The 144,179-nt window shown below is 39.6% G+C and overlaps 2 protein-coding genes and 1 pseudogene across 2 annotated transcripts; all 3 read left to right on the forward strand.

Annotated features, from left to right (window-relative positions):
• The first annotated feature begins 10,059 nt into the window (after positions 1-10,059).
• On the forward strand, positions 10,060-10,655 carry LOC101617572 (annotated as a pseudogene).
• A 27,414-nt stretch (positions 10,656-38,069) lies between these two features.
• A2m (alpha-2-macroglobulin) lies at positions 38,070-96,001 on the forward strand. Its single transcript, XM_045137441.1, has 36 exons — positions 38,070-38,159; positions 40,436-40,619; positions 43,670-43,826; positions 43,982-44,034; positions 47,273-47,293; positions 47,560-47,728; positions 48,173-48,257; positions 49,829-49,949; positions 50,852-50,966; positions 51,090-51,199; positions 54,818-54,979; positions 57,498-57,725; positions 57,958-58,021; positions 59,336-59,478; positions 60,044-60,193; positions 63,348-63,515; positions 63,974-64,070; positions 65,382-65,505; positions 70,894-71,122; positions 72,681-72,807; positions 73,140-73,261; positions 75,273-75,324; positions 82,819-82,902; positions 83,902-84,078; positions 84,376-84,463; positions 85,238-85,394; positions 85,641-85,715; positions 86,108-86,288; positions 88,018-88,241; positions 90,654-90,872; positions 91,033-91,160; positions 92,071-92,161; positions 93,243-93,311; positions 94,831-94,933; positions 95,368-95,409; positions 95,876-96,001. Exons 1-36 carry the CDS (start codon positions 38,080-38,082, stop codon positions 95,890-95,892), a joined length of 4,416 nt encoding a protein of 1,471 aa, XP_044993376.1. The 5' UTR covers positions 38,070-38,079; the 3' UTR covers positions 95,893-96,001.
• Positions 96,002-113,353: 17,352 nt separating this feature from the next.
• On the forward strand, positions 113,354-114,215 carry LOC101616978 (ATP-dependent DNA helicase Q5-like). The gene is made up of 2 exons (XM_045137271.1): positions 113,354-113,368; positions 113,565-114,215. Exons 1-2 carry the CDS (start codon positions 113,354-113,356, stop codon positions 114,213-114,215), a joined length of 666 nt encoding a protein of 221 aa, XP_044993206.1.
• Positions 114,216-144,179: the final 29,964 nt, after the last annotated feature.

The following is a 144,179-nucleotide window of genomic DNA, read 5'->3' on the forward strand; positions in this document are numbered from 1 at the left end:
CTGTTTTCCACAATGGCTGGACCAGATTGCATTCCCACCAGCAGTGCAGAAGGGTTCCTTTTTTCCACATCCCCGCCAACATTTATGATCATTTGTTTTCATGATGGTGGCCAATCTGACAGGAGTGAGATGGAATCTCAATGTAGTTTTAATCTGCATTTCCCTGATGACTAGTGACGTAGAACATTTTTTTAGATGCTTATATGCCATTCGTATTTCTTCCTTTGAGAACTCTCTATTTAGCTCCATAGCCCATTTTTTGATTGGCTTGTTTGATTCCTTATTATTTAACTTTTTGAGTTCTTTGTATATCCTAGATATTAATCCTCTATCAGATATATAGCTGGCGAAGATTTTTTCCCATTCTTTAGGTGGCCTCTTTGCTTTTTTTCACTATGTCCTTTGCAGTGCAAAATCTTTGTAATTTCATGAGGTCCCAGTGATTAATCTGTGGTTTTATTGCCTGAGCAATTGGGGTTGTATTCAGAAAGTCTTTGCCAAGACCAATATGTTGGAGGGTTTCGCCTACTTTTTCCTCTAGCAGTTTCAGAGTTTCAGGTCTGATGTTAAGGTCTTTAATCCATTTGGACTTAATTCTTGTGCATGGCGAGAGAGAAGAATCTATTTTCATCCTTCTGCAGATATATATCCAGTTTTCCCAACACCATTTGCTGAAGAGGCTGTCTCTTCTCCAATGAGTATTTTTGGCATTTTTATCAAATATCAGGTGGCTATAGCTACTTGGGCTTACATCTGGGTCCTCTATTCTGTTCCACTAATCTACATGTCTGTTTGTGTGCCAGTACCATGCTGTTTTTGTTACTATGGCTCTGTAGTATAGGTTAAAATCAGGTATGGTGATACCACCAGCCTCATTTTTGTTGCTCAGTATTATTTTAGATATTCGAGGTTTTTTGTGATTCCAAATGAATTTTTGGATTGTTTTTTCTATTTCCATGAAGAAAGCCTTTGGAATTTTGATAGGGATTGCATTAAATGTGTAGATTGCTTTTGGTAAGATTGCCATTTTCACAATATTGATTCTTCCAATCCAGGAACAAGGGATGTTTCTCCACTTTCTAGTGTCTTCTGCAATTTCTCGCTTGAGTGTTTTAAAATTCTCATTGTAGAGATTCTTTACTTCCTTGGTTAAGTTTATTCCAAGGTACTTTATTTATTTATTTATTTTTTGATACAATTGTGAACGGGAGTGATTCTCTGATTTCATCCTCTGTGTTTTTGTTGTTAGCATATATGAAGGCTACTGATTTTTGTGTATTTATTTTGTATCCTGCTACATTGCTGTAGGTTTTGATCAGCTCTAACAGTTTGCTAGTAGAGTCTTTAGGGTCCTTTATGTATAGAATCATGTCATCTGCAAATAATGATAACTTGATCTCTTCCATTCCAATTTGTATCACTTTTATGTGTGTCTCTTGCCTTATTGCTATGGCTAAGACTTCCAAAACTATATTAAATAAAAGTGGGGACAGTGGACACCCTTGTCTTGTTCCTGATTTTAGTGGAAAAGCTTCCAGTTTTCCCCATTTAGTAATATGTTGGCTGTAGGCTTGTCATAAATAGCCTTTATTATATTGAGATATGTTCCTTCTATTCCCAGTCTCTGTAGGACTTTTATCATGAAGGGATGTTGGATTTTGTCAAATGCTTTCTCTGCATCTAATGAGATGATCATGTGATTTTTGTCCTTCAACCCATTTATATAATGTATTACATTTATAGATTTGCGTATATTGAACCATCCCTGCATCTCTGGGATAAAGCCTACTTGGTCAGGGTGAATGATCTTTTTGATATACTCTTGTATTCTATTTGCCAATATTTTGTTGAGAATTTTTGCATCTATGTTCATGAGGGAGATTGGTCTGTAATTTTCTTTTTTTGTTCTATCTTTGCCTGGTTTTGGTATCAGGGTGATACTAGCCTCATAGAAGGAGTTTGGTAGAATTTCTTCTTTTTCTATTTCCTGGAAAAGCTTAAGAAGGAATGGTTTTAGCTCTTCCTTAAAGATCTGGTAAAATTCAGCAGTGAATACGTCCGGGCCTGGGCTTTTTTTAGTTGGGAGATTACTGATAACTGTTCGGATATCCATGTTTGTTATAGGTCTATTTAAGTGATTAATCTCATTTTGATTTAATTTAGGTAGGTCATATAGATCAAGGAAATTATCCATTTCTTTCAGATTTTCATACTTTGTGGAGTATATGCCTTTATAGTATGTCCCTATGAATTTTTGAATTTCTCTGGAATCTGTTGTGATGTTACCTTTTTCATCTCTGATTTTATTAATTTGTGTCTCTTCCCTCTTTCTTTTGGTCAGATTTGCTAAGGGTTTATCAATCTTGTTTATCCTTTCAAAGAACCAACTCTTTGTTTCATTAATTCTTTGGATTGTTCTTTTTGTTTCTATTTCATTAATTTCTGCCCTAATCTTTATTATTTCTTCCCACCTACTGATTTTTGGTTTGCCTTGTTCTTCTTTTTCCAAGGCTTTAAGGTGAAGCATTAGGTCGTTTACTTGCGACCTTTCTAATTTCTTAATATAGGCACTTAAGGCTATAAATTTACATCTTAGAACTGCCTTCATTGTGTCCCAGAGATTTTGATATGTTGTGTTCTCATTATCGTTTGGCTCTATAAATTTTTTGATTTCCTTCTTGATTTCTTCATTGACCCATTCTTCATTTAGTAGTGTATTGTTTAGTTTCCATCTTTTTGTGTATGCTCTATAGCCTTTCTTGCTACTGATTCGTAGTTTAATTCCACTGTGGTCAGATAGAATGCAAGGAATTATTTCAGTTTTCCTGAATTTGTTAAGATTTGCTTTGTGTCCTAATATATGGTCTATTTTAGAGAATGATCCATGTGCTGCTGAAAAGAATGTATATTCTGCAGCCTTTGGATGAAATGTCCTGTATTTATCTGTTAGGTTCATTCCTTCTATGACCTCATTTAGTCCAGATGCCTCTCTGCTTATTTTTTCCTGGGATGACCTGTCAATTGATGAGAGTGGGGTGTTAAAGTCACCCACCACCACTGTGTTTGGTGTTATCTGTGACCTTAGTTCTAATAGTGTTTGTTTGACAAATTTGGGAGCCCCCATGTTAGGTGCATATTTGTTTAGGATTGTAATGTCCTCCTGGTGGAGTGTGCCCTTAATCAGTATAAAGTGATCTTCTTTATCTTTCTTGACTAACGTTGGACTAAAGTCTACCTTGTCAGATATTAGGATAGCAAACCCTGCTTGTTTTCTAGGCCCATTTGCTTGAAACACTGTCTTCCAACCTTTCACCCTAAGATAATGTCTATCCTTTGTAGAAAGGTGTGTTTCTTGGAGACAACAAATTGTAGGATCCTGCTTTTTATCACAGTCTGCAAACCTATGTCTTTTCGTTGGGGCATTAAGGCTGTTGATATTAAGAGATATTATTGAAAGGTGTGTATTTATGTTTGCCATTTTTTGTGTGTGTGTGGTATTGGTTCTACCTGTGCTCTCTTGTGTTAACTAGTATTTGAGTATTGCTTGTTTTTGCTAGGTTCCTTATATGTGTGCTTTTCCTTTTCTTCAGCATGGAGGATTCTATCAAGTATTTTCTGTAGAGCTAGTTTTGTCTTCAAATACTCCTTTAACCTGCTTTTGTCATGGAATGTCCTTATTTCTCCATCTATTTGAATGGATAACTTTGCAGGATAAAGTAACCTTGGTTGACAGTTGTTATCTTTCAGAACTTGGAATATATCACTCCAAGCCCTTCTGGCTTTAAAAGGTTGTGTTGAATAATCTGTTGTAATCCTGATGGGCTTGCTTTTGTAGGTAACTTGATTTTTCTCTCTAACTGCTTTCAGTAGTTTTTCCTTGGTTTGTGTGTTTGGTAGTTTGATTATAATATGACGAGGAGAGGTCCTTTCCAGGTTTTGTCTGGCTGGGGTTCTAAAGGCTTCCTGTATCTGCATTGGCACCTCTTTCCCAATTTGGGGGAAATTTTCTTCTATGATTTGTTGAAGACACCTACTATCCTTTTGGAGTGGAATTCTTCTCCTTCTACTATGCCCTGAATTCTTATATTGGATCTTTTCATAGTGTCCCGAATATTTTGAAATTCCCACTCATACTTTTCTATAAGTTTGTCTTTCTCATTGTTGGACTGTATTAGATCTGCCACCTGGTCTTCTAGCTTAGTATTCTGTCCTCTCCTTCATCCATTCTACTGGTGAGGTTTTCTACAGAGTTTTTTAATTCATTAACTGTGTTCTTCATTGCTAGTAATTCTTACTGGTTTTTCTTTATTATTTCTATTTCCTTATTTATGTCTTGTATTGCCTTCTTTATTTCTTGAAATTGGTGTCCTGCATCTTCTTTGATTCCTTTGATTTCCTCTTTAAGTTCCTCTTTGCCTCGTTTGATTTGTTCTCTGACTTCTTTGAACATATTTACAATCATTCTTTTGAAATCTTTCTCAGGCATTTCCTCTAACGCATTCTCACTGGAGGTCATTTCTGATGCATTAATACTTTTAGGTGGATTTATATCGTCTTGCTTTTTATTGTTTCTGGTGTTATAATGTATATATTTTTGCATCTTGGATTAAGTTAATGCTTGGATTTTCTAGGTAGCTGCGTATTCTTAGCTGTATCAATTGATTTGATGTTATATATTTTCAGGGTAGGAGCTTAAGGTGTTAGGTGTGGCTCTTAAGACTCTCAGAGTATCTACAAAGGTGCTCCTAGGGGTTGAGTTTCCTTGCTATGGGAGTATTCAAGTAGGCTGAGTGGAATAAAATACAGGTAGATTCTAAAAGTTAACTAAACACTGTACACATTCAATCAAAAACAGCTCCAATTATGTATGCCAGAGTAGTTATTAAAGCAACCAGATCCTCTATCAACAAAGAGGTTAAGATTTCTGGTCTGTTGAGGGATTCAAGTCAGCTTGTGACCAAGTGAGACCCTTCCCTGGTGCAATCCCAGTTACCTTGGATGATTTTGGTCTCAGTCAAGTTGCTGCCTGGTCCTCGGGCTGCTCTTCTGATTTCTGGAGCTGGGCACTGGCTTTTACTGTGGAGCAAGCCAAGCCTGGCAACTGTGGCCCTGCAGATCAGCACCCCCGTTGCTGGAACTGCTGCTGCTAAAGCTGCCTCTGCTGGGTCTGTCAGCTGGTGAAGCTGCTGCTACTGGGCCCACCACTGCTGCTGCCTCTGTTTCTGCTGCTGCTGTAGCTGCCACTGCTGGAGCCACTGCTCCTGCTGAAGCTGCTGCTGCTGGGTCTGCCGCTGCTGCCATTCCTGGGTCTGCTGCTGTTGGGGCCTCTGTTACTGGTGCAGGAGCTGCTGGGTCCCGCTGTTGCCCCAAGTTGCCGTGGCCGGTCCTGGACTGCTGCTCTGTTTGCCGGAGCTGGGCTCAGGCGGTGGGGGAGGGGAGGGAGCCGCAGCTGCTCTGGTTCTCTCGCTGTTCCACGTGTTCTTCTACCTCACGGTCTGCTTTTCCGTTGCTCCCTGCTGCTCTCCCTTCACGTTTCCCGAGTTGCGGAGAGCGCGGTGTGAGGGGAAGCTCCCGCACCTGGCTTTTCCTGCAGCTGGATCTGAGTCTGGCCGCTTTCTGGTGCGCCATAGCCTCTGCTGCGGTTGCCAGAGCTGCCGGGGCCGCTTTTGCCGGTCTGTGCGGGCTCTGGATGCTCTGGATCTCTTCTACTTCTCTGCTGCTGCTTCAATTTCCTATGCACCTCATTTTTTAGTAAAAGTGTGTATTTTGCTGGGTTTTTTTGGTCTTTTTTCCCCCCAGGCTGCTTTGGTGTGGTACCTACACTGCCATCTTAACCAGAAGTCTCCCAATGATATGTTCTTGATAAGTATTGTAGACTTTCAGTAGATGGTACATGTAATTATACATTTACATTTATAATACTACATAAAGTCATATATGTAACTATTTATTAATTGTTCTTTCCTTAGTACTTAATTTTTCAAATGCTTTTATTATTGGTGGCCTAAAGCCAACTTAGTCCTGTAAAATCATTAATTCTTTAATGTTCTAATGGATTATATTTGCTTTTCATTTAAGAAATTTATCAACATTTATGTATATATGATTATTCTCATTAGAGTTATCTTTGCCAAGTTTTGAGATCAATATTATACTTACTTCATAAAAATATTGTTGAGTTCCTTTCTCAGTGTTGTGAAAAAAGTCACTATTACTGGAACTATCAGTGTTTAGTTTGTTGTAAAATAATTGCTCCATCAGTTGCCACCCATCATGTTTGCTCAAGTAGAGTCCAGGCCACAATCATCAGTGCTTTGTGTGTGCCAATATTTTACCCCACATAGTTCACAAAGAAAGAAACTTTCTTCTTGTGGGAAGAGTTATTTGCCTTAAATTCAGTGTGCATTCAACAAATGCTATAGAGACATAGATGGAAGAAAAAGAAAGAAAATTGTACTTGGAATCACAGGGTGGAGATGCAGCAAGGCTCTAATACAATATTGACGAAGAATCATATAAAATCATTGTATCTTTATACAAACCTTAATTAAATGTGAATTACGTATTTATTAACAAAGTTATACACACTATTATGCAATAGTATTACTATAACTAGAACACACACTAGTATATAAGATTTAAACTACAAAATCTTCTCTTGTTTGTTTGCTTTTGTTTTTTGGAGGTCAGGTCTCCACTCTAGCTCAGGCTGACGTGGATTTCACTATATAGTCTCAGGGTGGCCTTGAACTCACAGCGATCCTCCTACCTCTGCCTTCCGAGTGCTGGGATTAAAGGCGTGCACCACCACACCTGGCTAGAAAATATTCTTTAGTAGATAAGGTCAGCTCCTTAATATTCAGCTTTGTGAGCTCCCCACATTTGGTTATTAACTCAACATACAAAACAAATGCTTGTCAGCTTTTTAAAACAGCACCATGGTGGTAAAGACAACAACTCTGTGGACATTGGAACAACATTTGAAAACATGAAGGTGAAGACCAACAATGGACAACTCACAGTTGTCCTCTGTAGACTGTTTGGATTTTAATTGTTCTTTTAATAATTGTTTATTAATCACCTAGTAAAAACAACCTTGTCTAGGCACGAATAGACACATGTGCTATATATACTGTGTGTACATGTCAACAGAAATTTATACGTAGCATCCTTCTGCATCTGTGAGTCACATGCCAGGCTAGGTCTGAACATCACAGAGAGAATGCTGCACTTCCGGCCGCTGCCTGTGCGCCTCACAGTGTCAGGTTAAAGACCACAGGCCTCTTGCCCTCTCTTGCACCACTGTTGGAGCTGCCAATGCCAGAGGCCGTTGCCAATTCCAAAGCTAGTATCAACAGCACCTAAAAACTTCTATCATTCAACTGTGGCTGCCACACCCACAGTAGAAGTTGGCGTACAGCAAGTATTGCACATCCCTGCCTGAGCTGTTGACGTGCAGACAAAATGGGTATCTAAAATGCCAGCATGGTTTACAGTGTCTGAAGTCATTAGTTATAGCCAAAAAAGCTATGGAAAGACTACATTGTACACCTAGAACCAAAGGCAACACTGAATAAGAAACTGACACATCTTCAGGAGGATGAAACTTTCTAAAATTACTCCATAAAAACTATATAGAACACTGAGCTAACAGACGTTCAAATGTCAAAGAAGGAATATAGAAATATGAAAAATCAATATGACATTATGTTCACAAAAGAACTTAACAACATTTTAGTAACAGATTCCAAAGAAGTCACTATGGGTAAAGTGTCTGATAAAGACTTTAGAACAATGATTATTTTAAAAGCTTAGTAAGCTATAAGTGCATACAAATAGATAAATCACATTAGAAATATAGAATATGAGTTGCAAAGTCAGCAAATGAGAGATGTGAAATGGACCAAGTTGAAATTCTAGACATAAAACACTAAAGAACCAGGGCTGGAGAGATGGCTTAGCAGTTAAGCGCTTGCCTGTGAAGCCTAAGGACCCCGGTTCAAGGCTCGATTCCCCAGGACCCACGTTAGCCAGATGCACAAGGGGGTGCACGCATCTGGAGTTCATTTGCAGCAGCTGGAGGCCCTGGCGACCCCATTCTCTCTCTCTCTTTCTCTCTCTCTCTCTCTCTCTCTCTCTCTCCCTCTTTCTCTCTCTGTCTGTCACTCTCAAATAAATAAAAATGAATTTAAAAAAAATAAAGAACCATCTATCTCATCAATTGACAAGATTAGGTGGAAGAAAAATATCTAAATTTGACACACGTGTTCTGAAACAGATGAATGAATGAATAAGAAATAAGAGAATGAAGAGACAATTTAATACCTTTGGAACAATATTAAAAGACAAATATTTATAAGGTGGAGTGTCGGAAGATAAACAAAAAAGGGCTTAAAAAAATCTACTCAATAAAATGACAGTGAAAGCATACCTCAACTTCAGGAAATATGTGGATATCTGTGTATAGGATACCTACAGGACTCCAAATGGAGTTTTAAAAGTCTTAAAATATTATTGAGAATTTAAAATATTTTATTTTAAAATATTTCATATATTATTTATTTATTTAAGAGAGAGAAGCAGATAGAGAGAATGGGCATACCGGGGGCTTCCAGACATTGCAAACAAGTTCCAGATGCATGGTCCACCTTGGGCATGTGGCTTATGTGAGTACTGGGGAATTGAACCTGGGTTTTTAGGCCTTGCAGGCAAGTGCCCTAACCAATAAGCCATCTCTCTAGCCCTAGTAAAATATTTTTTTTATTTACTTGTAAGCAGAGACAGAGAGGATGCATATGGGTGTGGCAGGGCCTCCAGCCACTGCAAATGAACTCCAGATGCACACACCACTTTGTGCATCTGGCTTTACATAGGTATTGGTGAATCGAACTCAGGACCTTAAGCTTTTCAGGCAAGTACCTTAATTACTGAGCCATCTCTCCAGCCCTGAGAATTTTAATATATGAACATATCACAAATTGGTCGTATCCCATTGAGTTATGTTCTTTTGTCCTCTCTCCCCTGTGCCATCTCCACTGAGGATCCTCCTCAGTGTGTATATCCGCGATCACTGTAGGGTCTTGAATAAGCCAGTGGGTTCCTTTTGGAAGGGCAGTACATCACATTATGCCTTTCTACCGTGTGGCTCCTATATGCTTTCTACCCACTTTTCTTCAATAGTCCTTGAGCCTTGAAGGATATATTATAAGTATCTGTTAGTGTTGAATTCTCCGTAGCTTATTTTTTACTTGGATCAAGTTTAGGGTTTCCCTTGTGTCTAGAGCCACCTCTTGAGATGGCTCTCTGGCTAGGAGTGAAAGCAGCACTCGTATTTAGTCTGCCACTTCCCTCTTGATGTTTCCTAGGCCCTGGTGGGTATGATAGAGATGACCTGTCTCATGCTAGTCACTTGGCTTTCTCTTCCTTTTATTTTGATGGGTCTCCCCTAAATTCATTACCATCTGTAAAAAGCAAGTTCTCTAACCAAAACTGAGAGCAGCATTGATCAAACAGGATAAAATATTTACTTACCAAAATCTTTGGGACACAATGAAGGCAGTTCTAAGAGGGAAATTTATACCTTTAGGTGCCTATATTAAGAAATTACACCTGGGTGTGGTTGAATATGCCTTAATCCCAGCATTTAGGAGGCAGAGGTAGGAGAATCGCCTTGAGTTCAAGGCCAACCTGAGACCACATAGTGTATATCAGGTCAGCCTGAGCTAGAGTGAGACCCTACCTCGAAAAACCAAGCCCTTCCCCCCGCCAAAAAAAAAAAGAAATTAGAAAGGTCACAAGTAAACAACTGAATGCTCCACCTTAAGGCCTTGGAAAAAGAAGAACAAAGCAAATAAAAAATCAGTAGATGGGAGCTGGAGAGATGGCTTAGTTGTTAAGTGCGTGCCTATGAAGCCTAAGGACCCCGGTTCGAGGCTTGGTTCTCCAGGACCTACGTTAGCCAGATACACAAGGGGACACATGCATCTAGAGTGCGTTTGCAGTGCCTGGAGGACCTGGCGCTCGCTCTCTCTCTCTCTCTCTCTCTCTCTCTCTCTCTCTCTGAATGCAATTTTCCCAAATGGAGCAGCATATCGTGTGGGACTATGAATTCTGACTGTTGGTACTTGTGTACTTTGAATTTCCCAGAGAGTCGGGTAATCAGTCAGCCAGATCAAACCCTGGAAATTCTGATGAGTGAGCTTGACCCAGCAGTTATGGACCAGTTCTACATGAAAGACGGTGTTACTGCAAAGGATGTCACTCATGAGAGTGGAATTCGTGACCTGATACCAGGTTCTGTCATTGATGCCACACTGTTCAATCCTTGTGGGTATTCAGTGAATGGAATGAAATCCGATGGAACTTATTGGACAATTCACATCACTCCAGAACCAGAATTTTCTTATGTCAGCTTTGAAACAAACTTAAGTCAGACCTCTTATGATGACCTGATCAGGAAAGTTGTGGACATCTTCAAGCCAGGAAAGTTTGTGGCCACCTTGTTTGTTAATCAGAGTTCTAAATGTTGCACAGTTCTTTCTTCACCCCAAAAGTTTGAAGGTTTTAAACGTCTTGATTGCCAGAGTGCCATGTTCAATGATTACAATTTTGTTTTTACCAGTTTTGCTAAGAAGCAGCAACAGCAGGGTTGATTAAGAAAGGTGAAGAAAAAGTGCAAAAAGAGAAGACACTTAGAAGGTGGTGGCTGCTTCCAAGACGTTGATACTGGGGGCCATGCTGTCCATGACCACCACCTTGTAGTTGCAGAAAGCCCTAGGTGTGATGATAGTGTAATCATTCTGAAGTGTATGCATTATTGTATCAAGGAGTTAGATATCTTGCATGAATGCTGTCTTCTGTGTTTAGGTATTCTATGCCACTCTTGCTGTGAAATTGAAGTGCATGTAGAAGAAAACTTTTACTATATGAAACTTTACAACTCATGTGGAAACAATTCAATTTAGTTTATGCACAGTATAATATTTCTGCAAGTATTGTCCAAAATTCCCCACAGGCAAGGCTTTCGTCCTCATTAGATGTTGGCCTCAGCTGACCATCTGGGACTGCTCTGTTAAATTGCTGCCAGAATTTTACATCTAGTTACCTCCACTTTGTAGAATATATTCTCTACTAATGTTACTTTCAATTTTTAAAATACATTTAAAAGATATTTTTCTTGCTGCTCACATGTACACAGAGAGGCCTGGCTGGGACTGGAAGAGAGCCAGTCCCCAGATGTTAGCCTGCCTAGTGCTGGAAGCCCTACTTGAGCTACTGGGGCAAAGTCACCAGCAACAGTATGAGCAAGCAGGACTCGCAGCTGCTCAGAAGCAACCAGCCTGACAAGAAGTACACACAAGCGCAGTGGTGGCCCACAGCCTTGCTGGGTAATCAGTGGCTTTCTGATTGGCTAAGAGATTTTGCTCAGTGGAAAGGATCCCATGTCTGGAACTGGCAACCAGATCTGAATCCTATACAGACAAAGATTATGCTCTTCAATGTGAAGCTCCCACTACTCTTTGGCTGAAAAAGGGGCTACATCCATCAAACACTCCCTAAATTAATAACACTTATCCGATTTAACCTATGCTGACTTCACTCTCTATTGGAGAATCTGTTTTTCTTTTTCAAAAGGTAGCGAGACCCAAGGAGATAAACCACCCCTCATACCTCATTCAAGGCCCAGGTGAAAACACAGAGGAACTGAGGAGATGAGCAAAAATGTTGCTTCCATGGTAAGCCTGACAATCAGTTCTGGGGTGAAGGAGACAGTCACCGAGGCTACTCAACACAGAGATCCAGAGGCTCCTAAAACTCATCACAGAAGTAAACTTAAACACACCCACAAAGGCTCAGAAAATTTTGCAGAAGAGGAGTGGAAAGATTGTACGAGCCATGGGTGGGGATGTCATGCCCAGAAGCATTGCCTACCCCCATAACTGCCTGTTGCTCCCACAACGCATAAACCAGAACTCCATAGGGAAGCTAGCAACCCCACTGAGGAGGGCCCCCTGCTGAATGGGGGAAAGAAAGACAGAAAAGATGGTACCAACACATGATGTATCTGTACAAGTATGTTCGTAATAATAAAAAAAAAGATGTTGTGGTTTCTGTCTTTCAATCTATTTATATGATGTATTATGTTTATTGATTTCTGTCCCTGTCATGAAATATGCTTTACATAGGTATATGATATTTTTGACTAGTTCTTGGATCCAATCTGCAAGATTTTTATTGTGAATTTTTGCATCTAAATTCATTAAGGTTATTTGTCTATTTTTTGTCTCTGGTTTTGGAATTAGTGTAATGCTGGCTTCATAAAAGGAATTAAGGAATATTCACTTCTTTTCAATGTTTTTGAATAACTTGAGAAGAAGTGGTTTTAGATATCCTATGCAGGTTTGGTAGAATTCAGCAGTTAATCTATCTGGGCCTGGAATTATTTTGTTTGGGAAGCTATTAGTTTATTGCTTCAATATCATTAGATGTTATAGCTAGATTCATATCATTTATCTTTTCTGGGATAAACTTTGGTAGATCATATGAGTTATGAAATTCAATCATTTTTCCAGATTTTCCAATATGGTCAAATTCCAAATTTGACATATTTTTCTGAACTATATCCTAATGACTCTCCTGATTTCATTGGTATTTGTTATAATATCTCCTGTTTAGTTTCTTACCTTGTTGGTTATGATCCTCATCCTCTTTTCTGGTTAATTTGGCTATGTGTTTGTCAACTATATCTGCAAAGAGCCAATTATTTGTTTCATCAAAATTTTTTAAATTATTTATTTATTTGAGAGAATGAGAGAGAAAGAGGCAAACAGAGAGAGAGAAAGGGGGAGAGAGAGAGAGACAATGGGCACGCCAGGGCCTCTAGCCACTGCTAACCAACTCCAGATGCATGACCCACTTTGTGCATCCAGCTTATATGGGTCCTGGGGAATTGAATCAAGGTCCTTTGGCTTTGCAGGCAAACGCTTTAACCACTAAGCCATCTCTTCAGCCCCCTTCATCAATTTTTTAAACAAAACAGATTTAAATTTTTAATCATTAATTTTAGCCCTGATCTTGATTACTTCTTTGCATTTGGAACATTTGGGTTTGTGTTGTTTTTGTTTTTCCAAGTCATTCATTCAAATGGATTGTTAAGTTGTTTATTTGAGATCTCTCTATTTTGTAGCATAGGCATTTAGAGCTATAAACTTCCTTCTTAGGATAGCCTTCAGTATGTCCCACGGCTTTTGGAATGCTGTTTTCATTTTCATTCAGCTCTATGGGTTTTTAAAGATTTTTCCTTCTTGGTTTCTTTAATGACCCATTCATTGTTCAATAGTGCATCATTCAATCTCCAGGAGTTTGTCTATTATTTATTGTTTCTTTTGTTGATTATTTCTAACTTTATTAAACTGTGGTCAGATATAATACAAGAAGTTATTTTTCTAAATTTGTGAAGGCACATGTGCCTCTTTGTGTCCAGCTTCATGTGAGTACTAGGGAATTCAACCCAGGCCTTCTGGCTTTGCACATAAGAATCTTAACTGCTGAGCCATCTCTCCAGCCCCATATAGCCCATTTTATTATGGATTTTCTTCCTCCTTGTATTATGAAGTATAATTATTTTGGATATAGTAGTTTGCATAGGCAGCTGTGGTCCTTCAATATTTGAAATACTCACTTCCAAACCCTCTTGGCTCTTAGAGTTTCCATTAAAACTCATATGTTATTGTGATGGACCTACTTTTTTAAGTCATGAGCTATTTCTCTCTTGCAGCTTTTAGTTCTCTTTCTTTTTTCCCCTGGATTTACTGTTTTAACTATAATGTGACATGGGGAGTTTCTTCTCTGTTCCTGTCTATATTGTGTTCTGTATGACCCTTGTACCTGGATGGTCCTCTCTTTTGTAAGATTTGGAATATTTTCTTCTATAATTTTATTGAAGATATTCTCTATGCCCTTGGATTATAGGTTTTCCCCTTCTTTTATGCCTATAATTCAAATGTTTGGTTTTTTAAAGTGCCCCACATTTCTTTCATGTCATGTCTGTATGTTTGTTTGTTTGTTTGCTTGTTTAATTGTCATTGATTTTGGCCTCCCCATCTATGTCCTCTGTGTTTTCTTCAAGTCCTGATATTTTGTCCTTCACATATTTTGTCTTTCTGTTGATAGGACTTTCTTGGGAGCTTTTTAATTCAGTTATTTCATTTTTTATTTCCATTAGAATTTTCTTCAGCATCTTGCTCTTTTTATTTTTTTTTCCTTTTTTCTTTCTTGGCTTAACTTTCTCATATCATTTAGTTGATTATATATGCTCTCTTGGAGTTCAGTCAGGTGTTTGTTTATGTCCACTTCAAATTTATTCAGCTGACTGTAGAGTTATTTTTGTTTTGATTTTCTTTTATTTCATTCAGCTGTTTCTTCATGTCCTCTTTAAGTTTGTTGTATACTCTTATCATAATTGCACTGTGATATTCTTGGTCTGGAATTTCCTCTAAGTAGCTTATATCAGAGGCCTCAACTATGGGTCCACATGGCCACAGCCCCAAGGCTCGGCATGAACTACAGGAAGAGCCAGGTGAGGGGATTCTCTACTCACAATGACCTCCTCACAAAATCAAGAAACATGACGGGAGTATGGCGGGGACCAACAGAGAAACTCAAGAGGAAGGGGATTACAAGGACCAGTGGGAGAAGTTCAGCCACCATCCACAACCTCCTCCCCCTCACCCAGTGCAAGCACCAGAAAGCACAAGAGACCTTGGGAAGGGAGCTCACCTACACAGCACCCAGCACAGGCAATCAGAGCAGTGACCCACTGACCCGGCCAGCCTACCTGGGCCCACAGCACAGCAAAGAGGGATCCATGCAGGTGCACAGCATAATTGAGATCAAAGCCATCCCAAAAGGTAACTGGGATTACACCTGGTCAATACCTGCCAAATAAGCCTGGTATATAAGCTTGAGTTGAATATGCTGATTGTACCTTCCATGCCATGGTAAAGTATATGTCACATCTGATGGATTGGCAATTCTTAAATAAGTTATATTTTGGGCTTGTCATTTGTTGCTTTCTGATTTATAGTGCCTTTGTTTCATCTTCTGTCATTCATTGGGGAAAGGTCTCACTTGGTCACACCCTCTACAGACCAGAAATCTTAGTCTCCTAGTTGACAGGATTAAGGGTGTGGGGCACCACACACCCTAAGGGACAGTGACTTTGTTAGAGGATCTGGTTGTCATAATACCTACTCTTGCATAAATACTCTGTGTTGTTTTGCATTGAATGTGTATACTGTTTAGTTAAATTTTAGAATATGCCTGTATTTTGTTCTACTCAGCCTACTAGAATACTCTCATAGCAAACCCAACACTAGGGACGCTTTTGTGGGTACTCTAGCACCTTAAGCTCCCGCCCTGAAGATATATAACATCAGATTAACTGATACTTCTAATAATATTGCAGATAATTAGAAACTCCAAGTGATAAATTAATCCAAGCTGCAAAAATATCTACATTATAATACAGGAAACACAAAAAATCAAGACAATATAAATCCACCAAAAAGTGTTAATGCATCAGAAATTACCTCCAATGAGACGGATTTAGAGGAAATGCCTGAGAAATATTTCAAAAGAATGATTATAAATATGTTCAAAGAAATCAAAAAGGAAATCAAAGGAATCAAAGAAGACACAGGAAACCAATTTAATGAAATAAGAAGGTCAATAGAAGATATACATAAAGAAATAGAAATAATAAAGGAAAACCAGTTAGAAATACTAGCAACGAAGAATACAGTCAGTAACATAAAAAATCTGTAGAAACTCTCACCAGTAGAATGGATGAAGGAGAGGACAAAATACCTAAAGTAGAAGACCAGGTGGTAGATTTAATACAGTCCAACAAAGAGAGAGACAAACTCATAGGAATGTATGTATTGGAATTTCAAGATATTCAGGACACTATGAAAAGATAAATAAACCATATATTAGGACACAAAGAAAATCTTAACAAATATAGGAAAATTGAAATAAATCCTTGAACTCTATCTGATCACAGTGGGATCAAACTACAAATCATATAGCAAGAAAAGCCATAGAGCATACACAAAATCAGGGAAACTAAACAATGCACTACTAAATGATGAAGGGGTCAATGAAGAAATCAAGAAAGAAAAAAAAAATTCATAGAATCAAATGATAATGAAAACACAGCATACCAAAACCTATGGGACACAATGAAGGCAGTCCTAAGAGGGAAAGTTATAGCTTTAAGTGCCTACATTAAAAAACTAGATGGCTTGCAAGTAAACAACTTAATGCCACACCTTAAGGCCTTGGAAAAAGAAGAACAAGACAAGCCAAAAATCAGTAGACAGGAAGAAATCATAAAAATTAGGGCAGAAACTAATGAAATAGAAACCAAAAAAAAAAAAAAAAAAAAAAAATCCAAAGAATCAATGAAACAAAGAGTTGGTTCTTTGAAAGGAAAAATAAGGTTAATAAACCTTTAGCAAATCTGACCAAAAGAGAGAATAGACACAAGTTATTAAAATTGAGATTAAAATGCCCCATCACAACAGATACCGAGAAATTCAAAAAATCATAGGGACATACTATAAGAACACATAATCCACTAAGTTTGAAAATCTGAAAGAACTGAGTGATTTCCTTGATTTATATGACATACCCAAATTAAATCAAGATGACATTAACCACTTAAGAAGACCTATATCAAGTATGGCGATCCAAGCAGTTGTTAAAAAAAAAAAAGAAAAAAGAAAAGAAGCTCCCAACTAAAAACAGTCCCAGACCAGCTGGATTCACTGGTGAATTTTCCCAAACATTCATAGGAGAACTAACACCAATGCTTTTTAAACTTTTCCATAAAATAGAAAAGGAAGGAATCCTACCAAACTCCTTCTACAAAGCCAGCATCACCCTGATACCAAAAACAGAGAAAGATAGAACAAAAAAAAAAAAAATTAAAGACAAATCTCCCTCATGAACAATAGATGCAAAAATTCTCAACAAAATATTGGCAAACAGAATACAAGAATATATCAGAAAGATCATTCACCCTGACCAAGTAGTTTTTATCCCATAGATGCAGGGATGGTTCAACATACACAAATCATACATATAACACATTATGTAAACTGACTGAAGGATAAAAATCACAGATTCTAGAAAAATTGGAAACTTTGTTCCTTCTCTTCTACAATGCTCCTTAAGCCTTGAGGGGGTGATGTACATGTCTCATTTATGTCTGAGCCCTCGGCAGTTACTCACTCTTAGAGCAGTTGTGAGTCTCTGGGATAGCCACTACCCACAGCAAAAGAAGCTTCTCTGACCAATGCTGAGAGCAGCACTGAGATGGATATCAACACAAACATCTAGAAGGTAGTCTGACAGCATGCTCATTTAGTAAAACAACTGTAGGCGACTTCTCCCATTCCCAAGGCCTCTGACATCCAGATATTTTGCCAATGTATATGAAAGCATGAGAGACACATGAGTCTGCTGTATTCCCACTAATTGTATCTGTGATTCTGAGAATATATGAAACTGTTAGACCAAAGCAATATGCACTGGTAGGGGCCACAGCAAGGTGCTGAGTGATTCTACATATGCAGGCAGGCTCGTCTCTGCCATTGTACGCTCTGACTCATTGCCACGCGTAGCTGGTCTCTTTTCTCTTCCAACATACTGGGCTGGAGTTCCCAAATTTAATTATCCCATTGTTGCAGTCACCTTGATGTTGCTGGCAGAAAGCACCCAACCAAAAGCAGCTCGTGGGGGGAAAGGGCTTATTTTGGCTCATAGGCTTGAGGGGAAACCCCATGACGGCAGGGGAAAATGTACTGTGAGCAGACGGTGGACATCACCTGATGGACAACAATAGCAGGAGGGTGCGCAAACACTGGCAAGGGGGAGCTGGCTATGGCACCTAAACCCACCCCAACAGAACACCTCCTTCCACAAGGCTCTGCTTCCAAAATGCCCACCAACTGCAGAGCAAGCATTCAAAGTGAGTTTATGAGGGACTCCTAATTCAAACCACCACTCTCAATGTCCTTTTGCAATATGCCCTGCATTTCCTACAAAGCAGTACTGTATTTGTGAGTCTTTACCTAGTTCACAACCAGTTTTCTTGGGGTCATCACTCAGCAGGTGGAGGGGGGAGGCTTTGAGGCTGGGTAATATAAAAATGAAAATACCTCTGCCCCCCCCCATCTAAATGGTTTGAATGTAAGACCTCCTTTCAGCTGGGTTTTCCCTGTATACCTGTAAGCAAAAAAGGACATACAGAGGGACCCTGGGCAGCACCCGCTTGGTGTACTCATTGTGCAGCCCCATCATCAGCTATATTTCAGCCAACTGCCACGCTGTGCTGGTGGAGTTCACTGAGGTTTCCTTGTGTCTTTTACTCAAATCCCCACCATAGGGGACCTCTTCCCCTTGTGTACCATTTTTCCTAGTTCTTATATTAGGATCCGCTGTTTCTTTTACAAATCTAAAGTTTACTATTTCTGGATCTCACCCAGTTTCTGGTAGCGGTTCACTATTATCATCTTGTGCCTTTCCACACTACCCCCTCTCTCTGCAGCCATGCACTTGACTCAGGCAGATGCAGGAACGCACTGGGTGTCTTCAGTCCACCATCTTCCCTGCTCCACCTCTGTTAATTTCAACATAATTTGTGTTTTTCACCCTATTCTCTTGTGTTATGCTATTTCTTTGCGATGATGTGACATCACATCGGTATCCTCTTGATTCTTGATGACTTTATTTCTGAGGACAGTAGTACATATACTTCTTTGTACTTGTGGTGCTTTATAATTTGCTTTTCTTTCCTTTGCACAGGATGTAAAGCCAAACTATAAGAGGTCTTCTCTGAATTCAGAGTCTTGATTGAAACTCCTTTCACCCTTTGAGAATAAGATCTAATATGCTTAAGGGAAATAAGAAATATCTTTTCAGTCATAGAATTTATTATCTTATGAAATTACTTGATTATTTATTAGTTCATGGACTTGGGCCTACATTTGTCCACAGTGGTGTAAGTAAGCTCCCCAATGCCAGACCATGACATGGGTTTTGTGAAGCACAGAAGAGTGCTAGGTACAAAGTATATATTAAAATGTGTGTGGATGAATGGGAAGATGGCTCAGTGGGTGGTAACAGCTTGCCACTTAAGCATGAGGGCATCTTTGGCCAGAGACTTCCAAGTTTGACTTGCCAAAACCCATGTGAAAAGCTGAATGTTACCATGCACACCTGTAGCCTCAATCTTTGTGTGGGTGAGAATCAGGGTTGGAGACCAGTGAATCACTGGAACTTGCTTATAGATAACAGCTCTATGTTGAGGGAGAGACCTGTGTCCCAAGGATAAATGGGTGTAAGATGTTTTCCTCTGGCCTATACATGTTACATACATATCTACACATTCATATACTGCACATCATGCATAATACATCATGTACACACTACACACACACACACAACAACAACAACAAAAATGTGGGGTGAAATAACCATATCCAGTGCTTTCATTTGACTGTTTTGGAAAGGAGAATTCCAGAGACCTAACATTTACTAATTGAATGAATGATTTCATTAATCAACTTGGTTTTTTCTTATTGAATTTTAAACTCAATTCCTTCAGAATATGTTCAATGGACATCTCAAGAGGCTCAATTTCAGTACATTTAAGAGTCTTTCTCAGTATGGGATCCTACTGGCTTGAGGCATGAGTAGACCTGGTTTCCTAACTCCTGGTTCCCCAATATTTAGAACCCTGCATTTGCAATGTGAGTAGGCCTTGGATTTATGTTCTCTAGTGGGGTGGTAGAGAATCACTATATTCCCTCATAATCTGTGCTTTGGCAGGCTTAAAAGCAGGGATATACCAGCAATCATCTCAACCCCAAACTCATGACCCAGGCAAGCCCCATAACCATGGTGATTGAGATTCAAGCCCCCAAGTGGTATCTCTGCTACCCCTCACCCTGCCTTCCACGAGTTGCCACAGCCAAGCCCACCAACACCAACTAGGAAGCAAGTACCAGAAAGACAACAGGACCCTTACCAGTTATTGAGTTGGCCATGCACTCCAGGGCCACAACAAAAAACAGCTCAGGCTCAAGAGCATCCAAGGATGAACCCAAAGAATAGCTGAAGGAACTGGAAACAAATCAGCCAAAAGAACCCAAAACATATCTCAAATAAATTGAAGACAATCAAAAGGAGCTTAATAGAAGGACAAAGAAAATGGAGGAGAAACAAGCAAATGATCTCAATGGTGGGATAGACTCAGTTAAGATACAATCAAACTCAGGAATGAGCTACAACAAACAACTAGAAAGTCTAATCTAGAAATGAAATTGGAATTCCACAAAAAGATGGAGATGCTGAAAAAAATGCAATAGACAACAACAATTAAATAAATTTTTAAGGGCTGGAGGGATGGCTTAGCAGTTAAGGCATTTGCCTGCAAAGCCTAAGGACCCAGGTTCGATTCCCCAGGACCCATGTTAGTCAGATGTGCAAGGGGGCACACATCTGGACTTCGTTTTCAGTGGCTGGAGGCCCTGGTGCGCCTATTCTCCCTCTTTCTCTGTCAAATAAATAAGTAAAAATAAAATATTAAAAAATAAAAATAAAATCTTTAAAAGGCTCCCAAGAAAACTTCAATGACAGAGTAGACCATATGGAGGACTCTCAAAACTTGAGGATAAGGCAGAGGAAATAGTCTAGCAGTCCAAAAACAATGAGAAAATCCTAAAAACATGTACATAGAATATGAGAGAAACGAACACCTTAAAGAGACCAAATATTCATTTCATGGGCATATAAGAAGAGAAAGAAATACAGAACAAAGACATGGCAAACATATTCAACAAAATTATTGAAGAAAATTTCCCTAACCTCAACAAAAAGAGCCCCATCAAATTACAAGAGTCTCTTTGAATACCAAATAGGCAGGACCATGTTATTGTTAAAACTCTCAACACTGAAAACAAAGGGAGAGTTCTAAAAGCTTCAAGAGAAAAACAGCTTGCAACATACAAGCTAAATCCATCAGAATTTCCTATGATATTTCAATGGAAACTCTAAAAGCCAGAAAGGAATGGAATGGAGCATTTCAAATCTTAAAAGAACATGGCTACCAACTCTAAATACCATACCCAGCAAAATTACCCTTCATAATTGAAGCTGAAAGAAAAACTTTCCATGATAAAAGCCAGCTATATGATTATGTGAGCATTAAGCCAATCCTACAGAGAATATTACATAGAATAACCCAATTTAAAGAGATGAACAATCACACCCAAGAGTCTACAAGAAAGGAAAATAAGAACCATAAGTAGAACAGACCTGAAAACTTAAAAGGTCCAAAAGAAAAAAATCACCAAACTCCACAAAGCCTTCAATTTGACAGGGATTAACTCACACCTGACAGTTATAACTCTAAACATCAGCAGTCTCAATACCTCAGTTAAAAGACAGAGGTTTAAAAGCTGGATCATAAAAATGGACCCATCCATTTGCTATCTATATTAAACCTACCATATGAATGAAGATGGACACCACCCCAGGGTGAAGGGATGGAAAGCAATATTTCAAGATAATGAAAATAAGAAACAAGCAGGGGTGGGTATACTGATATTAGACAAAATGTACTTCAAACCAAAAGTAACCAAGAAAGACAAAGAAGGCTGCTTCATTGCTGTCAAAGGAACAATACAAGAAGATATTACAATCATTTCTCTCTGTATCTGCCCCTCTCTCAAATAAATAAATAAAAATATTTTTTTAAAATTCAAATGACAGCCCATGCTGGCAGGAGTAGGGGGAAAGAGGACCCTCACCTTCTGCTGGTGGGTGTGCACATTGTACAGCCACCATGGAAATCAGTTTGGGGACTCCTCAAAAAACTGAAGATAGAACTACCATTAGATACAGGTCTTTTGGAAATACACCCTAAAGACTCTACCATATACCACAGAGACACTTGCTCAACCATTTTTATAGCTGCTCTATTAACAATAGCCAGGAACTGGAAGCAGCCCAGATGCCCATCATCAAATGATGGTTAATGAAGATGTGGTTCATATACACAATGGGATTCTACTCAGCAGTAAGGAAAAATTAAACAATCAAATTTGCAGGAAAATGGAAGGACTTGGAAAAAGTCATGCTGAGTGAGATCATACAGGCTCAGAAAGACAAAGACTACATGGCTTCTCTCATATGCAGTTCCTAACTTTGTCCAGTGTCAGTTAATTACAAGCCATAATGAAGATAGGAAAAAGAAGAAATAGTGAGGGAATGAAGGAAGGGCTACTGGACAACAAGTCAATGATCAGCAAGAAGAAAGAAAGACCTATGGAGTAGAGGAAGATGAGATGTGGGGGATGCACAAAAGTAATGCATGAATCAATCCCATAGAAACCTTCTTCCTGGATACCATTCTACAAGTTATTACTCTCAATAATGAGGAGGGACCTGAATAGAAGAGCATACCCTAAGGTCATGGGTGCTGGCTGGTAATTCCCAGGGCCAGAATTGGGAGACATGAGGCCCACAGAAAATACAAGCTATTGTAAAAATACCTGGTCACCTGCAAGAGCTAAAAGGTAAGTCCCATTTGCTGAAGACATAACAGCCTGCAACCGTAGGACATCAGGTAATCATGCTAGAAATGAGAGGGAATCCAGTTCTCTCCTGGCTAGCTCTCATAGTGCTGGAAAGTACTCTGAGAGTGGCTGGAGCAGAACACTTGCCCACAGATTGATTAAGCAGTTACAAAATCAATCAGCTTAGCAAGAAGTATAAACTTGTGTAATAGTGGCACACAGCCGATGTAGGTAACCAACTGTTCATCAATTGGACATGAGACAAGCTCAGTGGGGGTGAACTCATATCTGAACAGGAAACCAATAGACTACAGAGAACACCTCCACTGCTCTGTAAAAAAAGTGTGGACATTCACATTAATACATCTTTCTAATGAGTAGGCTTATCCCTCTTTATTCAACCTGTTCTCACATTTGGTTGGAGAATCTGTTCTATTTTCAGATGGAAAAGGATATGGTGGAGAACAAGAATACATCAATACAGGGACTGGAGAGATTGCTTAGTGGTTAAGGCACTTGCCTGCAAAGCCGAAGGACCCAAGTTTGATTCCCCAAATACCCATGTAAAGGCAGATGCACAAGGTGACTCATGCATCTGGAATTTGTTTGCAGTAGCTAGGTGCCCTGGTACACCCAATCAATTTCCCTCTCTCTTTCTCTCTCTCTCAAAATAAATAAATAAAATTGGGCTGGAGATATGGCTTAGGAGTTAAGGCACTTGCCTACAAAGCCAAAGGACCTTGGTTTCATTCCCTAGGACACACATAATCCAAATGCACAAGGTGGCACATGTGTCTGGAGTTCGTTTGCAGTGGCTGGAGGCCATGGCATTCTCTCTCTCTCCCTCCCTCTCTCTCTCTCTCTCTCTCTCCCTCTCTCCCCCTCTTTCTCTTTCTCAAATAAGTAAATAAAATAAAAATACTTTAAAAAATACATCAAGAAGAGAAAGCTGGGCATGGGGGCTCATGTCTTTAATCCCAGCGCTTGGGAGCCGAGGTAGGAGAATTGCCATGAGTTCAGACTACATAGTGAATTCCAGGGCAGCCTGGGCTAGAGTGAGACCCAATCTTGCAAAAAGAAGGAGGAGGAGGGAGAGAGAGCCAACTATCTACCAGGAGCTGGGTCCCCTCTGCCTCATCTGCCGGGGCCCAGAAGTCATTCCAGAGGAAGCAGAAACACAAATGCTGCTCCCACAGCTAGCCTGAAAACCACTTCCAGGGAAATGGAGACAGACCTCATGAAAACAGAGATCCAGAGTGTACAGAGAAAGCAACACTAAATCAGGTCTCTGTCTTGCCCACCAAAGCACAAGGAGCATCATGGAAGAGGGGCGGAAAGACTGTAAGATCCTCCCAGGTGGGAATAGCCTGAGGCAGTAAGTTTCCCCCATCCATGTAGAGACTGGCTGGGACCTATTGGCCCCCACAATGACTACCAATAACCCCACCAAAGACCCTCAGCAGGATTTGAGCGGAGGGGAGGGGGTCAATGTGTGCATCTTTTTTCTAAAAAAAAAAAAAAAAGGAAAAAAGTCTCCTACTTCTAAAGTTTGTCCTTAGCAAGGCCATGTATTTGTCCTACTATGAACCTAGAGCCATCCTATGATTATCTCTAAATGGTAAAGAAAAGCCCATACCTACGACATAAAAATCTTAGTACATTAACTGAAAAATAAACCTAGGCAAATTGTGAACCACAGTTTTTGGCAAATAATATCCATAATGTTTACTATGCCAATATTCACTGATTCTAAGATACACGTCTTTTTAAATCTCTATAAAGTCAAGGTGTGTTTTATAATCAATGTGCCATAATTTATTTAGATAAGATTTTTCTTCTTTAAATATTATATTCAAGGGCTGGAGAGATGGCTTAGTGGTTAAGCACTTGCCTATGAAGCCTAAGGACCCTGGTTCAAGGCTCGATTCCCCAGGACCCACATTAGCCAGATGCACAAGGGGGCGCACGCATCTGGAGTTCATTTGCAGTGGCTGGAAGCCCTGGTGCGCCCATTCTCTCTCTCACTCTATCTGCCTCTTTCTCTCCCTCTCTGTCACTCTCAAATAAACAAAAATGAACAAAAAACATTTAAAATAAATAAATAAATGTTATATTCAATAATGGTGTCCTTAACTCCATGGTGAATACCAGTGATCCCACTAAAGGAGGACTCTCAGTGGAATAGGGGCAGGGAGAGGAAAACGATGGTATTGACACATGATGTGTACATACAAAGTTTTAATAATAATTTAAAAATTGTGTTCTTTGTTGATGTTGCTTCAGATGCTATAAAGTTCATAAATGTAGTTTATGTCTTCAATATGCCATTAATATTGAAATGTCAATTAACTCATGTCAAATGTACTTAAAAAGCCCATAGTTTTCTCCCTCACCCTACTGTTGCAATTGAAGCTTTGGATCATCACTTGAACATTGTAAAAGCTCCTGAATTGTCACCCTGCCTCCTATGCTGCCCTCTCCAATATATATGCCACATTCTTGCCAGAACGATCATGTTTCTCCAGGCCCAAGTCACTACATTGTCAGCAAAGTAGCCCATATAACTAAATATTTTTCTTATATAACCCAAGCATCTGTCTTGTTAGTTTTATCCCTATGTCTAGCCAAGCTGAACTTTCTTACTCACAGTTTACCTAACACTCCATGCTCTTTCACAATCCCGTGTCTCTGGTCATGTTGATATATTTCGCATCTGTCTGTCAGTCAACTAGAAATTTTCTGGCAATAAATAACAGAAAAACAACTAACAGTGCTTAAACAAACAGAAAAGTACATAGGTTGATATTTCAAGGTTGCTGGGCTGAAGCAATTGCCCAATGCTGCCTTCCTATCTTCTGCACTTGCTTAACACACAGACCTCCTCATGCTGCTGCTTTGCCTTTTCAAGACAGTGGTTGAAATACTTAGCAGCACATCTGCTTTCCATGCAGGAAAAACAAGGAAAGACAGTATGTCACCAAAACTATTTCTTTGTATTTAGAAAGTTTGAAGTCTCTTTCAGTAAGCCCCACCTAGGAGTTTTCCACTTGCAACAAAGTGGCCATTCAATATCAGATAATAACAACTACTTTAAAGATGGCCAGACAGAATGGTGCTCAGGGAGAAACACCAACCATAGCCTGTTGGGCAAATGTCTTTTCACTTTCTTGAGATTCACATCAAAAATGATATCTCGGAGTTGGTCGTGGTGGTTCATGCCTATAATCCCAGCACTCAGGAGGCAGAGGTAGGAGAATTGCCTTGAGTTTGAGGCCACCCTGAGACTACAAAGTGAATTCCAGGTCAGCCTGGGCTACAGTGAAACACTACCTTGAAAAACAAACAAATAAAAAATATATCTTGGAAATTTATATATACATGTATTTACATACATTACAGACATTTCCCTAATCATCACTAGATTATTTGTAATGCTTAATGCAGTATAAATGTTATGCAAATAGATGTTTCACTCTATTGTTAATAGAAATATTTACATTCATCAGAGGACTAACTCTATACTGTACAAATAGAGATTTGTACTTTTTGTATTTTTATATCCTATACAAGTAATACTGAAGATGACTATTGTTCAAACAGTGAGTGCTTAAGGAAACCAAGACTATGAGATATCAGGAATCTGCAGCAGAGTGTCCCACCACATCACATAAATTGATTCACATGCATTTAGGACAGACATCAAATTCAAATCTTGCTCTTTGGAACTTCCTATAATGTTTTCAAAATATTTTTCATGCACAAATTGCTGGATCCATGCATAGCCCACGAATATAGAAGTCTAACGTATTCCAGAAGAATGAAAGTAACATCTGGAAGAGGTATTGACACAGATGTATTAACATCACTATTCACAATGGCCAAGAGGCGGAAACCCTATGATGCCCATTAATGGGTGTTCGGATATGGAAAATATGTGATACTTACACAATAGAATACTATCTATCCTTCTAAAACAAATGAATTTCTGATACTTGCTGCAACACAAAAGAACACTGAAAACATTTTTCTAAGTCAAATATGCTAGGTACATAAATTTACTAAATGATCTCACTTATATGAGAGAGGTGCAATAATTAAAAGTTATAGAGGGGGACTTCTGGTTAAGATGGCGGCGTAGGTACCACGCCAAAGCAGCCTGGGGGTAAAAAACACCAAAAAACCTCAGCAAAATACACACTTTTACTAAAAAGTGAGGTGCATAGGAAACTGAAGCAGCAGCGGAGAAGTAGGAGAGATCCAGAGCATCCAGAGCCTGCACAGGCCGGCAAAAACGGCTGCGGCAGCTCCGCCAACCGCGGCAGCGGCGGGGCGCACCAGAAAGCCGCCGGGCTCGGCTCCAGCTGCAGGAAAAGCCAGGTGCAGGAGCTTTCCCTCACACCGAGCTCTCCGCAACTCAGGAAACGTGAAGGGAGAGCAGCTGTGAGCAGCGGAGGAGCAGACCGCGAGGTAGAAGAACACGTGGAGCAGCGAGAGAACCGGAGCAGCTGCGGCTCCCTCCTCTCCCTCACCGCCTGAGCCCAGCTCCGGTGAACAGAGCAGCTTCCCAGGACCCAGCCACACCAACTTGGGCCGACAGCGGGACCCAAGCAGGAGCAGAGTTCGGCAGCAACATTGGCAGCTCCGTAACCGGTACCAGCGGCCCCAGCAGGAGCAGACCCAGGAGCATCAGCAGCGGCAGATCCAGGAGCGGCAACAACAGCAGACCCAGAAGCAGCAGCAGTTCCAGCAGCGGGGGTGCTGACCTGCAGGGCCACAGTTGCCAGGCTTGGTTTGCCCCACAGGAAAAGCCAGTGCCCAGCTACAGAAATCAGAACAGCAGCCCGACGACCTAGGCAGCAACTTGACTGAGACCAAAATCATCCAAGGTAACTGGGTTTGCAACAGGGAAGGGTCTCACTTGGTCACAAGCTGACTGGGATCCCTCAACAAACCAGAAATCTTAACCTCTATGTTAATAGAGGATCTGGTTGCTTTAATACTCTGGCATACATACTTGCTGTTTTTGACTGAATGGGTAAAGTTTTTTAGTTAACTTTTAGAATCTACCTGTATTTTATTCCACTCAGCCTACTTGAATACTCCCATAGCAGGGAAACTCAACACCTAGGAGCACCTTTGTAGATACTCTCAGAGTCTTAAGAGCCACACCTAACACCTTAAGCTCCTACCCTGAAAATATATAACATCAAATCAATTGATACAGCTAAGAATACCCAGCTAGCTAGAAAATCCAAGCATTAACTTAATCCAAGATGCAAAAATATATACATTATAACACCAGAAACACTAAAAAGCAAGACGATATAAATCCACCTAAAAGTATTAATGCATCAGAAATGACCTCCAGTGAGAATGAGTTAGAGGAAATGCCTGAAAAAGATTTCAAAAGAATGATTGTAAATATGTTCAAAGAAGTCAGAGAACAAATCAAAGGAGGCAAAGAGGAACTTAAAGAGGAAATCAAAGGAATCAAAGAAGATGCAGGATACCAATTTCATGAAATAAAGAAGACAATACAAGACATAAATAAGGAACTAGAAATAATAAAGAAAAACCAGTCAGAATTACTAACAATGAAGAACACAGTTAATGAAATAAAAAACTCTGTAGAAAACCTCACCAGTAGAATGGATGAGGGAGAGGACAGAATATCTAAGCTAGAAGACCAGGTGGCAGATCTAATACAGGCCAACAAAGAGAAAGACAAACTTATAGAAAAGTATTAGTGGGAATTTCAAGATATTCGGGACACTATGAAAAGATCAAATATTAGAATTCAGGGCATACTAGAAGGAGAAGAATTTCACTCAAAAGGAATAATAGAAGTCTTCAACAAAATCATAGAAGAAAATTTCCCCCAAATTGGGAAAGAGGTGCCAATACAGATACAGGAAGCCTTTAGAACCCCAGCCAGACAAAACTTGGAAAGAACCTCTCCTCGCCATATTATAACCAAACTTCCAAACACACACACCAAAGAAAAAATATTGAAAGCAGTTAGAGAGAAAAATCAAGTTACCTACAAAAGCAAGCCCATCAGGATTACAACAGATTATTCAACACAACCTTTTAAAGCCAGAAGGGCTTGGAGTGATATATTCCAAGTTCTGAAAGATAACAACTGTCAACCAAGGTTACTTTATCCTGCAAAGTTATCCATTCAAATAGACGGAGAAATAAGGATATTCCATGACAAAAGCAGGTTAAAGGAGTATTTGAAGACAAAACCAGATCTACAGAAAATACTTGATAGAATCCTCCATGCTGAAGAAAAGGAAAAGCACTCATATAAGGAACCTAGAAAAAACAAGCAATACTCAAATACTAGTTAACAGAAGAGAGCACAGGTAGAACCAGAACCACACACACACAAAAAAAAATGGCAAACATAAATACACACCTTTCAATAATATCTCTTAATATCAACGGCATCAATGCCCCAACGAAAAGACATAGATTCGCAGACTGGTTTAAAAAGCAGGATCCTACAATTTGTTGTCTCCAAGAAACTCACCTTTCTACAAAGTATAGACATTACCTTAGGGTGAAAGTTTGGAAGATGGTGTTTCAAGCAAATGGGCCTAGAAAACAAGCAGGGGTTGCTATCCTAATATCGGACAGGGTAGAATTTACTCCGACGTTAGTCAAGAAAGATAAGGAAGGTCACTTTATATTGATTAAGGGCACACTCCAACAGGAGGACATTACAATCCTAAACATATATGCACCTTACATGGGGGCTCCCAAATTTGTCAAACAAACACTATTAGAAGTAAGGTCACAGATAACACCAAACACAGTGGTGGTGGGTGACTTTAACACCCCACTCTCATCAATTGACAGATCATCCCGGGAAAAAATAAACAGAGAAGCAACTTGACTAAATGAGGTCATAGAAAGAATGGACTTAACAGATATATACAGGACATTTCATCCAAAGGCTGCAGAATATACATTCTTTTCAGCAGCACATGGAACATTCTCTAAAATAGACCATATATTAGGACATAAAGCAAATCTTAACAAATTCAGGAAAACTGAAATAATTCCTTGCATTCTATCTGACCACAATGGAATTAAACTACAAATCAGTAGCAAGAAAGGCTACAGAACATACACAAAATCATGGAAACTAAACAATACACTACTAAATGATGAATGAGTCAATGAAGAAATCAAAAAGGAAATCAAAAACTTTATAGAGTCAAATGATAATGAGAACACAACATACAAAAATCTCTGGGACATAATGAAGGCTGTTCTAAGAGGTAAATTTATAGCCTTAAGTGCCTATATTAAGAAATTAGAAAGGTCGCAAGTAAACGACCTAATGCTTCGCCTTAAAGCCTTGGAAAAAGAAGAACAAGGCAAACCAAAAATCAGTAGACGGGAAGAAATAGTAAAGATTAGGGCAGAAATTAATGAAATAGAAACAAAAAGAATAATCCAAAGAATTAATGAAACAAAGAGTTGGTTCTTTGAAAGGATAAACAAGATTGATAAACCCTTAGCAAATCTGACCAAAAGAAAGAGAGAAGAGACACAAATTAATAAAATCAGAGATGAACAAGGTAACATCAGAACAGATTCCAGAGAAATTCAAAAAATCATTGGGACATACTATAAAGGCATATACTCCACAAAGTATGAAAATCTGAAAAAAATGATTTCCTTGATCTATATGACCTAACTAAATTAAATCAAAATGAGATTAATCACTTAAATAGACCTATAACAACCTTGGAGATTCGGACAGTTATCAATAATCTCCCAACTAAAAAAAGCCCAGGCCCAGATGGATTCACTGCTGAATTTTACCAGACTTTTAAGGAAGAGCTAACACCATTGCTTCTTAAGCTTTTCCAGGAAATAGAAAAATAAGAAATTCTACCAAACTCCTTCTATGAGGCTAGCATCACCCTGATAGCAAAACCAGGCAATGATAGAACAAAAAAAGATTATTACAGACCAATCTCCCTCATGAACATAGATGCAAAAATTCTCAACAAAATATTGGCAAACAGAATACAAGAATATATCAAAAAGATCATTCACCCTGACCAAGTAGGCTTTATCCCAGAGATGCAGTGATGGTTCAACATACGCAAATATATAAATTTACATTACATAAACGGGTTGAAGGAGAAAAATATCATGATCATCTCATTAGACACAGAGAAAGCATTTGACAAAATCCAACATCCCTTCATGATAAAAGTCCTACAGAGACTGGGAATAGAAGGAACATATCTCAATATAATAAAGGCTATTTATGACAAGCCTACAGCCAACATATTACTAAATGGGGAAAAACTGGAAGCTTTTCCACTAAAATCAGGAACAAGACAAGGGTGTCCACTGTCCCCACTTTTATTTAATATAGTTTTGGAAGTCTTAGCCATAGCAATAAGGCAAGAGACACACATAAAAGGGATACAAATTGGAAAGGAAGAAATCAAGTTATCATTATTTGCAGATGACATGATTCTACACATAAAGGACCCTAAAGACTCTACTAGCAAACTGTTAGAGCTGATCAAAACCTACAGCAATGCAGCAGGATACAAAATAAATACACAGAAATCAGTAGCCTTCATATATGCTAACAACAAAAACACAGAGGATGAAATCAGAGAATCACTCCCGTTCACAATTGCATCAAAAAAAAAAAAAAAAAAAAAGGACCTTGGAATAAACCTAACCAAGGAAGTAAAGAATCTCTACAATGAGAACTTTAAAACACTCAAGCGAGAAATTGCAGAATACACTAGAAAGTGGAGAAACATCCCTTGTTCCTGGATTGGAAGAATCAATATTGTGAAAATGGCAATCTTACCAAAAGCAATCTACACATTTAATGCAATCCCTATCAAAATTCCAAAGGCTTTCTTCATGGAAATAGAAAAAACAATCCAAAAATTCATTTGGAATCACAAAAACCTCGAATATCTAAAATAATACTGAGCAACAAAAATGAGGCTGGTGGTATCACCATACCTGATTTTAACCTATACTACAGAGCCATAGTAACAAAAACAGCATGGTACTGGCACAAAAACAGACATGTAGATCAGTGGAACAGAATAGAGGACCCAGATGTAAGCCCAAGTAGCTATAGCCACCTGATATTTGATAAAAATGCCAAAAATACTCATTGGAGAAGAGACAGCCTCTTCAGCAAATGGTGTTGGGAAAACTGGATATATATCTGCAGAAGGATGAAAATAGATTCTTCTCTCTCGCCATGCACAAGAATTAAGTCCAAATGGATTAAAGACCTTAACATCAGACCTGAAACTCTGAAACTGCTAGAGGAAAAAGTAGGGGAAACCCCCCAACATATTGGTCTTGGCAAAGACTTTCTGAATACAACCCCAATTGCTCAGGCAATAAAACCACAGATTAATCACTGGGACCTCATGAAATTACAAAGATTTTGCACTGCAAAGGACACAGTGAAAAAAAGCAAAGAGGCCACCTACAGAATGGGAAAAAATCTTAGCCAGCTATATATCTGATAGAGGATTAATATCTAGGATATACAAAGAACTCAAAAAGTTAAATAATAAGGAATCAAACAAGCCAATCAAAAAATGGGCTATGGAACTAAATAGAGAGTTCTCAAAGGAAGAAATACGAATGGCATATAAGCATCTAAAAAAATGTTCTACATCACTAGTCATCAGGGAAATGCAGATTAAAACTACATTGAGATTCCATCTCACTCCTGTCAGATTGGCCACCATCATGAAAACAAATGATCATAAATGTTGGGGAGATGTGGAAAAAAAGGAACCCTTCTACACTGCTGGTGGGAATGCAATCTGGTCCAGCCATTGTGGAAAACAGTGTGGAGGTTCCTAAAACAGCTAAAGATTGATCTACCATATGACCCAGCTATAGCACTCCTAGGCATATATCCAAAGGACTCATCTCATTTCCTTAGAAGTACATGCTCAACCATGTTTATTGCTGCTCAATTTATAATAGCTGGGAAATGGAACCAGCCTAGATGTCCCTCAACAGATGAGTGGATAATGAAGATGTGGCACATTTATACTATGGAGTTCTACTCAGCGGTAAAGAAAAATGAAGTTATGAAATTTGCAGAAAAATGGATGGACCTGGAAAGTATTATACTAAGTCAGGTAACCCAGGCCCAGAAAGCCAAGCGCCACATGTTCTCTCTCATATGTGGATCCTAGCTACAGATGATTGGGCTTCCGCGTGAGAATGAAAATACTTAGTAGCAGAGGCCAGTAAGGTAAAAAGGAGACATAAAGGGTAGAGAAAGGAAGGGAGGAGTATACTTAATAGGTTGATATTGTATATATGTAATTACAATGATTGTAATGGGGAGGTAATATGATGGAGAATGGAATTTCAAATGGGAAAGTGTGGAGGTGGGGAGGGAGGGAATTACTATGGGATATATTTTATAATCATGGATAATGTTAATAAAAATTTTAAAAAAATAAAAAATAAAATAAATAAAAAACAAAAAATTTATAGAAACAGAAGGTATAATGGTACCTACTAGCAGTTTTGTGTAGGAGAATTAAACGTTGTTTAATGAGTACAAAGTTTCAGAGTTGCACGATAAACATTTCTGGAAGTCCATATCACAGCAATGTAAATATACTTAACACCATTGAACTGTACACTTAAAATCATTAAGACCACTTTAAAAAAGAAAAAGCCATATCTCCAGCTTGCACATAACATTTATGGACAGGAAACTCCTGGGGCAGCTCATATATTATGTTCAGTTACCTTCCTACGTGTCTGTTCTAGGTACGCGTGCATGCTAAGGACTCACACTCCAGTACCGGGATAGTTGCTCAGTCATGTTTTTTGCTGTCTATTCACAATAGCTATGAAATGGAATCAACCCAGATGCCCATCAACAGATGAATGGATAATGAAATTGTGGTACATATATACAATGGAATTTTACTCAGCAGTAATGAAAAATGAAATTATGAAGTTTCAGTAAAAATGAATGGATATGGAAAGAATTTTATTAAGCAAGATAACCCAAACTCAGAAACCCAGAACTGCACGTTCTTTCTCATATGCAGATCCTATCTTATAATATTTCTATTTATGTATATAATGGGGGCAAATACAGGTAAAACCTAAAAAGCTAGAAAAGTGACCAATAACAGCTAATAAAAGATGGTGCGGGCTGTGCGCCCGGGAAGCCCCGTGTCTCTCTTTCCCCACCTCAAACACCGCAAACCAGAGGAGTGCCTCGGAGCTCTGGCAGCCTTCCCCCAAGAGGTCCGGGGAGCTGAAAGCTCCGGAGTGGGCGGACACAGCCAAGCTGGCCGAACAGCAGCTCGCTGCCTGCGGTGAGGATTGGTGGTACCTGAGCACCGTGCTGGGAGGGCTCCAGGCCAAGACCTCCGAGGCCCGCAGACAGGCGCCAAGGGCGTGGCCCCCGGGCCTGGAAGGGCTGAAAATGGGCGGAAAGACCAAGAGGCGGGTCACAAGCTGACTCCCCAGGGATAGAGAGACCTGGACAGAATTCCCAGACAGGTGGCAGCTGCCCACAGGAAACATTAAAACAAGCATGCTAGGTCAATAAATTGCTTCATTCGTTTAAAAAAAAAAAAAAAAAGGTGATGAGGAAGCGAGGTGGGTTAATGTAAAAGGACACCTATGACATATAAACAGAAAGGAGGTGGGGAAGGTACAAGGGGAAAGACGGGATTAAGAAGATGAAGAGGGGCCGGGCATGGTGGCGCACGCCTTTAATCCCAGCACTCGAGAGGCAGAGGTAGGAAGGAGGATCGCGGTGACTTCGAGGCCACCCTGAGAATGCAGAGTGAATTCCAGGTCAGCCTGAGCTAGAGTGAGACCCTACCTCGAAAAAACAGAAGAAGATGAAGAGGAAAGGAAACATAGCTAAAGTAAATTGTGTTGGAAATGTGATAATGATACCTAAAGCAAGCAAATAACTGAATCAAGATTGAGTTGACCAGAGGCGTCCAGTCATTCAATGTTTTGTTTTTCCACAAGCTCTTTCCCTTGGTGAAATGGGACTCTTGTAGCTAACTTCATGTTGCTGGGACAAAGCACCTGACCAACAGCGGCGGATGGGAGGAAAGAGCTTATTTGGGTTCACAGGCTCAACGGGAAGCCTCCTAGCAGCGAGAAAGCAGGCTCCAGCGGTGGTTGGATGTTACATTTTTCCACAGTGGGTGCAGGAGTGAGAAGAGAAAGGGGCTGGGTTGTGACACCCCAAAGCCATCCCCAACAACACACTCTTCCTGCAAAGCTTCACCTCCCAAATTGCCACCCGCTGGGAACCAAGCAAACAAAACACATGCATTTGTGGGTGGGTGGGGGATATCTGATTCAACTTCCAGAAGGATTCTAGTAGTCTTTTTTTTTTTTTTTTGGTTTTTCTTAATGATTATATGGAAATACATATGAAATATGTATTATTTTATTATTATTTAATTTTAGATTTTAATGGTGTCCAGTATGGTATTTCCACACATACATATAGCACATACTGACCAAATTCAATTTTCTTTTTTCCATGCAGCTCCTCCCACATATTTCCCAATCTCTAGTCACAAGTCTATGTCAGCTTGAATTTTCTTAGCTCCCACATATGAGAGATGAACTGCAGCATTTGTCCTTCTGTGTCTGGTTTATTATACTTAACGAAATGCTCTGCAGCTCCAGCCATTTTTATTGCAAATGAAAGGATCTCATTATTCTTTATGACCGAATAAAACGCTGCCGTGTGACATTCATACATTTATTCATTGTGTGCTAGAGTTCGCCCTCTGAAGTCATCCCTGCTCCACACAGCTTGCCTTTCTTTCTGTTATTTACTCCTTCCACTCAACATTTACTGAAGCAAATTTTTATTTAAATTTGCTCGTCTCTCACATTTTGAAGAGGCCCTCCTCTATGCATCTTTAACAGACACTATCATTTTTGTCCCCTTCAGATAAACTACAAATTCGCCCTCTCCTCACAGTTCCCTTAATTCTGTGATGAACTTCTGCGCCATGCAAACACTCAAATCCGTAGATTATGGATTCCGTGCCTAACTTCCCATAAGCATAAGTACGTGGATACCTCATGAGCACTTTATTTTTTGCCATTTGTGTGTGTGCGCGCACATCGTGTGTGCATATGTGTAAGTGGGTGTGTATGCACATGTGAAGGCCAGGTCAATGTCAAATGTCTTCCTCAGCTACTCTTCAACTTATGGCTTGAGACAGGTCTCTCATGGATCCAAAGCTCAGAGATTTGTTTTGCACAACTTCTGGGTACTCAGCTTGGGTTCTAATGTTTGTGTAGCAAGCATTTTACCAACTGAGCCATCCTTCCAGCCCTAGTTCACAAGTACTTTTTAATTACTGGATCCCTGCCAGCTCCAGTGCTCTGTCCCTCTGCTCCTGATGTTTCCTGCTTCACTTGGTTAAGAGCAACACAATTCAGTCATTAACCAGCTAGAAAATTAAGGCAAATATTTATTCCCTCTGATTTTAACCTCTCAAATATGGCATAGCTCTGCAATTTCTTTCCAATCCCATCACAAATACTCAGGTATTTCACCAATCCACACCTGTCTCCTGTCTCCTGGATTCCTTTCAGTCATTCTCCCATATTTCAGCAAGTGCCTTTTCTTTCTTCTCTCTTTCCTTTTTTTTTTTTTTTTTTTTTTGAGGTAGGGTCTCACTCTAGCCCAGGCAGACCTGGAATTTGCTATGTAGTCTCAGGTTGGCCTCAAACTCACAGCAACCCTCCTACCTCTGCCTCTAGAGTGCTGGGATTAAAGGCATGTGCCACCTTGCCCAGCTCAGCAAGTATCTTTGCTCTCCCCTCACCCACCTTTCTCTTGCATGGGCTCACATGTGTATGCAGGTGTGTTTGTGTATGAAGCCAGAAATTGATATCTGGTGTCTTCCTCAATTGCTTTCCTCTTTATCTACCAAGACAGAGTCTCTCAGTTGAACCCAGAACTCACTGATTTGGCTAGTATGCCTAGCCAGCTTGATCCAGGAATTCCTTGTCTCAGCCTCTGGAGTGCTGGGATTACAGGTATATACTGTTATGCTCAATATTTACCTGGGTGCCTAACTTCCCATAAGCAAACTCAGGTCTGAGCCATCTCGCAGCCAAACAACAATCACCTCAGTGAAGAAATATGGTCAGACCACTCTCCAAAGGATGTCACCAACAATTCTCTGATATGAAGCTAGCCGCCTTTACCACCATTCTAAGTATTCAGGCATTTCTTTTATATCAAATAGTTTTCATTTAAATGAAAGAACCATTATTGTTTTCACCTCCTGAGTCCTTGCACATGAATGTCACCTCATTTTCAGGTTAACCACTCACTACTTAGACCTCAGAGTTTCATTTATATTTTGCTTCCTAAATTCACTTTCCACAGTCCCACACTGGGTTGTGAGCCACTCTTATCTGCCCTGAAAATGTCATAAACTTCCCAAATAAAAGGTATGGCTACTGCATTTATCTACCTTGGGAGGCCCTCCCCCTCAGAAGAATGTTAGAACTGTTGTTTCCACTTATTTGACCATTTGATCTCTGGGGTCTTGTGTGGTGTCTGGCTGTAGGAGGATCAGTAAATAGTTGAGAAATAACCAAATAGATGCTGGAATGAATAGATTGATGGATTAATAAAATTGTCTATGTGACTTTAAGGTTAGGAGATAACTCATATTTGGAAGGTAAGAAGCTTGTAGAGCGGATGGCCAGGACAGTTGGGCTCTCTGTAGGTCCCAACTACAGTACAGCAGTAGACCCGGACTGGGATTTTTGTTTGTTCTTTTACAGAGCTGTGTTTGAGTCTTGTGACTTCTCCTTTCATCTTTTCACCTTCTTAAAACAGGGAGCTTTTTCAAATAAATGTTTTTCTAGGCCCTGCTGCTTCACCTGAAACCCAGCAACATCTCTAAAAGTGACACCTTCCTTCTTGCTCCACGTCCTTTGCATGCAGGACCGCAGCCCTGTGAGCATCATACTTAAGGCAGGCATAGCTGATGGAGGATGTTCGGGCCTGCCCAGTTTTGCTTCAATTGCAGCCTCCCTTGCCAACTTTTCACCCTGGAGATGGGGGGCTCCCGGCGGGCACTGCAGAGAGTGCTGGAAAAGCCGATTAGCTGCATTACTGTAGGGCCCAGAGAAAGTGAGCAGCAACGGGAATGTGGTTTTATCCCTCCGGGAATTCCAGTTAGCTGGACAGGAATTAACCTTGACAGTAATTCGGGCATCAATGTCCCTTTCAGAGCGTGTTCAAAGACCTCAGCCTTGTTTAGAGAACTGACGTGGGTGGAGCTTCCTGTTTGCCCAGACAGGTTATAAAGGGTCTCCGCGGGGAGCCGAGCGCAGTTGCGTCCCGGCGCTCGCTGCGGCCGGCATGGGGCGAAGCGCGCTGTGCGCGAGCCTGGCGCTCCTCCTGGTCGTCCTGCCCGCTGACGCTTCTGCCCCCGGAGAGCCGTGAGTTCACGCGGGCGCCCAGCCTGAGCTTACAGGCCTCTGCTTTATTTTAGGCGGTTCTTGGCGTCATTCGTTTGTCTTTCCTGTGCAACTCCCACCTTCTTATCTCAGAGGTTCCTCCCCACCACAGGTTTGGTAAATCTGCCTTGCTCAACCTCCGCTCAGCAATTCCAAGAGGCGTAAGAAACGGATTCTTATATGAAAGGGTATTCAGATCCTCATGTTCGGATGGACCCGTGGAGATTGCACGCTGTATCTTCCTTGCCTTCCCATTCGTATTGCCCGCCTCTGTTTCATAAGATAAAAGCAATCTTCTTCAACCCGATCTGACCATGGCTCTTTGTCCTGGGATTTAGAAATCTCTAGGAACAGTATGCATCAGTCATCATGTGTACATTTTGATCAGTTGTATATTAGCACTTCTGAAAATCAATCATAATAAAAGGTTTTATACTTACAAATTTACACTCACATATTTAGGAGCTCATGTTAAATTTACATACCTATATATATAATATTTCATGTATATGTATTTATATGACTGTTAGTAAACAAAGAGTTATCCATAAAACATTTTAAAATATGAAAATCATAGCATAAGCTAATGTGTGGTGACATGGAAATTTAAGTTTGTGGAAGAAAAATGGAAAAACAAATTTTCTGACTATTACCAAAAGTTTGTGTGTGTGTAATGGTGAGAAAACTTATTTTCCCATTTTTGCTTGTTATTTTGTATTGATTGATGAATGGATTTTTTTAATACAGGGCATTGTTTTGTAGACCTGGCTGATTTCAAACTTGTAGCAATCTTTCTGCCTCCAAGTGTTGGGATTATAGGCCTGTACCACCACCACACCTACCACCACACCTACCTTAATGCTGTTTTGTTTTGTTTGTTTGGGAGGTAGGGTCTCGCTCTAGCTCAGGCTGACTTGGAATTCACTATGGAGTCTCAGGGTGGCTTTGAACTCACAGGGATCCTCCTACCTCCGCCTCCCCAAGTGCTAGGATTAAAGGCATGGGCCACCACACCCAGTTTTTAGTGCATTTTAAAAATACTATTTTATGGGGGCTGGAAAGATGGTTCAGCAGTTAAAGGTACTTTCTTGCAAAGCCCCACATAAAACCAGATGCACAAAGTGGGACACGTGTGTGGAATTCACTGGCAATGGAGAGAGGCACTGGCATGCTCATACTCATTCACTCACTAACTCATAAATAAATACAAATACTACCTTATATTTAAGATTCTACTAAGAAATTGTGACCTTAATTCATGAGAAATTAAGCCTTAATTTAGAATGTCAAAAAGAATGTACTTGCTATAATTTAAAATTGTAATAAAATTAGAAGTTTACTGAAAATATGTTAGAGGTGTACAGTGTCTAACAATTCTTTTAGGAGTTCTGGTTGCAGACATATTTGAAAACTACAGGGTCAGTCTTCAGTTATATGTCATGGTGTTGGGAAATATTCTGCCCTGCTCATAAGTGGCCTTAATTTCAATAGCCAGAGAATGAACTGTTTATTGGGTAGAGCTCCTGAAAAGCAAATATTTAAGAGGCAAACATCCACAGTTGGGTAACCACAAGACTTTGTTAGCTCCTGAGACCTTAAACTAATGACTCACTTTTTTTTGAGCCTCAGGTTCCACATTTGTAAAGCAGAAACAAGTACTTGGCATTTAATTTTCACAGGCATGCTGAATATGTGTACACAATGCACATAAACACATTTAACAATAGTTCTTGTAATTTGATTTTTCTGTTGCCTATATGCCTGATAGCATCCTTAATTTTTAATCGCAATTCTAGGGTATTAAACAATAAAGTAAATATAAATAAATATAATTGATATTATCTGAATTCAGATGATCTTTCTGGGTGTGGTGCCACATGCCTTGAATACCAGCACTTGGGAAGCAGAGGTAGGAGGATTGCTGTGAGTTTGAGGCCAGCCTGGGATTACAAAGTGGGTTTCAGGTTAGCCTAGGCCAGAGTAAGACCAAAAAATAAACAAACAAAAAACTCAGATGAACACATATTCAGGTTGTTTAATATGATATTATAACCAAAAAATTTGATCTGCTTTAGAGTACAGACCATAGGAAATTAGAATGGGGAAATAATTATTATGCATTCTATATCAGAGTTTCATAGTCATCAACAAATCTCCTCTTGGTGTAGAATGATGATGCAGTAACTGTGATGGAATATGGTGATGTTGATAGCAATTTTTCCCTTCACACTCCTCTAACTGAACTCCCTCATTTTCAGCCACTACATGGTGCTGGTCCCCTCACTGCTCCATGCAGAGACCCCTGAGAAGAGCTGCCTCCTTCTGAGTCACTTGAATGAGACGGTGACTGTGAGTGTTTCTTTGGAGTCTCTCAGAGGAAATAGGACCCTCCTCACAGACCTGGTGGCTGAGAAGGACTTATTTCACTGTGTCTCTTTCACTGTGAGTATGGCTGTTTGGGTTAGTATATCTAACACGATTAATTAGAGACAGGAACCCAGTATCACCAAGACAAGACTCTGGAAAACTGATAAACAATTGGGTAAAAAGTTTAAATGGGGGGCTGGAGAGATGGCTTAGCAGTTGAGGCGCTTGCCTGCAAAGCCAAAGGATCCTGGTTTGATTCTCCAGGACCCATGTAGATGCACAAGGGGACACATGCATCTGGATTACATTTGCAGTGGCTGGAGGCCCTGGCATGCCCATTCTCTCTCTCTCCCTCTCTCTCTCTCTCTCTCTTTCTCTCTCCCTCTTTCTCTCTCAAATAAACAAATAATATATATATATATATTTTTTTAAGTTTAAATGTTTCCAGGTGGGGTGGTACACGTCTTTAATCTCAGCACTTGGGAGGCAGATATAGGAAGATTTCTGTGAGTCTGAGGCCATCCTAAGACTACAGAGTGAATTCCAGGTCAGCATGGGCCAGAGTGAGACCCTGCCTTGAAAAGTAAAACAAACAAACAAACAAACAAAAAAATAGCAACTAAGTATAGGAATTAGTATCTGTTTACCCATTATCAACATGGAAACACACACACATATGGATATATGCATATTGAAAATCAAAAAATGGTCAAAGAAATTATTCATTAATCTAAAATTGCAATATGCACTAGACATAAGGGAAATGGACTTTTCCTTAAAATTAAAATGGTTTAGTGTTGAATTATCTTTGTTTCTCCTGTTTTGGGTTTTTTGTTGTTGTTGTTGTTATTGTTGTTGTTTGTTTTTTCGAGGTAGGGTCTTACCCTAGCTCAGGCTGACCTGGAATTCACTCTGTAGTCTCAGGGTGTCCTTGAACTCACAGCAGTCCTCCTACCTCTGCCTCCCGAGTGCTGGGATTAAAGGCGTGCGCCACCACCTTTATTTCTACTTTGATGTGAGTTCTCTGTATTTCAACTTTGCTTTGCCAGTGTTTGTCTCAATTTCCCTAGTGCTGGTTGTCAGGCTAGCAGCGGGAGCAGCACTCCTGTTGCTACTTCCTATGCAATTTCTCCCAGGCCCCAGTAAATGTGGTAGAGGTGGTGTGTCTCATGGCATGCAGTTGGCTCTCTTTTCTTTTGTATTGGTGGATCTTGGATCTCCCCAGTATTCTCTGCTATCTGTAAAATAAAACAGATTCCCCAACTAAGAGTGAGAGTAGCTTTGATTAAGGGAGATAATGCATAGTAATTTGAAAGACTTTTTTTTTCCAAGTAAGGTCTCACTGTATCCCAGGCTGACTGGAACTCACTCTGTAATCCCAGGCTGGCCTTAAATTCAAGCAATGCTCCTTCCTCTGCTTCCCAAATTCTGGGATTAAAGGTGTGTGACACCACATTCAGCTTTGAGAGGCATTTTAATGTGTATGCCTACTGTACATATCTACAGAGCAAAAGATTGTTGCAGAAGAGGGGGTAGGAAGGCTGTAAGGGTGATAAGGTGGGTAGAAATATCCTGAGACACAGACCTCCCTCCCCCAAGACTGACTGAGGCCCTAATTACCCCACAGTGAATACCAATAACTCCACTAAAGAGGGTCCTTAGGGAAATGGGGATGAGGGGAGAAGGGATTTAAGACTATAACCTATATAAAAAATTAAATTAAAAATAAAAATGGAAAGAAAATAAAGTTTAAAAAAGCACACTAGGCCAAAGCTAACCATGAGTCACCATTGATGGATGGAGAACAACACTTCATAACCTCTTAAAAGTAAAACTTGTAGAAACTACCCTGACCACAAGTACAGTCTCTCTACAGAGATGGCTACATGGAGGATACTTGCAGCCTTGTGCCAACAAAATAGACTTATTTTATAGCCTTAAGACATACTTATCCTGCGTCCTTTCCAAGAACTGTAGCTGGGCACAACAGCTCATGCCTGTAAAGCCAGCACTCCAGAGGCTGAGGTAAGAGGATTTATATGAGATGGAGTCCAGCCTGAGCCGTATATAGTGAGTACCAGACCAGCCTATGCAAGAGTGAGACCTTGATTATACTAAGTGAGGTAAACCAGGCCCAGAAAGCCAAGCGCCACATGTTCTCCCTCATATGTGGATCCTAGCTACAGATGATTGGGCTTCTGCGTGAGAAGGAAAATACTTGGTAGCAGAGGCCAGTAAGTTAAACAGGAGACATAAAGGGAAGAGAAAGGAAGGGAGGGGGGTACTTAATAGGTTGATATTGTATATATGTAATTACAATGATTGTAATGGGGAAGTAATATGATGGAGAATGGAATTTCAAATGGGAAAGTGTGGGGGTGGGGAGGGAGGGAATTACCATGGGATATATTTTATAATCATGGAAAATGTTAATAAAAATTTAAAAATTTAAAAAAAAAGAGTGAGACCTTGCCTCAAGAACACAAAACACAAAAAAACCTGAGATTCTGGCCATTTAAGAGCACTTCATGTATAAGCGTAAGGGCTTGAGGAGGCCTGAGAGACTAGTCTTCGATCCGGTAGGACCCACATAAACAGCTGGGCATGGCCACTCAAGTCTATAGCCCCAGTCCTGTAGGGTTTCAGAGACTGGAGATTCACCTCAGCTCTGGGCTCAGCAAGAAACTCTGGCTCAAGTAAGAAAAGGTGGAAGAACAAAGAGCCGGGCACCCGATGTTCCCTCTGCCCACCACAGGCAAGCACGTGGGGCTGCACATGGGCACGTGCATGAGCATACATTTCCCTCCATATACATGCAAACTGAGGTCCTTTTAGCATACTGCAAGTTGATAACGTTCAGTATGTAATTGATTCAAGACTGCACTGTGTCTGCCTTATGAATTAAGATGAGATTCTCAGTTGTAACTTTTCTTATTAATTTTTTCCTCCATTTTATCCTCTATGTACTCATTTGTAAAGTGCCAGAAGTAACTCTTGCTTATGCCAACTTTCCCAGAAGGGAGGAAGGGGATGAAATTAAGCAAAAAGGGCAAGATCTCCAGAGGAGTGGACTAGGGAAAGGAGGCCTAAGACTCTGAATTCTCGCACTCTCTTTTGTATTTCAGGCCCCACAGACTTTATCCAGGGAAGTGATGTTCCTCACCGTCCAAGTGAAAGGACCAACTCAAGAGTTCAGGAAGCAGATCATAGTGCTGATTCAGAACAGACAGAGCCTGGTCTTTGTCCAGACAGACAAACCCATCTACAAGCCAGCGCAGACAGGTATGAATGACAAGGTCTGCAGCCAGGACAAGGAATGCTTTTCCTTCTCACCTGTTCCCAAAAGTCCCTATAGTCCGGTCTCCTTAGTAGTTTATGTCACCAACCTATATGCCTCGTCAAGGACTTAGGTCTCATGGAAAATACTTCTATTTCAGTGAAATTTCGTGTTGTCTCATTGGATGAAAATTTTCACCCCCTTAATGAATTGGTAAGTTTTGTATTATTTACACAAAACTATCTTCATTTGTGTAAATTAGATTATCTGTACATGCTATTTGGGGTGTTCAGGGAGTACTTAGGGGAAGAACAACCTGGCACCACTGATTTCTGATATAATAGCACAAGATTTTCATTTAAAACACTGTTCCAAGTCAAAAGAGTTGACTTGTGAAAAAGTTTATCTCAGTTAGTTATTATACAATTCAGCTTACTCCTAGTTTCCAATTAGAAAAAGTAGGAAATTAAATAGCAGACATAGAAACTGTCAAAGAACCTACATTCAAGTGATTTGTCAGAGATTGGAGCTTTTTCCAAACACATTTACTAATATTTATTTTATGAAGGAAGTTTAGAGTAGTCAAACTTGTTCCTAAGAACTAAAATAGCTGTGAGAAACCCAACTTTTTCCATCACAAAGCAGTCAGCTCTTCATGTTTCTCTCCAAAATTGACCTCACCATATTTTCTTACCTTAGACAGAGGAGTGCAGAGCTAGGTCAGTGAAGCACTTGCCTCACAAATATGAGAGCTGGGTTTGATCCTCGTTACCCACATGAACCAATAGACCCGGCATTGCCTGCAGCCCCAGTGCTGGGGGGATGGGGACAGGAGGCGCCTGTGCTCCACGGTGATGAGAGGACCTCAAAGGAGGCAGAGAATATTCCTGAGGAAGACAGTCAAGGGTATCCACTGGCTCCCTCTCCACACACACACCTGTACCCATATCTGCACACACATAAGCATATACATGCACAAATTTTTAAAAAATCTATTCTTCTCTTTAACTTGTAAGGCAAAAGATAATGGCATAATCCTCGCTTCTTTGTCTCCCACATACATCTACTTTGCTACAAAACCATGCTGGTTTGTAATACATGCAGGTTACTTCTTACTACCTAAGATGTTGCAGATTGGGCAACACAATCTCTAAACAAGACCATTGCAACACTTCCACGCTGAAGTCCTTGCTTCCCTCGCTCATATACAGTCAGAGGCCCCCTTCATCACTCTGTCCAGAACTGTCTGTATTTTCCTTTTAGCCTTAGCTCAACATGATACATGTGTGTGTGTGCTGTCTTTTCTATCTACCCCTTTTAGAATGAGAACAAACATGTTATTCTTTTATTATTTTATCTTCGTGGCATGTAGAAATGATATGCAGCATATATGTAGATATGTAGTGGATCTCGTTTTTAAAAATGAGTAAATGTGGACCGTAGAGGAGCTGTGCCCACGCTTCCTCACCCTTAGTACCACCTAAACATTTTGTGACCCATACTAACAATTTGGTCCAAGCATGGCTATTTTCCATTCCATAAGTGCTTAGTTCCTAATCACTAAAATTGTATAGCCAAAAGTAGTCATGGTAACACCTGCTTTTAATCCCAGCACTTGGGAGGCAGAGTGAGGAGGATCACAGTGAGATCAAGGCTACCCTGAGAATACATGGTGAATTCCAGGTCAGCCTGGGCTAGAATGAGACCCTACCCCAGAAAGCCAAAAAAACTTGTATAGCTAAGGAATATTCTTCTCTGGGGTTCTATAAGCAATGAGGTAATGTTAGTAAATACTATTACTAATGGCAGTACACAATAAGTATTTGTTACTAATGGCCTAGTTAGTTTTAAATGTTTTTACTGACAATTTTCATACATCTACATAGTATATTTTGATCATAACCCATTTAAATTATTTTTCCCTTCTCCTATACCCTTTGCCCTGAACCCCTTCTTTCTGCCTTTCTCCTCTTCCATTTTGATGGCTTTTTTTTTTTTGCCTTCCTCCATCATAGCATGTTGATGGGCTTAATATATGCAGGTAACAACAGCCATTGTGAGGTGATGTATCCAAGTGCCACTTTGTGTCTTGAAGACAGCCTTCCGAAGCACTCCTCTCCATTCTTACATTACATTCTTTCCATCACCTTTTCCACGTTTCCTGAGCTTGAAGGGTGTGATAGAGATGTCTCAGTGCTAAACTCTCTACAATCACCATCTGAACAGAGAAGGTCCTCTAGCCAAAAATGAGAGTATAGCACTAATGTGTGAGTCTAAGCATAAACATTTAGAGAGTAGTTTGGTGGCTATAATATGTCTATTTAACCAAACTACTACCAAATAGTAGGAGCCTTCCCACTGGGGCTTATGGTCAGACCGTTGTTCCCAGCCATAGGTTTCTTACTAGGATCTCAGTACCAGGCATGAATGTCCCTCCCACCCATGGAATGGGTATCAAGTCCAGTCAGAGTGCAGACATGTCACTATTGCACTAGCGGGCAGATTTTACCTGGCTGGCCAGTCGTATGGGTGACCCACTTCTGGTCAAGTTGACAGCATTTTGCTGCATAGCATGTTCTTACTATGACAGCTAGGTGGCAGGGAGGAGGCATCCAGCTTAGTTCCAGCTGAACTTCCCAATGTCCTGTAACCAAGCCGTGTGATAACTTTTTTTAAAAAACATTTTTTGTTCATTTTTATTTATTTATTTGACAGTGACAGAGAGAGAGAAAGAGGCAGATAGAGAGAGAGAGAATGGGTATGCCAGGGCTTCCAGCCACTGCAAATGAACTCCAGATGCGTGCACCCCTTGTGCATCTGGCTAACGTGGGTCCTGGGGAATCGAGCCTCGAACCGGGGTCCTTAGGCTTCATGGGCAAGCGCTTAACCACTAAGCCATCTCTACAGCCCCCATGTGGTAACTTTTAGCAGTAGGGTCTTACAATTTAGTTTGGGCAACCAAGAGCCTTGGCAATAGCCTGTGTTGTTTTGGTGGCCTTAGGAACAATCCTGACCAAAAACTCACTGGGCAATATCCCACCTTTAGCACTGGGATTTTTCTGTAACAACCTATGGCTTTTGGCAGCAGAATTATCCATCCCCTACAGGGTAATTCTGCTCAAACTCTTTTTTTAAATTATATTTTTAAATTAGCTAACAAGCAGTTTTCCATATGGCTTTCTCAAAACATCTTTAGTCTTTCTACCCCCTCCTCTCCTCTGTCCCTATCCCTTGACCTCACTTAGACATTTTGACCTTGCTAGAACCTAGCAAGTTCTTAACATCATCCATTAATTTATGAAATGGATTATTTAAAAGTACTATAAAATTTGACCTGAAAACTCTCTGTTTCATTATATAAAGAGTTATTTAACATATATGTTATTTCATATAAATCAGAATTGGGAGTATTTGAGAACAAATATAAAATCCTTTCTTTCTTTTATTTCAGATTCCACTAGTGTACATTGAGGTAAGCAACATGAAATATTCCATAATTAGAAGGAAAGCAGTAGTTTCAAGGAAAATGTTGTTTGAGAAGTTATTGCAGCATCCCAGAAACTTCTCACTAAGGGAGAGCTCTGAACTAATACAGGAGTGGATGTACAGGTTATCTTCCCTCATCCCTCAGGACCATCCCATTTGTCTTCTATGTGAAAAACATGAGTCTCCATAGAGTTCCTTTATTATCTCTGATATTCAAGGCACTTTTATAAATTATTATTAATTTATCAATAGGACCCCAAAGGAAATCGTGTTGCACAATGGCAGAATCTCAAGTTAGAGAGTGGCCTCAGGCAACTGTCCTTTCCCCTCTCATCAGAGCCTCTTCAGGGCGTTTATAACGTGATGATACAGATGGAATCAGGTGGAACCACACAGCACTCCTTCACAGTGGAAGAATTTGGTATGGATCATGGAACATTTCCTTTAGCATTGTATATTTAGCATATATAAATAACATACATTTAACTCAGTTGGGAGTCTTTCTATTTCCCATTGGTGATATTGGGCTTGGACTAGAACTAAGTATTTTTAAATCCAATGTGGACATTAATGTGTAGGACTTCATATAACTTGGTTATTTTGTAGCAATACTTAACATCCAAAATAAAACATTGTTTTAGTAGGGCCTTTCTTAATTCATTAAGGTTACAGTGAACTCTCCTAATCCCTCAACCAAAATCTGTACTGAAAGCAAGGTTGATAGTTAGCTAGCGATACACTGGCGACTAGGACGACTTAGTCCTAGCACCAGGATATCATTAGAGAGTGTTACAAAGAACATGAAAGTCGTAATGCCGCCTAGTGTGACAAGCAATCACTTACCTCCTGTATCATGAATCCACAGTGCTCCCCAAGTTTGAAGTGCAAGTAACAGTGCCAAAAATAATTACAATCTTGGAAGAAGAAGTGAATGTGTCCGTGTGTGGCATGTGAGTTATTTTTATTTAACAAAAACCTTTTGAGGGGAGTTATTTAAAACAGATTGGCCACTTGAAAGGCGCTTGTGTGCCCTGCAAGTTTTTTTTTTTTTTTTAAATTTTTTGAGGGCATAATTTAAGGATGATTGACCATTCGATATGTTTTGGTTGGTTTCTGCAGGAGCAGTGGCCAGCACTTTAAGCACTTTGGGAGAATACTCAAACCATAAGCTATTCTTCTCCTGGTACTTTTCTGTTTCTTCTTTTTTTCTTTCATATTTCTGTCAGAACTTCTGTAACTGTCTTTTGGTGGGGAGCTGTTTATAAGGAGGCCATGCTGCCAGGATTTCTCTGAAAGTGAGAAAGCTGGACTCGCGCATGTATGACGCACAGCACAGACCGTGCTGAAGGGGACGGCTTTCCCTTAACCAGAGAAAAGCCGTGCATTGACTAGCGAGATGCTTAATGCATGCACCCGGGAGAAATTTATCCACCAATAGATTATCTGCCTGGCTTTGCTAGGACAGTGGAACAAAAAGAGGTTTAAGTCAGAATTTGTAGGGATAGCCATATAACCAAAATCTCATTTAACTCATCCACCCACCTCACATACCTCTCTGCACCTTCATCTTTACTGAGGAGACCGAAGTGACCTTTCAGGGTTCTCCTTTCCAATCTTCAGCTATTTCCAGGATCTTAGGCCCCCAGTGTTCTAGCCCTCTGTAGCCCTAAGCAAAAAGTGCAAGCAAAATGAAAGACCCCTCTTTTTTTTTTTTTTTTAAGGTAGGGTCTCACTCTAGCCCAGGCTGACCTGATATTCATTATGGAGTCTCAGGGTGGCCTCGAACTCATGGCGATCCTCCTACCTCTGCCTCCCAAGTGCTGGGATTAAAGGCGTGCACCACCATGCCCCGCTGAAAGACCCCTCTTGCCTAAAGGTCCCACGCATAATGTGTGCACTTGAGTGTGGCCCCTGTCCCAGAGCTGTTTCAGAGTCACAGTCACCAAGTCCTTTCTGGGGAGCCAGTGCTCAACAGAAGACATTTCAAACAGGAAGGAAACAAACGCCCTTGATAAACCAGCAGTCCCTGTGCAGTTGCAATCACGGCACAGCCACGACTCTATAAAAAGTGAACAAGAGCACCCACAGATTTACATTGAGGAGGCCCTGGCACCCACCGCATTCATAGTTTGGATTCCAGTGTAATTTGGGAAATTTTATAGTTTCTATTTTTTTCTTTTGTGTTTACTAGTATTGTTTTTTCTCTTATAAATGATTAGCTTTTGTACTAAAATGGCATTATGAAGATCATATTAAAATTAAAAACCTAAGGGCTGAGTATGGTGATGTATATCAGTAGTCTCAGTATGTGGAAAGCGGAGGAAGGACTATGGTGAGTCCAAGATCAGGCCGAGTTACAGAGCTGTCTCAGAATACATGAACTGACAAAGAAAGCAGAGACGAGAAGGACATGATAAAAGAGGAATGCCAGGAACATGCTGCGGTGAGAAGGAAGTGCAGCCAGTGTGAAACAGGATGCTTGGTATTTGCTTTGATTCAGTTGTCAACCTTCTCCCTACAGATATACATATGGGAAGCCAGTCCCAGGATGGGTGACTGTGAGCGTTTGCAGAAAGTACAGTAACCCTTCTGACTGCTTTGGTGAAGAGTCCCAGGCTTTCTGTGAGAAAGTCAGCCATCAGGTAGGCTTAGAACTGGCCTCCTGGGGACTGGCAGGCAGCGTCACAGCACTGCTCAGGCAGGAAGCGCTCAGCCCCTCAGCACCACAGAGCTTCTTTCCTGTTCCTAATTACCCACTGTTGTGCTGCACAATAATAGAAGGCAAGGAGTCATCCAGAGCCTGCTTGGGTCTTCTTCCATGAAGGAAGCAGAAACAACTTGTATCTTTTTAATCACCGTGGCTGGGAAGGGTGTCAGTTCCATGCTCTCTAAGGAGCAAGACCTGTTACAGTGTCCCATCCAGATGGCAGAGTGGGGAAGACCTTTGATGAATGACCGGTCTCCAGCCAAAGCTGTCCGCCCTGGGAGAAGACCTAGTATTTGATGAAGCATTAGTTCTCTGCTGCAGTAAGACTACCCAGTATGGGGCTGGGGAGATGGCTTAGCACTTTAGCGCTTTTCTGTGAAGCCTAAGGACCCCGTTCGAGGCTCAACTCCCCAGGACCCACGTTAGCCAGATGCACAAGGGGGCGCACGCATCTGGAGTTCATTTGCTATGGCTGGAGGCCCTGGCATGCCCATTCTCTCTCTCTACCTGCCTCTTTCTCTCTCTGTCTGTCGCTCTCAAATAAATAAATAAATAAAAATAAACAAAAAATATTAAAAACAGATTGCCCAATATGGCCATATTCTATATCGTTCTTCAGGGAAGGCTAGAAACAGGAATTATATCTATCAAATATACACAAGATACTGTTATGAACTGTAATAATTATTAGATCCTGGACAGTGGATGTTGGATGCTGTATCTTTATGAAAGAGAATATCTAGATTGTATTCTTACCCCTCCAAATTCCACCATATTAACTGATCACTGATCTTTCCAGTATAATATACTATAATGTGTTATTTTCTCCCCTTCTAGCTCGACAGCCATGGCTGCTTCTCTCAGCAAATAAAAACCAAAGCCTTTCACCTGAAGAGGCAAGAGTATGAGATGCAGCTTAAAGTGGAAGCCAAGATCCAAGAAGAAGGAACAGGTTTGTGGAATAAAAATGATAAATGTCAACTTATTTCCTTAGCTAAATTATGCAAAGGAAATACAAGTATAAGAAGCTCAAGAACATCATCCTTCAAAATATGGCCTTTTTATTTTGTTTCAGATGTGAAAGGAACTGGAAGTGGGTCCATTGAGATCACAAGAACCATAACCAAGCTCTCATTTGTGAAGACAGACTCACATTTTAGACAAGGGATCCCTTTCTTTGGGCAGGTGAAGTATTTTCAATTCACTAATCAAACCATGCACCAAATTTACACTGTAGGTACAATTTCTGCTGAAATTATGCCTGGCTAAAGTTACCAACAAATATAACTAAAGAAAAAATACAACCAAATGTCAATATAGCCAAAAGATATGTCAAACATAAATTAAAAGTAGATGTATTTTTGTTTTTAAGCTGTGTATGAAGTCTAAAATCATTCTGAAACCTTGTCAAAATTAATTTTTTTTCACAGTTTTGTAATAGGATTGATCTTTTCATGGTTTATCCACCACTGTCAGATTTTTATGGCTTTTTCTCACTTGAATCACAAAGTTCATCATGATAAGTTACATTATTTTTCTAACAACTTTGAATGGAAATGAATGGGTAGATGTTTTTATTTTTATTTCAAAGTATTAATTTTTTAAATTTCTCTCATATTTCAATTATATTTCTTATATAATATATTGCATTTGCATTAATTTTTTATGATAAGCATATTTTATAGAATACTTATTTGTTTGCAAGCAGAAAAAGATAAAGAGAAGAGAGACAGAGAGAATGGGTGCAATAGGACCTCCAGCCACTGCAAATGAACTCCAGATGCATGTGCCACTTTGTGCATCTGACTTTATGTGGGTACTGGGGAATCAAACTCAGGTTTTTAGGCTTTGCAGGTAAATGCCTTAATTACTGAGACATCTCTCCAGCCCCTGATAGCAAGTATATTTTAAAAAGCAATAACAATGGAGATAAACTATTTGAGATTTATAGCTTTCTAATTTATAAATTTTCTCATAAACATAAAAATTTTCTATTGTAAGCAGATTTGCAAATGGATCCTTCTGACTCATAAGTCTAAGATGACAGCTGGGTATACCTCAATGTATAACTACTGCATCATGTTCTTAATGAAAGAGTTTTAGCTGTACAGTCTGGAATACACAGGTCTGGACTCAGAAAGTAGAGCACATTCTAAAAGGTTTAGTTCTAGTACGCTGGCTAAGTATATTCAGAAATTTTGGTCACTCCCTAAAATCAAAGTATAATCCATTTTAAATTTCTCAGAAGAACATTATACTTGTTTCTTACTTTTAGCTGTGAAATTACTATACAGTTTGTCATAAACCCTCTCACCAGAATACAAAGATTGAAATTATATGCCTGTTTTTGGTTTGCACACGCAACTAATATTTTATTGATAAATTTTGATTTGTTAATCAATTATGAATATGGATCTATGTCACCCTGCTTTGCCTTCTGCTACCGAAAACATTTTATACTAGAGAAGATTTTGAATTTCTTTACACAAAGAAATGATAAACACCTGAGCTAATAGATATACCAGTTACCTTGATGATCATTATACATTCTATGCATTTATATTGAAATTTCATGCTGCACTCCGAAATATGCAGTACATGTCAGTTAAAATTTTAAAATATGGGCTGGAGAGATGGCTTAGCGGTTAAGCGCTTGCCTGTGAAGCCTAAGGACCCCGGTTCAAGGCTTGGTTCCCCAGGTCCCACGTTAGCCAGATGCACAAGGGGGCGCACGCGTCTGGAGTTCGTTTGCAGTGGCTGGAGGCCCTGGCGTGCCCATTCTCTCTCTTTATCTCTCTGCCTCTTTCTCTCTCTCTCTGTTACTCTCAAATAAATAAGTAAAAATGAACAAAAAAATTTAAAAAAATTTTTTTAAATATTTTGGAACTGGAGAGATGGCTCAGCAGTTAAAGGTACTTGCTTGCAAAGCCTGGTAGCCTGGGTTCAGATGCCCAGTACCCACTTAAAGCCAGATGCACAAATTGGCACACGCATCTAGAGTTTGTTTGCAGTAGCAAGAGGCTCTGGCATACCGATTCCCACCCCCCTTCTCTCATTTGTTTTTTTTTTTTTTCTCTCTCTCTCTTTCTTCTTGAAAATAAATATTTATAAAAATATTTTGGGCTGGATTCCAGCTGTGGACTTTGTCACAAAAATCTGCCTTACTGATATGCAGTGCATATAATGTAGAGCTTACCAATGTTAAGCATATAATTGAATGTTTTTTAAAAATATCTTCATAGGATTGTGCAGTCATTACGGCAATCTAGTTTTAGAACATTTCTGTCACCCCAACAGATCCTGTTTGTTTGCAAACCCATCTCGCCAAAGGTTGTCCACTTTTCCAGGACAAAGAAAAGGATGAGAAAAATTACCATATGTCATGTTTGGTTTTGCTTTCAAGAGTGGACCTTTTCATGTGTGTGTGTGTGTGTGTGTGTGTGTGTGTGTGTGTGTGTGTGTGTGTGCGCACGCTTAAACTCAGGAACTTTGTTACAATGTATTCAGTGTGTTATCTCAAATGTCATAGTAACAAAAATGTTGTGAGATGGGATTGTTATAACTATACAACTGGGTTTGCTGCTTCTATAGCAATATTAAAAGAGAAAAATAAAGCCATAGGGATAACTTAAAATAGCCACATTCAAAAATAAAAATATGTGGCTGAAAAAAATATCTTGGGGCTGGAGAGGTGGCTTAGTAGTTAAGGTCCTTGCCTGCAAAGTCTAAGGACCCAGGTTAGATTCCCCAGTACCCATGTAAGCCAGATGCACAAGGCAGCACTTGCTTCTTGAGTTCGTTTGCAGTAGCTGGAGGCCCTAACACACCTCTGTTCTCTCTCTTATCTGCCTCTCACTCTCTCTCAAATAAATACATTTATTAATTAAATATTTTTAAAAATTGAAGTTTCTTATAGTGAAAAAACACCAACTTCACAATATGAAGTTGACTTTTCTGCCAAGTTTAATATCAACACAAGTTTGGCTTTAAAATTTCCAATTTTACATTTTTTGTGGGGGAAGTGCATCAGAAATTCTGCCTGCTTGCCAAAAGGTTAAAAATCTAGGTTGAGAAACAGATTGAAGCACACAAGACATATAGCAGTAGTTCTTACTTGTGTGCTCATGGTATTTCAAAACACTGAGTGGCAGGAACTAATGGTCTACCTCAAGATAAGTGTCTGAGGCTCAAATGAACTTGGCTAGTGGATTAAAAGATGCTGTTTGTGCAATCTTCTTGTAATCTGTCACTCTCTGAGAGTGGTGGGTAACACACAGTATTTCCAAAATATCCAGAATACATTTTCAGGTTACTTCTACTATTGTCCTTGTTGTTCTGAATCCCTTCCTGCCCATTATCCTTCTTCCTAGGGTTTACTGTTATTACCAAGCCCACATGAATTATCTATTTATTTTTTTTTTTTGTCTCATACTGGACTGTAAACTTTTTCTTGTTAACTGACATATCTTCGGTGCCTGGAACTATGTACAACACACATGAGGCACTAAAAAGAGTTTTGGGGTCTTGGAGAGATAACTTGGTGGTTAAGGTGCTTGCCTATAAAGCCTAAGGACCCAAGTTCAACTCCCCAGGACCCACGTAAGCCAGATGCACAAGGTGGCACATGTGTCTGGAGTTCGTTTGCAGTGGCCACAGGCCCTGACACACTCATTCTATCTTTCTCTATCTGCCTTCCCTTTCTAATAAATAAATAAAATATTTTTTAAAACTTTTAAAAAGGTGTTTGGTATAGAATGAATACAGTTGGTATTCACAGAACTGATTCATACTTTTCATCTTCAGGTGCTCTTAGTGGACGGGAAAGGTGTCCCCATGCCAAATGAACTAATCTCCATCAAAGCAAATGATGCCAACTATTCCTCAAATGCTACAACTGATGAACATGGCTTGGTGAAGTTCTCCATCAACACCACCAATGTCTTGGGCACCTCCCTTACTGTAATGGTAAGTTTGGAAAAAGGTTGCCAATGAAATGAAGTAGTCTCATAAACAAAGTCTTTTGGGTCTTGCAACCTGCAAGACGCGAAATTTGGAAACAAATAAAAAAGACAAATTTGAAAAACTTATAATCAACTTTTAATAAGTTTATAAGGAAGTAACATATTGTTGTAGTTACAAGTACAGGCTCCACTTGAGCAACATTGGTAGGAATATAAGATGATGTAGCAACTATGAAAAATACTGTGCCCATTCCTCAGGAAATCTAGTGTTACCATAAGATCTAGCAGTCTTACTGTTAAGTATCTAGTATTGTTCTATATGCAACTATAATGCATTGTATTTCAAAAATCTGGAGGATGGCTACAAAGATGGCTCAGTCATTACATAAAACATCTGGAGGAAAGGGTTTTGAACATTTTGCAAAGAATTGACAAATTCTTATGGGATTGATACATATAACCTGATTCAAACATATAAAATGTAAATGTGTGTTGAAACAGCACATGATACTCTGTAAGTATGCTATGTTATGTTTGTAAGACATGTAAGCTTTTTAATTAAGTACAAAAGAAATGAAAACCAGGTCTCAGATATTTGCACAGATGTCCAGAGGTGGAGACTGCCATAATACCCATCAACAGAAAAACAACATGAAATGTGGAATACATAATAAGATATTGCTTAGTATTAAAGTAGAATGGAATTTTGTCATATACTTCAATGTGGGCAAACTCTGAAGGCATTACACTGAGTAAGCCAGTCACAACAGACAAACACTGCATGAATCATTTACCTGAATTAAAGTTACAGAACTAGAAGACAGCCTGGATAGTGGTGGCCACGGGCTTGGCAGAGAGACCAATGGTTAGTTTCTGTTTAATAGATGAAGGCTTAGTTTTGCAAGATGAAAAGCTCACTGATAACATGGCACATACTTAGCACTATCAAACTGCCCACTAAAGACTCGTGAAAGGGATCTTGTTGTGTTGTGTGATCTTAGACACAATGTTTGGAAAAGAGTGCATTACAGAATCAAAATCTGATAACTATGATTAAAAATAAACTGACTCAATCCTACATTAAGGTTAAATAACTGGGTAAAACTCTGTGCTTCATTTCTTGACCTATAAGATAAGTAGTCTTGGTGTCTAACTCATGTAGTAGTTGTGAGGATTAAACAAAATAGTTGATGTTACATATTTATCCTATAAATGGCCACTTAACATGATTAGTATTTAGCTTCATAAATGTATAGTATATAAATTGTCTTACTTTATTTTTGCCTTGTTAAGTTAATTGTCCCCAAATAGCCCACTTCAACCCATGTAACTTGTTTTGTGTTGCATTCATATAGTCTGTTCATCAGTAAAGATGTGAATGGATGTTTATAGCTATATGTATATACAGTAAATGTTACAAAGTCATAATAATGGAAAATCTCTGTCTCTTGAGAGTTTTCTGTTCAAATAGGAAAGAATAAATATATATTATATTAAGTTGGCTTTAAATAGATGGCCTGAGTCTGTGGTAACTAATATTATTCATTTATCAATGCCATAAATGCTTTATTTATGCCAGGCAGCATGCTCATCCTGACAATGAAAATATATCTTTGATATTTCCTCTTTTAATGATCACACACAGTATCACTGGTACATAACATTGAGATTTGAACACAGTGTATTCCCTCATGCTTTTTAGGACTTCAGGGTGAGGTAGAGGAGCCCTGGAAAGAGCTAAGGAAGCTTCTGTATGAAGAAGAATGGTAGATAAAACAACTTCGCATCCATGAGGAGTTAAGAGTCCGGAACTGTAGACTGCATTCACTCATATATTTAAGATAGCCCTGAAAGAGTTCACTTACTTTAATTCACCTATGCAGCTCTAACCAGTGCTTTCTACAGAAGGTTTTTACAGATCCACAAGGTTACAATAGTTCATTTTTAATAATGCTCACTGCAATTCATCATAAAAAGGCAGGTAGTTTGCAAAATACAGCTTTCCAGCGTCTGTCTGTACAGGTAAAGGAGACAAAGGACTTCTGAGTCAACTAATCATCAGAAGATATGTCTTAATCTTCATCTTCTTCACATAAACCAATAGAAATACAAAATCCAGAATGTCTGGCGATGCAAGTGCACAAACCATGCCTGCATCTGAGACAGATAAAGAAAATAAAGGGAGCTGGGTGTGGTGGCACACGCCTTTAATCCCAGCACTTGGGAGGCAGAGGTAGGAGGGTCTCTGTGAGTTTGAGGCCAGCCTGAGACTACCTAATGAATTCCAGGTCAGCCTGAGCTAGAGTGAGACTTTACCTCGGAAAACCAAAATTAATAATAATAATAATAATAATAATAATAATAACAAATAAAAATAAATAAATAAAGGAGCTTTCTCATTGATCACTACATAATAAAGTACCTCTATCAACTACTTAAGGAAAGGCAGTAAACTTACACAGCCTTGTAAGGATAACAATTCTTGAATCTCTTAAAGTAATATTGTTTTTCCAACTCGTTAGGCTAAATACAAAGACGACAGGCCCTGCTATGGATACAGATGGATAATGGCAGATCATGAAGAGGCGCAGCACACTGCTAAGGCAGTATTCTCCCCAAGCAAGAGCTTCGTGCGCCTCATGCCCGTGCCTGGCCAACTGCCCTGTGGTGAAACCCTGACAGTCCAGGCACATTATATTCTAAATGGACAGCTCCTGCATGAGCAGAAGGAGCTCATCTTCTATTATCTGGTGAGAAGGGATACCACCGCATTGCCTTGCCTACCGACCAAGCTCTCTGGCAAACAAGGAACTGTAAACCCCCATGTATATCACTATTTGACTTCTTACCCATATTCCTTATGAAAGTCTCATTTCTCTTGGAACAAATTGTTGCTAGCAGAAGCTCACTAAAGCCAGCATGTAAAATAGAAGCCAGGACTAAAGTAAGATAATTAATTTCCTTGTTTTTCTTATTTTCCAGATAATGGCAAAAGGAGGCATTGTGCGAACTGGGACTCACCTGCTGCCTATGGAGCTAGGAGACAGTGAGTATTTCCATGTCTCCACAGTCCTGCCCCATGCTGACCCATCTCAGCATGCGTTCAAGTAGAGCTAATTTCCATCCCGTCACAATGAAGAGGAAGGGTGGCCGAGGGAAGGCAGTTTACTTCTTGGTTTTCATCTGTTATCGAATATCTGTTTTCTTTTACTTCAACATGTTGTTTGGATTGCTTAAAACATTAATATAATGTTGCATGTCCACTATATTCATTGCAAATTTTCCAACCATATGTATTTACAGACTCACTTCCCAACATGAGGAACATTTCAGAATTGTGTTAGATAGGGAAAAGTTTTGGGGTGTCCTAAGTTTGCTAGGTCTGTGATAAATTATTTATTTCTTTAATATACCATTTCTCCACTGAAGATAGTCATGATTTTCAAAGATTAACTGGGTATTTGTACCAATAAATGTGACTCTCTTCATTAACAAGTGTGGGCAATAAACTTTTGCAGAGTTCTATTGTTCTAATGCCTTACTAGAAAACTATGAATGAGTTCCACTTGGTGTATCTTTTTATACCACCACAGAGCTCTACAGCAGACAGGAATGTTTAATGCAATGTGTACAGAGTGTCCACTGGCATGACAACTAATCCTGCAGGAGCATAATTCTCCTCTTTGCTCTGTAGAAGGCTAAAGTCTGGAGATGTAGCTCAGTTGATAGAGTGTTTTCCTGCCATGCTCAAGGCCATGGGTTCAAGCCTCATTACCCCATAAACTGGCTGTGAGGGCACATTACCTGTACTCCTGACACTTGGAATGTAGGGGTGGGAGGGTCAGGAGTTAAAGGTCATCCTTGACTATATAGTGAGTTTTAGTGTATATATGAGACCCAGTCTCACAAATAAATAAATAAAATAGGTGGACAAGGTGGTTATATAAGTGTTTTAAATCTTACTATTACAAATTAGGTTCAGGTTTTATTTCCATCCTAACATGTAAAATCTAGATTGAACAATGGTTCAGGTTTTATTTCCATCCTAACATGTGAAACCTAGATTGAACAATGGTAAGGTAGAGGTCTCCATACCCTTACATAGCTATTGGAGCCAAGTGTCAGCCAACTAAAGCTTAAAGTTGGTAAGAAATCAGTTTACAATTTATACAGGAAAAAGGCTTTCATAAAATTTTCTGAAGCCATAGTTCTGAGAAGAAACCATCCATTTGTTATTCTTACTGATAGAAATATTCATTAACCTGAGCAGACTCCTAGAATGGTGCTGTGGAACAGAATCCTTTGTCTTTCAGAGCAGTGTCTCATCCATGGTTTCTCATTCATTCTTTCTGTGCTCTAGTGAAAGGCCATTTCTCCTTCCTGGTCCCTGTGGAATCAGACTTGGCTCCAGTGGCTCGATTACTCATCTACACCATTTTACCTAGTGGGGAAATGGTTGGGGATTCTGCAAGATATGAGGTTAAAAATTGTCTGGCAAATAAGGTGTGTGTTTTATATCATGAAATTTGACCATTTAAAATAAATTGCTATTTTGTTTGTTCTTTTGTACATGTGAAGACTGAGGCGTGACGAGGTGAGTGAGCACCCCAGAAACAGGTAGTGAGGACTCGCCTTGTTTTCAACACAATTCAGTGTTGTCTTGCTAACATGGCACAGCTCAGAGTGCCTTGTTTCTGCTGTGGTGAGAAGATGAGAAGCATGAAGTCAAGTTTTAAAGATCCCAAGTAGCCAAAAAAAAAAACGCAGGCCACAAAGACCCATTTACATTCCACCTGGCACTAGTGAGAGTTTCAGTGTTTGTCAACCGTCACAAAAATGATGCTTCAAAAGAAGTAGTTTATAAGAATATTTAGAAATCATTACAATGGCTCAATTGCATCTTGAAAAAAGCAAGGTGCAAGAGAGACAAAACTCTATTTCTACTACCACAACGCCAGTCAGCCTGAAGGCAACGAGCTAGCTATGCACCGAAAGGGAGGACCGCCTGGGAAGTGCAAGTGACACACGACTAAACTTGGAAATCTGCCTTTTCTCTCCCGTTTCCCAGGTGGACTTGAGCTTCAGCCCCTCACAAGGTCTTCCTGCCTCTCACGCCCACCTGCGAGTCACAGCTTCTCCTCAGTCCCTCTGTGCTCTGCGGGCCGTGGACCAGAGTGTGCTGCTTATGAAGCCCGAAGCTGAGCTCTCCATGTCCTCGGTGAGTGCCTTGGGCAGAGCGATGACCGTGAGTGAGGCTTGCAACAAGGAGAAAGGTTTGAGTCAGGCAACGCCTCTCTAAACCACATTTACCTACAGGTTAATAGTTTTGAGCTGTTTCACATGTTTTTTTCTTCAGTGAGGGAGATGAATGCATAAAACCTCTCATACTGCCCCAGTTACTGCCCCTCTTACATCATTAGCATCTGCAGGTAAAAATACTAATACTAATACTAATAATATATTGCCTGATATGTTGAAACAAAGGGATATTTTGAACAGATAAGACATAATAAAATAACCAAAAATGACAAGATACAAACCAAAATGTAAGTCACTGACCTATGCAGTGCTGGGGAGAGTACAAGGCAGGTTGTGAAAAGCACTACAAGAGAAGTATCATTACACAAAGTAAAACAAAGGATTCAGGCTAGTGGAAGAACCAGGGAAGTCACTAGTAAAATAGATTTCTATAATGAAAGAGGCCAGGCACTATCCAGGGCACTCAAAATCCAAAGCTCCATGAAACCAGTGGTGGGCATTTTCAGAGTTTCTTCAACATTTTGGAGTGTTTAATGCAAGTTATCAATATGCCTTACTAAGACTGTACAGGCTTAGTGATAATTTTGATTTCTGTTTCATAACAATTTTATCAACTGAAATCATGAATGCCCCAAATTGAACATAATTTCTGAAAAAAGATTTATTGACTCTGATGAAGTAAAACTGGGAAAAATGAATAAGTGAATATTAACTGGCATTGAGAAATGAAATACTTTGAAATAGAGCTAATATAAGACATACCAAAAGGGAATATCATGGGCCTTAGCTGCTTAATACCATGTGTGTGTTTTAGTTTGCAGTGTATGTGTGTTACTTGTTAATTGTGTTCATATGTAGATAAACACATGTGTGCATGGGATCCGGAGGTCAATATCAGGTGTCTCCCTTCATCATTGTTCACCTTATTTTTTTTCTTTTTTTTTTTTTTTTTGAGGTAGGGTCTCACTCTGGTCCAGGCTGACCTGGAATTAACTCTGTAGTCTCAGGGTGGTCTTGAACTCACGGTGATCCTCCTACCTCTGCCTCCCAAGTGCTGGGATTAAAGGCATGCGCCACCACGCCCGGCGTGCTTTTAATCACCTTATTTTTTGAAACCAGTTCTCACTGAATCCAGAGTTCACCAATTTGGCCCCAGAGCTCCCTGTCTCCACCCTTCCAGGGCTGAGATTATAGGCACACATCATCATGCCTGACTTTTATATGGATGCTGGGACTCTGAACTCAGGCCCTCATGATTGTACAGCAAGCACTTTACCAACTGAGCCATCTCTCCAGCTCCTCGAATAACTTTTTACTGAAGGTTATTTTTTTTCCTATCAAAGTTTTACAAAAAGGAGATTGTATAATTTTACTTCTGTAAAAGTAGAAAATAATAAAATACTACTTCTTGGCACTTTTTTTAATGACGTTTTTGAGGCATAGTCTCACTCTAGCCCAAGCTGACCTGGAACTCACTCTAGTAGCCCCAGGCTGGCCTTAAACTCATGATGATCCTCCTACCTCAGCCTCCCAAGTGCTGAGAACTTAAAGGCATGCGCCAGCACAGCTTCTTGGTCTTTTTAAAAGACATTTTAGTTGAAAATGTGAAAAAAATCTTTAAAGGAAATATTAAGTTCATTTCACTAGTGAAGCAAGGCAATATGCAGAAAGATAGCGTTAATGTTTTATAATTATATAACCTGATTTTGTAGTTGTCAAAGTTTTTAAAATTATGTAACAACTGTGACAGATACAGAAGGCAGACAGTCCTGTTGATTTCGTAATCCAAAGCAGAGGCTTCTATATGTTTGTAACAGGACACAAGTTCCTCTCAATCCTTGATTATGGTTTTCTGATAAAACAATTCAAACCTACTAATGTAAGTCATCTATTTATTTAACACATATTGGGTTCTAGGCACTATACTAAGTGCTGGGAAATTGTTTGTGAGCTACTGGAAGGATAAAAAAAATGTACTGGAATGTACATTTTTGAAATTGAGATAGACAATAATGAAAAATAAAATAAAAATAAGGAAAAGGTGTTGCAGTTGTTGGGGGTGGTCTAAGAAGGAATTGCTTTTAAGAACCTAAGGTCACCACACTATTCACTCTACTGACATATTCTTTTTTTTTTTTTTTCGAGGTAGAGTCTCACTCTGGTCCACGCTGACCTGGAATTAACTCTGTCATCTCAGGGTGGCCTTGAACTCACGGCGATCCTCCTACCTCTGCCTCCCGAGTGCTGGGATTAAAGGCGTGCGCCACCACGCCCGGCCTGACATATTCTTTTTAATCAGTGTCCCTCTCCTGTAAGGATAGTACAGGGCACCTGCCAGCAATTATATCTGCTTTACGTCCCTCGTTTAAATAGATTTGAAAGCATTGTTTTTAGTAGTTTAGAGACAAAGATTTATGTAGCACCTGAAGATTTGGAATATTTTGTTCCTATGAGTAAAATAGGAAATACTCTTCTGTCCTACATCAAGGCTTATCGTGCTTATTTGCATGCCTTTTCTTTTCTTTTCTTTTCTTTTCTTTTTTTTTTTTCCTTTTTTTTTTTTGAGGTAGGGTCTAGCTTTTGCCCAGACTGACCTGGAATTCACTATATAGTCACTCTTAGGCTGGCTTTGAACTCATGGGCAATCTTCCTACCTCTGCCTCCTGAGTGCTGGGATTAAAGTCATGCGCCACCACACCCAGCATGTATATGGTGTCAATTGCTCACCACAATAAGTCATTCCACTCAGTCACCCCAAGACTTCTTACGATGTGTCACCTATGGTACAACTCAATTTCTCAATTAAATAAGGTTTTATTTCATTTTAGCATTGAATCTAGTGTTCACCTCTGAATGGTGTTACCAAGTATTATGATTAACTACAGGGGAATGTTTTTAGTTTTCTCTAAAACTGTTAAACATCTTCAAAATGAAAATACTGTATTTATAAATATCACATACAAACTATTTGAATGGAAAAATGATATGTAACTACTCTATAAACTATTAAAGCATTGTGAGTGTGTGAAGGAAGAACAATGGCTATGATTGTTCTGTTTTTCATGTACATAGAAATTGCCACCAAAGCTCTGATATCCTTTGGGTTTGTACAGGTTTACAATCTGCTACCTGTAAAAGACCTGACTGGCTTCCCAGAGCTTTTGAATCGGCAAGAAGATGACATGGGAGACTGTATCAATCTCCAAAATGTCTACATTAATGGGATCCTGTATTCTCCTGTACACAATACAAATGAAGCAGACATGTATCAATTCCTAGTGGTAAGCTTCTTACATTGTACACAGCATCTCCAAGGTTCCATAAAATATTATGTGTGGAAAAATTATCATTTTTATGTTTTCTTATCATGGCTGAGATTAATGGAATTAAGAGGACACGTGACTTCTCCAAGGTCACTAATAGCAGACCTACTAAAGCCACAGAACCAGAACTACAACTTTTGGATTATTGACTTTCTTTTATAAAAGTTTTCTTTTTTATTGAAATTCATTGCTTTTCTGTATGTATAAATATCATATATAAAATGATAACAGTTGACTGAGTTTAAAGGACAAATGAAATTATCTTTACAAGTATTCTAATATTCCTTCTCAAGATGCAAATACTAAAAGTTTAATATAAGATAATTGTACAATTTATTAAATTCAAATGAAAAGAAGAATATAGTAATATGTTTTATAATGTATATGCATTGATTAAGTGATAATTTCCCTTACAGGATATGGGCTTAAAGGTATTAACCAACTCAGAGATTCATAAACCTAAATTATGTGCACAGCCTATTGTGTATGAAATGGCTTCTGCAGGATATGCAGGTAAAAAATAAAGCTATTGACTAAAATATTAAACAAAATAAAATCAATATTTTAATGATAGTATGTGTGTTGGAGAGATAGTTCAGCAGTTAAAGTCACTTGCTTGCAAAACCTGACAGCTTGGGTTCAATTCCCTAGTACCTAAGTAAAGCCAGATACACAAAGTGGCACATGCATCTGGAGTTAGTTTGCAGTTGCAAGAGGCCCGGGTGTGCCCATTCATTCATTCATTCTCTCTCTCTCTCTCTCTCTCTCTCCATAAATAAATAAATAAACAAATTACTAAAAATTCACAAGCAACAACATGATTTAGATATACCAGCTTTCTTGCTTGATGTTCATAGCAATATAAGCTCAAATCTGATTGTATCAAAGCCTCCCATAAAATGCAGACCTGGAGAATACAGGACTGACTCTAAGGGTGCTGTAGGAGTGCAGATACCATATTGGTGCTAAATTAAGGAAAAGATAACATATGCTTCTAATAAATGGGATTAAAAAGGAGAAAGTTTCTAGGCATAAGATCAGTGTTAGCAGTATTGAAAATATTTACTGTGCTTTCCTCAATCAAGTAAAGAAGTTCTTCTGCACCAGCTGATATTCATGTTGGAACCACACACATTCCTCAGTGATGTAATCTACTTTTTTGCCGAAGCACAGTAATTGGCATTTATTTTGTCTTATTTCTCAAATTATGGTTGAGCACAAGTTGAGTGCTACAAAGTATGGAATCTTTTTATTCATAAGTTATATAATGCTTTCCCAGTAAGATTTATACTAAACTGCACATTTCCTCCTGAGAAGTGGCTGTTGCATACTTATCAGTACATCCCTAGGAGACGGTGACAGGATGAACTGATGGCCATTCTGATTCACTATAAAGTACATTATCCCCGATCCTTTCATTCCTGGAAACTTTCTCAAATCTACTACCAGAATATCTATGCTTCAGTTTTTCTTTGCTATCACAAAGAAACACACCAGTGGCAACTTAAATTCCTGGCCCTCTCCCACCAAAAGCCCTAGGTTCCCCCAGTGTCATGGGATCCACAGAGCCAACTCTTCACAGACAACCTGAGGTCTTCTGCCCAACTCTACATTGTGGGCTTCTTCCTCCAGCTCATCTTGAACTAACACTTCAGAATCCAGCTAAAATGCCATCTCCTCCAAGAACTTCTCCTGGTCCCCTTATTCCTTCTCCTGGCTCTGAGTTCATGTCCCCGTTCTATCTTCGGTAGTACTTGGGTAACACAATCTCTCATAAGCTTTCTCTTTGATTTATTGTCCCCGTTTTCTTTTTCACACACTTAGAACCAAGTGCACTTCTTCGCAGAGGTCCAGTCCCCTTAAGGTTTGCACAAAGGTCAGGTCCTCCCAAGGAGACTACACGAAAGTACTTCCCTGAGACATGGATCTGGGACTTGGTGGTAGTGGAGTAAGTAAATGCTTTAGGTATAAGATATAACAATATAGAGTCATCATAGTTTGGAACTTTTAGTAATTTTTTAATGTATATATTAAAATGTATAGCATGATGTTTTGAAATATATAGGGAAATAATTACCACTCTAGCAAATAACATAGCTATCACCTTGCATTGTTGCCTTTTGTGAAAGTAGAATAATCTATTCTCTTAGCAAGATTTTATGGTACAATATTATTAACTATAACCTTTATGTTGTGCATTAGATCTCCAGCTTTATTCATCATAGATAATTGTAACTTTGTACCCCTGAACCTACTTTTCCTCATTACATGTCCCTCAAGCACAATTCTAAACTTCTGTGTATTTAACTTTTTAAGACTCCATACACAATGACATTGTGCAATGTTTTCTTTTTTACATATATAGCATATGGTTTATGCTACTGGATGCTATTGTACTATTGTGTTATTAATTACTCCTAATTATATGGGCGTTGGGCCCATCTTCTAACCTCTAGCACCCCTATCCTCCCTAGTATCTAGTGATCACTTGTCTATTCTCTTATTCTATGAAATAAATTTTTTATATTCTACATGGGTGAGATCACACAGTACTTGTCTTTCTATGCCCCACTTAGTCACCTAACAGTGTCCTCCAGTTCTATCTGTCTTCCCTTAAATGTCAGAATTTCTTTTGTATGGCTGAGTAATATTCCATTATTTGCATATGCCACATTTTCTTTTTTCTTTTTCCTCTTTTGATACATAGAAGCATAAAACTGGCCTTGAACTCATAATCCCTCTGCCTCATCATCCCGAGTGTTGGGATTATGGCCACTTGCAAGTACAATTGACTATATACCACATTCTATGATTAAAATTACTTGAGATAGTCAAGATCTTTTGTAGTTCCATAAAAATCTAAGAATGTTTCCTTTTTTTCTCGTTTTTTTTTTTCAAGGCAGAATCTAGACCAGGCTGACCTTAAACTCACAGTGACCTTCTACGTGCTGGGATAAAAGGCATGTGCCACCACACCCAGCTAGAATATTGCTTTTTGATATCTTTTTTTACTAAAGAGAGAGAGTCAGAGAGAGGGGAGAGAAAGAATGAGAATGAGAATGAATGGACACACCAGGACCTCTTGCCACTGCAAGCAAACTCCAGACCCATGTGCCACTTCATGCATCTGGTGTTATGTGGGTACTGAGGAATCAAACCCAGACCTTCAGGCTTTGCAAGCAAACACCTTTAACCATTGAGCAATCTTCCCAGCCCCCTGAGAACTGGTATTTGGTTGGTTAGAATTTTTCCCACAAAGACTCCCTATTTAGCAGAGGCTGACATAAAATTCCCAAGCTTTCTTCCTCAGCCTCCCAAATGCTGGGATTATAGGCATGTGTCACCACATGTAGTTAAAATGCTGCCTCTTTTATTTCTCTAAAAACTGTCTTTGAAATTCTGATAAAGACTGCATTGAATGTATGTCACTTTGGGTAGCATTAACATTAATAATATTACTTCTTCTAATCTGTGGACATGGAATGTTGTTTTACTTACTTGTGTGCCCAGTTTTTGATGACAATTAATATAGTTTGCCATAAAACTACCAAAATAATTTGCAGTGCATAGACTCTTTTTTGCATACATGGTTAAATATATTTCAAAGTATCTTTATTCTGTCATATGTGGTATTGTTGCCTGTATTTCTCATAAATTATTATTGACATAGAAATGTAATTTTTTGCATGTTAATTTTATATCTAACAATATCACTGAGGTTTTTCTTTTCTTTTCTTTTTTTGGTTTTTTTGAGGTAGGGTTTCACTCTAGCTCAGGCTGACCTGGAATTCAAACTCACTATGTAGTCTCAGGGTGGACTTGAACTCACTGTGAACCTCCTACCTCTGCCTCCCAAGTGCTGGGATTAAAGGCATGCACCACCACGCCCGGCTCCATCACTGAGTTTTATTAGTTCTAATGGTTTAAAAAATTCTTCAGTGTTTCCTACATTTAGGATTATCTATAAAGAGGGATAATTTCACTTCTCTTTAATAATCTGGACACCTTTTCTTTTTCTTGTCTGATTATTTTTGCTAATATTTCCTGGACTCCACTGTACAGAAGTGTAATGAGCATCCTCACCCTATGCTGAGTCCTTGAGACAAAGCTTCAGTCTTCCCCTATTACAATGTTAGTACAGGCTGTGGTGAGAGGTCTTTATTATGTAGAGGAAAATTCATACTATAAAAAAAATGTTGAACTTTCTCAAATTCTTTTTCTGAATCTGTCAAAAGAATGGTGTGGTTTTTACCTTTTATCCAGTTAGTATATATCACATTGATTGTACTGTACTATGTACAACTGATGGTCATGGTCATGCTACATAATCATTTTTATGTGCTGTTGCATTTGTTTGCTATTATTTTCTTGAAGATTTTGAATTTTGTGTTATCAGACATGATTGGCATATGATTTCTTTTCTTGGGGGTATTTTTATCTGGCTTTGATATCACGAAGTATGCTGGCTTCATATAATATGCTTAAAAATATTCCCTCTATTGCAATATTTAGAATAGTATTTTAAGGGCTAATGTTGATTCTCCCTTAGGTTATTGGGCAATTTTAGCTATGAAGACTTCTCACCTTGAGTTTTTCTTTGGAGGATTCCAGTGATTTCTTAAGCTCTATTAGTGGCCTGTCTGGGTCTTCTATGCCTGCTTGGTTCAGTTTTGATGGGTTGTGTCGGTAAATTTATCCATGTTCTGTAGGCTATCAAATTTTGTATAATTATCCATAACAGTTTTCTTATTACTTTATTTTTAACCTTTTATTTATTTGCTTGTGTGTGTGTGAAAGAGAGCAAACAGGAGTGTTCCTTGTGCGTGTGAAAGAGAGCAAATAGGAGTGTTCGCTTGTGTGTGTGAAAGAGAGCAAATAGGAGTGTTCGCTTGTACATGTGAAAGAGAGCAAATAGGAGTGTTCGCTTGTGTGCGTGTGAAAGAGAGCAAATAGGAGTGTTCGCTTGTGTGCGTGTGAAAGAGAGCAAATAGGAGTGTTCGCTTGTGCGTGTGAAAGAGAGCAAACAGGAGTGTTCGCTTGTGTGCGTGTGAAAGAGAGCAAACAGGAGTGTTCGCTTGTGTGTGTGAAAGAGAGCAAACAGGAGTGTTCGCTTGTGTGTGAAAGAGAGCAAATAGGAGTGGCCTGGCCAGGGCCTGTTGCTGCCGCCAGCGAACACAGATGCCTGCACCACTTAGTGTGCTGGTTATTGGGGGTTAAACCTGGGCCATCCTAGGCTGGCAGGCATTGCCCTTAACCATTAAGCAATATTCCCCACCCATCACTTTATTTTTGAAGCATACATTGTGACCTCTTTTTTTTCTGATTTTATTTACTTGAATCTTCTATCTTTTTTCTTAATTAGGTTACCTAAGGTTTTATTACTTTGATCTATTACTTTCTAAAAAACCCACCACTCTTGTTCTTGTTTATTGTTTATAGTTTTTCTATTCTACCTTTGATTAGTTTCTGCTATGATCTTTATTATTCCCTACCTTCTTCTAACTTATCAGATTGTTTGTTCTCATTTTTCTAGTTCAATGAGATATAAAGTTAAGCTATGTACTGAGATTTTTATTCTTTGTTAATGGTAGCTGTTTACTATAACAATTTTGCTTAAAATGAAACTTCTCTCTTACTACTAATTTTGTAGTATCACATAAAGTTTGGTTAGGCATAAGTTTCTCCCCTCCCCTCTCCTCCCTCCCTTCCTTCCTTCATTTCCTCTTGTAATGCTAGAAATTGAAGCTAGGGCCTCAGGTATTCTAGGCAGGTATTCTACCACGAAGCTATATCCCCAGGCCTTCCTGTGTAATTTTTACAGGTATTTTCTTTGTGGTAATCAAGGAACTTAAAGAAATATCTTATTCTTATAATACCTTAAGTAAAGTAACTTAACTGTTATTGAATTCAGAAACCCTGCTTCTGCCTCTTCTCATATAGTATATGCTTGATACTAGAATTGACATATCCCTAAATACAAGGTGTCCATTACCATGATTGTTTAGATATATGACTTTGTGTGTATGAGAGCGTGCACATACGTATGTGCATGTGTTCGTGTGCATGTGAGCGCGCGTGCCCCGGCGCACATGTGCAGATCAGGTAACAACTCTCGCGTCAGGCCTTGCCTTTCCATCTCTGTGGTCAGATTCCTCAGTTTCTCTCTCTCTCTGGATTTCACTCTGCCATTGTTCTTTGCCGGGTTTGCCAACAGCCTCCAGGAAATTCTCCTGTGTCCGTATCCCATCTTGCCGTTAGCATGCTGGGATTACAGCCCACCACTGCTTCTGGGTCTTCACGTGAGGTCTGGGGATCACACTCAAGTCCTCAGGCTTCAGTGGCAAGCTCTCCATCCACTGTGCCGTCTCCCCAGCCTACTCCCAGTGTTTTTATCTTGACATTTATACTGGAATTAAGTGTTTGCTTCAGCAGCATGTGTATTAAGATATGCTAGCATTTAAAGTATTTACTCCCATCATTAAACCAGTACACACCCTATTTTTGCCTATACTTTTACTTTTGACAGTGAGTTTCATATTTCTTAGGCCCTTCTGTTGCTCTAGATAGTGTCTAGCATTTCTACATGAAATCAGTATTTCTTTTAAGGGAGATCTAACAGTGATGAACTTTTCCAGCTTGAATTTGTCTGAGAAACTCTGTATTTCCTTTTCATTTTCAAATGGATTTGCTTAATATAATATTCTTAGTGATTTTTTCTTTCAGCATTTCAAATATATCACCCAATTCCTTTCTTCCTTTGCTAAGTTCAAAAATTTTTTATAGACTAACTTCAGTCAATGTTATTAGAAAAGCTATTAGTGTGATTCTATTTGTATTCATTTTATTTTGTATTTTAGGCTTCCTTTATCTAGACTTCTGCTTCTTTCTCCAAGTTTGGGGAAATAAGCATAAAGACTAAATATAAGCAAACACTACATATTAAAAATATAAGGTTCTTTACTCTAAAGCAGCCATGAATTAAACATAGAACCATTCAAGCCAAGTATGCACAGAATTAAAACTATGAACCTGCCCTTATTAGAATAGCAGGTGTAGAATGGGACTGGAGGGCAATATCAGTTTATAACTATATTGTCTATAAAACATTTTGCTACAACTATGTCTATAGGAGATTCTGATGCAGCCTAGAATTAGAAGCAAATTTAGAAGAAAAGTCTAATATTTGCTCATAAAAGTCTTGACTATGGTCTCCATTACTGGCATTTCTACTGAGTGCGTGTAAGTCCTGACAAGAGAATAATTTGCAGGAGCTCTTTTTCTGGGAGGGGTTTACTTAAATACTCTCCTTCTGTTCTTTGTATGTCCACCCTCCCAGTTCATCCGGAGTGGCTGAAGTGGGAGTGACGGTCCCTGATACCATTACTCAGTGGAAGGCTGAGGCATTCTGCCTATCCAATGACACTGGACTTGGCCTCTCTCCTGTGGCTTCTCTCCGAGCCTTCCAGCCCTTCTTTGTGGAGCTCACAATGCCCTACTCTGTAATTCGTGGAGAGGCCTTCACACTCAAGGCCACTGTACTGAACTACCTTCCCACATGCATCCGGGTGAGTATTTCTTTCCTGCATGAAACATAACAGCCAAGTAAATTAAAAAGCACAGTCCTAGGAATGCTGACAAACTCTTATCTACTATATATGATCAACAGAAAAAGATAATCAGAAACACATCATGTAAATTATAATTTCAGGTATCTCTAAGAGCCAAACTGTAAAAATAAGTTTCTACTATTATTATAGCCCTTTAAAGTTAAGAGGTTTTGCAATATAAAGATTGCTGACATGAACAACAAACATCACTTTTCTTGCTTCTCAGTTCCGTGATTTTGCAATGTTCACCTTCTCTATTTTTCATTTTTTAGAATACATGTCTGTTATTACTTTTTTAAATGTTTTTATTTATTTTCAAGTAGAGAGAGAGATAGAGAGAAAAGAGACAGACAGAATGGGCATGCCAGGCCCTCCAGCTGCTAAGAACATACTCCAGATGCATGTGCCTCTTTGTGCATCGGGCTTTACATGAGTACCGGGGAGATGAACTCCAGTGGGAAGGCTTTTCAGGCAAGCACCTTAACAACTGAGCCATCTCTCCAGCCTATTATCACCTTTTTAAATGAGCAAATATCATTTACATAATCATTCAAGAAGGCTTGTGTTGAAGTATTTTACTTGAGCATCTCCATGTGTGTTATTTTCCCTACTGCAGTAAGCCATTGCAAGGATAATTTCATTATGTTTCTCTACAGAATTGGTGTCCAGATAAAGTGTGAGATGCAGGGGGCTTCTTCAGTCGGCTCCTCATCAGGAGCCTCAGCTATAGTCTTGTGCGTTGAATTTTCCCTAGTTCCTTCACTGTACTGAACCTCATTTGAAAAGTTGTTTGCATGGATGCTCTCATTAGAACACAGACCTTCCCTGTATTGCTGCAAAGAGACTCACAGACTTAGCCCCCACTGCAGTTTCGCCCCTCATGGCTCTTATAGAGTCAGATCCCCTCCATGGGAGGAAGCCAGGGAATCAAAGAAAACCTGAATGAAGACAGGCAATAAAGACCACATATTAACTGAGCCTGCTTTCTTACAACCCAGAACCCTGTCCCCCCACCCCATCAGAAACCTGTAAGAGTGTAGAGATCTCATTTTGCGTGGAGGGACTGAGGCCTCTCTTGCTTGGGACTTCTATTGTGCTGTGTTGTTTGTCTGCCTAAGGAGTAAAGTTCTCTCCTGAAGGAGGAATGCAGCTCAGCCGCCCTTTCTCTTGGGCCCTCCATCCCTCTCCCTCTCCCAAATCTAACCACTACCATTGATGAAGCTGTAGCTATATCCAGATCACGTGCGCCCTACTGAGAGGGCTGAAGGAACAGTCAAGCTTCCAGGTCAAAGAAGCAGAGCTCACACAGGCAACATTCTTCCCTTCCGGTCTCACTATGTAAAATAGCAAGCTACCCTCCCCCAAATACCAAGATTCAGCTACATGCCCCAAAATACTGTATCTTCATTTTTCTCATTTATGCTAGGCAACCTGAACTCTGACCACTTCTAAGGTCAATTTAAGCCCATTCTCCTATGGTCTCCTACCTTAGATATCTGTTTTTTCATGGTTCTAGGTTGCTGTGAATCTCGCTGCCTCTCCCAAATTCCTTTCCATTCCAGTGGAAGAGGAAAAACCATCTCATTGCGTCTGTGGTAACAGGCGCCACACTGTGACCTGGTCAGTGACCCCAAAGGCCTTAGGTGAGTAGCAGAGTCATGGAGAGTCACACACCGCAGTGGACTCCGACAAGCTTACTACTTCCCTGAGACAGACACTCCAGATGGGAAGACTCTTTTCTTTGCCATTTGTCCTGGGATGACTGGAGGGTGATTACCACTTCCTCACCTCCTTCTTCACCTTGGACTCAGCATCTCTGACCTCCAGTGTATGCTGCCCCCCACCCCAGTTCCTGTGCTTTTATGAATCTAATGATTGGAAAGCATTAAACCGTCTTAAACTTTGAGTTGTAACGTATGGAGGAAGGAGGAAACATACTCATCTCTACCTGACTTTCTCTTATTCTTTAATCCAGGAACTGTGAATTTCACTGTGAGTGCAGAGGCACTGGAGTCACAAGAGCCATGTGATAATGAAGTCCCTGGAGTCCCTGAACATGGAAGGAAAGATACAGTCATTAAGCCGCTTTTGGTTGACGTAAGTAATGTTGCCCATTTTATTAACTGAACACTTTATTTTATGGACATATTCCCATTGAGTCATACTCTTACAATATTCCTTCTCTCCCTACATACACACACACACATTCCACTAAGACCCTAATCATGTATGTACCAGTTAGTCTCTGTCAGGGAGAAACAATGCCTTGGGATACTCCTTCCTACCCTGTGGCTCTTACATTATCCTGCCCCTCTTCCATAATGTTCCCTGAGCCTTGGAGGGCACATTATAAGTCTCCATTAATGTTGAGCTCTCAGCAGCCTCTGTTTTTCTGCTTTGATGCACTTTGGATCTCCTCAGGGTCTATAGCTACCTCCCTGGAGGAAGTTCTCTGGCTAGCTATGAAAGCAGCACCCCTATTTAATCCATCACTTCCTCTCTAATGTTGCCTGGCCTGGCAGGTGTGATGGAGAGGACGCATGAGGGGCAGCCGGCTTTCTTTTCTTGTCACACGCATGGGTCTTTGCTCTCCCTGGAACTCACTGTAAAAAGCAGGTTCTGTAAGCTAGAGTGAGAGAGCATGGATCAAAGGGAATAATCAGACATTTAGGAGACGTTTAAAAAATACCCTGCATTTATTTATTTGAGAGAGAAAGGGGAAGTTCAAGTGCTCCAGGGCCTCTTGACACTGCAAAAAGACTCCAGAAGCATGCTTCATTTTGGATATCTGGCTTTATGTGTGTCCTGGGAAATCAAACTTGACCTGTCAGGATTTGCAAGCAAGCACCTTTAGCCATTGAACAATTGCTCCTATCCTTAGAGACTTTTTTATGGGACTAGCTTCACCTTTTAGCTAAAGAATGGTGCAAGCTTTGCTCTAGGGTCTATGCTTTTCCAAACCATAGGCTCCTGACTTGGTTCTCAGTATCAGGTATGAATTCCTTCCCACTGAGCCTGCCTCATTTACAGAGGGCACTTGATTACCCCTTTAACTTGAGTGCCACTATTGCCTCACTGAGTATGTCTTGCCTGGCTGGTTGATTTTGCACTTTGCAGGACTCACAGCTCATTCGCGTTATTGGCGACCATTACCCACCGCAGCTCACATAGCACGTTCCAGTACGAGGAGGGCTAGCAGCAGGGGGCCTGGCTTCCATCTCAGTTCCAACAGGATCTCAGTGTCCTGTGACTGCAGCCTGTGGAGTTGTTGGTAATAGGTGTTAGTGTTTAGTTCTTGTGGGTAAGCAAGTGCTTTCACAGTGACCTGCACTGTTTTGTGGGCTTCATGGGCCTCCCTGAATGTGGTGGTTTGAATTAGGTGTCCTTCATAAACTCATGTAATCTGAATGCTTGGACCACAGCTGATGGCGATTTGGGAAGTGGAGCCTTGGCTGAGGTGTGTGTTGCTGAGCATAGACTTTGAAGTTTATTAAGCCTCAGCTTGTCAGTGTTACCTCGCTCACAGGCTGTGGGGTTCTGCCTGCTGTGGCAGAGGTGATGTCCGGTTTCTGCTTGTGTCATCCTTTCTCTTGCCATCACAGAGCTTTTGCTAGATTCTATAAGCCCAAATAAACCCTTTCCTCCCATGAGCTGGTTTTGGTCAGGTGTGTGTCCCGGCAACCTGAAGGTAACTGTACCACTGACCAGCAGCTCACTGTCACGGGTAGCCCAATTCTGGCACAGGAATTTTCAAAGTCACAAAAGACTGGTTAGTGTTCTAACTTTTAGGTAGGAAGAACTGAAAAATGTATGGCCCATAATAATAACAACTACAGCACACATGTATAGATAGGACTGTAATAATAATAACATATGGATATTTGATGACATTTGTCTTCTCTTTATCATCCTTATCTCTGTCTCATAACTTATTCTCTTTATTTTCTCATTTTTTATCTTTAAACCTCTCTTCTTCATAATGCCTATAACTTAAAGAAGTTTTTGATATAGTACAGCTCAAATCCTTTTCATTATTCAGAAATCTGTGTTCTCCCAGTCAATACACAAGTGTTAATTCCATCTCATCTTTTCTTTCTTTTACCTAAAGCCTGAAGGACTAGAGAAAGAAACAACATTCAACTCCTTGCTTTGCCCATCAGGTAAGACTCAACCATTGTGGTTAAACTAACATTGACTAAAGCTTGTGTAATGTTTGAAGCACAAAGATTGTGTTTAATATTATCTAACCCTATGGAATAAAACTTGAAGTGCCATCAACACATGTGACCAATGTAGGAACTGGTACTTAAAAAAGAGGCCAAAGCCAGGCATGGTGGCGCACGCCTTTAATCCCAGCACTCAGGAGGCAGAGGTAGGAGGATCGCCATGAGTTCAAGGCCACCCTGAGATGACAGAGTTAATTCCAGGTCAGCCTGGACCAGAGTGAGACCCTACCTCGAAAAACCAAAAAAAAAAAACCTTCTTTCTTTGGGCTGGAGAGATGGCTTAGCGGTTAAGCACTTGCCTGTGAAGCCTAAGGACCCCGGTTCGAGGCTCGGTTCCCCAGGTCCCACATTAGCCAGATGCACAAGGGGGCGCACGCGTCTGGAGTTCGTTTGCAGTGGCTCAAAGCCCTGGCGTGCCCATTCTCTCTCTCTCCCTCTATCTGTCTTTCTTCCTGTGTCTGTCGCTCTCAAATAAATAAATTTTAAAAAAATGAACAAAAAATAAAAAAAAAAAGAGGCCAAGTACTGCTAGGTATTGTGGTACATGCCTATAATCCCAACAGAATGGAGGCTGAAGCAAGATCATGAGTTTGAGACCAGCCTAACCTATGTAATGGTACCCCTGTCTCAATAAACAAATCGAACTAACCAAAACCACAACAAAAAGAGGCCTCTACTTGTAAGAGAAGAATCTAATTCCATTATCTTTCATGTGAATATCCAGTCCTCCCAACATCAATTACTGAAGAGAGACTCTCCTTTTCCCATTGTGTATTCTTGACATTGCTATTGAAAATAAGTTAGCTGTACATATGTACACTTAAATAAGCTTTCTGTTCTGTTGATCTTTGTCTATTTTAAGGTAATTATCATGCTATTTTAGTTGCCACAGTTTTATAATATATTATGAAATCAATAGTAATGGCTCCAATATATTTTTGTTCATGGTGACCTTTGTTATTTATTTGTTATGCCACATATATTTTTGGACTTTTAATTTTTTTAATTTTTATGTAAAATGGCAACGGAATTTTGAAAGTACCTAATTATTGATTTATTTGGGCAGCATGGACAGCTTAGCATTAATTTTCCAATCCATGAACATAGGATAGCTTCACATTTGTGTCTTTAATTTAGTCATCAATCTCATACTTCACAGTATGCATATTTTCTCTACTATAAATGGGATTATTCTTTTATTTTTCAGATGGTTCACTATTAATTTGCAGTGACACTATTAATTTTTTTTGTTCATTTTTATTTATGTATTTGAGAGTGACAGACAGAGAGAGAAAGAGGCAGATAGAGACAGAGAGAGAATGGGCACGCCAGGGCTTCCAGCCACTGCAAACGAACTCCAGATGCGTGCACGCCTTGTGCATCTGGCTAACGTGGGTCCTGGGGAATCAAGCCTCGAACCAGGGTCCTTAGGCTTCACAGGCAAGTGCTTAACTGCTAAGCCATCTCTCCAACCCGACACTATTAATTTTTGTGCTGATTGTTTTTATCCTGTAATGTTACTGTGTTCATTTAACAGTTCTTACACATTTCCAGTATACTTTTAGGATTTTCTGTAATCATAATTAACAAATGATATTTTACTTCTTCCTTTATGGTTTGGATTATTTGATTTATTTTTCTTTGTCATCTTTGGTGACCTCCGGTCAACAGCTCAATTTGGGTTGCAACCAATTCCTGGTACTGTTACAAGCCAGGACCAAATATTTTAGGGTTAGGCTTTATCCCACCGTATCCAGGACCCTTCCTACCAGATGATCCCTCCATGCTTCTATTGAGGGTAAAACGTTTAGTCTGCTATCCACAAGGAAGATTTCTATGGTATAGATTCATTTGGGATTTGGTTTATGTGTGTCTTCCACCTCCTGCCCACTCCCCTCCCCAAACACTCCATCCTGATCTGTCCCTTGAGTTGTTTGTTAGGTATGCCTGTACTCAAGCTGTTCCAGTTTACAAACCACAGACAAGGGAGGACATGCAATGTTTGTCTTTCTGTGCTTGTGTGAGTTTGCTTAGTATGATCTGCTCCAAGTCTGCCCATTTTCCTACAAATTTCATTACATGGTTCTTCCTTACTGCTGAGTAGAATTCCATTGTGTATATGTACCACAATTTCATTATCCATTTGTCAAGTGATAGACATCTGGGTTGTTTCAACTTCTTAGCTATTGTGAATTAAGCAGCTATAAACATGGTTGAGCAAATATCTCTGTAGTGAAGAATGGAGGCTTTAGGGTAAAGGCTGGGTCAGTTGGTAGCTCTATCTTCATCTTTCTTGGGACTCTCCATATTAATTTCCATAATGGTTGTACAAGTTTGCACTCCCACCAACAGTGATCTTTCCCAGCATCCTCACAAACATTTATTGTCATTTGATATTTTTTAATGATTTCTGTCCTTTCTGGAGTAAGGTGGAATCTTATAGTTTTAATTTGCATTTCCCTGATGTTTAAAGATATTGAACATTTTCTTAGGTGAATATTAGCCATGTGAATTTCTTCCTTTGAGGATTCCCTATTCAGTTTCCTCTGTCCCATTTTTTTGAGAGGATTGTTTGTGTTTTTTTTTAATTTTAATTATTTATTTGCAAGCAGAGAGACACACACAGAGAGAGGAATAGATCGAGAGAGAATGGGCATGCCAGGGCATCTAGCCATTACAAATGAACTCCAGATGCACACGCTCCCTTGTGCATCTAGTTTATGTGGGTCCTAGGGAATTGAACCTGGGTCCTTTGGCTTCACAAGCAAGCACTTTAACCACTAAGCAATCTCTCCAGCCCATTTTTTCTTTAATGCTTTTTCAATTCTTGGTAGATGCTAGATATTAGGCCTCTGTCAGAGGTATAGTTGATGAAGATTTTATCAGATTCTATGGGTAGATTATTGGCTCTGTTTATGGTATGTTTTTCTGTACAAAGCTTTTAAGCTTCATGAGATCATACTGGTTAAATTTTTTAAAATTTACTGGGCTACTGGTGAAGTTTTCAGAAAGTCTTTCCCCACTCTTACATTATGGAGAGGGAGAGTTCCTCCTATTTTTTTCATCCAGTAGTTTGAGAATTTTAGGTCTTATGTTGATGTCTTTAATCCATTTGGAGTTGAATTTTGTGCATGGTGAGAGGAGTGGGTCCAGTTTCATTTTTCTACATGTGGTCATCCAATTTGTCCAGCACCATTTGTTGAAGATGCTGTCTTCTCCAGTATACATTGCTCACTCTTTCACCAAAAATCAAATAACTGTTGTTACTTGAGCTAAGGGCTGGATAGTCAATTATGTTCTATTGATCTATATGTCTGTTGTTATGCCACTACCATGCTGTTTTGTTACTATGGCTTTGTAGTATAGCTTTAGATTGGGTATGGTGATACCTCCAGAAGCATTTCTTTTGCTGAGGATATTTTTCAGTAACTGGGGCCTTCTGCCATTCTATATGAATTTTGAAATTATTTTTTTCTATCTCTGTGAAGAATTATGCTGGGAATTTTATTGGTATTGCTTTGAAATTGTATATTGACTTTGGAAGAATTGTCATTTTCTTAATATTAATTCTACTTATCCAGGAACATGGAAGGTGCTTCCATATTTTCATGTCCTGCTTAATTTCTTTTTTTTTAAATTTTTTTATTTTTATTTATTTATTTGAAAGTGACACAAAGAGAGGGAAAAAAAAATGGTTGCACCAGGACATTGAGCCACTGGAAACAAACTCCAGATGCATGTGCCATATTGTGCATCTGGCTTATGTGGGTACTGGGGAATTGAGCCTTGAACTGGGGGGTCCTTAGGCTTTACAAGCAAGCACTTAACTGCTAAGCCATCTCTCCAGCCCTCCTCCTGATTTCTTTCTTGAGTGTATTTATGTTTTCATTACATAGGTCTTTAATTTCCTTGGCTAGGGTTATTCCAAGGTATTTGATTTTGTGTGTGTGTGTGTGGTTATTGAGCATAGGACAGTCTTTCTGATTTCCTTTCCGGTATATTTGGCTTTTGCATATAGGAAAGCTATTTTTTTATATTTTATTTTTATTTTTTATTTATGAGACAGAGAAAGAAGTTGGGTATGCCAGGGCCTCCAGCCACTGCAAACAAACTCCAGACGTGTGCGCCCCCTTGTGTATCTGGCTAACGTAGGACCTGGGGAACTGAACCTAGGTCCTTTGGCATTGCAGGCAAATGCCTTAACTGTGAAGCCATTCCTCTAGCCCCAGGCTATTGATTTTTGTGCGTTGATTTTGTATCTTGCCACTTTGCTAAAGGAATTTATTGCCTTTAGAAGTTTATTGGTAGAGTCTTTGGAGTCATTTATGTATAGGATTATGTCATATTCAAATAGGGCTAGTTTGACTTCTTCCTTTCAAATTTTTATCCCACTTTTATTCTTTCTCCTGTCCTATTGTTTGGGCTAGGGCTTCTAATACTATGTTGCATAGCAATGGTGAGAGGGGCCACCCCTGTCTTATTCCTGATCTTAGTGGGAACTCCTTGAGTCTTTCCCCACTAAGTATTATTTGGGCTTTAGGTGCTCTGTATATAGCATTTATCATGTTGAGATAAAAATCCCTCCATGCCTAGTCTCTCCAGTGTTTTGATCATGAAGTGGTGTTGTATTTTGTCAGCATCCTTCTCTGCATCAACTTAAATGATCATGTTGTTCTTGTGTTTGTGATAATTTATGTGGTGTACTACATTAATCGATTTCTGTATGTTGAAGTATCCCTTGTATGAAGCCTGCTTGTTTGAGGTGGACAATGCTTTTGTTGTGTTGGTGAATTTAGTGTATAAGGATTTTGTTCAGGATTTTTGCATCTAACTTCATCAGGGTTATAGGTCTATAGTTTTATTTACTTGTTGTATCTCCATCTGATTTTGGTATTAGGGTAATGCTAGCTTCATATAAGGACTTGGGGAGCATTCCTTGTTCTCCAATTTCATCGAAAGTCTTGAGAAAAAGTAGTTTCACTTCTTCAATGAAGGTTTGGAAGAATGTAGATGACAATTCATCAGGCCTTGGACTTTTCCTTTTTGGGATATTTTTATTACATTTTCAGTCTCTATGGATGTGATAGGTTCATTTAAGAGATTTATCTGCTCTGAGTTTAGTTTAGTAGGTAGCATGTGATTGGGAATTTATCCATTTTTCCAGTTTTGTGGAATAGAGGTTTTGGAACTATGTCTTGATAATTCTTCTGAAAAATTTCATTGGTGTCTGATGTGACCTCTCCCTTTTCATTTCTAATTGTGTTAATTTCTGATTTCTGGCCAGGAGTTTATCATTCTTGTTTATATTTTTCAAAGAACCAACTTTTGGTTTTATAACTTTTCTTTATTGTTTTTATTAGTTTCCAATTCATCCATTTCAGCTCTGGTCTTATTTTTCATCTGGAACTCGTAGGGCTGGATTTTCCTTTTTATTCAACAACTTTAGGTCAGTGGTCATGTTATTATTTTGAGATCTTTCTTTTTTTGGTGCTATGAATTTTCCCCCTTAAGACTGCTTTCATTGTGTCCTATAAGTTTTGGCATGTTGTGCTTTCATTGTCATTCAGTTCCAGAAATTTTATAATTTCCTTTTTTATTTCTTCCACAACCGAGTCATTGTCTAATAGCTTGTTGTTCAGTCTCCAGAAGGTGGTGTAATTTCTGCTGTTTCTCTTGTTTTTAATTTCTAGATTTAATACATTGTGGTCTGATATGATGCAGGAAGTATCATCAACTTTCCTGAATCTATAGAGGCATGCTTTAAGCCCAAGTATATGATCTATTTTGGAGAAGGTTCTGTGTGCTGCAGGAAATATTGTGTATTCTATAGACTTAATGTGGAAAGTTCTGTAGATTTCTCTTAGGTCTAATTGATCTATGGTGTTGTTAAGATTTATTATTTCCCTGTTGAATTTCTTCTTGGAAGATCTGTCTATTGATGATAGTGGGGTATGGAAATCCCCTATTATGATGCTGTTGGAATTTATTTCTGGCCTGTTGTGAAGTAGGGTTTGCTTAATAAACTGGTGCAACAGTGTTTTGTGCATGTACATTTATGATTGTGATGTCCATTCATTGTATCATTCCTTGATGAGTAAAAAGTGTCCTTCTTTGTCTTTTTTGATGACTTTTAGTTTGAAGTCCATTTTGTCAGATAGTAACATAGCCACACCTGCTTATTTCTTATTTCCATTTGCTTGGAAAATCATTTTCCATTCTTTCACCCTGAGGAGGTGTCTGTCCTTAGTGATGAGGTGGGTTTCCTGAAGACAGATGGAAGGGTCCATTTTTCTGATCCACCCTGTTAACTTTTGTCTCCTGATGGGTGCGTTAAAACCATTAAATTTTAATGCTATAACTGTGCAGTTCAATTTACTCTCTGCCATGTTGGAGGCTTATGGGGTTTGATGCTTTCTCAGGCTTTGAACATTTGCATGCCTGCTGTAGTTTTGGTTATTCTATTTTTCATACTGTAGACTCTTGAGGTTAGTTGGTTGACACTTCTGTGTGGAATATTCTCTGAAATATTCTCTCTAGGTTTATCTTTGTGTTCATATATTAAGAGCTAGCTTTTATCACTGGAAGCTTTTCCTCTCATCATCAATTGTAAGGGGTATTTCACTGGGTACAATAGTTTCATATGGAGACTTTGAAGTGCTCTATTCCAAGCCCTTCTGGCTTTTAGGGTTTCCATTGAGAAATCTATGGTAATTCCGATGGAATTGCTTTGTACATGATGAATTGTTTTTTTCTTGCTGCTTTTAGTACTATCTCTTTGTTTTCATTGTTTAAAGTTTAACTATGAGGTGATTTGGAGAGTTTCTTCTTTGGTCCAATTTGTTTGGTGTTTTTTGAGCTTCTTGTATCTGGGTGGTTCTCCCTTTAGAAAGAGTGGAAAAGTGTTCTTCAAGTATATATATTTTTTTTTTTGGTTTTTCGAGGTAGGGTCTCACTGTAGCCCAGGCTGACCTGGAATTCACTATGGAGTCTCAGGGTAGCCTCGAACTCAAGGCAATCCTCCTACCTCTGCCTCCCAAGTGCTGGGATTAAAGATGTGCACCACCACACCCGGCTTAAATATTTTATTGAATATGTTCTCCATGCCTTTGTCCTGAATTTCTTCCCCTTCTGGTAAACCCATGATCCGGATGTTTGTTCATTTTAGGGTATCCAACAACTCCCTCATATTCTATTCATGTAATTTCTACTTTGAACTTATTAAAGTTTTGGGGATGAAATTCTGAAAACCTCTGAATTCCAGTAGCCCAAGTTTAAGATTAAAAAAAAACAACCTTATTCTATTAAAATGAAACAACTTTTCTGGAATATTTCAAGTGTAAAGCCAATTCTAGTTTCTGAGTCATGGAAATCTTTAAAGCTTACAATATAGAAGTAGTTTTCATATTGCTGACTTATTTCTTCCTTTAGGGGCTGAAGTATCTGAACAAATATCCCTGAAGCTGCCAACAAATGTGGTAGAGGAGTCTGGCCGAGCTTCTGTCTCAGTTTTGGGTGAGTGCCCACTCCCTAGAGGATTTAGGCATTAATAGCTTTTTTTCTATAAATATTTATTCTAAATAATAAATATGAGCTGGGTGTGGTGGTGCACACCTTTAATCCTAGCACTTGGGAGGCAGAGGTAGGATGATCACTGTGAGTTCAAGGCCACCCTGACTACATAGTAAATTCCAGATTAGCCTGGGCTACAGCAAGACCCTACTTCAAAAAACCAAGATAGTAATACAGCTAATAATAAATGTAAGCTGGCTGTGGTGGCACATTCCTGGAAACTTGGCACTTGAGAAGCTGAGACAGGAGTATCTTGATTTTGAAGCCAGTCTAGGCTACAATCAAGATCCTGTCTTAAATACATAAATAAGTAAATAACAACTATAGTGTTAACTTCTTTTTTCTTCCTTTCTTTGGGCTTGTACCTGGAAGATATTCTTCCTAAAATTACTTTTCACCAATTTTATTTTGGGGAGTGTGAGGGGTCAGGTGTATGCCACAGTGCAGTGTGGAGGCTGAAGGAAAGCTGTTGGGTGTTGGTCCTTGCCTTACATTTCATTTGCGCCAAAGTCTTTCACTCTTTTTGTTGCTCACTTGCTGCATCCCCCAGTGTAGCTGTTTCATGAGCTTCTAGGAAACTACTCTGTCTCCACCTCCATCTCACTATCATGTTGGGATTACAGAAGCTTTCCATGGGTTCACGGTTTTACTTGGGATCTGGAGATCCAAACTTGGGTACTCAAACTTGAATGGTGAGCACTTGACCCACTGAACCATTTTCCCAGCCTTTAAAATTACTCCTTTAAAACTCAGCTAACTCTTTCTGGAATTCACTATGTAGTTTCAGTGTGGCCTTGAACTCATGGTGATCCTCCTACTATGTCTCTTGAGTGCTGGGACTAGAGACCTGTGCCACCACGCTCAGCTTGCTTGTTTCTTTTTAATATATTAGATAGATTATAATCGCAAATTTTGTAATTTCCCATCCTTACCATTCTCTAGGAGACATACTGGGCTCTGCCATGCAAAACATACAAAATCTCCTCCAGATGCCTTATGGCTGTGGAGAACAGAATATGGTTCTGTTTGCTCCTAATATCTATGTTCTGGATTATCTGAATGAAACACTACAGCTGACTCAGGAGATAAAATCCAAGGCGATTGGCTATCTCAGCACAGGTGAGTAACTAAGTGGAGGGTTCAGAAAGTTGACAGTTACTTCAAACGGATTGTTCAATAGGCTTGAATTATTTGTCATTACTGTTATCTCACTGTACTAAAATTACTACTGAGATAAGAATACTATGATGGTTTATTTCATGAAAACTATTCACCCAACTTCCAATAAAATGTGTAGGATTCAGAATATTCTAGCATATGATAGAAAAATTAGGAAAAGTCATAAGAGATCAATACTCCTCTAACTTCTGCATGTACTTTAGAGTGTTGTGTTGTTTTGCTAACTGCCCCTTCCAGGTTACCAAAGACAGTTAAACTATAAGCACCAGGATGGCTCCTACAGCACCTTTGGGGAAAAACATGGAAGGAACCAGGGCAATACGTGGTAAGGAAAGTGTGATTTTTCAGTTCTTCTTTTGTACCTGTTCTTCTGGATGTATTACCTCCAACTGTGTTTCTAGAAACACAGTGGATTATACCAGACTAATGTACCAAAATTAGCAAAATAACAAGGAGTAAAGCTGATATTCAGATGTATAGGTATGTGTGTGTGTGCGTGCATGTGTGTGTAGTGTTTGACCTGGTCCCAAAGATCATCCTGGTAATAATATACTAAGATACAACTTCTAAAATAGTTCCCATAACCATGATTTTTAAATTATATCTATAGCAAGCATGTCATATAACTTTCAGATTAATGAAATCATCTGCAGCTTGTACTTTTTTCCTTAGGTTACATTTGTCTTGAGTGAGAATGCACTTGTTTAAATGAAGGGTGTTAAGGAAAAAGTGATATGAAACATTATTTGTAAATCTCTAAGGCAAAAAATATTTAGTTACTACGTAGAAGAGTTACATGTGAAGAGATTCTGTCATCTACAGAAAGAAGTCATTAAAGAGAAGAAATATTTAATAGACTTTATCCAATAACAGAGACAATTAAGTATATTGGACTCCCTGTTTCAAAGAGAAAGTGTGTTGTCAAGGAAATTCTCCATCTAGCATGTTTGTCAAAGAGACTCAGTGCACATGAATTCTCTCAGTGCACATGAATTCCTGTTAGATGTGTCATCTGTGTAAAAGTGCCACATAAGTCTGCTGCTGTGAAGAGGGCGTAAAATCATAATTACATCATAAATAGTACCTCTGCCATCCTCAGGCTCACAGCCTTCGTTCTGAAGACTTTTGCTCAGGCGCGAAAACACATCTTCATCGAGGAGGCACACATTACCCAAGCCCTTCTTTGGCTCTCCCAGAAGCAGAAGGACAACGGCTGTTTCAAGAGCTCCGGGTCTCTGATCAACAATGCTATAAAGGTGAAGGTTTCCAGGGTAGCTTTGGTTTTTCCATTCTAGGAGCTAAAGAGATGGAGAGAGGAAGTAAAAAGGTGGAAATTCCTAACAGGAAGTACCAGAGGACAGTACAACCTGGGTAGAACCAAGACAGAGGAATGGGCTGTTCTGGCTGTGGTGCTTTGTGCCAGGGGGATGATTATCAAAACAAAATGGAAACGACCGACCAGCAGTGCTCTCAGAGGCAAACCTCTTCTTTCACGTTCACAGGGGGGAGTGGAAGATGAAGCGACCCTCTCTGCCTACATCACCATTGCTCTTCTGGAGATTCCGCTCCCAGTCACTGTAGGTACCATGTCCTTCCCTAGACACCACAAAGCCACAGCGTGTTATCTGACACACTAGCTTACTGAAACCCAAGTGCCAGCTTTCCTTATGTGCAATGCAAATGGTTCCCAGGTCTACAGAGAATTTCTCAATCTAGAAAGCAAGGGTTATACTTTTCCAGTGAAGCCTCTCTGCTGTTTCTACGCTACTATCATCCTCTCACCCTAAGTAATCCTGGAGGTATGATTAGTATCAGGCTAGTAGCAGTGCTTTTTGTTGTTTTGTTTTGTCTTTTACGAAATGCTATACCCCCATGCATATGAGTGCATTTGAAGATCATGACCCCTGGCTTATCAGGGAATACTAGCGCCAGTGCACACGGCTCAGTTTTCTTTGTTTCGCTCTCACAGCATCCTGTTATCCGCAATGCCCTCTTTTGCCTGGAGTCAGCCTGGAAGTCAGCAAAGGAAGGATCCCATGGTAGCCACGTCTACACTAAGGCACTGTTGGCCTATGCATTTGCCCTGGCAGGTAACCAGGACAAGAGAAAGGAGATACTGCAATCACTGGATAAGGAAGCTGTGGAAGAAGGTGAGAGCACAGCTGAGGGCTTCCTCCTGCTCAATGCTCTGTGCAGGAAGAGTGTAATGCAAAACTTCCCTGTTCCTTCAGCTGTCTGCCATTTACCTACCCACTGCTACTCCCTGTACTCTATATCTATCGACCTATCTATCTCATATTTTTTGGAAAAGCTAAAATTTATTATAAAATAAAATATCAAATATGAGACAGCAAAATTGGTAACAAGCTCAGCCTTGGAGTCTAGCTCCAAAAGGTATAATCTATGTGATTTGGGGCAAATCATTAACCTTCTGGTGCTTCAGTTCCTTTATTACTAAATAGGAATAATAGTATTTGCCTCATAGGGCTGGTGCAAGTATTAAGTGAAAAAATACATATAAAACACTTAGTGGAGAATATGACGCATGCTGACTGCTGTAAAAGTACTAGCTGTTATTACTTCTTACTAAGACATCAGTCTCTGATCTATACCTGACTCTTTGTACATAGATATATGATAGTTAGATGACTGATAGGTGATAGATAGTAGAGAAATAGATTGATAGTTAATTTGATGATATATGTATTCCTAAACAACTTTTTTAACTTTTCTGTTTATTTATTTTCTTGAGAGAACAAAAGAGAGAGGAAGAGAGAATTGGCATGCCAGGCCTCCAGCCACCTCAGTAAAACTCTAGAGACATGCACCATCTTGTGCACATGTGCAACCTTGTGCACTTGCGTCCCCTTGTGTGTTTGGGTTAAGTGGGACCTGGAGAGTTAAAAATGAGTCCTTAGGCTTTGCAGGCAAGCACTAAATACTAAGCCATCTCTCCAGTGCTCCTAAATAATTTTAAAATTTCATAAATTTTTCACCTTTACCTATGCAGTCTTAAACTTTTTTGATATTTCAGTGGCTGGTTCATTTGCATTTTACCTTTCAAGTTTACGGTCATGCTAATGAGCCTCCATACCAATGTTTGTAACTTGAGTTTTGTTTTGTTTAGGTTTTTGTTTTTTTTGTGAAACAAGGTCTTGTTAAGACACCTAAGCTAGTCTCAAATTCACAATTGTCCTGCTCAAGCCTCCCTCCCAAGCTCTGGAATTACAAGCATATGCCACCTTCCCAGATTTCTTTCTATTTTCTGCTAACATAAATAGAACTCTGGAAAATTCTCAGGTGCTCATATCCTCGTTGTACATGCAGAGGCAGAGACTCATTTGGACCAGTCACAGCTCTCCTTTGTTGAGTGCTGCCAAACCGCTCCTAGAAAGCAGAGGGTTCCCACCAGCAGTGCACATCAGTCCCTCCACTTAGCACCACGTCAGATTTTGGCAGTTTGAAGATTACTGGCTGTTTTATATCTAATGATCATAAACACTATTTCGTGTGCTCTGGGAAAGTCACACACAAAAAAATTCTCTGAAGATAGCAAATCTAATGCATTCCAGCTAAGTTGTAGGTAACATTAGAAACAGGGAGTAGCCACAGGCAGAGAGGCATTTCTTTTTCCCAACAGTCCAGCCTCAATAATTATTTTAAGACACAGATGGTTATAGAACCTGTGACTCTACCAGCATTACTTGTCTGGGTTGAAACACCCCAAGTTCAGATTTACACTGAAGGAAAGGCATTTTTACAAGGTTTGAAAATTGACAGTTGGACTATGCAGCCCTCACTTTGGCTATAGCTTTGCATCTTTCAAATAATTAAATATAAATACTTAGTCACTTACAAATATCTTTTTCTCACCCTCAGATAATTCTGTCCACTGGACAAGGCCTCAGAAACACAGGGCACCAGTGGGTCCTTGGCACCAACCACAGGCTCCCTCTGCTGAGGTGGAGATGGCCGCCTACGTGCTCCTCGCCCGCCTCACTGCCCAGCCAGCGCCAACTCCTGAGGATCTGACTTCGGCTGCACGCATTGTGCAGTGGCTCACAAAGCAGCAGAACTCCCGTGGCGGCTTCTCCTCCACCCAGGTTGGTGATTGCCAGAAACTCACTTCCCCTTCCAGTGGCAACAGATTTAAATAAGCTATAAACACAAACAAGAAGAAAAACTGGTATTCATATCTTGAAGGAGTATTGTCATACAGGGATAATGAAAATCATTCCAAACAACTACAAACGAACTACAGTCTCCTAGCTTCAGGAACCAGGCATCCTCTCTCCAGCAAAACTGGGGCATCAGAAGAATGAGAACAAAACAAAACAAAACCAGTCTCCTCACGTTATTCTAGAAATTATAAGAATCACTTTTATTTATTTTTTTTAATTTTTGTGTTTATTTTTATTTATTTGAGAGCGACAGAGAGAGAGAGAAAGAGGCAAATAGAGAATGGGTGCGCCAGGGCCTCCAGCTGCTACAAACGTACTCCAGATGCATGCACCACCTTGTGCATCTGGCTTACATGGGACCTGGGGAATTGAGCTTCAAACCCAGGTCCTTAGGCTTCACAGATAAGCATTTCACCACTCAGCCATCTCTCCAGCCCAAGAATCACTTTTAAACTGTTGACAGGTATCAAACTTAAAATCTAACACTTTCTTCTTACAAATATATTCATTCTTCATTCTTAGGTTTCTGTTTAAAGCAGATACATTGTGTGCTCCTCAACTACCTCTTAATACACAAGTATTTGTTAGACATATTAGGAGTGTGTCCTTAGTCAACCAGTATCTCAAGTTGAATGATACAGTCATGTGACTAAGCAGTTCCGAAAGTGTTCTCAACAGAAAGTTTCCCTTTCTGTTTCTATATACTTAAAAGAATATTTTGGGGCTGGAAAGATGGCTTATCAGTTAAGGCATTTGCCTGCAAAGCCAAAGAACCCAGGTTCAATTCCCCAGGACCCATGTAAGCCAGATGCGCAAGGGAGCGCATGCATCTGGAGTTCGTTTGCAGTGGCTGGAGGCTCTGGCCACGCCCATTCTCTCTCTCCCTCTCTCTGCCTCTTTCTCTCTCTCAAACAAATAAATAAAAATAAAGTTTAAAATTTTTTAAGTATTGTATTTATTTATATTTTGGAGAGTGAGGGGCAGATAGAGAGAATGGGCATGCTAGGGCCTCCAGGCACTGAAAATGAACTTCAGAGGCACATACCACCTTGAGCATCTGGCTGGCATGGGTCCTGGGGAATCAGTTCTGGGTCCTTAGGCTTGACAGGTAATTGCCTTAACTGTTAAGCCATCTCTCCAGCCCACAAGTTTCACTTTCAGGGAACATAAATGCTAACATGCGTACTCCAAAAGAGAAGAGAATGTGTCAGAGTGAAATCTTATTCTTTTCCCATTGTATTTACTCTTCTTTTTCCATATGAATGAATAAAATTCCAAATGATTACATTAAAAATAGTTCTCACTTGTTTTAGAAATATTATGTGAAGTATGTCATCCAGGTTTAGTGTTAGTACACTGAGAATATGGTGTACAGTGGAGAAGTGGGCACAGGAAATATTCCAGTGAAGGGAAAGGCAAACAGAGAGGTCTCCACTCTTGTCTCGAACAGTCACCTCCCAGTCCGTTTCTGATAGATTTCTAGGGCATACAGTTCAAGGTATGCATGTGACTCTTATGATTCTGTCAACTATCTAAAGCTGCTACCCAACCTTGAAGTTAAAGTTTCAGTCTTAAATGAAGAAAATAAAAAAGAAACACCTCTATGAGAGCCAACATGAAACTGGAAAATATTTCAGTCCTCAAGGAGTTTCCATACCTAAATTATCAGCATTTTTATTAGTTATGAACATACTTAGCATGTGAACAGCACATGTTGGTACCATCCTTACCCTCATCCCTCTCCTCCCACTAGGTACCCTCCTCATTGGGAATGCCGGGGATTGTGGGTTGTGCATTGTGGGGGTTGCCATCAGTTATGGGGAAGAGGTAATGTCTCTGTACCAACTTGTGGCTAATCTTTCCGCCCCCTTTTCCACAAATTTCCCTGAGCCATATAAGGTTCTACTATCATATTTTTATTTCCATGAAATTATCTAATGCTAATTCCATAAAAAGAGGTTTATTTAACTCACAGTTTGGGACTCTGAAAATCTAAATAGCATGTCACGGCTTTGTTGAGGGCTCCCTGCTTGTTGGCCGTATCACTTCATGGTTGCTAACAGTGGTGGAAAACAATGTAGCAAGAAGAGATTTGTCTCATAACAGGAAGCCAGAGATCTGAGTGGGGCCAGGGTTATTCAAAAAAACAAACTACCCAGGGGTCCCCCAAGAACTAACTTAATCCCTTTCAGGAACAGTGTCCACAATGCCAGGAGGTTCTATCTCTTGAAGGTTCTTTCTCCTATCACCACTGTGGGGACCAAACCTCACAGGGACAACCCACTTTCAAAGCTTAGTAATTTCTGAATATATCCTTTCATTCCTCTCTTTCAGGACACAGTGGTAGCTCTCCATGCTCTGTCCAGATATGGGGCACATACATTTACTAAAACTGGGAAAGCTGCACAGGTCACCATCCATGCTTCAGATACATTGTTCACAAAATTCCAAGTGGACAACAACAACCGGCTGTTACTACAGCAGGTTTCATTGCCAACCGTGCCTGGAGAATATAGAGCAGGAGTCACAGGAGAAGGATGTGTCTACGTCCAGGTGAGACCCGGGAAGAGAACACAGGGTCACAATAACTGTTTCTCCTGAAAAGTCCTAACTCAGCAAGCTGTGAGACAAGTCAGAAAGAAACAAATAAGGGAATGGAAAGGAATTCTGAGAAAAGGGAAAAAACCAAACTTTTGTTTTTAATGTTCCATAGACATCCTTGAAATACAATATTCTCCCAGAAAAGGGAGTGTTCCCATTTGCGTTAGAGGTGCACACTCTACCCCAAACTTGTGATGGACTCAAAGCTCATACCAGCTTCCAGGTCTCACTTAATGTCAGGTAAGACCTTCTGAGTCAATTGCCTAGTGCTTGAAATAAATTATTCTTCTTACTGGGACTTCTCACTAATAAAATGGTTGGATAGTATATATTTGTGCTGCATTTGTTTAAAAAACAATGCATTACTTTAAGTTGTTACAACAGAGTTTCTCAGTGATGGAATTTATATTGCCCATCCTGTTTCCAGTACCTATTTATATTCAACCTCATTTAAAAGTTAACTATTCACTCAGATGACATTACTCCCCAAGTGGTAACTAAGTAAGAAATATTGCCACATGCTTATTATCTGAATTTGTTTTAATGTAATGAAATACTATACTAATCTTGATTTATCCTTCACACAGAAAGAGTTTTTAAAAAGCTTGAATAGAAAGAAGTAGTGCCTCATTAGCTGGAGTTCCTACTGGCAATAAGTAAATCTCAGATCATATATAGTAAAATTAATTTTGGACAGAAATATATATATATATATATATATATATATATATATATATTCATATAGTCATACACATTTATTCAGCAATGTTTTAGTAGCTGCAGGACTTTAACAAATATCTGTCCACAAAACCATTATAACTTGGTTGACTAGACAATGTAGGAAAACGATTAATATAAAATATATGTAGTAAAAAGCCAGTGTGGATTCAAGGCCTCAGGCCATGCAGCCCCTATGAAGCTTTCTGAAAGCACAGATCTCAGACCACATCTTTAATATTCTAAATCTAGATCTGGTCTCTGTGGCTTTACCAGGTCCCGTAAAAGTTATAATACAAAGTTTTCTAGACCATTGCAATAGGATATTTGGGAAGTCTTATACCTTGTAGAGCTGTCCAGTATGTAATATGGACCAAAAAAGAGAATATTTAATAACACAGAAAAATAAATTCTTCTTTTCCTGGATCTTCAGTTACACTGGGAGCCGTCCTACCTCCAACATGGTTATTGCTGATGTGAAAATGGTGTCTGGCTTTATCCCCTTGAAACCAACAGTGAAGATGGTAGGTTTAGTATAAGTCCAAGATGCTATCCCTTATTTGACATTTTATGAATACCCAGACCAAGATAATACTTGAGGTAAATATAGTATTTGTTAGTCATTGTGGTTACTATGGGGCGGAGGGGGGAGAATCAGCTGTTTCCTGCTTGTATGGAGCCTAGAATCTTAAATATATGAATACAAACCAGTGAAATCATATGAAAACAACTTACTTGACATAATCTACTATTTGTGTTATAGAAGTTAAGAGAAAAAAATGAGATTGTTTTAAGTTAGAGCAAGGAAAAAATGGAATAAATTCTTCCTTCCTTCCTTCCTTCCTTCCTTCCTTCCTTCCTTCCTTCCTTCCTTCCTTCCTTCCTTTCTTTCTTTATTTTTGCTGTTGTTTTTTCAAGGTAGGGTTTCACTCTAGTCCAGGCTGACCTGGAATTCACTATGTAGTCTCAGGGTGGCCTTGAACTCATGGCAATCCTCCTACCTCTGCCTCCTGAGTGCTGGAATTAAAGGTGTGTGTCACCACATCCGGCTATAAATTCTTTATGAAGAAATATCCTGGGGTTGCAGAGATGGCTCAGCAGTTGAGGTGCTTGCCTGCAAAGCCTAAGGACCCATATTCCACTCTCCACAAGACGATGCAAGCACACAAGCTCACACATGTACACAAGGTGGCACACACATCTGGAGTTCAATTTCATTGGCTGAGGGCCTGTGTACTAAGTTTCTCTCTTTCTCTCATTCTCTCTATCATAAAGGTGTGTGCCACCATGCCCAGCAAAACAAGAAAAATATCCTGTCAATTGAACCTTGAAATATGAATAATTCCCATGTTTAGAATATTCAATTCCCATTTCTTCAAGTAAATTGACATTACATGTGTGCCATGTGCAATACTAATAGTAACTCACTCTTATTTTTATATTATTATATATTATTATATTTTATATTATAATATGTTTTTATTAAGGGACCTTTGAAGAAATTTTACACTCAGGCTACTTTGGTAATAATAAAATATGTTTTCTCTAGATTACCCAGAGATTTTGTCTATTTATTAGCATTTATGGTGTCTTGATTTTCTTTAGCTTGAACAATCTAACCATGTGAGCCGTACTGAAATCAGCAACAACCATGTCTTGATTTACCTGGATAAGGTGAGAGCAGCCCTACCGGTCTGGTTACAAAAGTCATATAGAAAATAACCAGGGAGCTTTCTGGAGAGTGAATAAGTGGGTTATGGAGGCATCATCTACCTGAAAAAAATATGAAAATTCCAGCAGTCCACAGATGCCCTCTTCTCCTTGGCTAATACTTCATCTGAGAATATGAGTGGAGATACTATACTGTATTACTGGAATCTGAATACTTCTAGGACCCTATCAGTAAAAAAAAAAAAAAAAAAAAAATCCCAAAAGGTTTAATTACATCCACAAAAGTTAGTTTGAAGATGCTGAATAATACAGGGAAATAATTGTTATTTGTCAGCTATTATGCCAGCATCCCCATAAACAATATAAAAGGGCAAAATACTGTCACTATCAGCAAGGACTTGGACCACATAAGAGGAGAACCAGCATCAGTGGACCAGTAGGAGTATATTGATAAATACAGTGGCATAGTTATTCATTCCTCTGTTGATAGGAATAACAATTTACACACCTTTTGGATGTGTATGTTGCATATGTGATTTAAGTACATGTGTTTGCCAATGCAATCTCCACGTATATTTATGGGGGCCAGAGGAGAATGTGGGATGTCTCTATCACTCTTCCACCTTATTTCCTTGAGAACAGGTCCATTCCTGAGCTTGAAACTTGTGCCATTTTTCAGCTAGACTGACTGAGTGGAGATCCCCAGTGATCCTCCTTTCTCCACACCCCTCAGCACTGGGCTTACAGGCATGCCAAGCTTTTTATTTGGCTGCTGGGCATCTAACTCAGAATACCTCTTACACAGAACGTGCTCTTGCCCACGGAGCCAACTCCCCAGTCCTTAGTTCACAAATTTTAAAGATGCAATGATCAGTCTTTTATTTACCTCTTTGAATCTACATGAGCACTTTTACAAGATGGAAGAACAAAGCAGATGGGCTAAACCTCTGGATACTGAAAAGCAGACATAGGTATCAACAAAAAGTCTATATTGGTTCCTCTATGAATAAAAACGATTTGGCATTGATGTAGGCTTACGAGTTGTATAACCCAGGTGTGAAACACAACCCACGTTCTCTTCTATATGCAGATCCCAGCTCTGAATCTTTTTATATGGGGTAGCGTATAGATGCTGCAAAACTAGAAAAGGGCCCACAAGAGGGGGGAAAGAAGCCTTGAGTGGGATGGGTAAGGAAAGTGAGGGAATTTATGTGATATGAAAGTAAAGAAACACTAGGTGGGAGGGTGGGAGCGAGATGAGAGGTAGGGAGATGAGGGAGCTCTGGGGGTGGGAGATGGTCAACCAAAGCTAAGTGTGTGGAAATAAAAAGACAATTTTAAAAAGAATTTGTGGGATTTCCCATTGATGCTGAGGGCTGTGTACACAATTTAAGGACTGTGTTAGTTGATAAAGATCCTGCCCTCCTGACAAAAAACAACCTCAGATGATACTTTTTCTTCATCTAATCAATGAGAAAGGAAAAGTCCCTTGAAGGACATTTAACCCTCTTTTGATTCCTAGGTGTCAAACCAGACAGTGAGCTTGTCCTTTACGGTTCTGCAAGACATTCCAGTGAGAGGCCTGAAGCCAGCCGTGGTGAAAGTCTATGATTACTACGAAACAGGTGAGTATGAGAAACTTCGAAGTGTAAATGCATGAGCACAGAAGGTCAGCCTTGGGAAATGTGTTGGGCTGAGTTGTCTATTAACTTCTCTTATCACTTCACTGTGTCCCCGTAGGGTTTGAGGGTTCACTCTTTGTCTCCTTTGCATATTGGGAAGAAAGTACATTTGAAAAAAATCAACTATTGAAACAAAACAGCTGCCAGATATTTTAGTTCCCTGTTTTGTCAGATAAATTAATCATAGGACAATATGAGATTTAAGAAAACACATTATATGAGGTGTCTTTCAGGAATTTGGGGTGCCACACTATTTGAAAGGTGACATGCAGCAACAGGCGTGCATTGAGTGGGTAGTGTGGATGTTTCCCGTGTGCTCATTCCCACAACAGATGCCTTCGCAGATACCAGTAATGACTGCTTTGTTTCTTCCTCAGATGAGTTTGCGGTTGCTGAGTACAGTGCTCCTTGCAGCAAGGGTAAGCAGTTCGCAGTCCATCCAAAATGGAATTAGAGGACTGGGAGTGTGGTTCCATGGTAGAATGCTTGCTTAGCATGCTTGAGGCCTTGAGTTCAATTCCCCACTACTGCAAAAACTAAACTACACAAACAAACCTCAGAGTAGTCATAAAAGGTAACCAGGATTTCTCTGGTTCATCTCTCAAGTCTCCTCTTCCACAAAATTCATAGTAAATATTCTTCATAGGCATCATTTTTCTCACACTGCATATTATAGAAAACTCCATGTGTTAGCTAGGCCCACTGACCCTGGCAAACATCAGCTAAATCACTGGATGACTTTTTGAGTATTTATCTGAAAAATTCTCATTTATTCCCATATTCATGAGGTTCCATTAGACATGTCACCAGATTGAAGGAAATGAACAGCCTCTGCTTATAGAAACCTAAGCCTATCTTAATTTTCTTTTCTTTCCATTACCACAGATCATGGAAATGCTTGAGGACTGCATGAAGGGAAACTGCTTTGTTGGAGTCCTGTTTCTCAGAACTTCACAAGAAAAATAGTGCTTGTATTTTCAAAGACTTGATAAACCATTTTTCTTAACAATCTATCATGGTTGCTTTACTTGTTCAATCATTTTTTTTTTACATTTCTATCATACAAATACAATCCTTATATAAAATTAATAGCAATCACCAGGCATGGTGGCACATGCCTTTAATCCCAACACTCGGGAGGCAGAGGTAGGAGGATTGCTGAGAGTTCGAGGCCACCCTAAGACTGCACAGTGAATTTCAGGTCAGCCTTGGCCAGCGTGAGACCCTACCACAAAAAAAAAAAAAAAATTAATAGTAATCAAAAGATAAAGAACAAAAAGTATTGTAGTGATATTAGTCTGAATAGGCTTCATGTTGGGGCCAAGAAGCACAATATCATATACTAGGCAGAGAGTAAAACACGTTGTTCTAGTGCTACCCCAAGGAGCACAAAGAGTACATTTTCATGAGAAAATAAAAGACTGCCTTGACAAGAAAAAGCTTTCACATTGAAGGGAAGTAGTGGGACACAGAGGTGGGTGTGCTGTGCAGGGAATTAGCACACCATCCCAGCCTGGCCTGCACGGCAGTCAGGTGTCTACAGCAGGACAGAATCTGCCCAGGAGTAGTAAGAGGATCCATCCACTAACCTTGGGTCTCAAGTTCAGTAATGGAAGACATACTAAAAATGTGACACATGTAGAAGCAAATGTTGTCATAAGAAAAAATATGACTCACAGCCCAAATAGGAGAGTTTTACTGAAGCATCCCACATCTTCTGGATCACTGAGCCTGGACGAAGGACCAAGTCAAGGAGGTGCTCAGATGCAGAAATTGGATCTCATAGTATCAAGTCTCTTCTTTCCCTCTCCTGTCCCTCCTTATTTTGTTTTCCTTGTGTTCAGTATTTAAATCTTTGATTATATGGAAAGGTAGCCAGAACCTTCCAGGAGTCTGTAAGGAAGGAGTGGAACAAAAGTAATCTCAGCATTGAGGAAGAAGAGAGAGCCTTCAAGAAAATAAAATAGTTAACACAGGAGAATTCAGAGGCAAGAGAGTCTTTGGGAGCAATTTTAGCAATCCTAGCTTTCACTTGGCACTAAAATAACCTGGAAATTACTTTGTCAGAAAGAAAGTATGAGTCATATAAGCTAAGAATGTGAAGATACTTTAAATTTAAAGTAATCTTTAGTACTGTTTCAGGGGCCTACAATTTTGCGCTAAAAAACTCAAATATTAGTATAGTGGTTCTAGTCCTTTTTGTTTTGTATGGAAATCATGACTAAAAATGTATTTTCAAAGTAAGCTTATTGAAACCCACTATTTGTATCACTTAGACCAAGAAGATTCATTCCTAAAATACTTATCCTCAAAGCACAATATTATGCCGTAAGGTATAAATTTGAATAAAATTGGATCCTCCCTTAAGAAAAACCTCATTGCTGAATAAAAGAAAGAAATACATATTTGGCTCATAATACCACAAGATTAATGTTACAAAACATTTGTTATTCCAATAAGCTGGAGACACAATGGTCTCAAGTTTTGGGGTCTCTATCAGATGTCATTCTGGGGAAGGGACCTTACTATAATTGAAAATGCATTTCCTACAAGCCAGGAGGAGGGACAGATAAATGTTGGGTGTAGAATTTTAAGGAACAATATTATCTTTCACATGTGATCTTGAAAACTGAGATTCATTCTTTCTGCGAAAGTATATCAATAAAACTCCCATTGCATGTATATCATACTTAAACTATGTATCTGTTGGTGTGAACCTAGGCTGGTTTTGCACATTGGCTTTTGTGAATAGTGCTGCAATAAACATAGATGTCCACGGTTCTGTAGTGTCTTAAGGGATAGAGCAACGAGAGGGTAATGGGGGAACGAGTGACAAAATACTGCATGTTTTCTCTGATATGTGGGAAGAAAGCCAAAGGGATAATATTCAGGGGAGAAAAGGGGCCAGTGTTAGGGGAGGAGGGACAGGAAGAGTAATAGGGTATAAGCATGAGAAAATACAATGATATATGTGTATAAAATGTTAAAACAAAACTCATCATTTTGTATGCTAATAAAAATAAAAAATAATATGTAGAAACATGACAAAATCTGAGAAAGAGCTTCCAGAGTCAGATTTTTTAGGGTTTTGTATTTTATTGAGAAAAACATGTTGTCAGCCTATTTTCTTTTTTTTTTTTAATTTTTATTAACATTTTCCATGATTATAAAATATATCCCATGGTAATTCCCTCCCTCCCCACCCCCACACTTTCCCGTTTGAAATTCCATTCTCCATCATATTACCTCCCCATTACAATCATTGTAATTACATATATACAATATCAACCTATTAAGTATCCTCCTCCCTTTCTTTCTCCACCCTTTATGTCTCCTTTTCAACTTACTGGCCTCTGCTACTAAGTATTTTCATTCTCACACAGAAGCCCAGTCATCTGTAGCTAGGATCCACATATGAGAGAGAACATGTGGCGCTTGGCTTTCTGGGCCTGGGTTACCTCACTTAGTAAAATACTTTCCAGGTCCATCCATTTTTCTGCAAATTTCATAACTTCATTTTTCTTTACCGCTGAGTAGAACTTCATTGTATAAATGTACCACATCTTCATTATCCACTCATCTGTTGAGGGACATCTAGGCTGGTTCCATTTCCCAGCTATTATAAATTGAGCAGCAATAAACATGGTTGAGCATGTACTTCTAAGGAAATGAGATGAGTCCTTTGGATATATGCCTAGGAGCGCTATAGCTGGGTCATATGGTAGATCAATCTCTAGCTGTTTTAGGAACCTCCAGACTGTTTTCCACAATGGCTGGACCAGATTGCATTCCCACCAGCAGTGCAGAAGGGTTCCTTTTTTTCCACATCCCCGCCAACATTTATGATCATTTGTTTTCATGATGGTGGCCAATCTGACAGGAGTGAGATGGAATCTCAATGTAGTTTTAATCTGCATTTCCCTGATGACTAGTGACGTAGAACATTTTTTTAGATGCTTATATGCCATTCGTATTTCTTCCTTTGAGAACTCTCTATTTAGCTCCATAGCCCATTTTTTGATTGGCTTGTTAGATTGCTTATTATTTAACTTTTTGAGTTCTTTGTATATCCTAGATATTAATCCTCTATCAGATATATAGCTGGCGAAGATTTTTTCCCATTCTGTAGGTTGCCTCTTTGCTTTTTTCACTGTGTCCTTTGCGGTGCAAAATCTTTGTAATTTCATTAGGTCCCAGTGGTTAATCTGTGGTTTTATTGCCTGAACAATTGGGGTTGTATTCAGAAAGTCTTTGCCAAGACCAATATGTTGAAGGGTTTCCCCTACTTTTTCCTCTAGCAGTTTCAAAGTTTCCGGTCTGATGTTAAGGTCTTTAATCCATTTGGACTTAATTCTTGTGCATGGCGAGAGAGAAGAATCTATTTTCATCCTTCTGCAGATGTTTATCCAGTTTTCAAAACACCATTTGCTGAAGAGGCTGTCTCTTCTCCAATGAGTATTTTTGGCATTTTTATCGAATATCAGGTGGCTATAGCTACTTGGGCTTACATCTGGGTCCTCCATTCTGTTCCACTGATCTACATGTCTGTTTTTGTGCCAGTTTCATGCTGTTTTTGTTACTATGGCTCTGTAGTATAGGTTAAAATCAGGTATGGTGATACCACCAGCCTCTTTTTTGTTGCTCAGTATTATTTTAGATATTCGAGGTTTTTTGTGATTCCAAATGAATTTTTGGATTGTTTTTTCTATTTCCATGAAGAAAGCCTTTGGAATTTTGATAGGGATTGCATTAAATGTGTAGATTGCTTTAGGTAAGATTGCCATTTTCACAATATTGATTCTTCCAATCCAGGAACAAGGGATGTTTCTCCACTTTCTAGTGGCTTCTGCAATTTCTCGCTTGAGTGTTTTAAAGTTCTCATTGTATAGATACTTTACTTCCTTGGTTAGGTTTATTCCAAGGTATTTTATTTTTTCTGATGCAATTGTGAATGGGAGTGATTCTCTGATTTCATCCTCTTTGTATTTGTTGTTAGCATATATGAAGGCTACTGATTTCTGTGTATTTATTTTGTATCATGCTACATTGCTGTAGGTTTTGATCAGCTCTAACAGCTTGCTAGTAGAGTCTTTAGGGTCCTTTATGTATAGAATCATGTCATCTGCAAATAATGATAACTTGATTTCTTCCTTTCCAATTTGTATCCTTTTTATGTGTGTCTCTTGCCTTATTGCTACGGCTAAGACTTCCAAAACTATATTAAATAGAAGTGGAGACAGTGGACACCATGTCTTGTTCCTGATTTTAGTGGAAAAGCTTCCAGTTTTTCCCCATTTAGTAATATGTTGGCTGTAGGCTTGTCATCAATAGCCTTTATTATATTGAGATATGTTCATTCTATTCCCAGTCTCTGTAGGACTTTTATCATGAAGGGATGTTGGATTTGTCAAATGATTTCTCTGCATCTAATGAGATGATCATGTGATTTTTCTCCTTCAACCCGTTTATGTAATGTATTACATTTATAGATTTGCGTATGTTGAACCATCCCTGCATCTCTGGGATAAAGCCTATTTGGTCAGGGTGAATGATCTTTTTGATATACTCTTGTATTCTGTTTGCCAATATTTTGTTGAGAATTTTTGCATCTATGTTTATGAGGGAGATTGGTCTGTAATTTTCTTTTTTTGTTCTATCTTTGCCTGGTTTTGGTATCAGGGTGATGCTGGCCTCATAGAAGGAGTTTGGTAGAATTCCTTCTTTTTCTATTTCCTGGAAAAGCTTAAGAAGCAATGGTGTTAGCTCTTCCTTAAAAGTCTGGTAAAATTCAGCAGTGAATCCATCCGGGCCTGGGCTTTTTTTAGTTGGGAGATTATTGATAACTGTTCGGATCTCCTTGTTTGTTATAGGTCTATTTAAGTGATTAATCTCATTTTGATTTAATTTAGGTAGGTCATATAGATCAAGGAAATCATCCATTTCTTTCAGATTTTCATACTTTGTGGAGTATATGCTTTTATATTATGTCCCTATGATTTTTTGAATTTCTCTGGAATCTGTTGTAATGTTACCTGTTTCATCTCTGATTTTATTAATTTGTGTCTCTTCTCTCTTTCTTTTGGTCAGATTTGCTAAGGGTTTATCAATCTTGTTTATCCTTTCAAAGAACCAACTCTTTGTTTCATTAATTCTTTGGATTGTTCTTTTTGTTTCTATTACATTAATTTCTGCCCTAATCTTTATTATTTCTTCCTGTCTACTAATTTTTGGTTTGCCTTGTTCTTCTTTTTCCAAGGCTTTAAGGCGAAGCATTAGGTCGTTTACTTGCGACCTTTCTAATTTCTTAATATAGGCACTTAAGGCTATAAATTTACCTCTTAGAACTGCCTTTATTGTGTCTCAGAGATTTTGGTATGTTGTGTTCTCATTATCATTTGACTCTATAAATTTTTTGATTTCCTTTTTTATTTCTTCATTGACCCACTCATCATTTAGTAGTGTATTGTTTAGTTTCCATGATTTTGTGTATGCTCTATAGCCTTTCTTGCTACTGATTTGTAGTTTAATTCCATTGTGGTCAGATAGAATGCAAGGAATTATTTCAATTTTCCTGAATTTGTCAAGATTTGCTTTGTGTCCTAATATATGGTCTATTTTAGAGAATGTTCCATGTGCTGCTGAAAAGAATGTCTATTCTGCAGCCTTTGGATGAAATGCCCTGTATATATCTGTTAGGTCCATTCCTTCTATGACCTCATTTAGTCCAGATGCCTCTCTGTTTATTCTTTCCCTGGATGACCTGTCAATTGATGAGAGTGGGGTGTTAATGTCACCCACCACCACTGTGTTTGGTGTTATCTGTGACCTTAGTTCTAATAGTGTTTATTTGACGAATTTGGGAGCCCCCATGTTAGGTGCATATATGTTTAGGATTGTAATGTCCTCCTGTTGGAGTGTGCCCTTAATCAATATAAAGTGACCTTCCTTATCTTTCTTGACTAACGTCGGACTAAAGTCTACCCTGTCTGATATTAGGATAGCAACCCCTGCTTGTTTTCTAGGCCCATTTGCTTGAAACACCGTCTTCCAACCTTTCACCCTAAGATAATGTTTATCCTTTGTAGAAAGGTGAGTTTCTTGGAGACAAAAAATTGTAGGATCCTGCTTTTTAACCCAGTCTGCAAATCTATGTCTTTTCGTTGGGGCATTGAGACCATTGATATTAAGAGATATTATTGAAAGGTGTGTATTTATGTTTGCCATTTGTGTGTGTGTGTGTGTGTGTGTGTTACTGGTTCTACCTGTACTCTCTTCTGTTAACTGGTATTTGAGTATAGCTTGTTTTTTCTAGGTTCCTTATATGTGTGCTTTTCCTTTTGTTCAGCATGGAGGATTCTATCAAGTATTTTCTGTAGAGCTGGTTTTGTCTTCAAATACTCCTTTAACCTGCTTTTGTCATGGAATGTCTTTATTTCTCCATCTATTTGAATGGATAACTTTGCAGGATAAAGTAACCTTGGTTGACAGTTGTTATCTTTCAGAACTTGGAATATATTACTCCAAGCCCTTCTGGCTTTAAAAGTTTGTGTTGAATAATCTGCTGTAATCCTGATGGGCTTGCTTTTGTAGGTAACTTGATTTTTCTCTCTAACTGCTTTCAATATTTTTTCTTTGGTGTGTGTGTTTGGAAGTTTGATTATAATATGGCGAGGAGAGGTTCTTTTTGGGTTTTGTCTGGCTGGGGTTCTAAAGGCTTCCTGTATCTGCATTGGCACCTCTTTCCCAATTTGGGGGAAATTTTCCTCTATGATTTTGTTGAAGATGCCTACTATGCCTCTGGAGTGGAGTTCTTCTCCTTTTACTATGCCCTGAATTCTTATATTGGATCTTTTCATAGTGTCCCGAATATCTTGAAATTCCCACTCATACTTTTCTATAAGTTTGTCTTTCTCTTTGTTGGACTGCATTAGGTCTGCCACCTGGTCTTCTAGCTTAGATATTCTGTCCTCTCCCTCATCCATCCTACTGGTGAGATTTTCTACAGAGTTTTTTATTTCATTAACTGTGTTCTTCATTGCTAGTAATTCTGACTGGTTTTTCTTTATTATTTCTATTTCCCTATTTATGTCTTGTATTGCCTTCTTTATTTCATTAAATTGGTGTCCTGCCTCTTCTTTGAATCCTTTGATTTCCTCTTTGATTTCCTCTTTGATTTCTTCTTTGATTGTTTTCATGTGTTCTTTGACCTCTTTGAACATATTTATAATTATTCTTTTGAAATCTTTCTCAGGCATTTCCTCTAACTCTTTCTCACTGGAGGACATTTCTGATGCATTAATACTTTAGGTGGATTTATATCGTCTTGCTTTTTAGTGTTTGTTGTGTTATAATGTATATATTTTTGCATCTTGGATTAAGTTAATGCTTGGATTTTCTAGCTAGCTGTGTATTCTTCGCCGTATCAATTGATTTGATGTAATATATTTTCAGGGTAGGACCTTAAGGTATTAGGTGTGGCTCTTAAGACTCTCAGAGTATCTACAAAGATGTTCTTAGGGGTTGAGTTTCCCTGCTATAAGAGTATTCAAGCAGGCTGAGTGGAATAAAATACAGGTAGATTCTAAAATTTAACTAAACACTGTACACATTCAATCAAAAACAGCCCCAAGTATGTATGCAAGAGTAGTTATTATAATGACCAGATCCTCTATCAACAAAGAGGTTTAGATTTCTGGTCTGTTGAGGGATCCAAGTCAGCTTGTGACCAAGTGAGACCCTTCCCTGGTGCAATCCCAGTTACCTTGGGTGATTTTGGTCTCAGTCAAGTTGCTGCCTGGGTCGTCGGGCTGCTGTTCTGATTTCTGGAGCTGGGCACTTGCTTTTCCTACGGGGCAAACCGAGCCGCTGCTGCTGCCGCTGCTGCTGCCGTAGCTGCCACCGCCAGAGCCACCACCGCTGCTGAAGCTGCTGCTGCCGTGTCCACCGCCGCTGCTCCCCCCGAAGCCGCTGCTGCGGGATCTGCCGCCGCTGCCGCTCCTGGGTCCGCTGCTGCTGGGGCTGCTGTTACCGGTGCTGGAGCCGCTGATGTTGCTGCCGAACTCTGCTCCTGCTTGGGTCCCGCTGTCAGCCCAAGTTGGCGTGGCCGGGTCCCGGGCCGCTGCTCTGATCGCTGGAGCTGGGTTCAGGCGGTGGGGGAGGGGAGGGAGCCATGGCTGCTCTGGTTGTCTCGCTGGTCCACGTGTTCTTCTACCTCGCGGTCTGCTCCTCCGCTGCTCGTTGCCGCTCTCCCCTCACATTTCCCGAGTTGCGGAGAGCGCGGTATGAGGGGAAAATCCCGCACCTGGCTTTTCCTGCGGCTCGAGCCGAGAGTCTGGCGGCTTTCTTCTGTGCCACGGCTGCGGCGGTTGGCCGAGCTGCCGGAGCCGCTTTTCCCGCCTGTGCAGGCTCTGGATGCTGTATAACTCTTCTACTTCTCCGCTGCCACCTCAATTTCCTATACACCTCACTTTTTAGTAAAAACTTTTTAGTAAAAGTGTGTATTTTGCTGAGTTTTTTGGTCTTTTTTCCCCCTAGGCTGCTTTGGCGTGGTACCTACGCCGCCATCTTAACTGGAAGTCTGTCAGCCTATTTTCTATGCACTGTACCATGAAGCCCATTCCCCTACTTTGGAAAAGATGGAGGGGAACATTTTTATCTTCAGTGGTCTATCTACTGTAACTTACCCAGGCTTAATAAATAATTCCCACCCCTGCTAATGTTAGCAACTCTAAACTCAGCAGGCTACAAAAATTAAAAGAGATGTCAAAGGAGAAGTGGGACTACTTGGGAATAAGCAAAGGTTCAGGAAGAAGGAGGGGAGACAAGAAAAAGTAACATGAATGACTATCATCAAAATTCATATCAAGGGCTAGAGAGATGGCTTAGCAGTTAAGCGCTTGCCTGTGAAGCTTAAGGAACCCGGTTCGAGGCTCGATTCCCTAGGACCCACATTAGCCAGATGCACAAGGGGGCGCACGCATCTGGAGTTCGTTTACAGTGGCTGGAAGCTCTGGCGCACCCATTCATTCTCTCTCTCTCTCTCTCTCTCTCTCTCTCTCTCTCTCTTTCTCTCTCTCTCTGCCTCTCTCTCTGTCACTCTCAAATAAATAAATAAATAAACCAAAAAATATATATTAGAAAAAAATTCATATCAATTTGTCAAAAATATGCCTACAAATTGTCAAAAATGTCAGACATGGTAGCACATGCCTTTAATCCCAGCACTTAGGAGACAAAGGTAGAAAGATCACTGTGAGTTCCAGACCAGCCTAACACTACTTAGTGAATTCCAGGTCAGCCTGGCCTAGAGTGAAACGCTACCTTGAGAACGCAAAGACAAAAACAAAATAAGAGTCAAAAGTAAATTTAGGTTTACTGTGAAAGTTAGTTCTTTAAAAATAAAGCAAGAATGACCAAACCTTAGCCAAACTAATAAATGAGAAAGAAAGCCCCAAGTAATAAAATTAGGGATGAAATGAACAATATAACAGTTAGCAATGAAAGAGAGAAGAAAGCTTACATTCCAATTATCACAAGAGCTAAACTCATAAAATAAAAAATACCAATCTCATATTCTTATGTAATTATTACTCCCAATACCAAAAGTGGATAAGGAGACAGCAACAGCAAAACTACAGACCAAATTGCCTGATGAATACTTGCATACCTAATAGTATAGGAGATCCTCAAAAAACTAAAACTATGGGCTGGAGAGAAGGTTCAATGGTTAAAGGCACTTTCTTGGAAAGCCTGAGAGCCTGGATTTGATTCCTCAGTGCCTACATAAAGCTAGATGCACAAAGTAGTGCATGTATCTGGAGTTAGTCTGCAGTAATAAGAGGCCCTGATGTACAGATACAGTTTTTTTTTTTTTCTTTCTCTGTCTCTCAAATAAATGAATAAAATAATTTTAAAACCTGGAACTAGAGCTATCATAGGATCCAGCTATCATGGCGACTCCTTATATATACCTGAAGGGATCTAAGTCATTTAACCACAATGATAATGGCACATCCGTGCTTATTGTGGCAGTATTTACAACAGCCAGGCTATCACATGAGCTTTTGTGTTCATGGTACAGGAATGCATAAAGCAAATATGGTGCAGCACATACCAACATTGGAGTTTTAGAAAGCCACAAAAAGAATGAAGTAACACCTATAGGAAAAATGATAAAAATGCAGACCATTAGGTTAAATTAAGTAAGTCTGAGTCAGACATGTATTGCATGTATCCTCCTATATGCAAGATTTAGATTAAACCAAATAAAAGCTAAATTATAAGGCAAGCTATTTTTGAATTGGAAGGAATGCACAAGGGGGGAGGAAGGGGAGATAGCATGAGAGTGGTAATTAAGATCAAAGTACATAATACACAAGTATGGAAATGTTATAACTAAACCCATTATTTTTTAAATTTATTTTTATTAGATATGGACATATTTACTATATAAACAACACATGTTTGTACCATCCTTTCCCTCCTACTTTTAAACCCATTATTTTTTTTTACAACAGGTATGTACAAACTAAGAAAACTAAAAACACATTTAACCTCCCATACTTAAATCTTGAAAATAACAGTAACTTAAATAGACCCATTAGAAGCAATGAGATTGAAACTGCAACTAAAAGTCACCACACAGCCTTTAATCTCAGCACTCAGGAGGCAGAGATAGGAGGATCTCTGTGAGTTTGAGGCCTCCCTGAGACTACATAGTGAATTCCAGGTTAGCCTTGGCTATAGTGAGACCTTACCTCAAAAAATATAAATAAATAGGTCACCACACTTTCTAAATTAAGCTAGAAAGGGGATATAAAGGGAATATAAAGGAAGGGAGGGGAGACTTAATAGGATGGTATTGTATATAGCTAAGTAGTAGAAGAACAGAAGAACAGATTAACAGGAGTGGAAAGGCCTACATGAGGTCAGGGGAAGAGACCAAATGAAGGAAAGGTGGGAAGAAGGCTAATCAAATTCTAAGAGAGTATGAATAAGTCATATAGAAACCTGCTCTTTTGACAATGGAATGCCCAGAAGCTATAGATTGTTACCAGAAAAGTTTCAGTGCCAGAGATGGGATACCTTGCAGTGATGGGCAGGGTGGTCCTTGATGCCCCCAAAACATTATAGGCCATTGCCGAGGCTCTTGGTTTCTCACCAGGAATAAATGGTAAGACCCTGTTGCGGAAGACTCCACATACTTGGGCTGCAAGCCACTGAGAAGTCCTGCTGGAGCTGAGCTGAAAACCTCCTGTGTATACCAGCTGACAGAAAGCCAGTAAAAACTATGCAGTTCAATGTGAGAGAGAGAGAAATCACCAGTGGAGACACTCAACAGTGGACAGTGTAAGCCAGGCAAAATGAGCCAATGGGTGCAATAGTGGCATGTCTGTTATGGGGGAAACCAACTGTTCTCTAATTGGACTGGAGGCCCGCTCCATGGGAGGGAATACATGCCTGATACTGAGACCCTATGATAGGGCTAGTCATGAGCCCTAGGGGTTTAATGTTTGCTAGTGTCTGGCTAAATGTATATACTATGCTCACCAAACCTCCCACAAAGCACTTTTCTTAATGTTCATACCCACATATTAATGCTACTCTCACTTTTGCTTAGAGAAGCTTCTCTTTTCAGATGGTGGTGACCATGGGATGACTCAGAAGGCATCATACTGCTGAGGAGAAGTGACAGAGGAGTGCTCAGCACTGAAATATCTCTATCACACCTTCAAGAGCTCAGGGTCCATTGCAGAAGTGTGGCTGAAAGAATATAAGAGCCAAAGGAAGGGTGGGACCCCTTACAATGTGCTCCTCCAGACACAAAATGGCCTGGATATCCATAACCTTGCAGTGCCTGACACTACCTACACAAGACCATCATAATAGGAGGAAAAGATGATGACATCAAAATAAAAGAGAGACTGATTGAGATGGGGAAGGGGTATGGTGGAGAACAGAGTTGCAAAGGGGGAAGTGGGGGGAGGGAGGGAATTAGCATAGGTTATTGTCTACAATTATGGAACTGCCAATAAAAATAAATAAATTTTTAAAAAGTCACCCCACAGGCTTAGCAGTTAAGTGCTTGCCTGTGAAGCCTAAGGACCCTGGTTCAAGGCTCAATTACCCAGCACCCACATAAGCCAGATGCACAAGGTGGCACATGCATCTAGAATTCGTTTTCAGTGGCTGGAGGCCCTGGAATGCCTATTCTCTCTTCCTCTCTCCCTCTCTCTTTCTCTCTATCTCTCTCCCCCTCTCTCTCCCTCCCTGTTTCTCTCTCTGTCACTCTCAAATAAATAAAAATAAAAAATAAAAAGTCGCCCCACAAAAAAAAAAAAAAAATCAGGACCAGATGAATTAACTGCCAAATTCTATCAGACTTATTTTAAAGACAACCTAATATTAACTTTTCTCAAGTTGTTCACAAAATACGAAGGGAAGGAACACCCAAAAATCCAGTATTACCCTGATTCCTAAACTGGTCAAAATTATAGCAGAAAGAAAGAATTACTGACCAATTTAACCAATGAATATGTATGCAAAAGTTGTCAAAAAGATTCTCACAAACCAAATTCAAGAATAAATTAAGAGTATACAGGGTTGCAAGGTTTGTTCAATATACATAAATCAATAAGTACAATATACCATACAAATAAATTTAAGGATAAAATGTATATGATGATATAACTACAGAAAAAGTATGTGACAAAATCCAACATGCCTTAATGATGAAAGTCCTGGAAAAAATAGGCAAAGGTGGGCTGTACCTCAACGTAATAAAGGGCATATATGACAAACCCACAGCCAACATTATATTAAATGGAGAAAATTTGAGACCTCTAAAATAAGGAATGAAACAAGGATTCCACTGTCTCCCCTTCTATTTAATACAGTGCTTTAAGTCCTAGAGAAAGCAATAAAATGAGAAGACAAAAATGGAGTAAAAATAGGAAAGGAAAAGGTCAAACTATCCTTATTTGCAGGTGACATGATTCTATATCCAAAAGTCCCAATTGAATCTTCAAAAAGAACTCCTGTAGCTAATAAATGCATTGAGTAAGGTTTCTGGATACAAAATCAACACACAGTGGCTTTCATATATACCCCTAATGAATTCACAGGGAAAGAAATCAAGAAAAGCATCCTATTCCAAATAACTGCAAAAAATAAGCACCTAAAAATACATTTAATCAAAAACAATGTGAAAGACCTCTCTAATGAAAAATAAAAAGATATCAAAGAGGTTACTAGATAATGGGAAAAGTTTTCATTCTCCTAGATTAGAATTGATATTGTGATAATGGATATATTAGTAAAAGTAAACAAAAGTAATCTACAAATTCAAAGTAATTCCCATCAAAATTCCAATAACATTCCTCACTGAGCTGGGAATAATAATCTAAGAGTTCATGTGGAAGCACAAAATACCACAAATAGCCAAAGCAATCCTAAAGAGAAAGAACACAGCTGGAGATTTTCTATATAGCAATAGTGACAAAAACATCATGGTACTGGCACCAAAACAGACATGAAAACCCACGGACAAAATACAGAACTCAGGGGTCAAGACGCTGTCCTCCTAACCATGCTTCATCTCAGAAAGCAACATCAGACACGGTCTGTGGGACTCCAGTGTGAGCAGGTCTTAGCAGACCTGCAGTGGGCAGGCAGAGAGGAGCACAGTAGAGTCTGCTAATTCCCAGGCTCTTAGGTAGCCCATTGAACCCTGAGATCATCCCAAACACCTGCCCCAGACACATGCCCCTGACCAGGTTCTCTGCTGCCCTCCCTGCAAGCTCTGCCAACTGGGGCTTATGTGCCATCCCCCATCTCCCTGACCCCCCCCCCCGCACCTTGCATCTGCCAAAGACCCAATGAATTGACCATCTCCAGTAAGCCCCTGCAGACCACTACCCTACACACCTTCCCCCTCCCCCAGACACCCCCACCACCCATGGCCACATGTCTTTCCCCTCTCCTAGAGGCCCCTGCTGACCACTACCTGCAGTCTGTGTGCCATTCCCCCTCCCAGATTCCCCCACAGCATCTATTGATGGCTCTTGCTGCTTCCCAGTCTCCCAATGGCCCTGACCCACTGCCTCTTACCTACATCTGGCTCCATCTGGTTCTTATAGGCTGCTCCAAATGAGACCATAACCCACCTGCAATCTTGTCCCCTGTCTTGCACCCTTGGTGGACTGGCCTGAAGGCTGCCTCCACTCCCCTGAACTGCAGACCCTCAACACCCTGTGCTGCCTCCAGGTGCCCTTGTGTGTGCCCCTGGGCCAGTGCCCCTGTCTCCCCAACACCAGTCAACTCCCTGATCTGGCCTGGGCTGTGGAACCCAGAAACTCCCACCATCTCTCCAATTACCCATCCCACTCCCAGTGACTACTTGGGGCATCACTTCAGCCCCAAAAGGAAAACACAGGAAATCCAGGCAATCACCTGCCAGGGTAAACCAGTTAAACCTCCATAACCTTCCTATCTGGGTTCAATAAGAGAGCAAGGGCAAGTGCTGTGGCCCTGAAGCCACAAGCCAGACACAGCTGAGACCAGGTTAAAGGGATCCCAGGTCTCCAGTACCAGAGCAACTGGCACACTTATGCCCTTTACAACTTGTGTAGCCCAAAATAGAGCACCATCATTAACCTATTCTATTCAAACATAAAACAGAAACACTCACTGAAGACAATACAAGGGCCTGGAATGGAGCAAAGTCTAAAAAAGTATGGCTTCCAACCCAAACAACTGTACCCAGTGAAAGTGTCCTTTATAATAGATGGTGAAAGAAAAGTTTTCCAGGATAAAAGCCAGGTCTATGATTATATGGACACAAAGCCAAACCTGCAGAAAATACATCAAGGAATCCTCCACATAGAAGAGTCAAACAATCAATTTCAAGAGCCTACAAAAAGCAGATTATAATAACTAAAATTAGACCAGGATCAAAAAAGTTCAAAGTCCAAGAAAACACCAAATGACAAAAGTGCCCCAACATAGACAGAATTAAATCAAACCTCATAGTTATAACCTTAAATATTAATAGTCTTAACTCACCCATCAAAAGACACAAGTTGGGGCTGGAGAGATGGCTGAGTGGTTAAGCACCTGCCTGTGAAGCCTAAGGACCCCGGTTCAAGGCTCTATTCCCCAGGACCCACGTTAGCCAGATACACAAGGGGGTGCACACATCTGGAATTTGTTTGCAGTGGCCGGAGGCCCTGGCGCACCCATTCCCCCCCCCTCTCTTTTTCTCGCTCTGTCTGGCACTCTCAAATAAATTAATAAATGAATAATAAACAAAAATTTTTTTAAAAAATTTAAAAAGACACAAGTTAACAGGGTGTGTCATAAAAATGGAACCTTCCTTCTATCTTCTGTCTTCAAGAAACTCACCTTATCACTAAAGCGAGACACCTTCTCAGGGTATAGGGATGAAAAATGATATTCTAAGCAAATGGAAATAAGAAACAACCAAGGGCTGCTATATTATCATCTAATAACATAGACTTCAAACCAAAAGTAATCAAAAAGGACAAATAAGGCCACTTTTACTCATCAAGGGAATGATCCAACAATCATAAATCTATATGCCCCAAACAATTTATGAAAGAAAACCTACTTGACAACAGAACAGAAATAAACACCAATACCATCAAATGTGGGGATTTCAATACTCCACTATGAACAGTAGATAGATCATCCAAGCAGAAAACAGGGAAGAGAGCTCAACAACCCCACAGATCAACCAGACGTAACAGACATCTACAGAACATTCTACCCAAATTCTAAAGATTACACATTCTTCTCGGCAGCCCATGGACCCTTCTCTAAAATAGTTCATATATAAGGCCATAAAGCCTGCCTCCATAAACTCAGGTAAAATTGATGTAATTTCCTGCATCATGTCAGATCACAATGTTTTAAAGCTAGAAATTAAAGAAGAGACAATTCAGGAATTCCACTAGCTCCTGGAGACCAAACAACACACTTTTAGATAATGAATGTGCTGTGGCAGAAATAAAAAAAAAAAAAAAGCCGGGCACAGTGGCGCACGCCTTTAATCCCAGCACTCGGGAGGCAGAGGTAGGAGGATCACCGTGAGTTCAAGGCCACTCTAAGACTACATAGTGAGTCCAGGTCAGCTTGTGCTACAGTGAGACCCTACCTTAAAAAGCCAAAAATAAATAAATAAATAAATCAAAAAATAAATTGTAATATTTCTAGAATTGAATAACAATAAGAACACAACTTACCAGAACCAATGGGACACAATAAAGGCAGTGCTTAGGGGAAAATTCAAAGTACTAAATGCCTTCATAACAAAGACAGGTTCCAAATCAATACTTCCACCTAAACTTTCCTAACTTTCCACCTAAAGGCACTGGAAAAACAAGAAGAATCCAACCCTAAGAGTGCCAAACAGGAAAAAATAAGCAAGATCAGAGCAGAAATTAATGAATTGGAAACTGAGAAAATAATTTTAAAAATCAATGAAATGAAAAGCTGGTTCTTTGAAAAAATAAATAAAATTGATAGACTCCTGGCCAATTTGACCAAGCAAGAGAGAGAGAGAAAGAGAGAGAGGGGTTTCAAATTAACAAAATTATAAATGAAAAAGGGCATAAATATAAATGAAAAAGACATAAATGAAATTAGAAGCTTCATCAGGACTTACTTCCAAAGCCTCTACTCCACAAAACTGGATAATCTGGAAAAAATATATGAATTCCTAGACACATACCACCTACAAAAACTTAACTCAGGGCTGGAGAGATGGCTTAGCGGTTAAGCGCTTGCCTGTGAAGCCTAAGGACCCCGGTTCGAGGCTCGGTTCCCCAGGACCCACGTTAGCCAGATGCACAAGGGGGCGCACGCGTCTGGAGTTCGTTTGCAGAGGCTGGAGGCCCTGGCGCGCCCATTCTCTCTCTCCCTCTACCTGTCTTTCTCTCTGTGTCTGTCGCTCTCAAATAAATAAATAAAAAATGAACAAAAAAAATTAAAAAAAAAAACTTAACTCAGAGCAGATTAATCTCCTAACCAAATCTATCACATCCTTTGAGATTGAAACAGTAATCAAAAACCTCCTCACAGCCCTGGCGCCCGCGCACGTCATCGCCGCGCGACGGAAGTTAGAGCGATGTGGAGTTTTTGCCTGACTGAGCGCCCAGCCGTGAGGGCTGCTGTGAGTTAGCGGCGGCGGCTTCCCTGACGAGTTGCCGGGCGGCCGAGGCACCGACGGCGCTGGCGGAGCCGGGGCAGCCCAGAGCCAGCTGTGATATCGTGGGGGTGAAGTGAACAGCGTTGATTTGGGAGGAAGAAGAGTGAATGGGACGCTGCGGGGGCAGAAGGGCTGTCATGGCTGCCCTTACAGTAGTAGACTGTGGATCCTGGGGCAACGCCAGACAGCGCTGAAGACATCTGTGTTGCCTGTCGCGGTCCAGTCTCTAGCTCCGTGCCGCACAGTGGCCTAGGAGAGAAGAGAGAATGGGCACAGCAGGGCCTCCAGTCACTGCAAATGAACTTCAGAAACATGCGGCACTGTGTGCATCTGACTTTATGTGACAAGGATGTTTTTGTGTGCATGCCCACAGGGGCAGGAAAATCCCTTTGCTATCAGCTTCCTGCTCTGTTGGCCAAAGGCATCACCCTTGTGGTCTCTCCTCTCATTGCTCTGATTCAGGACCAGGTGGATCACTTACTGGCCTTGAAGGTACACGTGAGTTCCCTAAACTCGAAGCTCTCAGCGCAGGAGAGGAAGGAGCTGCTGTCTGACCTGGAGCGAGAAAAACCTCGGACCAAGATTTTGTATATCACCCCAGAGATGGCAGCTTCAACCTCCTTCCAGCCCACACTGAATTCCCTCGTCTCCCGCCACTTACTGTCTTACTTGGTGGTGGATGAAGCTCATTGTGTTTCCCAGTGGGGCCATGACTTTCGTCCTGACTATTTGCGTCTGGGTGCCCTGCGCTCCCAACTAGCACATGTCCCATGTGTGGCTTTGACAGATACAGCTACCCTGCAAGTCCAAGAGACCGTGTTTGCTGCCCTGCACCTGAAACAACCAGTGGCCTCTTTCAAGACTCCCTGCTTCCGTGCCAACCTCTTCTATGATGTGCAGTTTAAGGAACTGATAACTGATCCCTATGGAAATCTGCGGGACTTCTGCCTTAAGGCTCTTGGACAGAAGTCTAGTAAAGGGGTGAGGCACTGTGGCTGAAGAACCTTTGCTTTTCCTAGCTTCTTTGGTCAGGCTTCTTAAAACTTGTGCACAAAGGGAGTTGTCCCTTTTATGCCCTCCCATTGTCTCCCAGCAGGCAGTCCTTGTGTGTAAGGTAGACTTACATGGGGTTTTCAAAGAGGATGCAGAGGCGTTAGAAAAGTTGGATTTTAAGCACTTTTGTCCTGCAAAAAAAAAAAAAAACCTCCTCACAAAGAAAAGTCAAGAACTGATGGCTTCTCAGTCAAATTCTATCAAAACTTCATTGAAGATCTGAAACCAGTTTTTCTCAATCTGCTTTACGTAATCAGAGAACAGAGAATGCTCCCCAACTCCTTTTATGACACTATCATCACCCTAAAACCAAAACCAGACAAGAGATGTAACAAGCATAGAAAACTACAGGCCTATATCCCCGATGAACTTAGATACAATGATCCTGAACAAAATCCTTGCACACACACATCAAAAGCATTAGCCACCTTGATCAAGTAGGCTTCATCCCAGGGACACAGGGATGGTTCAACATACAGAAATCTGTCAACATAGTACACCACATAAATAAACTGAATCAAAAGAACCACATTGTCATTTCAATAGATGCAGAGAGGTGTTTGATAAAATGCAACATCACTTCATGACAAAAACGCTGGAGAGAATAGGCAAGGAGGGTTCCTATCTCAACACAGTAAAGGCTATATGTAAAACACCTAAAGCTGAAATAATACCTAATGGGGAAGACTCAATGAGTTCCCATTGAAATCGGAAACAAGACAGGGGTGCCCCTCCTCTCTCTCCCTCTCTCTCTCTCAAAATAAACAAATACATAAAATAAAATATTTTGAAACCACCACCCTGATATATCATCTTTCCCTAGTCAGAATGGTTATTTTCAAGAAAGCTGACAACAAATGCTGGTGATCACGCAAAGAGAGAAGAACTGTTACTGGTGGTGAGAGTGTAAACTAGAACAGCTGTTATGGGAATCAATATGGAGGAATTTCAAAAAACTAAAAATAGAAGCCAGGCTTGGTGGCACACACCTTTAATTCCAGTACTTGGGAGGCAGAGGCAGGAGGGATTGCCATGAATTTTAGCCCAGCCTGAGACTACAGAATGAGTTCCAGGTCATCCTGAGCTACAATGAAACCCTGTCAGGAAACAAAAAAATTGAAAATAGACCTCCCATATGACCAAGCTAGAGCACTTCTGGGTAAATACTCTGAGGATGCCACACTCTAGGTTTCTTGCTGATCTATTCACAGTAGCTGAGAACTGGAATCAGCTTAAATGTCCATTTACAGATGAATAGATAATGAAAATGTGGTGCATCTACACAACAGGATTGTACTCAGCAGGAAATTTTCAAGAAATGATGGTTCTGAAAAGAATTATATTAAGTGAAGTGACTCAATCTCAGAAAAATAAAAACTGTATGTTCTCTCTGATATGTGAATCCTTGCTTATAATAAGTATGCATTTATATGGGGGACAAAGGTGGGTTAAACCTATCAAGATGAAATGGTAAACAAGAGCGAACATACAGACAGAAGTAGGAAGAAGGATGAGGGAAGGACAAGAAGACTGGTGACTTATAAACAGAAAGAGGCAATGTTGGAGGAGAGGGGAAATGAGTCAGAGGGATTGGAGAAAGGAAGGGGACTGAGAATCAACTAAAACCAATTGCTTTGGAAAATGCCAGAATGACTGATACCTAGGTTCCTTAAAAAGTAAAAGTAAAAATCTTAGCTCTTGGTTCTATGCTTTTTCTACCATACCATGACGTATCAGCAGAATTCCATATACATGCCTTAATCTTTCTATAGGTTGGACGAAGTAGAAATTATCATGTGTTTTCATAGCTGCAAAAACAGGAACTTATTATGACCTAAAACAATTCATTCCATCACTGGTTTGGTTATCAGAATTAACTCATTTTGTTTTTTCATAATACCAATGTTTGCAATGAGTTTTCAAGAAATAATAGATGTAAAGGAGAAATTTTGGGGTAGGAGACAAAATAAAAAAGAATTTCATGAGGAGAACACTCTAAAGGAAGAAAGAAAGGAGCTTTAGGTATTTTTGTATATTTTTGCTGCTACCAGATATTTTTGTGTTCAAGAACATGTTTTAAAAATATTTTTATTTTTGAGCTGGGCATGGTGGTGCATGCCTTTAATCCCAGCACTTGGAGGCAGAGGTAGAAGGACTGCCATGAGTTCGAGGCCACCCTAAAACTACATCATGAGTTCTAGGTCAGCCTGAGCTAGAGTGAGACCCTACCTCAAAAAAAATTTCTTTTTTATTTGCAAGGAGAGAGAGAGATTAATAATGGACATAACAGGTATTTTTTTGCCACTGCAAACATACTTCAGATGCCTATGCCACTTTGTGCATCTGACTGTGGATATTGGGGAATTAAACCCAGGCCATCTGGCTGGGCAATCAAGCACCGTTAACTGAGGAACCATCTTTCCAGCCACCAAAAATTTTTATGGGTTGAAAAAGAAACAAAAAGTAATTCAGGGCTGAAGAGATGGCTTAGCAGTTAAGGCACTTGCATACAAAGCCTACTAGCCCTGGTCCGATTCCTCAGAACCCACGTAAAACCAGACGAATGAAGTGGCACATGCATGTGGAGTTTGTTTGCAGTGGAAAGAGGCCCCAGGGTGCCCATTTTCATTCTCTCTCTCTCTCCCTCTCTCTCTCTCTCTCTCTCTCTCTCTCCCCCCCTCCCTCTCTCCTTACAAATAAATAAAGATACAACGCCTTTCCAATCATGATAAGTACATAAGCCAAGTCAAATAAATTATTTCTTATTTCTGCTTTCTGTCAGATACTTGTTAACAGTGATGAGAAGGGTAACTAAAGAAGGTGGTAGACTAAATAATATTGTGGCCATTTCACTGAAATTCACTGACTTGGCTTTTAGTCCATAATCTACCACTGGCCACTTGTATGACTTTGGATCAATCAACTGAACCCCTGATATTGATTCAATGTATGTTAAGAGATAGAGTCTGAAGCTATTAAAGAAATTACAAATATAAAGCATGATTGCAGTTTCTGAGGATAAAATAGCAGAAGCACAAAACAGGTAGAAGGGTCTGGTGATGTGAATGTAAAATGTCCACCGTAGCCTCATGTGTTTGTGGTAATGCCTCACAGTCAATCTGTAGCTGGTGGAGTCTTTGGAAGGTCGAGCCTTGCTGCAGGAAGTATGTTGTTGCAGGCAGATTTGGGGTGTTATAGCCCAGCCCCACTTGCTGCAGCTACTTCACTTTCTGCTTTCTCCCTGCTGCTGTGGAGATGTGATGCCCAGCTGTCTGCTCCTGCCACGCTTTCCCCAGTATGAAGAAATTTCCCCTTGAAACTATAAGCCAGAAATAAACCCTTTCCCTCCACAAGGGGCTTCTTGTCTGGTGTTTTGTTCCTGCATGAGAAAAATAACAGAAGGTCAATTTAATTCTGTTTTAAAAAGAAATGCTGTTCATTATTTTATTACTTTTTAGACATTATTACTATTTTAGACATTGTTCTAAGCATCTCGTTGTCATTGTACTTTTTTTATTTATCAGAGAGACAGAGAGAAGCAGATAGAGAGAGAATAGGCATGCCAGGGCCTCTAGCCACTATAAATGAACTCCAGACACATGTGCCACCTTGTACAGATGGCTTGCATGGGTCCTGGGTCTTTAGGTTTAGTAGGTAAATGTCTTAACCACTAAGCTATCTCTCCAGCCTGCATTGTGTAATTTTATCTTCACAATCAAGATACAATATAAGATAATATTATAATTTTTTTTTTTTTTTTTGGTTTTTGGAGGTAGGGTCTCACTCTGGTCCAGGCTGACCTGGAATTAACTCTGTAGTCTCAGGATGGCCTTGAACTTACGGCGATCCTCCTACCTCTGCCTCCCGAGTGCTGGGATTAAAGGCGTGCGCCACCACGCCTGGCTATAAATTAAATTTTTAATTTAAAAACCAGAGGCTTTGAGAAATTAAGACACTTCCTTAAATTTCATGTACTGAAGGAGGCAGATCTAAACCTGAGATTCTAACATATGCTTTCGCTGCTTCTGTGTGTACTGTGCTGTGTGGAAGGAGAAGATTGACTATTCTTTTAAGATGTCAGATTGTCGGAGAGGTTGAATGCGCAGAAACAGATGCATGTGAGAGAAAGGGAAAATGAGAAAAATGGCACAAAGAAAGTGGGAAAGGGATCTGAGCAACTGGTGAATTCATTTCTGAGACCTGACAGAATCAAGATTCAGCCATTAAATCTCTAGGGTGTGAGACATCTTGGAGTGGTAGACTATAACCAGTACTACCCAAGGCTTAAATATACCTTTCCCAAAAGTCACTACACCTACATGTTACTATAACAAAATACCCGAGATGGCCAACTTTTTAAAGAAAAGGTTTATTTTTTAGCTTGTGATACCACAGGTTTCAGTCTATGGTCAGTGTATTTCATTGCTGTGACAAAAAAAAAAAAAAAGAGGTCAATTTTGACTCATGGTGTGAGACAGAACCATCCATCGTGACAGGGAAGGTGTGGCACAGCCTCTCTGTGGAGAATACATAGAGAGGCAGCTCCTCACGTGTTGGAGGATTGGAAAGCAGAGTGCTCAGGCTGGAAGAACAAGTGCATGTAACATTCAATATTGGCCCCAGCAACCCATATCTGTTAGGCAGGCCACATGCCCAAAAGGTTCCACAACTTCCTAAAATAGTGCTTCACCTAGAATGCAGGTGTTCAAGCACTTGATCCTGTGAGGAACATTTAAGCCATAACAGTCAAGCCTGTTGTTTTGGGGCCTATGACAAGATAGCAAATCACGCTGGGAAACCATTCACTTCAGGATCAGCATGTAAATAAAGGAGAGGGCACAGTCCCTTTCAAGGACCCACTAGTGACCTAACATTCTCTCACTGGGCATCACCTTTTATAATTTTATAATTTCCTCCATCTTTCAATAATACCAGAGACTGAAGACTTTCAATAACACCAGAAACTTTAACATGAACACCCATGTGTAAGGGACTTTGTCCCTGATATGGTGCTCTGGAGAGACGGTAGAAACTTTAATAAGAAGCAATGCATGATAGGAAATATCCGGGGCATTGGTTTTTGCTGTGATCCATCGACCTTTTGTTTTTTTGCTTCACGTATGAGGTGAGTGCTTTGTACCTCCACCTGCTCTCTCACCTTAGACCCAAAGGTATAGGGACAACCAATCAATCAAAATAAGCCCTTCCCTGACATTGACTGTCTCAGATATTTCTTATAAATAACAGCAGGTGAACTAACAGCCATGTTGACAATGTTCATTTATGGGACTTGAATTTCCCATGTTTTACTTTTTTCCCAATTTCTTTATTTTTATATGGTTTTATTAAGGCAGCAGTAGTCATTTTTGTAGCTTTTTCTGCCCCCATGTGGTTATCTTTCAATACTGTACTTGAAAAAAACTGTCTCAGCTTTGGCTTTTACAACAGGAACAAATGTTCCTGTAAGATTGAGGGGAAACCTTTGCGATTAATGTACCAAAGGTCTTGCAGGAAATCTGCATGTTATCCCATAAGTAATAGGAATCCAGTGGAATAATTTAAAATCAGGATAGTTGCATAATCATATTTGGTTTAGAATGGTAACAAGTGGGAAGGTTTTAAAATGGGACTTATTTTTCATCAAAAAAAGGTATGGAAAATGGTTTATTCCACTTCTTAAAACTACTCTTTCTTTTATTTTTACTATTTAGGAAAGGTCTAGACCAAAATGAAAGTCTCTTAAGCGATTTCCACAATTGGAAATTTTGAGGTATTAGGTTCATCTCCTATGAACTTTGTAAAGTCTATCAAAAGCCATGATTAGCACTAGGCAGGATCAACAGTTGACATGCTTCCACAGTTATCTTAGTATGATCTGGAATAAGGAACGGGGTACTACTAAAAACAGGTTCAGCACAAACTAATGGGATTTTAAAGAATAAATATTAATATGAGAGACGTATGAAATGTGCTAAATTCATGTCTCAGATTCTTTGTATTATTTTTATAAAAGAAATTTTAGGACTGAGGAGATGGCTCCACAGTTAAAAGTGTTTATTTGGAAAGCCTGACGGCCTGAGATTTGATTACCTAATAACCATATAAATACCCATATCAAGCAGATGCATGAAGTGGCACATGCATCTGGAATTTCTTTCCATTGGCAGGAGGCCCATACACTCTCTCTCACTCTCAAATAAGTAAATGAAAACATAAAGTATTCAGGGGTAGAAATTACAATATATATATATATTCCATACATTTGTTCATGTTCTAAAAGCCAAAACTGAGACACAATTTTTTTCAAGTACAGTCATGAAAGACAACCACATGGGGGCAGCAAAAGCTACAAAAATGACTACTGCTGCCTTAATAAAGCCATATAAAAATAAAGAAATTGGGGAAAAAATAAAACAACATGAGAAATTCAAATGATAAGACAGAAAAATAAGGTGCCTAGCACCTTAAGGTACCTAACATTCTGGAATCTTGAGAACAATTCTCTTTAACTCAATATTACACCAATCAGTCCCTTTGGAGCCATGGTCCTCCTATCTTCCAGGACAGACCCATGTAGTCAGAAGAACTGTGTTGTTGGGTAGGAGTCAGACTCCCAGAAATCCTAGCCCCGTAACTTTAGACAGTGACTGGTCTATGGAAATGGAGAAATGGTGCTGGGGAGTGGTTAAAGGTGTTTGCTCTGCAAGCCTGCCAACAGGAGTTCAGATCCCCAGCAGCCAGAAGTAAAGTGAGTCATATGTCTGTAATCCCGATGCATTTAAGGAAATAGGAAATGGAGTCAGAGGAATCCCAAAATTCAAAGGTCAGCTAGTCTTTCCAGCTGCAAAACAAGAAAACAAAAAAGAAAGGTCCTGTTTCAAAACAAACCTATGGCATGGACTAAATAATCATCATGTTCCTACAAGTGAAATAAGTAAGAAGCCTACTAACTTCTTATTGATCTTTAAAATGGGAAATTTCCAGGTCAAGTATACAAAACTCTAGGCTGAATCATAAAAATAGTCAACACGGGCTGGAGAGATGGATTAGTGGTTAAGCGCTTGCCTGTGAAGCCTAAGGACCCTGGTTCGAGGCTCAATTCCCCAGGACCCACGTTAGCCAGATGCACAAGGGGGCGCATGCATCTGGAGTTAGTTTGCAGTGGCTGGAAGCCCTGGTGTGCCCATTCTCTCTCTCTCTCTCTGCCTCTTTCTGTCTGTCTGTTGATCTCAAACAAATAAATAAAATAAAAGAAATTTAAAAAAATAATCAACACCTCTCAGTCATTCCCAAGTGAGCCAGTTTATAGAGTAAAGGGGAAATTTAAATCCTTTGGGGATATGTGTCTATACAGTTAATTGTTCTCCCAGATTTCCCTAAAGAAACCTACAGACTTTATCCAAGTAAGTATGCATTGAAGAAAAGGAAGCAATTAGACCTTTATAGATAACTATTGGACACAGAGTTTGAAATGACAGTAATTTGGGAAACCTAAAACATTGGTGTAGCCTCTTGTTAGTTCAGGGGCATATGGACATCAAATGTCAAACAGTGTTTTACCTCAGGTCTTTCTCACAGTGGAGCCATAGAATCCTGACTTCATCTAGTGATTGTTTCCCCAGTTCTACAGCACAAAAGTAGAATACATATACTTAGTTGTTGACATTGGCCTACATTGGCTCCCTGACCTGTGGAGTAAAAGACATCATCTTGGGAATGACCAGATAAAGCCACTGGAACTGACTTGTCCAGGAAAATAGTAAACCAAGAACAATGCCATGTTGGCTATGGGATTAAAACACTGTTGCTACCATAAAGAACAGAAGTAGGGATCCCCATCACATCCCCTTTGAATTTGGCTAGTAGAGTGATACAGAAAAAAGATAGCTCTTAGGGAATAACAGAATGATCCCAACCTAAACTAGGTAGATTCTAATTGTAGCTATTGTGCCAGACATGGGTTTACTAGTTGAACACAATTACACAGACTTAAATTCTCCATCTTTTGTCAGAAAAGACTACCAAAAGTTGCTTTCTTTCATCTGGTCAGGCCTGTGATATATTTTACTACCCTAACTCAGTGGCACATACATTGTCTAGCAGCAAATACTTAAGAAATTAAGGCAACCAATTGTATGTGTGGGTGGGAAATGAAAACAATGGATGCAAACATACAAGGTATATCTCTTTGTGAGATTTATATTTTAGTAAGTAAAATGAGCTCTGAAAGAACAATCAAATGAAAATTAATCAATTAAAAAATCAGCACACTGGCTTAATAGGAATCAGTTGCCTTTATATAAATAAACAAAAACAATTAAATATATAATTTTAATTTTACCCCAATTACAATAGCAGTAGCAACAAAATTTAAGATAAAGTATCCTTTGAAGTTCTTTGAAAATTCAATAAAATTCTTTAAACATTACTAAACAAGTATAATAAGCATTACTAAACAAGTATAATAAGATAAAATTAGAAATCAATAGCAATAGAAACTTAGAGAAAGTATATAAATCTATAGATATGAAGAAATATGATCAGTTCATTGGCTAAGTCAAGATTTTACAACTTTCTGAGGTCAAATGAAAATAAAAACACCACTTGGCAGTACATGAAGGACAAGGCAAGGGAAGTTGTGAGAGAGAAATTTATAACCATGAATACCTATGTTAAAACATCAAAGAAGCCGGGCATGGTGATGCATGCCTTTAATCCCAGCACTCAGGAGGCAGAGGAAGGAGGATGGCTATGAGTTCAAGGCCACCCTGAGACTACATAGTGAATTCCAGGTCAGCCTGGGCCAGAGCAAGGCCCTACCTCAAAAAACAAAAGACAAACAAACAAAAAAATCAAAGAAAAAAAACATCAAAGAGATCACAAATAATAATTTAGTGATGCACTTCAAGGTCTTGGAAAAACAATAAGACAAACCAAAATTAGTAGAAGAAGAACATAATAATAAAGACCAGAAATGAAAACCATGAAATAGAAACCAAAAGAAAAGCACTCAAAAAGGAAACAAATAACTGATTCTTTGAAAAGATAAAGACAAACTAATCAAAGAAACAGATGATCCAAATTAATAAAATTAGAAGCAAAAAAGAAGTATTACAACAGATAACACTGAAATAAAGTAGCTCATAAGGGAGTATTTGAAAAGTTAAACTTCAATAAACTGGAAAATCATAAGAAAATAGATATATTTCTAGGCACATGACAATATATTTATATTTATGGCTTGCCAAGACAACATAGACAATGTAAGCAGATCCATAATGAACATGAGATTTCAGCAGTTATTAAAAGTCTCCTAGCAAAGAAGGTCCCAAGACCAAACAGATTCACTTCTGAATTCTACTTGATCTATAGAAGAGAACTAACAGCAATGATCCTGAAAGTAATCATAAAATTGAAAAGGAAAGTGACTCAGGAGAGGACTCCAGTGAGGAAGATGTCCACTCTCATCACTTTTATCCCAATAGACTACTTGAAATTTTAGCCTGAACAATATGGCATGAAAAATAAATGAAGGGGTTAAAAATAGGGAAAGAGAGCTAGAAAGATTGTTTAGTTGTTAAGGCACTTACCTAGGAAGGCTAAGGACCCAGGTTTGGTTCTGCAGATCCCACATAAGCCAGATGTGCAAGGTGTGTCTGGAGTTTATTTCCAGTGGCCTGGTGCAACCATTCTCTCTCCCTCCCTCTCTCTCTCTCTCTAATAAATAAAACATTTAAAAAGGCATGTTTCACCATACCTAGCTAAAATTTAAATTTTTTTTTAAAAAAGAAAGAATATGTGAAACTACCCTGGTTGGCAAATGATAATGATTCTATACTCTAAAATTTTTGAAAGCACTAACCAAAACACTCTTACATTTGATAAATATTTTCATCAGAGTGTATCTTGTGTGTGTGAAATGTGTGATCCTATGGTGTATTCCTGTGTGTGTGTAAATGTGGACATCCAGTGCATGTGTGGAGGCCAGAAGAGAATGTCCCTCTCTTATCTCTCACTTGTGTATTTTCTTGAGATGGGGTCTCTTCCTCAACCTGGAGCTGCTGTCTATCATGGAGTCTCAGAGATTCTCTTGCCTCCATCTGTCTCCACCCGCCCCCCCCCATAGAGTGGTGCTATAGATAGATGCACATGGCCACACCTAGCTTTCTACGTGGGTTCTGGGGAGTTGAACTTGGTAGTTACGTGTCTGAAAGGTCAACATTCTTATCCTCATGCTTAAGCAGCAGGTGCTCTTAACCACTGAACCATCTCCCCAGCCCCAAGGGATAATCTTTAGAAAAGAAAAGAAATAGCAAGTCATAATATGAAGAATCAACATTAAAGCATCAAGTCTACCAATCTGATTCTAATACACAAATAGAAAAAATTAGTAGATATTTCAGAAGACCCAATAAATTAATTTAAAAGTTAAAAGTAAAGAAGAGCTAATAAAATCCCAATAAGGCAAAGTATTATGTGTCAAACCATATTACAATGTAATAAAAAATGTAGATAGTATGGTATTGGTAATTTAGTAAGAACATTTCTCAATGGAACATAACTATACACTTAAATATACTGAATGATATATGAATAATAATGAATAACACTACACTTAAAAGGAACTTAATACATTGTAGGTGAGATTTCAAATTAGCTCCGCAAAGTAACTTCAATAAGTAATATAGTGACATTTGATGGAAAAGTCAAGTTATATCCTATATCACACTTTACACCAAAATAAATTCCAAAGGTTAAATATGTTTAAGCAAGCAGAAATTAAAGCATAAATGTACTAAAAGAAAATATGGGGTTCTTAAAATGTAGGTAGAATGATTTTGAAATATAACAACTAGGAACTTGGGTTAGGGGGTGTGATGGTTAAGTTTGTGTCAACTTGATCTGTTTAGGAATCCACAGACATTCCTCATAAATGGGTCTCTGAGGTTGCTTCCAGGAAGGATTAACTAAAGGAGGAATCCTTCCCCCAGGATGAGCCCTTCCCCCAGAATGGACAGCTGCTCTTGGAGGGGAGGTTTTATCAAAAGAAGCTCTGGGAATAAAAGCATTCTCCTCCCTTCCCACCTGGCTGCCAGTGCTGCTTGCTGCTTTCCAGCATGGACTGAAGAGCAGCATCTCTCCAGGCCTTCAGTGGCATACTGGGATGGCTGAGGCAACCAGCCTCATGGACTGAGCAGCTACCAAGTTCCTTGACTCTCTGGCCTGTAATCTTCTATTGTTGGGCTGTCGTAAACTAATCCAATAAATTTCCTTTTAATACTATTCATTCTATTGGTTTTGTTCCTCTAGAGAACCCTGACTAATACAAACTGTGAAACCAGGAGTGGTTCTAGAGAAACAAAGTGTAAGGATGGATTTCCCTAGGGGGCTTGGTGTTCTCTGGAGTTGGTTCTCCAACTTTGATGCCACTAAAGGCTTTACTGGTAATAAGGAGGGCACTAATAATCTATGGCGTGAACTATTTAAAGAACTCCATGAGATGGATGTATTTGGTGATCCTGAGTCATATCTTGTGAAGAGCAAGGAATTTAGTGACTCTGTATATAGAACTTATGAACGTTTGTGGAACAGTAAGACAAATGATGATGCTAGATGGTTCCTTCTAGCATTTCTGGATAAAATACTGAAAGAAAAGCAGAAGCTCAGAAAGGAAATTTCCAAGCTTAAGACCCACATACATGATCTGAAGGTTTCTGAGGGAGCCCTGGAGGACAGTCTCCTCTCTAGCTAGAACAGGGCTCAAACTGTAGAAAACCAAACCCAAGCTCTCATTGTAAGATTGGCTAACTTGTTATGTAAGCTCAATTCCCAGCCTCACAGGCTATCAGAAGTTAAAGTGAGGGCACTGATTGGAAAAGAGTGGGAACATATGACTTGGCATGGGGATGTGTGGGAAGACCCTGAAAAATCTGGGGACACTGAACTGTCAGATTCAGAAGAGGTTGTTTTGCATGAGAATGTTGCCTCTCCTCTTTTAGGGGCAGTTGCATCCCCACACCCACATCCTGAAGTCTTGCCTTCTCTACCCTTGCCTGGGAAAATTAATCCTTCTTTGTCTGAGGAACCAGCAATGACCCTCCCTGCAGCAGGTGCTGATGCTTCTCAGTTCCCGCCCATCTTTGCTGCTAGGCCTATAACAAGGCTTAGGGTTGGCATGCTCCTAAAGGTGAGCTAGAAGGCATGACTCAAGAGGAGGTTAGGTACACCCCTAAAGAACTTTAGGAGCTTCTAACTTGTACAGGCCAAAACATGGGGAATACGTGTGGGAATGGATAATGGTGTGGGATGATGGTGGAAGGAATATAGGATTAGATCAGGCTGAATTTACTGAAATGGGCCCACTGAAAAGAGATTTTAGATTTAACACTGAAGTTGGAAGAGGTGCCAAGAGTTTATTTGATTGGTTGGCTGAAGTATGGATACAAACATGGCCTACCGTGGATTAGCTTGAGCTAGAGCTGCCTGATATCCTTTGGCTTAATGTTAATGAAGGGATTAAAAGGTTCAGAGAAGCCTGGTGTGTTGGTGCACACCTTTAATCTCAGCACTCAGGAAGCCGAGGTAGGAGGATCACCATGAGTTCAAGGCCACTCTGGGACTACATAGTGAATTCCAGGTCAGCCTGGGTTAGAGTGAGACACTACCTCCAAAAACGAAAAGAAAAAAGAAAAGAAAGAAAAGAAAAGAAAGGAAAGGAAAGGAAAGGAAAGGAAAGGAAAGGAAAGGAAAGGAAAGGAAAGGAAAGGAAAGGAAAGGAAAGGAAAGGAAAGGAAAGGAAAGGAAAAGAAAAGAAAAGAAAAGAAAAGAAAAGAAAAGAAAAGAAAAGAAAAGAAAAGAAAAGAAAAGAAAAGAAAAAGGCTCAGAGAACTTGGAATGCTGGAGTGGATTTGCCACGTAAACTAATCTTTGCCCCCATAGTGGATGTGTCCAGAAGATGTGCCCTTCACTAAGACTATAAGAAACAGATTTGTGAGGGGAGCGTCAGCATACTTAAAGACCCCCATCATTGATCTTTTATGTAAAGAAGACATCATATTGGGAGCCGCAGTTGCTGCATTAGGTCACTGAGATGCAATGGGTCTAACTGGATCTTGGGGTAACAAGGGCTAAGTGGCAGCACTGAATTGCCAAAGGCAAGGTGAGGGTGTTTACTGTAATGGACAGTGGAGGCAAGACAATGCTCATTACAGTATGGCTCATGTAGACCTTTGGTGCTGGCTGCTAAATCATGGTGTTCCCCAAAGTGAAATAGAAAAAAAGCCTACTAAATTCCTGTTTGATCTGTATAAGCAGAAAAGTTCTAAAGCAAAGGAACAAAAGGCCACTTTGAATTATAGCAACAGAGAATCAAGGCCATTTAACCAGTTTCCAGATTTGAGTCAGTTTACAAATCCTGATCCCCTTGATTGAAGGGCTGGCCAGGTCCTCTTGAGAAAGGACCCTCTCACAATCCCCAAAAGTTTCAATATTAAGCTTAGTTCTATCCTTCCCTAGAGGGACCTGCAGCCTTTTGCTAAGGTAACTATACACGGGGGAAAAGGAAATAATCAGACCTTTGGGGGCTTACTGGACACTGGCTCTGAACTGACATTGGTTCCAGGAGACCCCAAAGAGCACTGTGGTCCTCCAGTTAAAGTAGGTGCTTATGGAGGTCAGGTGATCAATGGAGTTTTGGCAAATGTTAGACTGACAGTGATTGCAGAAATTAATGCCACTATAAATAACTTGAAGGATGCAGGCTGGTGGTTCCCATCATGTCTCCCTTTAACTCTCCTATTTGGCCTGTTCAGAAGATAGATAGATCCTGGAGAATGACAGTGGATTATTGGAAACTTAATCAGGTGGTGACTCCAATTGCAGCTGTCGTACCAGATGAAGTTTCTTTTCTTGAGCAGATTAACGCATCTCCTGGTTCCTGGTATGCAGCTATTGATCTTGCGAATGTTTTTGTTTTCTCCATACCTGTCCAAAAGAACACCAGAAGCAATTTGCCTTCAGCTGGCAAGGTCAGCAGTACACCTTTACTGTTTTACCTCAAAGTGATATTAACTCTCCAGCCCTGTGTCATAGCTTAGTTTGCAGGGATCTTGATGGCCTGTCCCTTCCACAAGGAGTCACATTTTTCCATTATATCCATGACATTATTGCTGATTGGATCAAATGAGCAGGAGGTGGCAGCCACTCTGGAGTTGCTGGTACAGCATAGGTGCGTCAGGGGAAATTAAGTATGATGTAAGGAGATACATGATTTGGTGTCAAGTTGACAAGGGGTAGACTTGTGATGGTTAAGTTTGTGTCAACTTGATCTGTTTAGGAATCCAGAGTCATTCCTCATAAGTGGGTCTCTGAGGATGCTTCCAGGAAGGATTAACTAAAGGAGGAATCCTTCCCCCAGGGTGAGCCCTTTCCCAGAGTGGGCAGGCCTTCTGGGGGGGCGGGAAGGCTTTATCTAAGGAAGCCCTGGGAAGAAAAGTATTCTCCTCCCCTCCCACCTGGCTGCCAGGTGCTGCTTGTCGCTTTCCAGAATGGACTGAAGACCAGTATGGACTGAAGAGCAGAATCGCCAGGACGCCACCAGGCCTTCAAGGGTGTATTGGGATGGCTGAGGCATCCAGCCTTGTGGACTGCGTAGCTACCAGGTTTCTTGACTCTCAGGCCTGTAATCTGCTATTGTTGGACTGTCATAAAGTAATCCAATAAATTCCCTTTTAATACTATTTATTCTATTGGTTCTGTTCCTCTAGAAAACCCTGACTGATACAAGGAGATAAATCAGTTAGTAAACGGCTTGTCTCACAGGCATAAGGACCTGAGTTTGAGCCTTAATATCCACATAAAATGTCACATGTGGTAGGGCATGCCTATAATCCCAGCACTAGGGAGATGGAGACAAGGGGACACCTGGGCACAGACTGACCAGCTAGTCTAGCCTAACTAGTAAACTCCAAGAAAATGGGAGACCCTATCTCAAAGGAGGAAGAGAGCATTTTTGAGAGTGACACACAAAGTTGTCCACTGGTCTCCAGAAATACACATACATGTGCACACACATAAGTGCCTGTACATACAAGAGAGCAAGCATGCATGCATGCATGCATACATACATACATACATTCATAAACTAAAAAAGGACTCCGGCTTGTGATAGTGGCCCACACTCAGGAGGCAGAGGAAGGGGGCCCACTGTGATTTCAAAACCAGCCTGATAGCCGGGCGTGATGGTGCACACCTTTAATCCTAGCACTCGGGAGGCAGAGGTAGGAGGATCTCTGAGAGTTCGAGGCCACCCTGAGACCACATAGTGAATTCCAGGTCAGCCTGAGCCAGAGTGAGACCCTACCTCGAAAAAAAAAAAAAAAAAAAAACAGCCTGAGACTACAGGGTGAGATACAGGTCAATATGGGCTAGAATGAGACCCTAGATTTAAAAAAAAAAAAAAATGGAACAAACAAATAAATACAAACTCAGAACTAATACAATAAATTATAAATTTGGGAAGTAACATAAAAATTTCTCACAGGGAAAAATTTTTGTCATATGTTACTTAGGAGAAAAATGACAAAATAAAGCAAAATATTTTAGCTTGTACCATACTCAAATGACTACTAACTCGTTTAAACATATAAAAGCTTTTTTAGCTAGATGTGGTGACAGGAGTATTGCCACAAGTTCAAAGCCAGCCTAAGATACATAGTAGGCTCTATCTCAAAGAAAGAGAAAAGAGGAAGAAAGAGAAACAGAAAGAGAGTGAAGAGAAAAACTTTTGTCAAGTAATTGTTTTGAGATCAGGTCTTACTTGGTTGCTAGACTGGCCTTGCACTCAGAAGCTCAATAGTCCCTTGCCTCAACCTCTCAAATAACTGAGATAGCAGGCTCACATCATCTGAATGGGATAGCATGGTAAAGAAAGGTTATTCAACCAGTTTTGTTGTTTTTTTTTTTTAAGATAAAGGCTCTAAACTGTTAGTTCATAAAAATACAAATAGTTCTTCAATACGTGAAAAGATATTATCATTCTTAAGAAGAGAAATGCAAATTACAACCACATGACAAACTATGTTTTAACTTGTCTAGAAAAGATCAAACATTGGATTAAAAACTGCAAGTGAACATGGACAGAAAATAAAACTCTCAAACATTATTGATGTGAGTACTTGTACCTACAAGCACCACAAGTACACAAAACTATGTAAGTCTCCAGAAACTGAATCATGACAGAGTTCTTAATAAAGACAGAAGAGGGGTTGAAAAGATGGCTTAGTGGTTAAGTCACTTGCCTGCAAAGCCTAAGGACCCAGGCTCGATTCTCCAGGATCCATGTAAGCCAGATGCACAAGGTGGGGCATGCATCTGGAGTTTGCTTGAGTGGCAGAAGGCCCTGGAGCACCCATTCTCTCTCCCCTTCTCTCTCTTTCTCTGCCTTTTCCTCATTCTCTCTCCCTCCCTCTCCAAAATAAATAATTTAAAAAAAAGACAAGAGGAAAAATTATCCGAGCCCATATTAATAGGAAATTACCTAAATTAGTAAATCCACAAAACATAATTCTATTCAGCCACATAAAAAACGAATGAGAGAGCCAGGCATGGTGGCACATACCTTTAATCCCAGCACTCTGGAGGACAAGGTAGGAGGATCACTGTGAGTTCGAGGCCAGCCTGAGACTACAGAATTTCAGGTCACCCTGAACTAAAGTGAGCACCTACCAAAAAAGAAAGAAAGAAAGAAAAAAAAAAAAGAGGGAACCTCCACAACTACAGCCACCATGAGTAAGGATTCCAGAGCTGATCGTACTCCAAAACACAAGTACTCAGTGGGGTAGGCCAGGTCCAGGTCAATACAGTTTCTTCTGCCCTGAAGTGAAAGTCCTGCTTCTATTTGCATTTTCAAAGACTAGATACTAAAAGCTATTGCACCCATTTATACAAAGAGTGGGAAAAAGAAAAGGATATTCAGTGTTTAAAAAACAAGGAGCTGGTCTGGTGGTTCATACTGTAACTCTAGCATTTGAGAGGGGGAGGCAGGAGGATCTGGACCCTGACACACACACAAAAAAATCAAACTTTAAAAAAAAAACCAACCAACAACCAAAAACCACAAACAAACAAACAAAAAACCCAAAACAACTAATTAAACAAAAACAACTTATTTTTGCTTGATTGGATTTAAATCCAGGGTTCCTCATCTGAAGCATATAACAGAAATTGAGTAGATATTTTCTTAGTTTTCCTAATGATGGAATAAAACTAGATACATAAGAAATTAATTGTGTACAGTGGGTACCTTGGTAATTAGGGTTTAATTCTTTTGAGGAACCACTGGAATAGGACTGCCATAAACTATAACTAATAAAACTAAAGTCCAGAAGCCGGGCGTGGTGGCACATGCCTTTAATCCCAGCACTCAGGAGGCAGAGGTAGGAGGATCACTGTGAGTTCAAGGCCACCCTGAGAATACAGAGTAAATTCCAGGTCAGCCTAGACTAGGGTGAGACCCTACCTTGAAAAATCAAAAAATAAAAATAAAAACTAAAAAAAATTAAAAAAACTAAAGTCCAAACAACAAAAATAAAAACACAAAATGGAGCAGCCAGATACAGTGACACGCGTGAGCAATCCAACCTCTTTGAGAGGCTGAGGCAGGAGAACTTCCTGAGTCCATGATTTGGAGTCCATATCTCACTGTGTAAAACATTGAGACTCCATTACAAAAAGACTAAACAAAAAGGAATAAGAGAGGCCGGGCATGGTGGCACACGCCTTTAATCCCAGCACTCAGGAGGCAGAGGGAGGAGGATCGCCATGAGTTCCAGGCCACTCTGAGACTACATAGTGAATTCCAGGCCAGTCTGGCTACAGTGAGACACTACCTCAAAAAACTGAAAAAAAAAAAAAAAGGAAAAGAAAAAGGAATAAGAGCATTTGAATGATCATGACCGGGAAGAAGTTTGAGATGAATGGGAATGGGAAAGTTAAGTTCAGAACAGTGTTTACACAGTACAACAACTTATAAGTATAAACACATATATATCATGTATATATGTATTTTTGTAGATTATAAATAAAAAGCACACAGAAAGTCAACATGGTTTGTCATCAGAAAAAGAAACTGTGAAGGCTGGTGTTCAAATGTTAGAGATTTCATTTTTATTGATATGCCTCTTTGTAACAAATGAAATTTATATTCATGCCTTCAAAACAGTAATACTTTTAAAGAAGTAATATAAAAAAGACATTCACAAAATAGACAAATGTATAGCTGAAGATAGTCTCAGAAATATTAAGTATTTTGCTTAGTATCTCACAGCAATTATTTTTAAAAGGATTGTGTGGGGTTTCGTGAGGGTTGGTGTTTTGTTGTTTTCAGTGTATTGAACCCATTACTTTACACATGTCAGTCAAGCACTCTACCATTGAGCTATACTGTTAGCCCAGAAAAAAGAATCTCAACATAGGTTTCTGTTATTGAATCCAGTATGGGTGCTTATTTATACTACATTACTGCTTCCAACATAGGAACAAGGCATGTTGTAAAGAAGATTAAGAAAAAAAGTTCATATATACATATAAAAATCTAGGTAATCATTCATAACTTAATAATAGGGATATATTGTGAGAACTACATCATTGGTCAACTTTGATTTAATTCTTATACAATCATCAGAGATTACACTGCCACAATCTACATATTAGAGGCTAAGGAGGTGGTTTAGCAGGTATGAACACTTGCTGTACAAGAATGAGGAATTGAGTTCAATTCCCACCACCCATGTTTAAAAAAGAAAAAAATCTGGGCATGGCTGTTCGTGCCTGTAATCTCAGTGTTGAAAAGGTCAGAGACAGTAGGCTTCCTGGGCTGGCTCCCTGGTCAGCCAGTACCACTAAAAACCAGGAAGCTCCAGGTTCAGTGAGCAGGAAAGAGAAGGAAGGACACCCTACATCTTTCTCTGGGCTTTCACATGTGTACTGGGGACACACATCTGCATATAACACATGTATACACAGACACACACACAACTCACATGGTATAGGTCAGTCACTCAATGTGACCTCTTTCATTGTAATTATTAACAAACTGTGCACATTAGTGGGGAATTTCCACTCATGGTCGCGTCACACATTAACCATATCCCTCCATGTTTCTTCTACTCCCTCTTCACTCTGCCCGCTTCGCATGTCTCCCTTCCAAGTCACCCTTCCCTAGTCTCTCTTTGAGTTTCAGATCATCATGGTTTTATTTTCTTTCTTTTCCACACATGACAGGAAATGTGCCCTACTCATGTTCCTGTGTCTGACTTACGACACGTAACATGATGACCTCCAGTTCCACTCATTTTCCTATAAGTGATATGATTTCATTCATCCTTATGATGAAACAGCACTCAATTGAGCACACACACTATATTTTCTTTATTCATCTTTATTTATTTTGCGATGTCTTCATTGTGCTGATTGTGGCCTTTGCTGTATAGCAGCTGTGAGTTTGTTGTATTACTGTTGTCAGTTCTCCTTTTCTTTGCTGTACTTTTCGTGTCTAGAAAATTTCTACCTGTGTTAATGCCTTGAAGTGTTTCCTCTGTTTGGTTCAAAGTTCCAAGTCTTTCATTTTGGTTTGGTATTTGTGCAAGTGACAAAGGGGTCATTTTAGTATTCTATTTGTGAATATCAAATTTTCACAGATGTCCTTTATCCAAAGTACACCTTGAGAACCTTTATTAAAAATAAGGTAGGTCCAGGCATGCCTTTAATCCCAGAACTCAGGAGGCAGAGGTAGGAGGATCACTGTGAGTTTGAGGCCATCCTGAGACTCCATAGTGAATTTCAGGTCAGCCTGGGCTACAGTGAGACCCTACTTGGAAAAACAAAATAAAAATAAATATAAATATAAAAAATAAAAATACGGTAGGGGCTGGATAGATGGCTTAGCAGTTAAAGGCACTTGCTTGAAAAGCCCAATTTCCTAGGTTCAGTTCCCCAGTACCGATGTAAAGCGAGATGCATAAAGTGGTGCATGCACCAAAAGTTTGTTTGCAGTAGCAGGAGGCCCTGGCATACCCATTCTCTCTCTCTCTCTCTCTCCCTCTTCCTCCCTCTCTCTCCCTCCCTCCCCCTCCCCCCTTTCTCTCTCCTTCTTTATTTCTGTATCTGTCTGAAGAAAATAAATAAGTGTTAAAAATCCCAATTAGCTGTTGCCTGCATTTCCCTGAGTAGAAACAACCCAAGGTGGTCATACTCCCTAGCTTGGACCTGTATGAACACTTCCCAGGCACTCAGTAAGTCCTATCCAAGGCCCAGTTGAGCACTCTCTCCCTGCACCCATTCAGTTGCACAAGTACAACCCCAGCCTGCACATGTAGGGATTGGGGATCATTGGGGATCACATCCATTAGGAACAATATGCACTCCCTGGCTGCCCAGTAGCACCAGCCATTTTAGCCATGACTAAACTATGCCTTCCCTACACTGGTTGCAATGGTCACACTCCTCAGGGTGTCTACTCATGACCATTCTTAGCTTCCAGTGCACCCAGCACATGTACATGAATAGACCACTAGCCAGCACCCACTCAGATCAAGGATGTCCAGTCCACTCAACACAGGTCTCACTAGGACCACTGTGGCTGTATTTTCAGCAATTAAGACAAGATCAAGAACATGCAGGGTTGTATGGCCATAGACCATTTTTAGTAACTAAGACAAGCATATTAAGTAAATTTAATGAGACTATGAATAAGTGGCTGAATGAAATGGAAGAAAACAACAACAAAAACTCAATAGACAGCTGAATGAAATGGAAGAGAATCATCAAAAAGAACTCAATAGACAGATGAATGAACTCAAGAAGGACAAGGTCAAATACATGAATGAATTAAAAGAGAACACAGAACACATAAACTAAATGGAATAAGAAAATAAAACCAATGACTGAAAACTAACTTCAATAAAGACACAAACATTCTAAGGAAAAACCTAGTTCAGATCAAAAATGAAATTACTTGACTTCCGGTTAAGATGGCGGTGTAGGTACCACGCCAAAGCAGCCTGGGGGGAAAAAAGACCAAAAAACCTCAGGAAAATACACACTTTTAATAAAAAGTGAGATGTATAGGAAACTAAGGTGGCAGCAGAGAAGTAGGAGAGTTAAAGAGCATCCAGAGCCCGCAAAGGCTGGCAAAAGCAGCCCCAGCAGCTCCGCCAACCGCGGCGGCAGCAGGGCTCACAAGAAAACTGCCAGGCTCGGCTCCAGCCACAGGAAAAGCCAGGTGCGGGCGCTTCCCCTCACACCACGCTCTCCGCAACTCGGGAAACGTGAAGGGAGAGCAGCAGTGAGCAGCGGAGGAGCAGACGGCGAGGTAGAAGAACACGTGGAGCAGCGAGAGAACCAGAGCAGCCGCGGCTCCCTCCCCTCCCCCACCGCCTGAGCCCAGCTCCAGCGAACAGAGCAGCGTCCCGGGACCCAGCCATGCCAAGTTGGCTGACAGCGGGACCCAATCAGGAGCAGAGTTCAGCATCAACAACAACAGCTCCGGAACCGGTACCAGCGGCCCCATCAGCAGAAGACCCAGAGGCAGCAACAACAGCAGACCCAGAAGCAGCAGCAGTTCCAGCAGTGGGGGTGCTGATCTGCAGGGCCACAGTTGCCAGGCTTGGTTTGCCCCACAGGAAAAGCCAGTGCCCAGCTCCAGAAATCACAACAGCCCGAAGACCCAGGCAGCAACTTGACTGAGACCAAACTCATCCAAGGTAACTGGGTTTGCACCAGGGAAGGGTCTCACTTGGTCACAAGCTGACTGGGTCCCTCAACAGACCAGAAATCTTAACCTCTATGTTGATAGACGATCTGGTTGTTATAATAACTACTCTGGCATACATACGTGGGGCTGTTTTTCACTGAATGGGTACAGTGTTTAGTTAACTTTTAGAATCTACCTGTGTTTTATTCCATTAAGCCTAGTTGAATACTCCCATAGCAGGAAAACTCAACACCTAGGAGCACCTTTGTAGATACTCTCAGAGTCTTAAGAGTGACATCTAACACCTTAAGCTCCTACCCTGAAAATATATAACATCAAATCAATTGATACAGCTAAGAATACCCAGCTAGCTAGAAAATCCAAGCATTAACTTAATCCAAGATGCAAAAATATATACATTATAACACAAGAAACACTAAAAAGCAAGACGATATAAATCCACCTAAAAGTATTAATGCATCAGAAATGACCTCCAGTGAGAACGAGTTAGAGGAAATGCCTGAGAAAGATTTCAAAAGAATGATTGTAAATATGTTCAAAGAAGTGAGAAAACAAATCAAAGGAGTCAAAGAGGAACTTAAAGAGGAAATCAAAGGAATCAAAGAAGATGCAGGACACCAATTTCATGAAATAAAGAAGGCAATACAAGACATAAACAAGGAAATAGAAATAATAAAGAAAAACGAGTCAGAATTACTAGCAATGAAGAACACAGTTAATGAAATAAAAAACTCTGTAGAAAATCTCACCAGTATAATGGATGAAGGAAAGGACAGAATACTAAGCTAGAAGACCAGGTGGCAAATCTAATACAGGCCAACAAAGAGAAAGACAAACTTATAGAAGAGTATGAGTGGGAAGTTCAAGATATTCGGGACACTATGAAAACATCCAATATTAGAATTAAGGGCATAGTAAAAGGAGAAGAATTTCACTCAAAAGACACAGTAGGTGTCCTCAACAAAATCATAGAGGAAAATTTCCCCCAAATTGGGAAAGAGGTGCCAATACAGATACAGGAAGCCTTTAGAACCCCAGCCAGACAAACCCTGGAAAGAACCTCTCCTCACCATATTGTAATCAAACTTCCAAACACACACACCAAAGAAAAAATATTGAAAGCAGTTAGAGAGAAAAATCAAGTTACCTACAAAAGTAAGCCCATCAGGATTACAGCAGATTATTCAACACAAACTTTTAAAGCCAGAAGGGCTTGGGGTGATATATTCCAAGTTCTGAAAGATAACAACTGTCAACCAAGGTTACTTTGTCCTGCAAAGTTATCCATTCAAATAGACAGAGAAATAAGGACATTCCATGACAAAAGCAGGTTAAAGGAGTATTTGAAGACAAAACCAGCTCTACAGAAAATACTTGATAAAATCCTCCATGTTGAAGAAAAGGAAAAGCACACATATAAGGAACCTAGAAAAAAAAAAGCAATACTCAAATACTAGTTTACAGAAGAGAGCATAGGTAGAACCAGATCCACAAAAAAAAAAAAAAAAAAAAAAAAAAAGGCAAACATAAGTACACACCTTTCAATAATAACTCTTAATATCAACGGTCTCAATGCCCCAACGAAAAGACATAGATTTGCAGACTGGGTTAAAAAGCAGGATCCTACAATTTGTTGTCTCCAAGAAACTCACCTTTCTACAAAGGATAGACATTACCTTAGGGTGAAAGGTTGGAAGACAGTGTTTCAAGCAAATGGGCCTAGAAAACAAGCAGGGGTTGCTATCCTAATATCTGACAAGGTAGACTTTAGTCCAACTTTAGTCAAGAAAGAAAAGGAAGGTCACCTTATATTGATTAAGGGCACACTCCAACAGGGACATTACAATCCTAAACATATATGCACCTAACATGGGGGCTCCCAAATTCGTCAAACAAACACTATTAGAACTAAAGTCAAAGATAACATCAAACACAGTGGTGGTGGTTGACTTTAACACCCCACTCTCATCAATTGACAGGTCATCCCGAGAAAAAAAAATAACAGAGAGGCATCTGGACTAAATGAGGTCATAGAAGGAATGGACTTAACAGATATATACAGGACATTTCATCCAAAGGCTGCAGAGTATACATTCTTTTCAGCAGCACATGGAACATTCTCTAAAATAGACCATATATTAGGACACAAAACAAATCTTAACAAATTCAGGAAAATTGAAAAAAATTCCTTGCATTCTATCTGACCACATTGGAATTAAACTACAAATCAGTAGCAAGAAAGGCTATAGAGCATACACAAAATGATGGAAACTAAACAATACACTACTTAATGATGAAATGGTCAATGAAGAAATCAAAAAGGAAATCAAAAAATTTATAGAGTCAAATGATAATGAGAACACAACATACCAAAATCTCTGAGACACAATAAAGGCAGTTCTAAGAAGTAAATTTATACCCTTAAGTGCCTATATTAAGAAATTAGAAAGGTCGCAAGTAAACGACCTAATGCTTCGCCTTAAAGCCTTGGAAAAAGAAGAACAAGGCAAACCAAAAATCAGTAGACGGGAAGAAATAATAAAGATTAGGACAGAAATTAATGAAATAGAAACAAAAAGAACAATCCAAAGAATTAATGAAACAAAGAGTTGGTTCTTTGAAAGGATAAACAAGATTGATAAACCCTTAGCAAATCTGACCAAAAGAAAGAGAGAAGAGACACAAATTAATAAAATCAGAGATGAACAAGGTAACATCACAACAGATTCCAGAGAAATTCAAAAAATCATAAGGATATACTATAAAAGCATATACTCCACAAAGTATGAAAATCTGAAAGAAATGGATGATTTCCTTGATCTATTTGACCTACCTAAATTAAATCAAAATGAGATTAATCACTTAAATAGACCTATAACAAACATGGAGATCCAAACAGTTATCAATAATCTCCCAACTAAAAAAGCCCAGGCCCAGATGGATTCACTGCTAAATTTTACCAGACCTTTAAGGAAGAGCTAACACCATTGCTTCTTAAGCTTTTCCAGGAAATAGAAAAAGAAGGAATTCTACCAAACTCCTTCTATGAGGACAGCATCACCCTGATACCAAAACCAGGCAAAGATAGAAGAAAAAAAAAAAAAAAGAAAATTACAGACCAATCTCCCTCATGAACATAGATGCAAAAATTCTCAACAAAATATTGGCAAACAGAATACAAGAATATATCAAAAAGATCATTCACCCTGACCAAGTAGGCTTTATCCCAGAGATGCAGGGATGGTTCAACATACGCAAATCTATAAATGTAATACATTACATAAACGGGTTGAAGGAGAAAAATCACATGATCATCTCATTAGATGCAGAGAAAGCATTTGACAAAATCCAACATCCCTTCATGATAAAAGTCCTACAGAGACTGGGAATAGAAGGAACATAGCTCAATATAATAAAGGCTATTGATGACAAGCCTACAGCCAACATATTACTAAATGGGGAAAAACTGGAAGCTTTTCCACTAAAATCAGGAACAAGACAAGGGTGTCCACTGTCCCCACTTCTATTTAATATCGTTTTGGAAGTCTTAGCCATAGCAATAAGGCAAGAGACACACATAAAAGGAATACAAATTGGAAAGGAAGAGATGAAGTTATCATTATTTGCAGATGACATGATTCTATACATAAAGGACCCTAAAGACTCTACTAGCAAACTGTTAGAGCTGATCAAAACCTACAGCAATGCAGCAGGATACAAAATAAATACACAGAAATTCAGTAGCCTTCATATATGCTAACAACAAAAACACAGAGGATGAAATCAGAGAATCACTCCCATTCACAATTGCATCAAAAAAAAAAAAAATAAAGTACCTTGGAATAAACCTAACCAAGGAAGTAAAGAATCTCTACAATGAAAACTTTAAAACACTCAAGCAGAAATTGTAGAAGACACTAGAAAGTGGAGAAACATCCCTTGTTCCTGGATTGGAAGAATCAATATTGTGAAAATGGCAATCTTACCTAAAGCAATCTACACATTTAATGCAATCCCTATCAAAATTCCAAAGGCTTTCTTCATGGAAATAGAAAAAACAATCCAAAAATTCATTTGGAATCACAAAAAACCTCGAATATCTAAAATAATACTGAGCAACAAAAATGAGGCTGGTGGTATCACCATACCTGATTTTAACCTATACTACAGAGCCATAGTAACAAAAACAGCATGGTACTGGCACAAAAACAGACATGTAGATCAATGGAACAGAATAGAGGACCCAGATGTAAGCCCAAGTAGCTATAGCCACCTGATATTCAATAAAAATGCCAAAAATACTCATTGGAGAAAAGACATCCTCTTCAGCAAATGGTGTTGGAAAAACTGGATATATATCTGCAGAAGGATGAAAATAGATTCTTCTCTCTCGCCATGCACAAGAATTAAGTCCAAATGGATTAAAGCCCTTAACATCAGACCTGAAACTCTGAAACTGCTAGAGGAAAAAGTAGGGGAAACCCTTCAACATATTGGTCTTGGCAAAGACTTTCTGAATATAACCCCAATTGCTCAGGCAATAAAACCACAGATTAATCACTGGGACCTCATGAAATTACAAAGATTTTGCACTGCAAAGGACACAGTGAAAAAAGGAAAGAGGCAACCTACAGAATGGGAAAAAATCTTTGCCAGCTATATATCTGATAGAGGGTTAATATCTAGGATATACAAAGAACTCAAAAAGTTAAATCATAAGGAATCAAACAAGCCAATCAAAAAATGGGCTATGGAGCTAAATAGAGCATTCTCAAAGGAAGAAATACGAATGGCATATAAGCATCTAAAAAAATGTTCTACGTCACTAGTCATCAGGGAAATCAGATTAAAACTACATTGAGATTCCATCTCACTCCTGTCAGATTGGCCACCATCATGAAAACAAATGATCATAAATGTTGGCAGGAATGTGGAAAAAAAGGAACCCTTCTACACTGCTGGTGGGAATGCAATCTGGTCCAGCCATTGTGGCAAATAGTGTGGAGGTTCCTAAAACAGCTAAAGAATGATCTACCATATGACCCAGCTATAGCACTCCTAGGTATATATCCAAAGGACTCATCTCATTTCCTTATAAGTACATGCTCAACCATGTTTATTGCTGCTCAACTTATAATAGCTGGAAATGGAATCAGCCTAGATGTCCCTCAACAGATGAGTGGATAATGAAGATGTGGCACATTTATACAATGGAGTTCTACTCAGCGGTAAAGAAAAATGAAGTTATGAAATTTGCAGAAAAATGGATGGACCTGGAAAGTATTATACTAAGTGAGGTAACCCCGGCCCAGAAAGCCAAGCGCCACATATTCTTTCTCATATGTGGATCCTAGCTACAGATGATTGGGCTTCTGCATGAGAATGAAAATACTTAGTAGCAGAGGCCAGTAAGGTAAAAAGGAGACATAAAGGGTAGAGAAAGGAAGGGAGGAGGATACTTAATAGTTTGATATTGTATATATGTAATTACAATGATTGTAATGGGGAGGTAATATGATGGAGAATGGAATTTCAAATGGGAAAGTGTGGGGGTGGGGAGGGAGGGAATTACCATGGGATATATTTTATAATCATGGAAAATGTTAATAAAATTTTTTTAAAAAATGAAATTACTTAATTAAAAGTTTCCAAAGAAAGACATAGTCAGTAGACTAGATCATGTGTAGGGCATAATATGAGGGCTTGAGGACAAGACAGATAAGGAGGCCAAAATTAATGACATTTAAAGAGAACAAGAGGATACGTGGGATATCCTAAAAAGACCAAACATTTGGGTTATAGGCAAACAAGAAGAAATACAGACAAAAGGTTCAGAGAATATCTTCAATAAGCTTATAGAAGAAAAAGCTCCAAACCTTATGAAAGAGGCCCCTCCAGGCACAGAAAGCACACCAAACACCAAATAGGACCAAAATAGAAATTACACATGTCACATTATGGTTAAAACATCAGACACAGGAAACTAAAAGAAAATGCCAAAAGCTTTGAGGGAAAAGCAATTTAGTACTCAGAATTATTTCAAAAATTCAGTGAAAATACTGAAAGCCAGAATGGCTTATAATAAAGTATTATAAATTTTGAAATATCATGACTGCCAATCCAAGCCACTATTCCTAGGAAAATTAGCCTGCATAATAGAAAGGGAAAGAAACACTTTCCATGATGAAAGCTGGTTTTCTTACTATATCAACACTAAACTAGCCTTATAGAGAACACTGGATGGAATACTTCCCAGTGAAGAGAATAACAAATATACTCAAGCAGCTACAGGAGAGAGAAACCAATACTCAAAACTAGAACACATGGAAAAGCAAATGCAGATCACGAAAATACTGAATTCCACAAAGTCCTCAACTTGACAGGGATTAATTCACACTTCTCAATTGTAAATCTGCACATTAATGGACTCAACTTCCTAGTCAAAAGACACAGGTTAACAGGGTGGATCAGAAGATCCATTCATCTGCTATCTTCAGGAAACACACCTTACCATTAAAGACAGTCACCACCTTAGGGTGAAAGGATACAAAAAGAAATTCCAAGCAAATGGAAATATGAAACAAGCAGGTGCTGCTATACTAATATCTGACAAAATTTACTGCAAAACAAAAGTAATCAAAAGAGATGTTTAAAAGTCACTTAATACTCATTTTTGCAATCAACTTCTAATTTCTAAGATGAACATCCAACCACACACAGCTTATGAGGAAGAGTTACAAATTTTAGGCTTACAAAATCCAGAGGAAACCCCCTCAATGGCAGAAGAAGCTGCTTACTCCCTTACATCCTAGCAGAGAGAAATAACTGCCGCAAGCACAAGCCATCAGAGATCAAACTACCCTCCCCACACCTTTCATCTGAGTTCAGTCTCACTCCCAAACATGCCTTAGGGCTGGACTCTAAGATCCTCCCCCAGTGACACTTCTTCCCCAGTAGGAATCTGCCCACTGGAGACTCAAAATTCAAGACTGAGTCTTTGGGACCATATAGTCAACCTACCACATTCATTAAGGGAACAATTCAACAAGAGGATATTACAATCAGTTATAAACATATATACCAAATACAGTCACCAAATTTTATAAAGACATTAAATCAGAAATTAATCTCAACACAATTATAGTGGATGAAACAAACGAAACAACACCATAAACCAAATGAAATTAATAGACACCTACAGAACATTACATCTAAACTCTACAGAATACATATTTTTCTCAGCAACTCATATAACCTTATCTAAAGCAGATCATATACCAAGGATAAAGCAATTTAGCCAGGTAGGCATGATGATGCACACCTTTAATCCCAGTACTTGGGAAGCAGATGTAGGAGGATTGCTGTGAGTTCAAGGCCAGTCTACATAGTGAATTCCAGGTCAGGTTGGGCTACAGCAAGATCCTACCTCAAAAATATAACATAATAATTAAGCAAATCTCTACAAATTTAGGAAAATTGACATAATTCCCTGTATTATATCTGAACACAAGGTAATAAAGCTATAAATCAACAAGCAAACAATAGATAATAAACTTAGAGATTGACAAACTCAGTATTTAATAATGAAGGGTTGTTGAATAAATCAAACAGAAAATCAAAAAATTCCTAGAACTTAGCCAGGCATGGTGGCACACGCCTTTAATCCCAGCACTCGGGAGGCAGAGGTAGGAGGATTGCCATGAGATCAAGGCCACCCTGAGATGACAGAGTTAATTCCAGGTCAGCCTGGACCAGAGTGAGACCCTACCTCGAAAAAAAAAAAAATTCCTAGAACTGAATAAGAATGAAAACACAAGATACCAAAACCTATGGGATACAATGAAGGCAGTCCTAAGACGGAAATTTATAGCCTACATTATAAAAATAGAGAACTTAAATAAATAACTTGACCATGCATATGAAGGCTTTGGAAAAATAAGAACAAACCAAACTAAAAAATACAAGATTGGAAAACAACGATCATGGCAGGTATCAATTTAATAAATTGTTTAAATTTAATCAATTGTTTAAAAATTGATTAAATAAAGGGTTGGTTCTTTGAAAAACAATAAATAAGACTGACAACCCCCCAGACGAATTGAACAAAAGAAATACAGAGGCAAGTGTGGTGGAACATG

The sequence above is a fragment of the Jaculus jaculus genome, chromosome 18 (genome assembly GCF_020740685.1).
Source record: "Jaculus jaculus isolate mJacJac1 chromosome 18, mJacJac1.mat.Y.cur, whole genome shotgun sequence".
NCBI classification, from domain to species: domain Eukaryota; kingdom Metazoa; phylum Chordata; class Mammalia; order Rodentia; family Dipodidae; genus Jaculus; species Jaculus jaculus.

Excerpts from the sequence above, each read along its gene's own strand:
- A2m (XM_045137441.1), top strand. The coding sequence starts at position 38,080 with ATGGGGCGAAGCGCGCTGTGCGCGAGCCTGGCGCTCCTCCTGGTCGTC. Across the intron at positions 43,827-43,981 it reads CTACAAGCCAGCGCAGACAG|TGAAATTTCGTGTTGTCTCA; the intron begins GTATGAATGACA and ends CTTCTATTTCAG. Across the intron at positions 84,464-85,237 it reads AGGAACCAGGGCAATACGTG|GCTCACAGCCTTCGTTCTGA; the intron begins GTAAGGAAAGTG and ends TGCCATCCTCAG.